The 102,597-nt window shown below is 32.6% G+C and overlaps 6 protein-coding genes across 10 annotated transcripts; 2 read left to right on the top strand and 4 right to left on the bottom strand.

Moving 5' to 3' along the window:
* The first annotated feature begins 10,101 nt into the window (after window positions 1-10,101).
* Window positions 10,102-17,594, top strand: LOC126748364 (retinol dehydrogenase 13-like). Its single transcript, XM_050457532.1, has 4 exons — window positions 10,102-10,370; window positions 12,055-12,438; window positions 16,696-16,818; window positions 17,192-17,594. Exons 1-4 carry the CDS (start codon window positions 10,253-10,255, stop codon window positions 17,536-17,538), a joined length of 972 nt encoding a protein of 323 aa, XP_050313489.1. The 5' UTR covers window positions 10,102-10,252; the 3' UTR covers window positions 17,539-17,594.
* A 147-nt stretch (window positions 17,595-17,741) lies between these two features.
* Window positions 17,742-27,476, top strand: LOC126748363 (E3 ubiquitin-protein ligase RNF220-like). The gene has a single exon (XM_050457531.1). The coding sequence runs from the start codon at window positions 24,782-24,784 to the stop codon at window positions 25,790-25,792; it is 1,011 nt and encodes a 336-aa protein (XP_050313488.1). The 5' UTR covers window positions 17,742-24,781; the 3' UTR covers window positions 25,793-27,476.
* Window positions 27,477-27,663: 187 nt separating this feature from the next.
* On the bottom strand, window positions 27,664-34,091 carry LOC126748716 (uncharacterized). Its single transcript, XM_050458099.1, has 5 exons — window positions 32,860-34,091; window positions 32,681-32,780; window positions 32,363-32,487; window positions 28,363-28,613; window positions 27,664-28,129 (listed from the first exon to the last, which is right to left on the bottom strand). The coding sequence occupies exons 1-5, from the start codon at window positions 33,364-33,366 to the stop codon at window positions 28,009-28,011; spliced, it is 1,104 nt and encodes a 367-aa protein (XP_050314056.1). The 5' UTR covers window positions 33,367-34,091; the 3' UTR covers window positions 27,664-28,008.
* A 150-nt stretch (window positions 34,092-34,241) lies between these two features.
* On the bottom strand, window positions 34,242-46,560 carry LOC126748718 (GILT-like protein 1). Of its 2 annotated transcripts, none has more exons than XM_050458101.1 (4): window positions 46,312-46,560; window positions 45,840-46,254; window positions 39,206-39,382; window positions 34,242-38,119 (listed from the first exon to the last, which is right to left on the bottom strand). In XM_050458101.1, exons 2-4 carry the CDS (start codon window positions 46,113-46,115, stop codon window positions 37,877-37,879), a joined length of 696 nt encoding a protein of 231 aa, XP_050314058.1. In that variant the 5' UTR covers window positions 46,116-46,254; window positions 46,312-46,560; the 3' UTR covers window positions 34,242-37,876. The 2 variants fall into 2 exon arrangements, with proteins under 2 accessions (XP_050314058.1, XP_050314057.1); XM_050458100.1 differs by having other exon boundaries at window positions 46,316-46,559.
* Window positions 46,561-57,678: 11,118 nt separating this feature from the next.
* Window positions 57,679-59,415, bottom strand: LOC126748943 (ADP-ribosylation factor 6). Of its 2 annotated transcripts, XR_007664838.1 has the most exons (3): window positions 59,275-59,415; window positions 58,431-59,046; window positions 57,679-58,349 (listed from the first exon to the last, which is right to left on the bottom strand). XR_007664838.1 is itself a non-coding variant. In XM_050458493.1 (2 exons), exon 2 carries the CDS (start codon window positions 59,016-59,018, stop codon window positions 58,491-58,493), a length of 528 nt encoding a protein of 175 aa, XP_050314450.1. In that variant the 5' UTR covers window positions 59,019-59,046; window positions 59,275-59,415; the 3' UTR covers window positions 57,679-58,490. The 2 variants fall into 2 exon arrangements, 1 of the variants encoding a protein (XP_050314450.1); XM_050458493.1 differs by having other exon boundaries at window positions 57,679-59,046.
* Window positions 59,416-73,404: 13,989 nt separating this feature from the next.
* Window positions 73,405-80,218, bottom strand: LOC126748776 (casein kinase II subunit alpha). Of its 3 annotated transcripts, none has more exons than XM_050458224.1 (6): window positions 80,003-80,218; window positions 77,581-77,852; window positions 77,123-77,493; window positions 76,824-77,063; window positions 76,616-76,764; window positions 73,405-74,974 (listed from the first exon to the last, which is right to left on the bottom strand). In XM_050458224.1, exons 2-6 carry the CDS (start codon window positions 77,785-77,787, stop codon window positions 74,883-74,885), a joined length of 1,059 nt encoding a protein of 352 aa, XP_050314181.1. In that variant the 5' UTR covers window positions 77,788-77,852; window positions 80,003-80,218; the 3' UTR covers window positions 73,405-74,882. The 3 variants fall into 3 exon arrangements, with proteins under 3 accessions (XP_050314181.1, XP_050314179.1, XP_050314180.1); XM_050458222.1 differs by lacking the exon at window positions 80,003-80,218 and adding an exon at window positions 79,418-79,791; XM_050458223.1 differs by lacking the exon at window positions 80,003-80,218 and adding an exon at window positions 79,593-79,791.
* Between the last annotated feature and the right edge of the window lie 22,379 nt (window positions 80,219-102,597).

Raw genomic sequence — 102,597 nt, 5'->3', positions numbered from 1 at the left:
AAAAAGTGTTTTAATCGCTGAGGGGTTAATAAATAGTTTACAGTTTTTTAAGATAAATCCTAACATACTTGAGGCTCCAGAGGCAACATTTTCAACGTGCGGTACAAAAGTGAGTTCCCTGTCAAACACTTTACCCAGATCAGAAATTTCAGATTTTTATTTAGGGAAACATCCCTAATTTGGTAATCAAATATTATGGGATTCTTATTTGTATAGCATGATATAATGAAGCATTTAGATATATTTAAACTGAGTCTGTTTAAAATGCACCATTGCCTAACCAAGTGAAGACTATGCTGCAAGATGGAACAATCTTCGAAAAACCTTCCGGAAAATCTTTAATAATCATCCGCGTAGACCAATTTATGGCAATCAATCATATTTAGAAGGTCATCAATAAGTAATAGAAAGAGTAGTGGTTCCAGGTTAGAACCTTGGGGTACCCCTGAAGTTGGAGTAAAATTCAGAAAAAAACAGACCTTGTTTGTCAGGTAGGAAACCATTAACTTTATAAGAATCTCTGAAAATCCATACATACACTTTGTTTATCAATATTTGATGGTCCATCTGGTCAAAAGCCTTGCTGAAATCTGTGTATATTGCATCTAGTTGGCATTTTACATTAATAGCTGCACACATCTGCCGAGAAAAACAGCAAAGATTAGTAATGCATGATCGACCTGCGAAAAATCCATGCTGGTCTATAGATAGTCGAGAACGAATTTAAAAAAAAAATCACGGTAGAGGATTGTTTCAAATAATTTAGAGAAATTGCATAGGATCGAGATAGATCGGTAGTTTTTAATAAAACTGGAATCACCCTTCTTAAATACAGGGCATACTCTTGCGGTCTTCCACATCTCAGGGAATGTGCCAGTATGGATTATTAGATTGAATATATGACTTACTGGTAATGATACTACCTGCACACAATCCTTAACGGCAAAGCTAGGGATTTCGTCGGGACCTGCGGTAATTTTATTTTTCAGGGATCTACTAGTACTAATAATGTCATCTGTGGTGATAGTGAGGCTATTGTGGACATAGTCAGAGTCACATGTTACATAAGTGTTCTGTTGATTTAATGGTTTAATGTCCTTGTATATGTTCTTAAAGACACGGGCAAAGGCTGACACATTTTTTTTCCTTCTTATTATCTTTATTATTTCCTTGGTAAACCAAGGGGTAAAACGTCGTCGTGTTTATCAAGGTTCAGCATGTATCTGAAACGTTAGAAGAATCCAATATCTAAGACCAGTCACACTCCCGTAATAAACTATACATCCTTGGAAAGTCTGCTTTTCTAAAATTAAGGCTTCTAAAATTCTAAAACTCGGGTCTGTTATCTTTAGGGACAGGCAGATTAGAGGCGAACCCTAGCGGTAATATTGACAAATAATGCAGGGTGGTATAAGTCTTCATTAACGAACGGCACATTATGTTTTAAAAGATCTAAGTCAAAATTAGTAAACACAAGATCTAACAAGCGATTAAGGGAGTTGGGTATAACATTATATTATTTAAGATTTAAGACGTTACAGAAATTCAAAAGGATCTGGTGTTTTCTCCCAAGTCACCAATAATAATTATGTGCTTATTAAGAATCGCATCAAGTGAAGATAAGGATTTCAATAATTAAACCACATCAATAATTGGTGTAATGCGAGTTGCATCTGATAAATCTAAGCTATGAGACATAACTTGCTTGACAGGACCAGCAGAACTCCACCGCCCTATGATGCCCTCAAATGAACCACCTTTCGGTCTGCTCGGTATATTATGAGAAGTTGTCAGAAATTTGCACCAATAGAATATAAAGAGAATCAGGATTTATTAGTGAAAATACTCCATCAAGTGCTAGCAGGAAAACTGAACCTTTTATCAAAAGATGTGTGCTACCTGGGATAACAATATAAATATTGAGATATAAAACACCAGATGGAATGATCATTCGGGAAATGAAAGAAACTCAGGCTGTCATCAATTGACCAATCATATCAACAACTAGAGAAATTCCGAGAAATTCACTCGAGAACCTTAAATGCCTGCAATTAAATGCAAACATCTACAAATTAATGCAAAAGTCTGGATCTATTCTATTACGAATAACCACATCTACTCTATATGTCAGCTGCTTAGCAATAGGTTTATTATTAGTTAAGTTTTTTTTTTTTTTATGGTAAACACAAGCATAAGAAGAAAGTCCTATGTCACTCTTAGAGTGGTGCTTGCGCGAAGATATTTGTGGGCATTTATCTTGAATCGCTATAGGTTGTATGCGTCGGGAAATATGTGAGGTGGAAGCCCGTTCCACAAAGAAGTTGTTCTCCAGATGAATGAGTCCCGATACAGCGACGTCCTTGGGGTAGGCAGGTGGACTCGATGTTGATGAGCCGCAACTGCTAAACGCGTCCTTCTTGCCGGAACAGCCCTGGGTGGAATCAGGCCTGCCAGCTCAGAAGAGCACTTACCGTGATAATAACGGTAGAATAAACAGAGATCAGCCACCTTTCTCCTGTGCTCCAGACTATCCAGACTCTTTGTCAGTTCTGGTTTGTCGATAAAACGAATAGCTATCTTCTGTATAGAATCCAGCAGGTTTAAACTATGCTTGGGTGCAGAGCTCCAGACATGCGAGCAATACTCGAGGGAAGGACGTATTTGAGCCTTATAAAGAGTCAGCAGCTGTTCTGGTGTATACAGTTTTTTCGTTTTGAAAAGCACTCCGAGTTTTTTGTAAGCCGCCCTGGCGACCTCGGCAACGTGGTCATGCCAGGACACACTGTTGGTGACCTCGACTCCTAGAAGATGTAAAGATGATTTCATTGGCAATGTTTTCCCTGCCATAACCAGCTCCGGGCCAGCAAGGTTAGTCTTCATCGTAAATACTGCAGCCTGCGTTTATCGCGTCTTCGCGTTTTATGCGAAGATCGCCGGTGGATCTAAGCTTTCGGAAGCCGTATTGATGATCGCTGATTAGTCCAGATAATTCCAGATATCTTAACAGTTGTTGGTTGACTGCTTTCTCCATAATCTTCTATATTACCGGAACTAGTGCAATCGGGCGGTAATTGGAGGGCATCGTCTTCTTACCCTTTTTGGGTACAGCTTGCACTCGAGCAGTTTTCCAGCTTGTTGAAAATTGGCCCTGCTTATACGATGCCGTGGACAGTCTACATAAGGGAGGAGTCAATTCGTCTGCACAACGTTTTAGTATTAGGGCTGGAATTCCATCGGGTCCAGAAGCTTTGTTGGTGTCTACGCTTTTAAGAATTTTATTTATAATTCGTTGGGGAAACGAAATTTCTGCCATCGATGAATTCACCCTTGGCAAATCTGGCGGTGTTTTGCCTTGCGAGTGCAGAGTAGAATTGGACGCGAAGAGTTTACCCAGTAAGTTGGCTTTTTCCCTTGCTGTTACCGCGATAGAACCATCATCTGCTGTTAGGGGTGGCAAGGCCGACTTAGCAAATCCTTGACTAACGGCTTTCGATACCGACCAGAAAGATCTTGTTCCATTTAGGCAGCTTAGCAGTTTGTTTTTGATCCTGTTGTTGTGACTCTCTTTGCATTCATCAATAATTCGTTTGCAGCTATTTCTGGAGGCTAAAAAGTTCCTCCGATTTTCGATGGAAGGATGTTGACGCCATTTGCGATATGCTGCGTTTTTAGTGTTTACTGCCTTTTTGCAATTCAGGTTGAACCATTGCTTGTTGTTTGATCCGCATTTAGTAGAAAAAGGGATATAAGCTTCCATTCCTGCCAAGATCGTCTCTGTAATTTGGTTTGCACATTCTGAGATGTTATTGGTTCTAAAGCAGACTTCTTTCTAAGGGAATGAGCGATAAAATTCCCGAAGATGGTTCCACTCTGCTGATTTATAGTGCCATACCTTCCGCGGCATCGGAGGATCCTGCGTTTTAACCTCCAACTGGCAAGAGACTGTAATCAATTTGTGGTCCGATGTTCCTAGGGGGGCATGTACTGATACAGTGTATGAGTCAGGGTCTGAAGCCAAGACCAGATCTAGGAGACTTGCGAACTCGCCGTCTCGATCGGGGATTCTGGTAGGTTCCTCCACAAGCTGCGTAAGCCCGCATATGGTGGCAAATAGCTCAGCTTCTCGTCCTTCATCGTCGTTCTTGTTGCAGAAGCACAGCCAGTTGATATTGTGAACGTTAAAATCACCCATGACAATGATTTCTGCGCTTGGGTAGTCAATTTGCAGATGGTTAATGTTGATGAATAATGCAATCAACAAGGTTCAAAAAGAGCCGTCTATATAGGGAGTCGCTTGGTGGTCTGTAGATACAGCAGATAAATTTCATGGCACCACTGGCTATTATTTTAAACTACATGACGTCGAAGTCCGCAGGTTCAAGCGTTTCCTCCCGCTGGCAACCGTTGGCAAATCGTTCTTGACAAATACTGCCAATCCAAAGTTTAGTCGAAATCGGGTGTGTAGATCGTATCCAGGATAAATGAGGTGAACATTTGTTGTTGAAGGTTTCACCTTTGTTTCTGCCAATGCCAGAATGTGAGGCTTATTTGATTGCAGGTGTTGGTGTACTGCATTAATATTGGTGTTTAGGCCTCTGATGTTGCAGAAATTGATTTTTAGGCTTTTTGATTTGCCTGATGGACCCTCCCGACCAGCCTCCGCCCGGAGATCCGAATGGGAGGCGAGTATACCTCCGGAAAGTTTTGGTCGTGAGGGCGCCATCATGCATTTATTTTTTTCACCATTTCCCCTTTGGAAACCGGACACATCGACATGGCGGCGAAACGTGAGTTCCATGGAACCACTTCACGCCGCCTAAGTCCTATGTGGTGGTATTGAACCGGGCGATGCAAGTGGACAACATCTACCACCAAAGGGGTTGCTCTTTTAGTCGCCTTTTACGACAGGCAGAGCGTACCGGAGGGCTATTAGTTAAGTTAGATATCCCACAAAGCTTGATCCCTTTAATATTTTGTGCTCCCCAATTCAGGTGGGAGTGTTATGCCGTTTGGCATGTAATACAATACAATACAAATACAAAAAGATTTTATTTTTCAGTTTTATAATTGAGTTACAATTTTGTGTTAACTTATTTTATTACGATAAATAGAAATGTTTCTCCATTAAAACAACCGTTTACCTGCATCATCTAAACTGTAATACTGGTGAGACGACCCTTTTAAAAACCTTAAGCAACTATTTACATATACCTATTGCAATAAATTTTAAATATAATTAAAAGAACCTATACTTAAACAGGAATGTAAAAATATTTTTAAAAAACTTAAGAAAAACCACTGAGAAAAATATAAAAAAAAACATGCACACTCAATGGGGATACCAGCTTAGATAGAGGGGAGGCAGCGCTGATGCGAGAAAGCGAGAAGGGGACCGGCTCGCAGAGAAATTCATATAAACGGGCGAAATTAGTCGAAGACATGTAATCTGTATAATAATATTTATTTGTTTATATAGGTACATATTTTTACAATTTTAATAAATTTTGCAAAATTCAACGAAATGGTATATCTTACATCAAAATATAATGGTAAATAAAAAGAAAAAAATCTAACAAGAATTTCGAGAGCTCCTATTATTTTAACTATAAATTGTAGGTACTGCAAAAAATATAAGGATTCTAAATCGTGCTTCAATTTAAAACTGTGATGATTCGTCACTGAGCACTGAGGTATCAGACCAAAAAATATTAGTTGCGGAATAGTATATAAAATTATGAGAGCAAAATGTATGCTTCCATTATACATATTTTTTAATTCCTGAAAACCACTACCCGTATTGCCATCTATTGGAAATAACGGTATTTTCCTTTTCTTTTGTCTTTTCGGTAATGACTTCTACTTCTTTCGGGCAATTTGCCAGCTCGGGTGATTCGGGAAAACCGCTTTTCAACACACGATATCGCCTCTTCCACGATGCATCCGGCATTACCCGGCCTGGCTACGGCGTGAATAGGTTTAGCTACCACGGGCAAGGAGTAGGGAAGGAAGTGGGAAAGGGGTTTTAAGGATAGGAATTGACAAAGAACAACCACGCGTTGACCGGGTGTAAGGTGACACGGAAGGGTGAAAGATTGTATTTTCCTATTAATATTATATTAATAAGGGTGACATCAGTGATATTAGACAGATAGAACTTAGGTGAATTAATAACGCCAGGCGATAATGTTTTTACGTAACATTGTATTATAATTAATAATGAGGTGTAAGCAGTCGAGGCAGACATCGTTGGAAGATATAAATTACCTCAGGTATTAATATTGAGCAGGAATTGTATCAAAAATATACTCTCGCAAGTTTCAAATATCAAAATAAATTATTACCGTTTGATTTGAATTGGACAGTGAGTGTCGTTTGGCTGATAATAGGCATGGTAAAAAAATATCGAATAGATCATTTAATCGATCCGTGTCTCCGTGGTAGTTAAAAAATATAATTTTTTAAAAATTATTAATAGAAACAAACACAATCAAACAAATAGTTTTATTAAAATTTGGGTTATTTTATCCTACTTACGTGATTGGCGTATGATTATTAGTCATGAAACGACTAACCTACTATGTAGAGCTAGAGTCCAAGAAACAAAATCGCATTTGCGAAAATTATGATAGAAAAATTCGTATTAATACTAATTTATAGTAAAATATATTTATAGTAAAATATGGGGGAATACGAATACCTATACAACGAATTTGAATATGAACCGTAGCAACCAGAGACAACACAAGAATAATTACAACAAAACCAAATACTAAATTAAACTAATCAAAAATTAAAATTATTGAAGCAAAAAACAAAACACGCTGGACGAAATTGATATATACTATCAAGTTCCATTCATATGTACAGGTTGAGAAATTGAAGATTACGCATTGTCCAAAATAATGGCAACAGCGCTTTTTCTCGTCGATGAGCGACCGCCTTCGATTGTCTGATAGGTATTTGCGGTTTTTATATTTTACTTAATAATAATAATATTATCGTCTTATTTTGCTGTGTGACTGCACGCTGCATTGTTCAATTTTAAAGCGCTATTATTTTTTTCCTAATTTATTATGGCTGTTTAAAAAACAATTTTAAATATGATTTTCTGACATCCGTTTGTCTTCAAGATTGTCTTAAATGCCACATTAAAGCGTAAGAACCTTCTATCGAAAGGTTTCAGGAGCAAGAAGGACTGGAAGAAATGGTTTAAAGTGCGCCAGGAGTGGATTCAATACGATCAGTTGAAATATTGAAGAGAAAGTATGGAGAGAGAGTATGGACCATAAAACTATTAAAAGTATTTGAAAAAAACATAAGTATAAATGTTGTGCTAAAATATTTAGAAAATTCGGAGATATTTCCCGAATGGAATTTTCTAAAACCAGGATGGAACAAACAAATAAAAATGAATTTTTTTCTCGAAACATTGTATTTTGAGATGAATCTTTTTTTACATTGCATTCCGTTCATTGTTTAGATATTGGTCTCCGGAAAATAAGCACATAAGTTTACAATTTCGTACTCAGTATCCTTAAAAATTGAATTATCAAGCATTTGTTATTTATACAGATTGCCAAATGCATCAGTAAATATACAGATTGGCGAATGGATCACTACACATATAAAGTTCCTAACAGGCGAGATGTTGCAACGCCGCCGCAGCGACAATACGCTGGTGATCGAGGTTCGAGCTCGAATATTTTAAATTTTATTTTAGCAAGCGTCTGACGTCGGTGAAAGCTGTATCTCTTGCGGCAAAATTTAAAATAAATATTACGCGGCATTGGTATAATATTTTTCTGATGCAGGAATTACATGTGTAAAACCCGCATAGATTCGTAATTACAATTTTCTCATTCTGTGCATTGCATTTTGAAAATTAAGGCATTGTTCTTATTAAAATTAAATATAAACTCTAATAAAAATAGAATGTAAACATTATAAAAAAAAACAGAAAATAAATCTAAATAATAAACCTAAGAAATAATTCTTTAGCCTATCGTAAAAGCTGTTTCTTACTTCCAAAAGAGTTTGAGGTAAAATGAAATTGGCAGATTCAACAATGTTGGGTCTCAATTTGTTTTATTAATTTTAATTTTTTTAGATTATGCTAAATCTTCCACTTACAAGGGTAACCTTTTGTGGGCTTTTCTTTATTCATTGCCTTCTTATTTTATGTAACTTTTGTTTTGATGCTTGAATAAACTTAATTATTATTAATTATTATTAATATCAGATTTCATGCCAAACAGAAATCGCACTTCCCTCTGAGGAAGGGGGGATCGTTTACTCATCCCAGATATCAGAAGGATGAAGCACTGGTGAAGTCCTTTCCATGTTATCGAGCTCTATTTTTTAACTTTATTTAGAAAAATAAACTTAGACTAAAAGTACATGATAATAATAATAATAATAATTATTATTATTATTATTATTAATCTTTTACTCTAACCGCATTATGAGCGGGACAGCCATCTTGTTAAAAGTCTTGGTTTTGTAGCACTTCAAGGTATTTTTCGGCATTCAAAGTACCATCAATGAAAAATGGCCCAATAATATGGTCGCTCAAAATACTAGCCCAAACATTTAACTTTTGAGGGTACTGAGTACGGAACTGAAAACTTTGATGCTCGCTTTCCTGACACCAGTAACGAACAATGCAATAGAAAAGAGGACAAATCTGAAAACAGAATATTTTTTAAGAAATTTTCATTTGCCTTTTCTAGAAGATTTAAAGAAACAAAAAATAACTTTGTTTGTTAGTAACAGGCTTTAATGTCGCTCTTCATGTTGGTTAAAGTCACATAAAAAAATAATTTCCGCCATCAATGGCAGCCCATCAGAAGGGAGACTATGCTTCTTCATAAATTTGTAAGATTAGGAATTATTAAAGCTACTAGTAACATAGATTCAGAAGTTTTGCATCACCCTAAATTTCCGAAAGCAAAAATAGACAAACCCATCTAGGACTATACAAGACCCTATTCATGCTGCTTGACACAATATTTTTCAATTGGGATAATAACAGCATATCTCCAATTCCATAGACAGTATTGGCAGGCGTCTCCAAGCTTGCATAAACGCTAGAAGTCGAAGTACACGGTATTATAAAACGTTTTCCAGTAACTTTATTAAGAAAAACTATCAACTTGTTAATTTTAATTTGTATTAAAAAATAACTCAGACTATAAGACAGACTTAGGCAGACAGACCACTCTCTGGTCAGCGGTGATGACGGAGTTTCAGAGGTTGGCACAAAACTGACTTTTAGGCCTATCCGCCAACCATTGGCCTACCACCTAAACTACTACTACTACTACTGTGCTATGAGATCTTCTAAATTCTGTTAAAGTAAACTTCAGTATTACATAAATAATTGCAAGATTGGTGTTTATAAAATGGCATATGTCCTAAAAAATGTGTAAAAATGTTTAATGTCAATTATTCTTTTACACTATAGGTCAAATACCACCTCACTTTCGATATATGATTCAATGTGTAAAAGCATGACATTTATCAGAGACTTGATCTCCCTTTTAGGGCAGATATATTCATTACATAAGATTAATTTTAAAAAAAAAGCTTACACATTAAGTAATTTATATTGTTAACACCAATTATAATTAGGATTTGTCCGTTGTAAAAAATGGATCAATAAAATTGCCGATGTCTCGGAAGATTGGGTGTGGGAAAAGGGAGGTTCGTTACTAGAGAATTTACTTAAAGGAAACTGCGGCGGAACTTTCTTTTTTGCCAGCTCATCAAAATTAGGCCGGTTTATTTGGACGACCCTATGTACATAAGTGTTTCATCCTGAAAATTAATCTTATTAAAGTAATATAGTTTATAAGGATAATGCGTCTCATATTTTATTTATTTCGTATACTTTCTGCTACGTATTTCTTACTGGCACCATAACCTTCATGGACTCAAATTATATATTGTATAGTTATCGCACTATCGTCCGTAAAGTGGTTTAAAACCTTTTTTTTATTTTTAATTGTATATGTAATTGTAACTTATATATATATATATATATATTAACAAGGAGATAACATTACAAGGTTAGATATTCAAATGAATAAAAATAATTCCTACCTAATAACAACGCAACGCGGATCGATAAATAACATACCGTTACACACTAAAACTCGCTGGTTGCGTTATTAGGTTTCTCACCCGTCCGGTTTACGTTTTATCTGTAAAGTTGATTGTTTTAGTTGATTTTAGTGAAAAACAGCAAGCGATCATGGGCTTTTTTAATACAGTTTGCACGTCCACGGTTAAGCTTACGGGAAAAACAGCCATTATTACAGGCTGTAACACTGGAATTGGAAAAGTTACCGCCCAAGACTTTTATAAGAGAGGTAAATGAACCTTTTAAACATGCACTTGGAAATCATACTATAAAATATAACTTATAGTAACTGTTTATATGCAGCTTTAACTATTACCTTTTTTTTGATCAATTTTTTTTATTAAAGGGAGTATTTACCATTTAGGAGAAGGGTTTTTCCTCTGTATTAGGACCAGCGTTTTTAATATTTTTATTGTATAGACCCATAATATAGACTGAAAAAAAGAGAAAATCCTGCTAAATTTCAGTTTAAGCCAAATACATCTCAGCAAGCCATGAAAATGTCTGGCCAGAATTTAGTTAAAAGCGCTTTCTCCAGGACGTACGTAAACATAACTTAAAAAAGATGAAAAAGCCCTGGTTCTCTTTTAGGTAATTTAAAAATATTCATCATCATCATTTTATGTTTAAAATGGGTATTCCCCATAGACTGGAAGAAGTGTGAGCGAGAGTCGCATACAAAAAGGGACGTATCTAAGTTTAATATGTATCTATTCGGTGTTATATAATCAGCTAGGCCTTATAATTCACTTAGAAAAACAAATTATCAATATTATCAATTGTAAAATAGAATGCGATTAGATATTAAGTAAATATCTTGTAATATGTGTTTACAGAGCCCTTGTAAAATTTTTATTCAGGGATGCGAGGCTAGCCTCGCTTTTATTTTTTATATTTCGCTGCATTTATTTATATTTCTGTTTACTTCTCGTAAATATGGCAATTTCGACGTTTGTCGCAGTTGAATCTAGTGTCACTTTCACCGAGCATGGTTATTTAGATTCACATCTCAACAATGGCATTAGTATTTTAGCCTCCGCTTCTACGTAAGGCGTTTATCTTTTCGTAGCCGCATGTTCGCTGCCTGTTCTCTATATCCGTCTTACTTTTTTTTAGCGATTGACGAAAGAATGATATTACATAGCCGACATTTTTTCTATAAAAGAAATGTTCAATCATTCTATGTTAACGGAATCGCGTAGAATAGAGTGGTAAAATGACAAAAAGTAGTTGTATTAATATTTTAATTTTCAAAAATATTATACATAAATCTTCGCAATTTGTAAAGGGGTTTAACCTGCCTTGCCTCCTCTCACTGGTAACTACCGTGAACAGCTTTAGAATTTTAATTGATGAAATTCTTCTGGATTCCTCCTGTGTCTTGTTGCTACTCGTAGTCGTTCAGACTTCGCTACGGCTAATAGTAACAACTAAACACACAAAGAATCCAGAACCATTTTATCAAAAACTTTCTTACCAGTGTTTAATAAAAGCTTTAGAATTGTTTTGCTGATATACTATGTTTGCTTTTTTTAATGTTTAATAATTCCTACTATAAGTAAATTTGAGTACAAATTATGCCTCCATCTCGTACTACCTTAACACAAAAATTATTATGCTGTTAAATGATTGTATATATTCTAGTCTAGGTAACAATTAATTTATGTTAAAAAATTCTTATTTTAACCAAAAAGTCTATTAACAAAAGATTTAAGAATAGATCAATATATGTAAATAATTAATAGATTGATTATGTAAGTAATTAATACAATATAAGGAAGTGGACTCGATTGAGTGGTCACTTTGTGCAATGTTTTCTGTCTGAATCAGTTATCTAAGCATAATTTTTTTTATATTCTAAGCAACTAAGCTTTAACTATGCTACCAGTTCTTTTATAGTTTTTATTATGTAGGTGCGAGAGTAATAATGGCATGCCGAAATCAGGAAAAAGCAACCAAGGCTGCGCAAGACATAAAGCAAAAATGTGAGCATGAAGGCACTTGTAACCTTGGCGAGCTAATCGTAGATGAACTAGACTTAAGCAGCTTAAAATCTATTAGGCAATTTACTAAAAAGATTATAGATAGGGAGTCTAGAATTGATATTCTCGTCAATAATGGTGGAGTAATGACTTGTCCCGAGAGTAAAACAGAGGATGGTTTTGAAATGCAATTTGGCACTAATCATTTGGGACACTTTTTATTAACCATACTGTTGTTGCCAAAAATTGTACATAGAAACTTTGAATCTTCCGACCCTTCAAGAATTGTGACTGTCTCATCTGTAGCTCATGAAAGTAAGTAAAAGCTTTTTAAAACATAACCTTTAATCAGTATAGTCTGATGTCATAACTATCTGTTTTAGGATCTTAAATATGATTATTCTGGTTCTTTAATTAAATATTGGATCGTGCATATATATGCACTAATCAAAGGAACAAGAACAACTTACAAAAATTTCTCGTTACATATTAAAAAAGTCATAAGGTATCTTTATAATCTTTAAAGGTGTCTTAAATTAAAGGTGTTCTATAAGATTACGTATAAGGCTTTTGTTTTAAATATGTTTAAAATTGAAAACCAATATTTTAATATTGTATTTAATTATATTTTATTAATATCTAATTATACAGGGTGACGCATCGAAAACGAAACAGAGGCATTTACTGGCAGTTCAGTTTTGTTTTGAAAAAACGCTCAGACCCGTTGATTTTATTTTCGAGGAAGACACAAGGCGAAAAATTAGGTTAACACGTGCAGCCCGCTGGGCATGGTTCACAGCATCCCTAAAATCTTAAATGAAAAGAGAGATCGAGTGATACCTTATTTTAAGGGTCTTTCAATTCCATTTATAATAATGTAAAATTCATGTACTTCAACTCAGTAGCTTTGGAGATTTATTGATTTAAAGATTAAATAAAACTAATAAATTTCATCATCATTAGTAAAGATCAATACATTTGACAGAAAAGCAATTTAAAAATGAACCTACCCGTCAGGTAAGTGAATTGTAAGTGATATTGGCTGAGTAGCATCGATTTTCCTTTTGCGACCCCACAAAAGGAAATCCAAAGGTGATAAACCTGGCGATCTTGGGGACTATTTAATGGACCTCTTCCACCAATCCATCGATCTGAAAATGTCTGATTTAAATATTGTCGAACACATAATGCGTAATATGGTGGAGCACCATCCTATCCAGTTTGCGGGTACTTAACGTAGGATCTACATAAACTTGCCCTTCGTTCCTCATGTGAGTCAATCAATCAATCAATGTTGTGTTTTTTATTGGCGACTGATCCAGTTGCTCGAAATTTAGCTACAAGTTCTAGAACATATTTTCGGTGCACCTTATTAGTCTCATATCGTTCATTAAATATTTGTTCTATTGGCGCATTGATTATTTTCAAAAAATATTTCGATAATTTCAATCCTTTCTGCCGTGGAATATATCATGGTTAAATCGTTAAAAGGTATTTTGGGGACAAAGTTTGGTCGAATCAATCGCAAACTATGTGCTAAATTTCTATTTAAAATAAATACAAGACATTCCCTTATTATCTTTATTTAATAAAACAATTTTTTTGCCACAAAAAACGCTCCAATCTCTATTTTCAACAACAAAATGCTAAATAAATAATGGACGTAGTGAAGAAAAGCAATTACTTATTAATTAAATGCTTTTACTAATTTTTTTTTTGAAAGTTGTACAGATAAGGCTGATGTACCTGATGTATCAATAAATCTTCAAAACGACTAAATTAAATTACATCACTTTTACATCAATATAAAGAGAATTGAATGATCTTTAAAATAATCACTCGAACCACCTTTCTATTTAAGATTTTAGGGCTGGCGTGACTCCCGCCCAAGGGGCTGCACCTGTTAAGGTGATTTTTCATCAAACTTGTGCCTGCCTCAAAAACAAAATCGACGGTTCTGACCGTTTTTTCCAAAAAAAAACCTGAACTGCCAATAAATGCCTCTGTTTTGTTTTCGATGCGCCACCCTGTATTTTAATACAATATAATAAAATACATTATATTGTATTTAATTATATATTGAGAAGTAAGCTAAAATACTCTCTTACAAAGATTCAGATTGACGCACATCATTGTGCGTCCATATGATATATGCTATACTCTAGTATTCTAAATGTCTGTAGCAGAGTATCGTAGCTTAATTCTCAATATTTCTAATATAATGTAATTAATATGCTAATGCATAATACTGCAGCGTTTTTTCCCGTTCGTTATTAAATTAATTCATTATTATTGTTAATTTTAAACTGAAGGAGTCATCTTAAAGAGCTATTTCATAGAGGTTCTTGTTCAGATCTTCTCTATCGCTTTGACAACAGCTAGCAACTCTTAACGAGTGACGCAATAATTACGCTCTGGCTTGAATAGCGTCTTACCAAAATAGTCAAGACTATTTAGTAAACTTTTTCTTCTTGGTCATCCTGAATTTGGGATAACATGGCTCCCATGCGCACAATGCTAGGGTCAGTATCTAGTACAAATTTTTTTTAGGAGGGCATAGCTCAGGAAAGGTGCATTTGACCTCTTTTAGGTGATCGAAGGCTTCCTAACAGTCTTAAAGACCATTGGAATTTGTGTTCTCCTTCTGTCAGTTTGGTCAATGGTTTTACGATGTTGGCAAATCCCTCCACATAGCATCGTTGTGTAGTGAATAATCCCAGGAAGCTGCATAGCTGATGCTTGTCTTTGGGAACTGGCTAATCTTTGACAGTCTGGACCTTTGCCATATCAACAGCAACTCCTTGACTGGAAACACTGTAAGCCAGATATTGTGTAGCACTTTGGAATATATGACATTTCTTTGGACTTAACTTTAATCCATAGCCTTGTAGCCTTAGGAAAACTTCTGCAACATTTTTCATATAGCCCTAAAAAGATTTTTGTACCACAATAATGTCATCAAAATAAACCAGGCAAGTGTTACAGGATAGTCCTCTTAAAATCGTTTTCATCAATCGTTCAAAAGTAGCAGGGGCATTGCACAGTCCAAATTGAATCACGTTAAATTGCCATAATCCAGCACCTACCTTGAAATCCGTCTTTTTCCGATCTTCGGGGGCTGACTCAACTTGCCAGTATCCACTTTTCAGGTCTAGCATGGAAAAGATCTTCGATCCAGCCAGAGTGTTTAAAATGTCATCATTGCGAGGAAGAGGATAGCTGTCCTTTTTAGTCACGTTATTAAGCTGTTGGTAATCTACGTGGAGTTTGTTCGAGCCGTCTTTCTTCTTTATCAGTACCACCAGTGAAGACCATGGACTGTAGTCTATTATGCCTTCCTTGGCCATACTCTCAATAATTTTATCAGCCTCTTCTCTCTTGGCCAGTGGTAGTCGTTGAGCTGTCTGTCGAATGGGACAAGTATTTCCTGTATTGATTTTGTGCTGGACTATTTTGGTCCTCTCATTCCCTCCAGTATCAAAATCGTTTCGATATCTGTGACCCAAATGCCTCAGCCTCCTTCTTTATTCTGGTCTTAGACCGGTACCCCACGATGATACCAGTTCTTTTAATTCTTTCGGAATGGCTTTCCGGTTAATGTCCACAGCCGCAACTTGTCTAAGTTTTGCTGAAAGTGCAGAGCAGTGTCTTACTCCATGCCTTTCTTTAACAACACTGGATAATGATTGACACTTATTACCCTCACAGGAATACTTCTTTCAGCGCGTACAAAGGTCTTTCAGACTGCTAATCCTAGACCAACAGTCTCGCATTGCAGATTCGAACATGACTATTTTAATATCCATGGTCTTGCTATCAACGCGGCCCTTCAAAACAATCTCGCTTCGTTCTGGAATCAAAGCTTCCTCCATAAGTAGGACTCGAATATTGTAATCCTTTTCACGGTGCAAAACAACTTCTTCATCATCTCTTTTCAGACTCCCTTCTTAAAGCTCAACTCAAAGCCCCTAGTTCGTTATGTCGGTCCCAATGAGCAATCTCAGCCAATATAACACGATGTGTAAAAAAGTCGTAAGGTTTATAATGTGTTTTATCAGATTACGTATAAGGCTCTTGTTATCTTGCTCTCTCTCTTAATTATATTTTATTAATGTATTTAATTGTTTAAATTAGTACAGTATGCTATACTTATCGTATGGTATTCTAAATCTTTGTAGCAGATTATTTTAGCTTAATTCTTAATATTGAATATAATGTAATTCATATGCTAATGCATAATACTTTAGCGTTTTTTCCGTTCATTAAGTGTCAATTAAAACAATCGAAAATAGTAATATTTACACATTTCACTACGAAAACACGATTACTCACGACTCACAAGATATATATTTTTTTAAATCTCTTATTTTTCTAAATTTCGCGAAATTTTATACTCGTCAGAACGCTGTTCCGGAAGATTCTCGCTAATCTTCGAGCCAGCGTGCAGTGAGTGCAGAAAATCATCTGGTTTCTCGGTGTTTATACTGTTTATAATATCTTTATACAATACTTATTACCCTATTAGAATTGGCAATGTCTTACCTAATTTTAAATTTGTTTAAATTATTTTAGGAGGTACAATGAACTTTGAGGATCTAAATTGGGAAAAAAGGAAATATAGCGCCATAGGGGCTTATGGACAAAGTAAACTGGCGAATATCCTCTTTACAAAGGAGTTAGCCAGGCGACTTAAAGGTAAATATATTTAATTAGAAAAAATATAAAATAAATATGTTTAATTGTTGAAACTTTGACGACAATATTTTTTTGAGCTTTTAATAGACTGGATTCATCCCAAATTTGGCCTTCCCGAATAAGTAGACAAAATTATGTACTAATTCCTGTATTATCAATATTTAACTTTTTTAGAAGTTTTACTTCAACTTTGTCGAAAATAAACTAAATAAGATATGATATACCGAATTTTAAAATCAGTCTTACAATGATACTTGATGATTCAAAAATTATTAATTTCTTATATTATGATTTCCCAAAGCTCGCCTCTATTTTAATCTCTGCCACTATTCAACATTATCACAATGAAAGAATTGTACTTTTTCATTTTCAGAAGCCAATATTAATAACGTAACAACGTATAGCCTACATCCAGGTGTTATTGCAACAGAGCTAGGGCGTCACATGAAAGACACATATGGAGTTATAGCAACATTTGTTTGGGGTATGCTTAAGTGGTTATTAAAAACACCTGAACAAGGTGCACAGACTACAATCTACTGCTCTGTAGACGAAAAGTGTAAACATGAATCCGGGCTCTACTACGCAGAATGTAACGTAAAAACCCCAACAAAACTTGCCCAAAACCAGGAAGATGCTGAAAGGCTATGGACTGAAAGCTTAAAATTAGTTGGACTTCCGGAAAATTTTGATCCTTTTAGGGGAGATACATCTTCATGAATAAGAGACAAAATGTTTTACCAATAAAAATATATTTGTAATATTGTTTTACGATACATATACAATTATACTTTCTAAATTATATTATATATATATATATATATATATATATATATATATATATATATAATTAATTGTACTTAATATATATATATATATATATATAAAGTACAATTAATTATTATAACGCCTAATTAAACTCATCATGATATTCATCAGGTATATTATACAAGGTATATTTTTCGTATCGACTCTTTTTATTTAATGACATTCTTCATATATTTCTTAACTTAAACTATACAGTTAAACGGTACATTATTACAGACTTAAGTCCAAGTTCCGTTACTCCTTATCAAACAGTTCGCCAAGGAAATGTAGTCTGTACGCATAGCATTCATAATGGTCTCGAATTTCACCTCAAGGTCGTGTTATTTTGATCGATCGTGTGATACTTAAGCATGCGTTGGACCAATCAAAGTAGTTCATAATCCCGATACTTACATGGGTGGTATGCTGACGTTAGACGCGATGCAAGAGCGTATGCGCGATCTCATATAATTCAATAATATTAATTCACCTAGGTGCCAATTTATAATTTTATATGGGTTATCTTCAAGAAATTAAATGCAGGCTGTAATTTCACAAACACGAAAGGCTACCTTCCCAGAGTACTGTGATTTGTGTGATTACAATAACTGTCTCTACTGTTAAAGAAAACTCACAGACAGAAGTAATATTTTCCTTAATATATTAAAACAATTTGGGAAGGGACAACCATAAAATTGAAATTGACTTCTTAATGAAAATAAACAAGAACTTTTCTTCATAGCAGAACTTTGGGAACTGAGTTCATGAGTGAGTTCACATGTGAACTTACTCGTGAACAGCATGTACTAAAATCGCCATCTCTGGAACTTCATTTACTATAGCATTTTTCATTCCAACACGTCAATTTAGATATATAGGAGGACGTTGAATTTTATATTTCACAAAGTTCTACCAATCACCTCCTCACCTTAAGTTAACCTCGCTTTGATATGTCAAATGGGAACCCTCATCGCTTGATATGTCATTGTACGCAGCATTAAAATGTCTTGTGTACAATAGTTACTATAGTTCGCTAATAGTTCCTTGGGGGGGGAGGGTTGGTTCGGATAACTAGATTCCACAGAATCACGGGGCATAGGTATCTAAAGGGTGAACTTAGGACCTGATTCTTGATTTAGGTATTTTTATTGTTGGCAGCACACCCCTAGCTCAACTATTGGTTAGAGTTACACCCTGTACTACCCTCGGCCTATTGTGGTAAGGCGCTTTGTACAGTATAAGTATATGATATGGTGACCCAATACATGTATTAAGCATACTAGTCATTTTCCTCGAACTTTCTACCCTCCATCCTCGTACGCCTATAATCAAGAAGCCAGAGAAGCTAACTGGCTCTCTAATCAACGAAGCTGCGGAGGAACCTCCTTATCTGAGAGGAGTTGAAGGTCCACCGAACCAAGTCGACTGGATGGCGTGACACTTTTATTTATTTATACAGTGTGTCTCAGTTTTGCTCTTAGAGCCCAGTAGCTTCAGAAGACGAGCTGTGTCTGCGAGAGATTCCATCTCTCCACAGAACTTGTGACAGTCCGTCGCTTTTACAGCGTCAGACTTATCATTCAATTTCCTTGGAGCTGTCAAGTATACATCCCCATTCTCTTGAGTTCCCTTTTTAGAGAGAGCGCGATGGTGCGACCTTAGGTCTTTATTACGTTTTTTTTAAGGACGATCCGGACGATTCTCTTGCGGCTAACTCTCCTGAGAAGATATGCTGCCTCGTAAAAATTGATAATAATACTGTTTAGTCTTACTACCTCTGTATCTAGTACCTCTTAAGAGGAGATGGCTTCACCTAGAGTTACCCATGGATTCAACTAGACCCTCTTAAAATTTGATCGAGTCGGTGGTCCTTGGTTTTCTCTTCTCTCTTGGAGCGCTTCCTCCTTATCCGAAGCAATTTTGAATCGGATTATCCTATGGTCGGACATAGTTATGTCCTGTGATGAGCCTCAAGTTTTTAACCCTATCTGCAAATGACAGTGTTTTTATTATGTAATATCGATAACCTCTTGTTCGGTTAATATAAATGTTTTTTTTAATTTTATTAAAGAAATGAAATCTTATTCTTAGTTAAAAGTGACTACTAACTCAATAGTTACTATAGTGCCTCACTATTTAGTCCGTTCTTTTACGTAATAAGCCTTTTAACCATTACAAGAACTGTTGCAAATAAACATAGTGCTGTAAAACAATGATACAGAAAACATCAAGGGGATATTTACTGATCGACTTCTGCAGTATGTGGTTGGAAAGGTCGCTCAAATTATGGATAATAAGTACGCCAGCAAATTAAATGAGCAAGAGATGTATATAGCTAATCTGCAGCAGAAGGTAATTAAATAAAAAATGCCAACCAAGAAATGGCAACGTCCCTTCTCCCCATGAAGTGAAGGTTAAGCCTTCCGGTCGCCTCTTTCATCCCCAGATGTTGCTGGCTGGGGAAGCGTAATGCCTTGTTTTCTATGTCCAGGATCTTCGTGACATACTCTAAGTCTGGCCGCTCCAGTGTCAGAGTAAAGACTATCTCCACCGACCATGGGGGGTCAGATGTCTTCACCGCAGTAAAGATGTGACCCCCGTCCGTCAGTGGTTATCAGGAGCTAAGAAGCCAGTCTTTTGAAGGGTCTTCCTCTGCTGTGATTATAAACCTGACTCTAGAGAAACGGATTTTCAAAAGTAGAGCTCGGCCTTGGTACTCCTTATATCACGTCCGTTTCCTTTTTGCCACCACTTTCCACCTTTTTTTGTCCGACCCAAAAATGACCTAGTTTGTCTTGTTGACTGCCCCGCTGTCGAAGCCAGAATGGATGCCTGGTGGATGTCTTGACTGGGTGTCCTAGGTTTCCTTAAAAGGGACGACATACCTGTCTGGTCATCCTTTTAGAGGATAGCTTTGTTCTGTTGCCTAGGCTTCTTGTGCTGACGGCCAGTGTTTTGAATTCGCCTCTTTTTGCTAGGGGTACCTGTGATGGGTGTCACCTAATTGCCTGTAGGATGATTGGCTTCAGGTTTTCCGCTTCTCGCCCTGCATTTCTTCACGCCCCTTCAGTAGGTGGTGACTCTCCGGATGTTGTCTGCTGGTCGAGACTTTCGTGTTGTGCTGGGAATAGCCTTATACAAAAGTTCAACCGTTGGTCCCTTCTGGTTGGTTTCACATTATTCCTTCTTATTCTATTTTTTCTATTTCCGTCTCTTCGAGCGGTTGCGATTTTTTCTGATTCTTTTTATCCTTAAGCCGTTGCAACTTTTCGGCTTCCATAGCATAGCCATCTCTTGCCTGGTCAAAACTTTTTGGATTTGGTAGAATCTCCTGTCTTATATGTGGGTGTCTTTTTCACCGATCTTCTTTCCCTCTGAATACATGATTAATTTATTAGGTGGTGATGTATTGTCATATCTTGCACATAGTGGATCTACTTATCTGTGTGTATCTAAGTGTTATGTTAGGGTAATGTATCTGAGGAACTAAAAAAAATTCGCATGACCACCCTCATGGGGGAGACGAGTTAACCTGCTCAATATTTTCCGATCAAGAGATAGAACCCTACATACACTTAGAATTAACTTAAATTGTAGCTTGCTAAATAAAGTTAAATTTTATTTAATGGCAAAAATATCATGTTTCATTTTTAAATATTGCACTATTCATACCACCAATATGAGCTACCTTAAATTCAATATTCTGTAGGGAGATAGAATACATTATAATAGCACTTCGCTCTCTCCTCCATATTATTTTGGTGGATTTTTTTTCTTAAATACAAACAATAGATATTTGTTCTCAGAAGACACTCTGAATCTGCGTTATCTAATCTCGCAGTATGAGGAGTATGGGGAGTTATTTGGTCATTAGGTATCAAAGTTTATATTACTATTTGATCTAGTTGGTAATTATGATTGATTGTTTGATAATTAGTGATTCCTTATGAATATATTTTACGACAGATAAAATGTATAGCGTTTCGAAATCTACCAAAGATATCAAGTGAAAACTTCATCGGTCGAAAACATTATTGGCTTATTATATACAATCTTAAAAAACTGCTTTTGCAGACTTTTGATTTTTTTCATAATATTTATTATAACCACCTCCCCAGATAAATCCACCATAATTTAAAACCGACTCCACTAGTACTTGATATATTTGCTTAAGTTTTTTTTTGGTACTAAGAAGATTATTTCGAATATGGTTGCTCCTAGCGACTTTAATAAGATATACATTTCTTATGTAAAATTAAAAAAGGAATTTATTTTGATGCTTTTTAAACCGATATACGGAACTGAAAAAAAGTTATGGGTTCTAAAAAAATAAAAACCAATGCAACGAGTGCCCTCTACCGAAAACACGAAAACTGTATACGAAATTTTATTTTTTTTTAAAAGACTCGTATGTTCTAAATTTTATGTCAGTATGTCATTTGATTTAGGACCTGTAAGAAAAAAATGATAAATCAAATAATACTTTGACACCCTGTATTTCAGTTACTATTAAAGTTAGGATAATGCAAGTTGACCTCAATTACATTATTTTGACTTAAGGATTTTACTGTTGTTCTATGACCTATTACTTTCGGGACACTCATATATCAAGAAAAATTCTGGTCCCAAAATTGTTCCCTGTGGAATTCCCATTTGTAAGACCTTCTCTGCGCCTGTGAAACCGATTAAAACTCTCTGTTTTCAATCAGTTAAATATTGTTTGATAAGTTCTCAGGCCACACCCCTGACGCCGTACCAATCCATCTTTATTAGTAGCCTGTCATGAGATACAGTATCGAAAGCAAGAGGCTCTTGACCTAAATTAAAGAGTCTAAACGTCGCTTTTTTTAGCTATTTCTTCTTCTTCTCCTTCTTTTCGACTTTTTTTTATAACTCCGATTTAAAAAGACTATCAATAGCAATTATTGATTTTTTAACCGTTTTTTCTTAGTTGTACTATTGTTATTTTTTCTAGTTTGTACTTCGCTTTTGGAAATGGTTGTATTGATGAGAGTGGAATAAATTCATTGCGGACGTGCATCTATAGTTACTGGAGAACCTAATAAGGTAGTCACTATTGCTAAAGCCTATAATTTTTCGTCGTTTCGTCTTTCATTATTACAGTACTCGAGTTGGAAGAAGTTGGTAGTGTATGTAATTTTAAAGACGTCTTGCTAGAGGTTCTGATATAATTAAAGTATTAGAAGTATTTGGCAAGGACTGTAAGGTAGAAAGTGCAATCGATATAGTAGCTGTGTTATTTTGCGAGATATTTAGTTCCCATGACGTAAATGGAAGGTTAATATCAGTCACAGAAGCTGCCGTAAAATCTTCTTCTGCAAAAGTTTCTTATTGATGAAGCATATCTCAGAAGAAGCATTGCTAACTATCGCACCTTTCTTAAAAGTTGCAACAGAAAGCCTCATTAACTAGTTGTGCCACCTCTGTTTGCCCAGTAACACGACCTGAGTTGCTACTTAATTACTTGTTACACTCGTAAGCATATTTAATTTCCACGATCTAACAATTGCATTTTGTAGTTACTGTGTAATGAAAGCGGAGGTAAATGCACACTATTGTTCCGCATTATTTAGTAAATAATCCCTCATTTCCTTACGAAGGAATATGAAAGCTGGTAGAACATAACCCTGTAGGACTCATGGCGTAAACTAATTACATAGTCTGATGTCTCTCAGCTGAAACTATTTTTTCTACTACTTCTTTACCTTTAATTGAAATAACCTTAGGAATCTTCTTAGGTACAGTATTAATCCCACTCTCATCCATGTTAGAAATTCGACTAGGCTTAAACTTATATTTATCTTGAAGACCCTATAAGTTGTCGTAAAACTCATTAACTTGATAACTATTAAACCTCATTGCTCTAGCTATACTAGTTTTCGTGATTTGTCATAGTTTTAAGCCAGGGTATCTCTTTAAAGAACCATATACCCAATTGCGTCCAGCCATCTTGGAATACTGATTAAAACGGTGAGAGATGAGATTTGTTTTAGCATACGCATAGCTCAGTGTTCTTAAAATGGTCATATTAAGACTGTAATAGAGATCATTACACCTTTTTAGACAATCATAAAGCTCATTTTCTTGCTCCATAGTGAATGTCGGAGTTAATTTGCCTAATCTAGGTGCAGTTGAGTCAGATTTCACAAGGTTTTCTGAGAATACTCTCCTTCATTGAAACTTCTTCAGCTACTTTTTTACTTAAATCTTAAGCAATCAATCGCTTAGCTATATCGAATTGAGCACTTGTAACGATAGATCTATGTGGTACCTTTCACTTATAATTTCAAAGCATTGTAGGTTTATAGGCACAACCGTATGCGCACACTTAACCCAATCCGTCTGTACAAAATTAGGATAAAATTACACATTGTTGCGGAATTGTATCAAGTTTTGACATGCAATTAATAAAACTAGATACACAAACAAGAATACAAACACTAATATATAACAAATACTATTTACCGCAACATAATTATAAAAGTATTTCAATCGAAAAAAATCATAAGATTTACTTACCACCAAATTTTTTACTTACCAATATTAATAAAACCACGTATCCTTGCCAACAAGATTACACTGATTACACTCTTTTCTCCTATGTCGACTATATTGACTACTGAACGCAGTCAGTTGTCCTGCTTTAATATCAACAGTCTTGTAAAAAATGAGCCTGTGCACACGTACACACAAGACTAATTAAAACTCGCTAATCTTTACGCTTACGGTTTAGTCTTACGCTTACTCTTTAAGTCTATTTATTTTAGGTTTTCGTAAAATTTTTTTTAATAACAAATGAATCTTCAAAAATAGATAAATATGAACGTGTATATAAATATAAACATCTTGAATTGCAAAAAACTGACTCCATTATCATCGGTAACGATCGTCGCAATCGCAAGTAGCATGTAAAACCCCCTTTACCTGTCAAACTAATTAATTCGAAGACAGACAGTTTAATGACAGACACCGGTTTGTTTTGAATTTTGGTGTAACCAAGAATGTAAACAAATAAATAGTCTTCTTAAAAAATCTAATGACATCTAACTAAGAGAAGAACAATAATGTAAATTCTACAAAAAATAATAATTTAAATGCCGTACCGCATATTCTCAGGATTTTATCAGCGGGTGAAATGGAAGTATATGAGGACAATAGGGAAGTCCCAGTTGGTAGTTACAATCCTGATGAAGGAGGTAGAGGCTGTCGCACTAAAAAGAGGCAAGTAGACCCTACTTGTTGTCCAGTATGTAGTGTTACTCTCAGACAGACTGAAGTAGATTCCCATTTAAATGTAGAACTAGAAAAATTAAATAGAATCCCCACCGCTAAGATTAAAGCCAATGGAAAAAGTACACCTTCATGCTCTAATGGAACCACTCCATCAACAAGCACATTTGATCCAGATAAAAATTGGGAAACTTTTCAAAAAGTTAAAAATAATAGGCAAAATAGGCTTAGAACCAAAACCAGGAAACGTAAGGCTGATGAGCAGGCATGCCCTGTATGTAATAAAGAAGTTCAAGAAGATTTAACCCTTCATGTAGAGCTGTGCCTAAGAAAGTCTGAGCAAGGGCCAAATAGTGATGATGAAAATATTGACATTGAATCATTTGAAGAGTATGAATGGGCTGGGCAAAGTAGAGTGAGAGTAACTTCTCTTCTTCCAGGAGGAGTGGCAAGCTTAGGTCAATCTATGCAAACTACAGATGATGATGAAGATCTCAATGTGGATGGTGAAGAAGCAGAAAAGTATGGCTCCCCTCAATATTGTGAGAGGGACATAATAATACCTTGTGAAGAAGCTGCTGAAAATATTGCTCTTCGAAAAGCTGTAATAGGTTCAGAACCACAATGTATTAGTACGGAAGGCTCTCAAACTTCTTCAGAATCAACAACAAAAGGTGATCCTGTTCTTCAAGTGCTGAAAAACCGTATCAAGGAATTAGAATCTAGATTAGAAAACAAAGATGAAATTTACAAATGTTTAATTTGTATGGAGAGGTATCAAACACCAGTAACATCTGTGTGTTGTTGGCATGTCCACTGTGAGAAGTGTTGGTTGCTTACATTAGGTGCCAAAAAACTCTGTCCACAATGCAATATGATTACATCAGCAGGTGATTTAAGAAAAATTTATATGTAAAGACATTTATCATCAAATTTGAGATATGATCATATATGAAATATATGATCATATTTTCATAAATGCATTTTAAAGCTAAATTTCAAATTATTATTTCTTTTTCTAGTAGCTATAGGGATATACAAATCCAGTTAATTTGCTCATAAAATCTTGGCTAATATTTGATAGTGAACCCAAGTCTTAAGGCAAAAATAACAGAGCTAGAAATTATAAAAAACACCTGTAAAATAGCATATAATTTTGTATTTTAAATTAACATTTGAAAATCTTGCATAAGAACTGTAGGAAACATTTAAAGCAAGCTATAATATTTTGACAACAGGTGCTTTTGGGATTAATTTAATTTGATACATTACTGTGGAACTTAAATGAGTTAATCTTTACCCTAAAGTAGAAAATAAATAGTCCTTATTCTTTATTCATGAAATTTATCAATTTATATTTTCTGTTCTATTAAAGTCAACTTCCAGATTACATTAAAACATTATCTAAACCAACAGCTTCTTAGCCGAACACTGCTATAGTGTTTTTATGAATCACAAAGAGGACATGACATGATAAAAAAAAATTCTTCAGTCAAATCTTAAAATGATGAAAAACACTGAATAATTTAATGTCAAAATGAAGTGCCTTTTAGCAGGGGCAGCACACAACTCAACAACTGTTGAAGGCTACTGACCATATGCAAGAGAAGTATTTGCTTAAGCTATTAGAAGCTTTTGTCCATTTCAGCCAATAAATGCATAGTGAATGTGAAGTCTGTGTAAATATCATTCATGTCACTGATTACTAGATATATCTTCTATTAGTTCAACAGAAAAAATTTGATTTAAGGGTGTGAAAATAATAGCACAAAATATATTTCACATTGAAGCTAAGGACTTTTAAATAAATATTCATGTTGCAAGAATTATAGCTCTGCTTATCATAAGGACTTCTTAATTATTGTTTTTTTTGTTATATATGTTTTCTTGCATTTTTCATTTTGTGAATATAAAGCTATTAAACTTGTAGAATTTAGTGTAATTAGAATATCTATTGTCAAAATATATTAAGATTGACATGTAAATGGTATTTATTTAAAAAAATTACACTGTCTAGATATCAATTGAAAACCTTGTTTAGATATCAATTAAAAAAGGTAATAACATTTCTACTTGAAACTTCTATGTTTATGTATACATTAGTATATCAATTATTGTAATTAGAGTTTCATTATTAAATAAAAAAATTTTACACACACTAAATATGATGCATAGTCATGCGATACTAAAAAATAAAATTAATTTAATTGCAACTAGGGGTGTGTGTAGTTTCATTTTGATCTGATCTAAACATTGTAAAAAAAAAATGATTCCAGTTTTGTTAATGTGGCTGACTTTCTAAAATTTAACAAAGGTCCAAAGTGAGTCTGAAGAAACGGCTGGTTATTAAGAAGCCTTTAACAAAGGCACAAATAAGGGTCTTTATTTATTAAACTTGTACAAAATGTAATTTTTGTGTTCATAAATTTTTTTGAGAATTGTTCATTATGCATTTGCAATGTAATGTTCATTGTAAAGTTTTCAGGTATTTAGTGGGTTAGTTATAATAATTACATGTTAATTATTATTAGTTATAGTATTAGTAAGAGAATCTTAATTTGTTTTTGTACAGAATATACAATATATTTTCTAAGTAAATATGAAAATGTTTTATTGATGTAAAATCTAAAAATGGATATGATGTTTTTCACCCTCATTTTTCTTAATTTTGGTATACAGTGTTCGTCTACATTATCTTCATTTACCTTTAATTGCAATTGGTTTTTCATAAAAAAACAACCTATTTATACTAAGCCTAATAATTATATTTGACACAAATGACTGCAGGTTACTTAAATCTAAACTATTTACCATACAACTTATTTATTCTTGCTCTAGTTTACAATATGGTTATATTATTCTATATAAAAATAACTTAAAAGTATAAATTAATACTAACTTAAAAGGAACTTACTTACAAAATACATTTTTAAAATATCACAGATGTGCTCGAAACTAAAAATTACAATGTACAATAAATAAATTTCGTTGGGAAGTGTCTAAACGAAATGGAAAACAGCCTAGATTTCATTATCATTTACAACACAGAAATAAATGTTATTATGTAATAACATTAAACGAAAATTAAAAAAAATATATTACAGGATTTTTTTAAAACAGCAATTGAATACCTCAGTAGCCATGTTCGATTTGCTGTTTCAAGCAAGACTTAAGAGCATTCAGAAAAATTTTTCTTCCATAATCCGAGAATACCTTGTAGGGGTCATTTTTTGCTACCCTTGTAAATCTGTCACTGAAAGAAAAAACAATTGCATAATCCAAATTAACTCCCACGCTTTAGAAAAAAGTTGAGAGAAAATTAATTAAAAGAGAAAATTATTAGGTTTTTGTTCTAGGCCAAAGCTGCATTAATCTTTTGAGTGTTACTATTTATTTTCGCTATATTAGTTCTTGGTATAAAAACATTAAAAAGACAAATTACATCTATAGAACTATAGAGAGATGAAGACTCACGAAGTTACTTACAAATCTCTTCTAAAATTATTCGCTTCCTTCATAAAAATAGTATTCATATCAATGACGTTGCATTGAAGGCGATCATCAGAAGCGTAGCTCCAAATAATTCTATTGAAAATGTCTCTTCTGGTCTCATAAACTTGGGACTCGGGAAGTTTTGGCGAAGGAATTAAAGTGACAAGTGTCACGCGTGTACTTTTTTTCTTCAGTTCTTGGATAAGATGTTTTAGGTCAATCATCATCGAGCTAACATTTTGATTCTAAAAGAGATTGAAGATTTACGATTGCCAGGCAAATACGGGCTATGCCTAATAAATTTTCAAGTAATAGGTCTTAAACTTCAAACCCAAAATAGGTGTCAACTTAGATATTTTAAACGGAACACCCAATATAAGGCTACATTTTTGATATCTAAATTTAAACTTTTTGTGTAATGTCTAATAGTTAGGTCTTTTAAATAAATGCAATATCTAATATTAATATATACTAACAGCCATCAACTGCGTTGAGAAGCTGAAATTATGCCTTTTAATCCGCATTTTGTCTGTCATTTTTTGTTACAATGATGTTTTTTTACAGCTTTGTAAACATATGTATATGTGGATTAATAAACGTTATTATTATTATTATTATTATGCATATGAAGCAAAAAATAGAATTATAGTGACTTCTCAACTTCATGAAATCAGGCAAAAATCTAATAGTCCTGGTACCAAAATTAACATCAAATTAATAAATACAAAGATAAATTCATAACGTATATAGCAAATGTTACAGAGTTCATCAAGTATTAAATTTACTAAAATTAACACATGAAACAATACAATGTACAATATAAAAAATATAGGATTTAAAAATTCAATTTGATACAAGTGCTATAAACTTCAAGCTAGTACCTATAAGAGAATCTCCAAGTGACCCCTAACCCTTGGTCTCCAAGGTTAATTTTTCATTCAAGTTAGGGATGAAAATTTTTTAGGGAAATTACTGTTCTGAAACTAAAAATCAATTGATTAAATAATTTTCAACCCCATGTATCAACGCTCTCTTTTGGTTGTTTTTGAAGTAGATTTAGAGTTTGACAGTTTTATGATAAGGGGGAACATATGATGAAATTGGGTATCATTAAATAACAGTTCAGTATCTTAAAATTATCCAAACAGATAAATAAAAGATTCCAATTGAAAGATTCTGGTTTGCCATAACTCAGATGTGACACGACTAGACATGTATAAAACGTCCATGCCAATAGCCGGCGCAATACTGCGCTTCATTTGAGAGCAAAATATTCTGATGACAGCATCTTACTGAAAGTCCTCATATAATTGTGAAAATGTTCAGAAGATAATCCATTCAGCATCACACTAAATGTAACTGTTACTTAAATAGCAAAGGCAGTTAGAACCAAACCTATTATAAGTTATTATAGTGAGAATCATTTGAACAACTTTAAAGTTTTTTTACGATTGTGTGTTGTGTTTCGAGAAGTGTCGATCCGAAAAAAAATAGAGATGTGTATGTGGTCACGGTCGTTCATATTGTCTTACTGTCAGGCTTCAATAGCAGTTGTCGATTATCTATAAAATTGAATGCTTTGGATAGATGACACAGAACACCAATATCGAAATGAATCATCAAAATTAACCCCAAAATACACCAAAAATGCTCAATAAAATTGAATACCTGAGTACCTTTATAGAGTAGAATTCAAATAGATAATTAATGATTAGTCTTAGCACTTAATATGAGAACATAGCACTTATAATTAAAGGCTGCCTGCCGTGACGAAGGCAAAGAATTTAGGCATTTTCTTTGAAACTATGCTTACTTTTGAAGCACATGTTAAAAAAAAAACTTAGTCTGTCACATCATAGATTAAAGAAATTATATAACTTAAAGAAATATTGCCTTCGAAACCAAAATATCATTTATCTAACACGCTAGTCTTATCGCTACTTGATTATGGCGACGTTATATATATTTTATTACTGGTTCCCTAAGTAATAAAATATCAAAATCCATTCAAGAATGGTGATATTTATGTTTAATATACCATACCGGGAACTTCTTTCTATTAAAATAATAATTTTATATTATACATAGCTAATAGCCAGTAAAGTTTCACTTGATTATACAATTTTATATATAAAATTTTTAAAACGAAAATGCCACCTTTGTTTTAACTATTTATATCCAGGGATCATCCTTATCAAACTCGTTATATTGAGGACTATTTTAATACCCCAACATCGTTCACCAAATTTTCAAAAGTCGTTTAGTTTTATGGCAACAAAAATGTGGAACAATATTTCCAACGAAGCAAAATCTTTATCACTACTGAAATTTTCTAAATATTTAAACAGAAGTTGTTGCAAGAACAAATAACTAACTGATTAATAATAAACAAATTAATGATTTTTTTTTACTTTTTATTCATTGTTGTATTAGATTATTTAAACATTCCTTAACTTAAATAATATTAAAATTATATTTATGTTAAGTGGCTGGATGATCTGCCGTATTATTAGCATTTGTGTAAGTTCATTTCATAATTTAATTAAATTTGATATTTGTTATTTACTATAAGATATATATAGTTTGTACAAATTGTGATGAATACAAATATATTTACTGCAAAAAGGAAATTAATCATAATTATTCGTGTCGGTAGAAGTAAGCAATGACTGATTTGGATTTTTACAAATCACCATCGAATGGAAATTACTTGGTTTTCTTAGAGATTATTACAAAACAAAATATTATAAATTTTCATGTACAGGGTGTCCGGAAAAAGGAGGCCAATCCGCCGGCCACATATAGGGTGGACCAAAATAATGCGACTTTCGTTATGTCATTTTTTAAATGGGCGCTCGGTATTCAATATACAGGGCGTCAAAATGATAAATGTAGAATCGTTTTTTTTTAATAAGTCGATAAATTAAAATTTGGTATGAGGAGGTTTTTTAGAACGAGAAATTGAAATCCGTTCACGGATTTGCTATACCTTGCAGAGGGCGCCACCTGCGGTATATTGGATGTTTAAAAAATACCAAAACTTTTTTGTACCCCTGTATAATAAAGTTCTAGTAATAAATTATAATTATCCCATCTTTTCTTGTAAAAAAAGTATTCTTAGTAAATGTCGGCCTGAGAATCCGTTTATTAGATATCTTTTTTAAAATCTAGATACTTCTTTCTAAACAAATTGGCTGACCTCCCGGATCCAGTAACTTTTTACGTACTGTCAAAGTAACAAATTTAAACGCTTCTGACGCTTTTTACAAGCTTCTCAATTACTCCTAAAAATAAATATACGTTTTTTAATTACATATTTGTATTTGGTGTGTTTTCTTACAACTTATATTTAGCAATAATTTAGAAAAAATAATTTACGTTTATTTTGTTAACTTGTTAAAATGTATCTAGATTTTAAAATTAAGATATCTAATAATTCTCAGGCCGACATTTACTAAGAATACTTTTTTTACAAGAAAAGATTATATAATTATGATTTTTTACTAGAACTTTATTATACAGGGGTACAAAAAAGTTTTGGCATTTTTAACACATGCAATATACCGCAGGTGGCGCCCTCTGCGAGGTATAGCAAATCCGTGAACGGATTTCAATTTCTCCATTCAAAAAACCCCCTCACACCAAATTTTAATTTAATATCTTATGAAACACTCAACTTATTAAAAAAAAACGATTTTATATTTGTCATCTTGACGCCCTGTATATTGAATACCGAGCGCCCAATTAAAAAATGGCATAACGAAAGTCGCATTATTTTGGTCTACCCTATATGTCGCCGGCGGATTGGCCTCCTTTTTCCGGACACCCTGTATATAGCTGTTTTTATTTTTGTTTGAAAACATACATAATAGTTTTTCATAAATAAAAAAACTGCTTCTTGGCACCCATTTCTTATTCTATTACGGGGTATATATATATTTTTTTTTAATAAATTTTCTCAATTTTAATTTTTTTTAACCCAAAAAAAACTTACATTACATAAATCTTTAAATCCAATCATCACAACAACCCTAGGTGCCAAATTAACTGCTTTTCTTACTTTCTCGGTCAATTCGGCAATAGTCTGTCCTACTGCGCAAAGCCCAGTTTCTTTTGGTCCTAAAAACAAAGAAAAGTAAGTATTATGACTTACTATAAAGATGAGTTTTTAACAATACCGATAATACACCTATAAATTTAAAGAAAGCTCTTGATTGAAGGAAGATCAGTAAAAGACTTTTTAAAAACAGAAAATTTATCAAATATGTGTGGATTTTAGTTATTGTTGAAAACACTATACCACGTAACTTACCATTAGCCGGAACATAATATCCTAATTTTGTATCAGCGATATCTACAAAAAAATCATCCCCAAGCGCCTGATGCTTGTAAAATAGCGGGAGCATAGATTCCTAAAAATTATTACTTTCATATATTACTTTATTAGTATGAAATAAGTTCTGATAGCTTTTAACATAAAATATGTTTTACCAATTCTTCAAATTTTCCATATCTATTAGGTGAACTACTACCAGATAAATTATTAATTGATGTATGTACAAAGGAACCTGCTGGTAGATTTTCACATTCTAGCCTCTTCTTCATTTTGTAAGGTCTATCATCAGTATTATCTTGATAATAAAAGTTCTTTCTTTTAAGTCCAAAGCCGTTCATTCGCATTTGGGCGGGATAATTAGTGATCTTTTTCTGATTTCTAATTAATTCCGTAATATGCGTAGATTTCGGACTTTGAGTGATGTAAACTTCTTCATTAAATCGGTTAAGAACATGGTATATGTAAGGCAAAGTAATAAGCCATGATTTTAAGCTCTCTGACCCAAAATCTTCCCACGGAATAGATTGTCCGGTAGCCTTTATATACTCCGACTCTACCTGATCTACAGGCAATCCATTCTCTCCAAAAAGGGAAATAATAGAAATTAATATTTTGGAAACCTGCTGCTCACTGTTGGAAATTTGCTCTCCAAAAACCCCCATTATTAGTCTCCAAGACAACTTAATTTCAACACACGTGAATTAACTCTTTTTTCCCAATACGACTAATTAAATGCTAGGTTTGGATACTAAATGTCAATATGTATTATATACAAACATTATAAAAACGACTAAAAGTATTCCATAAAGAATTTTAAATACATTGGCTAACGAGAGAATTTAAATATTTTGAATACGAGGGGGAAACAAAATGTTTATTTATTAAATCAATATAATAAGTACCAGGATAAATCAATTAATATTAGCTTTACTAAAAAAATAAATATCTAGGAGTTGTAACTTCATTAATCATCAAATCATTTATTACACACCCCTACACTATTCGCTCAAAACACCTAAGTGGCGACCTACAAAAAATAAACACCACATTATGATAGCGTTCCTACTATAACAATGTGATATATTTTATGGAAAAAAATATCCCTTAAACATTGAATATATAAATGAATGTAAAAAGCTTAAAAGTGGAATTAATTATAAAATAAAGAATTTAAAAATCTTACATTTTAGTAAGGAATGGGATCGAGCTGGCACTAATATTAAAAAACAATGGACATTTATTAATTCTTTTTTTAAAAAGGATTCTGATAATCAAACAAAAGTTGACTTATTGCTTGTTGAGGGAGAAGAGGTTGTTGAAAGGGTAGATGTCGTAAATAGTTTAAATAAGCATTTTGCAGAGATTGGTGAAAACATTGTAAATAGCCTGAGCACCGAATTAATTGAAAATGATATGTTTGTGACATTTAGCCTGCATCTAAAAACTTCTAAAATTAGAACATAAACAAAAACTTATACAAAACATGAATAATTTTTCCTTTCTTTATTACCATAACAACAGGGACAAAAGATAAACGTTTAATAATGTATGGATATATTACTGATTTATATATTAATTCCAGCCCCAACAAACTGTCAATCACATAAAATCTTAAATATAATTAATAAATACTGTTGATATAAGATTTTTAATTACATATATACATTAATTGATTTAAAATAGGTTGTTCATAGACGTCATGGCAAAATAATTTACGATTAACAAAGATAAATAAAGAGCAATAAATAAAAAGAACTGCATAGAGGACAATAAAAAGTAGTTTAAAAATTATATTAAATTATTTGTCAAAATTAGAGATCAAATAAATATATATCCTAAAAAAAATTGTTCTAAAATGCTCACCTAGTAAACAACGGCCATTGCAAGTTCCTCTAAAAGTTATTTTTAACTCAGTCTCGAATCAAATCCTAGGTAGTGTAACTCTTAATTTTAACATTGTCATGAATAGTATAGGGATGCAGACCTTACTGAAGGGATTAAGTAACGCCATGTGAAATTCATAGAGAAATTATCGATTTTTAACGCAATTTACTATGACTTTTAAAGGACAGTTTACATAGCATTGACTGCCTGCTTTCCAATCAGCTATTTTTTTTATTATATAATAGGTGTGATAACACTAAGGTTATTCTTTATTTGGTTGTCATAAAACATTTGTGATAAAGAAGGTACAATAACTCAAAACAAAGCAACATGAACATTTTCTGGCAATATGCAAAAAATAATATTAATCTAATTCCATGTAACGGGACTTAATGAGCAAATAGCTGATCGAAAATTCATAAATGCGAATGTTCGCAGCTAAAAATCATATGCATAGTGCACTATCGTGTGCCTGTAAACTGCCCCTTTGAAGAGCCTACAATCCTTTCAATAAAAATAACAGCAAGAAAAAGTTAATACTTATATCAATAAGTCATTCCATCCTAACCAATTGTTGAATAAAATGCAGCTATCTACTTGTATACAAAACTTAAAAAAACAGGTTCCGTCAATCAAAGTTATTAAATTTAATTCGTTGTTAAAACCCTAACAGATATTTATACAATTTTGTTTAAAAGTAAGATAACACCTATAATTATTAAACATTCAAAAAATATATAAACATTAGAAAATAATCAGTACTTACATTTACAATAAATTCTACTTACAGGGTAACATTGGGGTTTAAGTAAATGTGTAAGCCATTAGAGCTTTCTTTATATAATGTACCATAATTCGAGGCCATAGTATAGTGTAGAACATAAAAAATGTAATAAAATTGTTTACAATACAGAAATTTAAAATGCAAACGCAGCAAATTATTTTTTTTAAAGAAGTAAACAATGGAAGACGAGTTATATATTATTTCTTGTACTAACTTTCTGAGCTAGACTATAAATATTCAAACTTATGACAGCTCTAATGTATTTTTTAACTCGGTAATCAGCAACAACCATTGACCGGAACTGATGCTGGCAAAACCATAAATAAAGTATTAATTTAGGTTTAGCAGTCACTCAACCGAGAGAGGTCACAAATGGAAAGGTATTTTTAAGATTCTTTCTTACTTTTCTTGTTAATATAATTATAAAATTAAATCTATATTTATTAAGTCGACTTTGTCAATACGTATTCTTAACCTCAAGAAAGACGTATGGAGCTATAAAAACATCCAAAATTAATATGAATATTTAAAGTTGTCAAATGTGGAATTTATATTGTTTTTTTTTTTTGAAAACTTTAAAACAAGTAGTAATAATTTTAGATTCCAACGATTATAATATAACAAAGTAAACATGTTTTTCTATGATGCTTAAAAAATTGAAGAAAAGCCATTCAAAAACGCAAGCTTCTATACGTAGCTGATCAATAGCAGTGATATTGTTCATGAACCGAAACATTATCGCATACTATATACAGAATTCTGCATCCTCCTCATTGGCTTAGACAGTAATAACTTTCCAATAATTTACGGAATTTCGAGATTCCACATTAAAAAAATAAAAAATTGTATATGAACATAGGTCCGGAAATGCATAGTTTTCAAAATACAGGGTGCAAAACTTTAAAAACGAATGACTTTTTAATAAATAAATAACTATTGACTGATTTTGTTAAAATTGGATAGTATGGCTTGTTGTGATAACAGGCTAGTTTGGGATTAATTAAATTAAAATTATAAAGTGCACTGGGATTCCGGCAGGCAGCCTATCGGATATTTTTGACAAAAAAATGTGCCTCACTGAGTTTTTTACCTATTTTAATATTTTTATTATCAACCAACTAAAAATGTAAGCTTTTCGTCTCTTGCATTGCATTGTTTCGTATCACAGCAGGTTTTTCGTATTTATATAGTAAAAGTCGTATCAAATAATATTATTTTAATCATTGAGCGTTTTAGTGCATTTGAATTTTAAAGATGCCTCAACATTCATGCTAAACCCATCAGTTTAAGAGCAGAAATGTTTTTTATGGATGATGGTGCACCACTTCATTTAAGTGTAATAGTTCGTGATTAGGAAAATACAACTTATCCATTGCACATTTCGTGGCAACCTGTTTTACACCCATTGGACTATTTCCTTTAGGGTTATTTAAAGCAATTGGTTTATTTGGTTTCTGTTGACAACGTGCACCAATTAGAACAGCGAGTCATAGACTGTCGCCATGAAATACAGAATAAACAAGGAATTTTCTATTGAGTTAGTAGGTCAATGAGAAATGTTTAAAGAGATTTATTGAGATGAATTGAAAACAACTTGATCATGTCTGGTACCATAACAAAATAATAACATCCAGAAAATTAAGCACTTTGATTTAAATTACACATTGTATTGAAACCCTCTGTCATTTTTATATTTATTCTAGACCGAAACTGCACCGATCTTGACACCCAAGTATGAGGTACTTGACATTGTACATTAAAGTACAATGTCAACAAAAATTCTGATACTATGAAGCTACTAAGGTATACCTAACGCCAACTATGTACGTAGAATTTGTTGCTAATTACCGACAAGTAATAAATTGTTGCTTTTTTCTCGAAAACGAGCCAGTATACGAAAAAAATTTTAAAGACCAAAAAGTCACATTTTTAGTAGCTTAATTCAACAAAAAGTCAAAATTGGTAAAATAGTCAGTGCCGCATCTTTTTTGGCAAAAATATTCAATATGCTGCCTCCCGGGATATCACTGCATTTCATAATTTTGATTTAATTAATCCCAAATTAGCCTCTTATAACAACAAACAACACTATACAATTTCAAGAATAATTTGAAAACCCATATTTTAAAGAAACTTGTCACCTGTATTTTCAAAACTATGCTTTTCGGAACCACGTTCATATATAAAAAAAAATCCATACACTCTGTATATCTAATAACTTAATTTTTTTTGATATTTTATACTCTAAATATTAAACTTTTAAATTAAAAACGCTGTCGCACATGCAGACACATGCATGTGAAAAAAAAAACACTTTTGAACAACACAGCTGAAATTATTAGGAACAAAAATTTTTGTGTTTGTCATACATCTTAATCTATGCTACTAGTGATATTTATATGACTGACCTGATGGTATGAGTAAAATCAGATACACTAACGATAATACACATTTCTTTTGTGGTACAAACTTCATATTTTGATAGACGTAATTTTGTGTATTGACTAATTCACGCATTCCTTTGGTTTATTATGAAATACTTTACAAACTGCTTTAAGAAGATCTTTTAAAATGATCGCCTGTGTATCATAATTTTGACTATCGTTCATCAGTATAGTAGGAATAAATCGGGCCTTAGGATTAAGAGCATGTGTTCTTTCACCGTACTTTTTAAGAAGTATAGATCCCGCTTGTTCAGTTGCGCACTTCCTAATCGGAGTAAAGTCTAATTTTTGTTCTTTTCCACACTAAAAAAAAAAATTAAATTAGTCTTGTTAGCCAACAAGATCCCAAACATTGCTCAAAGAGAATGGTCTCTTTCCTTTCAATTTTTGTGATGTACAAAATTTAAATAAGGGTAAGTTTTAACCAATTAATTATATTTTCATTAGGCGTAAAAAAAAAATTGACGCACGCTTGATTCGTGGTAGTGGGTTTGTTATGTTTGTTGTTATACGGAGAATAAAAAACGTACACCCAACTGGATAATTAACAAAATAAGGAATCTTTACATAAATCTCAAAAAAACTAATAAATATTTCTGAATGGTATTATTCAAAATAATTATTTTTTTAATAGTATCACTGTAGATCCCGCAATGATATGACGTCACAGCTTAAGCGGTAAAAAATACGGACACAACTTCGCAGTTAAAAAAAAAACCTATACATGGTATCCCGGAAAATGTAGGGAATCTCTCGGATTCAGGCAGAAAATAAAAAAATAATATGGAACTTTCCTGTAAAAAAAATACCATAGGCCCTCTCCCTACAAAGATACGGCCCCTTAAAGACGCCACTGAAAATCGGTTTTGATCTTGAATAACTTTTGAAATACTTGGTATAATTTAATAAAAAATTTACTTGAACAACACTACTAAGGATCTCTTAAAACGGAGTCTTAATTTTTCTTATTTTGATTACTAATTGGGCCAAAGTATTTTAGTGAATTGATAAAACTGTTTTTTTTTAATATGTGTTAGCTTCTTTCTTTCTTTTATAACATCTTGTATTTTATTGTCTTGTAGATCTTGTACATTTTTCTATCAGTTTTACTATTTATCATAAACTTACCAATTCAAGTACTACAAAAATTAATTAAAATAATAAATTATCTTTACTATTGTTCTTTACAACATTAAACACTTTGCTAAGGGTGAGGAAAAACAACAATTAGGATGACTTACATTTTCAGGTAAAAATTCAATAATAATTTAAGGTTAAGTTAATAATTATGTTTAAGTTAGCTTGTTATACCCATATATAATACTTAGACCCATTATATGAATGTGTAAAAATATCTTACGCATTTTTTAAATTAATATATAAACTCACTCTTTCTCCTGCATCTTCTGCAACGAAATTGTCAGTAATCATACATGAAATATATTTCAACTGCATTTTCGGATCCTTCACTAAATCAATCACGCAAGCATGTATTTTATTGGCAAAACATTCTTCAGAGCCATGTTGACATGTAAATTCAATTACGCCAGCGTCGGATATTGTTGTCTGCAAAATTTAAAAAAAAAGTATTAAACAAATAATCATTTTTTTCTCAAAAATATTCGAATAAATAGGTTTGTATGCCTAACGTTAAAGTAAGTTTGTATGTTAAAGATAAAATACCTTGAAGACATAGTACCCATATGAATTTCTAATTTCATTATTTATTTTTGAATCTCAATAGGTTTCCAGGGATAGAAGGTGAACCTTCAATCGCCGGTTAATAACAGTTTCTAAACGATCCTTCCATTCAAATCGTCTAACTAAGGCTACAAACAGGTCGAGAGAAAGTGGGCGGATTGTTAACGACATCCGACAAGCACTCAGCAATTATCCTAAGGCTGTCCCTAACATCCCTGCTGATGACATAAATCATTTCTTAACCGAAATTGCTGAGAAAATCCACAAAGACATGGGTCTGCCATCAGCAGATCCGATTAGTTATTTTTCACCTGATAATGAGATTCAGGGTTCATTTTTATTTAGACCTACAGACCTGGCTGAGCTTAAGCAACTCAGCTGGAGAGGACATGCTATCTGCTCAAATTTTTTTTTAATATGCCAGATATAACTAAATGTCCTTGTTGAAGCTATTAATGCATCATGGGTTGTGGGACCTTTTCCGCCTTGCTTAAAATCCGCTAAGGTTATGCCTGTTCATAAGACGGGCAGTCTTGATTAACCATCAAACTTTAGACCCATATCGCTCTTGTCCACACTTTCAAGATCCAAGAATATTCTTAGTGCTTCTCAGTTTGGCTTTCAGGAAAATAAAAGCACTCAAGATGCAATGTACAATCTTTTGAACGATCTTTACTGTCAGATCAACAGTGGAGGAATTTCTGCTGCCGCGTTTTGTGACTTGTCAATGTGACCAATATAGTTTGGATACCAAAGTGGAGCCGCAGAATGAGGACGATTTGAATTCTATTTAAAGGTAATGATACTTTAACATCATTACTAATATTAAGTTCTTGTAATTTGGGATTATTGCTAGCTTGCAAAAGAATCTATTCTTATATCGTTTTTATTATTGAAATATTTTCTCTTTTTAGTTTATATAATTCAGTTTTATTCTATTTTCCATGATTTATAAGTATAGTCATATATCTAATCTTTTTTATTTATTTATTTTTTCTTTTACTTTTACTTTACTCTACAGCATTGAAGAGTATTTTAACGACTCATTTTAATATTTAAAATTAATTATATATCTGTTGATCAGGTTATTTTTTTATTATTCTTGTTTTATGTTGGTTCTTGCATTTTCTTTTCTTCTTTTTTTAGTTTTTCCTTTGATTATATAAAATATGCTTCTATGTACAATCAAAATCAATTCTGTATCCTGTTTTTATCCTGTATAACCAAATTACTACTAGTATTATAAATTCTAGGATTAGGAACCTTTTAACAAAAGTTTGTAAACTTAGCAAATAAAGTATATTTTGACTTTGACTTTTTTATGAGTTTTGGAGAATAAGTTGTTGGCATTCTTTGATTAACTAATAATAATTAACTTTAAGTTTAAAATGTCTGAAACCTTAAGTGATGTTAAGCTTGGTCACCTTAAGGTGCGTTCACTGTCTACAGGTTTTGATCACCTCTCGGATTTGATTGTATCAGCTGGAATTGACGTTATGTGCATTTCTGAGACTGGGCTTAGATCTTACAGTTTTTCAATTCCAACTTATAAGTTATTTGTGAGGAATAGGAAGGGGGTAGGGGTTGCTATATATGGCAGTCTCTTGAAAGCTCTTTAACCTTCGAGAATTTTAATTTCTCCCTTGATCTCGAGTTAAATTACGTTTAGGAAAAGAACTTTTTCTTGTCGGCTCATTCTAAAGGCCTCCTAGTGGAGATCTACGTCATTGTGTTTATTGTTTTGACGATATTTTATCCCTTGCATGTTCACAATATGATAATGTTATTATTTTTGGTGATTCCAATGTGAATCACTTTTCAGACAATATTTTGTTAAATTGCTGTTGTGCATATGATTTTGCCCAGGTAATACATGAGCCTACTCATGTAGTAGCTAACAAACAAACTTTGATTGGTGTGATTTATTTTAACAAACCCACAAGTGTCGTACGTTCTTATACTCTGAATGCTGATTTAATTTCCGATCACTATGCAATAGTTTGTGACGTCTGGATTAAAATTGAAAATAAACAAATAAAATATAGGTCTAAGAGTTTCTTGCTGATCCAGAAGAAATAAATTGGGATAATATTTACAATATTTATGGTTTGGGTGAAAAAGTTAAGTATTTGTCCAGCAACATTTGTTCCGTTCCATAATCCCGCAGGACCAGTCTAGATTTCGAAAGTGGCACAAAACCACATCTGCCTTGTTAAAAGTTACTCAAGAAATCATTGAGGCTTCTCTTCTAAAGCTTTTGATACGTTGAATCACAGCCTACTTTTAGCAAAAAAAAAACCTATTATGGATTCGATAATAATTCATTAAACATCTTTAGGTCATATTTTTCTGAAAGAAAGCAACTGGTATTAGAAAATCAAGCTCAGTCAAACCGCTCTTATATAAGTTCTGGGGTACCACAAGGATCCGTCTTAGGTCCCTTATTTTATTTCTAAGGTACATAGCAGACATGTATATGGTTATTAAATATTGCAGTAATCAGGGCTTTGCTGATGACACGCAAAATTATTATTGTTTCGCAAATTTATTTCTCGTCGAGCAATAATTTAAAATTAACTCCTAGCAAGTGTTCTATAATGTGTTTCTCTTCAAAAAATAAGAAAAAAATTGTCTTGGATAATTTACAACTATTCGTGAGGAGAATGCAGTTAAAAATAGTTGATAACATTAAAAATCTTGGTGTAATTTTTGAGGAGTTTCAAAATGCAAGTTTCTGAAGTAATTAAAAAATCCTATTTTGCACTGAAACCATTGTACGCTAATAGAAGTATCATTAACTACAAAGTATCCAAGAAATTATGCGAGTCCTTAGTCCATTCACTTAAGTGCATGTCCATTGCTGGTTTTAAAGTAAAATCAAAATTGCATTTTCTTATGTCACAGATGATCTCCTTATAATTTAAAGGGAAAATGTGTTTTTTCTTTTTTTAGTTTTATGTCATTGCTTATTTTCCAACTCAAGATAGATTTCATGGATCCCACGGGTTTCCTATTCTCTTTCCTATATTCTTTCTATAAGTGCTATCTATGTAATTTAGTATATATTTCATGTAATTAGAGGTTAAGTTGATTAGCCCTAGGCTAGACTTCGCCTTTGTATATTTTGGTATAATAAAGATAAGAAAGAAAGAAAATTTGCTATATTCCGTAAGACAAAACAAAATCTTGTGTACAAGCATCCTAAAAACTAAAAAATTCCAAATTCACTTTAAATTTCAAATTTCAAACAAACATAACATCTACAACATTTTACCATAAAATTTACACACATTACCAAAATTAATTATAACAAAACAGATTGAAAAAAATTAAAAAAAGCATCTTTTTGATAAATTTGATTAAAAAATAAGTAAAGCTGTCAATAAAACAGAATTTAGAGGAAGTAAATTAAAATATTTAATAGGAAACAAAACTAAAACACTAAAATGTCAGAGCACAGGTCAAAGGTATCATTAAAAAAATCGTCAAGGCTATAATATGCCCTGGATAATAAAAGTGATTTTAATTTCTTTTTGAATTTCTTAACTTCTAAAATTTGTCTGATACATAGAGGAACTTGGTTGTAAATTTTTTTGCTAAGGTATATAAATGAGTTGTTGGTGAGGAAGGATGTAGGGATTGGTAAGGGAAAATCGTTAACCTGGCGAGTCATGACCAGTGTTAGAGGGAGGTTTAGGACATTTATGAATAAGAATAGCTGTTTCTAAGATAAAAAGAGAAAAAAGAGTTAGGATTTTTTGAGATATAAAGAGAGGTTTACAAGAATCTCTTAACCCAGCGGAACATAGGTATCTAACTGCCTTTTTTTGAATCACAAAAATTATGTTTAATAATCCCTTGTTGCTTAAACCCCAAAAAGGCAAGCCATAACGAAGATGGGACTCAATAAGAGAAAAGTACACTGAACGTGCAACTACCCCTCCCAGCTCATACCCTGCCATTCTTACTGCAAAGCATCCAGAGGATAATTTTGATGCAAGATTTAGGATATGATCTTCGAAGCGAAGGCGACCATCAATGGTAATACCAAGGAACTTACAGCTTTCTTTGTATTGCAAGGGGGAGTTTTCACTAAACATAAAGCCCTGAACGTCACACTCAAAATCCCATAATAAAGGTTTTGCCCACATTAAATACAAGCCTGTTTCCAGCACACCACTCTGATAAAATCTTAAGATCCTTAAAAACCTGGGCTCTAACATTATCAGAAGCTCTATGATTCCATAAAATGGTGGTATCATCAGCAAACTGAACCACTTTGCCCTGCAGTTTTAATGAACCCAAATCATTTACATAGAGCAAAAATAATAGTGATCCTAACACTGAACCCTGAGGTACTCCAGTTTTAAGGGATCTGGAATCGGATAAACATCCAGATACTGTAACTCTTTGGGTACGATTAGACAGATAGGATTCCAGCCATTACAATGCCACGCCTCTAAAGCCATAATTATTGAGCTTAGACAGCAGTATTACATGATCTACACAATCAAATGCCTTGGATAAATCGAAAAAAAATTCCGGCGAGGACTCTCCAGAATTTAAGGATACATAGACACTCTCCAAAAAGCCGAAAACAGCGTCATGAGTCCCTTTTCCCGTTTGAACTCCAAACTGATTTGCAGATAAAATGCAATTATGTTGCAAAAAAGACAAAATTCTGATTTTTGCAAGTTTTTCAACTATCTTGGAGAGGGTAGATAATATAGAAATTGGATGGAAATTACAAGGCTCACTCAAATCTCCACCCTTATAAAGAGGGATAACCACTGCCTCTTTCAAACATGCTGGAAAGATGCCATTATGAAAGGAATTGTTTATGGCAGAAGCTAAGGCATTCAATGCTGAGTCAGGCAAAAGGAGTAGTAATTTTGATGATATTCCATCAGCTCCAGCTGATTTATGGTTTTTTAAGCTTTTAATTGCATCTTTAATGTCAGTAAGTTATTACATAATATTACATTTAAACTATTTCTGAAGCTTTCTTGTGAGAATGTCTGAAGTCATTTATTATTGACCAACATTCTCTCTGCCTATTTGAGGACACATTCAAGTGGTCACTATAATATTTAACCTTTGCTGCTTTTATCGTCTTTCTGTATAGACTACAATATTTTTGATGATAAAAAATAATGTTTGCATTAGTTGTATACTTGCACAACTTAGCCAAAAAACGGAGGTTTTTAGCTGAAGTTCTGAGGCCTGCTGTGACCCATGGTTTTCTATTTTTCATTTTAAGCCTCTTTTTAGGAAAACACTTGATTGATCTTGTCACATAGCACAAGAAATAACAAAGTAAACAGGTCAGGAGCCATTTCAACCGCATTCCAATTAACCAAAGCTGTAGTAGAAGAAAAAGCATTGAAATTTGCTCTGCTGAAAATTCTTCCTATATAATGAGATGAAGAAAATACAGTGTTGCATGGAATCCTAGCGAGAATGGCTTCATGGTCAGAAATACCAGATGAGAGTACTCTACATGACACATCATTTAAATTTGTACACAAATAATCAATAGTAGTTGCAGATGAGGATGTTATACATGTGGGTGAAAGAACATGCATCTTTAAGTCATATTTATTATTTATTTATTTATATACAGTATGACATATAGGGAAAGCTGTAAATGTTTGTTATTGACACAAATTATGACTAATTTGCTTGAAGTAGTATGTTTGTAAGCAATAATAAGGACTTATTTCTACATTGTGAAAGATTACATAATCATGAGGGGCTTATCATCTGAAAGTTAAAACACAAGAAAATTGCTCCAATTCATAAAAATGTTAAATTTAGGCCTATACAAATATTCAATAGTTTTCCTTTAACTATTAGAGAGCTTGTTAATGGAGAGCTTAGCATAAAAGCTCATTGACCAATTACTTAAGATGCTTGGAAATCTCTAAGCTACTTGTTAAGATAGCCTTGTCAGTGAAGAAGTCATTGAGTTTTATGAATGTCTTTAGTCCCATATCAGTGTCTTTATTCCCTATTATTTAAAAGGGTTTAAAATAAACTTTCTTTGAACCCTGAAAAGAGTTTCTACCTGAAAGACTGGTTGCAAAATTATAATTAATGCATTAAATTTGTTCATGTAGATTATAAAGATCATGTAGTGTCTATTTCATTATCTGCCGGTTATAGTCTAAATTTACAAACATTGGAGTCACAAATCAAATATTTATTGATTTAAAATAATTATAATTAGGTAACTGCTTTGTAAAGTTAGTTTTTATCAATCTAAATATGGATTGCTTAATGAATAAAAACATAAATGTCATTCAAGCTTATCCATTCTTACCTGTGCCTTCCCGTAAGGTACTAAATCCAACAAAATATTGTCATTTAATGCATCAAACACAGGCACTACTTGATGATTTATAAAATGCTTTGAATCTGGACAGAGAGCTTCATAATATACAGAAACTTTTACTTTTTCAACTTCATTTTCATCTTGATCTCTGACTATTACTTCATCACTTAAACTTCTTCCAGGGAAAATGTATGACTTAAATGCCTTATACAAGATAATAATTAGGACTAATAGCAAAATGGTTTTTGAGTACCTGGGATTCATCTTATATACTTATTTAATTTCTTGGATCAGTGCACATTATCTGCTTGCTTATCTTTTATCTGACATCAGCCTAATTTTAAAGCTGTTATATTAATCTCCAAATTTCATAAAGCTTGACTTAATAGAGAGCAGGGTACATCTAAAAAAGTTACAATGAAAAGGACATAGGGTTCTTAAAATAACATTAGAAAAGTACCTACTAGATTCTTTAGTATATCAAACAGATTGTTAATAGAAACAGAGGTTCTGTTGTGATTTGTTTAGGATACGTATTAGTTTCAATTTGCTGATATATTGTGTTTTTGCCAAAACTGCACAGTTTACAATTTTCCTCCCATTATAATATATAAGGATTTTGATATTTCTAATTCTGATATTGTTTTGGCAGTAACTTCCCACTCCCCGACCCCCTCATATTAAAATATAAATGGTAGGAAGGTAGGATGGGATTGGTAGGTTTATATATGTTGAGTTCCTCTTTACTCCCCGACCCCGAATGTCAATTGTCAAACAGCCGGCAAGAAGTTTAAGCAGAAGAAGCTTAAGCAATAAAAATTTACGTTGTGCGTTGTATTTGGCGCGAATTGGCTCGCGTTCGTCAAAATTTTTATAGGTGTGGACTGTACGCCGTACAAAGAAAAGATTTGCGCCGAATGCTTTTTTTAATGTGGACTTAGTTTCACAATTTTTATTTGTTGCGGGTATTTGTACCATCATGTCCTCGTTAATTCTCAAGAAGAAGTGTGCAGTTTATATAATCGCGAATTACCTATTAAATAAAAAAAATAATAAAAAAAAGACGTTACTGAACAACACAGCTTTTTCAGTATAGAAGCCAGAGTGGCGGAGAAAACCTATTAAAAACGTTAGCCATCGATGTGACAACGAGACAATTTAAATATTTTCTCCGAATGTCAGAAGACAATTTTGAAATTTAACTTAATTTGGTTGGACCTAAATTAAACAGAATGGTGGGTCGTCCACTTGTAAAATGTCAATATCGGGTAAAGAAAGGCTAGTTCTAACGCGATTTTTGGCAACGGGGAATTCATATTCAAGTTTCCAATATCTGTTTAGAATTTTAAAACAATTTATTTTAGATATAGTGCCAAAAGTTTGCAGTGCACCTATTGACTCCTTAAAAAAATATGTGAAGGTAGTTTTCAAAAATTATTGGAATTGGTGTTGGCGATTTTTGAAACCGCCAACAAATTAATATACAAATTAATAATATCCAATTATTAATTTGTATATCACTTTCTGAATTTTTAGGGCTACATTCTCCGAATTCAGTAGACTGAGACAAATTCTCAAATTCAACTTCGTCGTTTTGGGTATCATTATAAATATCATCAGAAATATCTTCGACGGCTTTGTCCTGAAAAAAAATTCACTTTCCTTATTCACGATTGCAAAAAATAAATTTATTATCGTTTTCGCTAATCATATGATAAGTGTCTATTTAAAATGCATTGCTGTCAATTTAGAAATACTTAATCCTATGATTAGCTAACATGTTAATTTTTTTTTGTGCACCCGGATTTTGTATCCGGAGGTTGCATCCGGATATATCATTATTAAGTATACAGAGTGGATGAAATTGGATGAGATTTAAGGGGTTTTGATCTAGAAAAATTTGAAAAAAAAACTAAACTACTTCATGTTTTTTAGATTTCCACAACACCAGAAGAATTGGTTGAGTATTGCTGAACAATTTGAAATCATTTGCAATTTCCCAAAATGCCTGGCCTTAATTGACGGCAAACATATTTTATTATAATCTCCAAGATGTAGTGCCAGCAACTATTATAACAAGGGCTTTTTTAGCATTGTGTTGTTTACAGTGGTCGATGGAAATTATAATATAATTTTCGCTGACGTGGGCTATCAAGGCCGAATCTCTGACGGGGTGTTTTTAAAAATAATGAAATTTATCGCCAGATGCAGATAAATACTTTACAATTACCACGAGCAACACCATTGGAAAATAGATAAAACGAAATACCCTATGTATTTGTAGCTGGTGAAGCCGTTCCTTTAGCAGAAAACATAATGAAACCATACACAGGATTGCTTCCCAAAGAATCTAAAGAAAGAATATTTAATTATCGACTTAGCCGTGCTTGTAGAGTAGTCGAAAATGTATTCGGTATAATGGCATCAGTTTTTCGTCTGTCGAGGAAACCTTTATTGTTGGAACGTTTATACCCTTCAAAATGTACCGCGTCGAGCACCACTCCTTGCAAAAGAAATAAGGGAGGAATTTACAGAATATTTCTTCACGAATGGTGCAGTTTCGTGGAAATCTGACTGTGAGAGAAAAAATTTAGAAAGGGTAATTATTTAATAGTAATTTTATTTTATTGAATTAATAATAACTAGGCTTATTATTTCAGAATTGATAATAGTCCTTGGTTTCTCCCTATCCATGAAAAATGAAAAACTTCTAAAAGCAAACCAATTTGTTTTATATACATCTCTGGCACCTACAATAAAAAAATATTCAGTTCTTACTATATGTAACTACTTATTTTACTGTATAAATCTACTGAGAGAATCTGTCAATTAAAGAGATAAAAAAATCTAGTTTAATTATCAAATAATGTTTTACTTTTTGAATAACTATACAGATTTATACGATCAATACGAGCTATGATCTTTTAAAATTTGAACAACTCGCTGTTAGAATTTAAAATAAATGATTAAATACTAATGAGATGTAACTTTTCGATCTTTTTACACGACTTTGTATACATACCTTTTCCTCTTCCAATTTTTTTTCCAAATTTTTGTGAAGTTGGGCTGGATTTACTTTTATCCTACCTATTAGTACTACTTAGAGCCAGTCTAGCAAGCATGGGAGTACATTCCAACGTGTTGGAAAACCACCAACGTAACATACACACCGAAAACCGGGCGACCAATTAAGGATCTTCGCTCAGACCAATAAGCCTGAAAAAATGAGAAAGCAATCTCAGCAGCACTACAAGAAGTGCTGAACATCATTCTGAAATGGAGCGAAAGGAATGAAATGTCCATTAATCCGCATAAAATGGTAATAGTGCCCTTCACCAGAAAAAGGAATATGGGCGAACTAGAGAAAGCGGACATCCGAATATATTCAGACGGCTCCAAAACCAATTTTGGAATAGGAGCTGATATACTGCACAAACCCAAGGACAGAAATATCTGCCTTGAGAAACACTCATTATTCTTTCAAGCGGAAGTACATGCCGTTGAAATCTGTGCAAGAATGCTTAACCAAATGCAACTTAAAAATAGAACCATCAAAATCTACAGTGACAGTCAGGCGGCTCTAAAAGCGCTGGAATTCCCTACCTGTAAATGTAGAGCAGTATGAAGCTGCAAAAACGAGCTCATACTGCTTGGGGAAGGGAACAAAAGCGTCAGCACATGAATAAAATTGGTTTGGCGCAAATCGCCGAATGCAGACTATGCATGGAAGAAGGTGAGACTTTAGAGCACATCCTATGCAGATGTCCGGGACTAGAGAGAATCAGGCAGGCCACCTTCGGTAATGCCTTACCTAAGACGGAAGACATTAAGAATGCTTCTCACAGTCAAATTATCGAACTTTTAAAAAGGGTAGACCTGATTGGGGAAGTATAAACACCTAGTGAGTGAGCCACAATAGACCTAGGGTTGCAGTGGAGGGACACAAGGTACCCCACTCATAACAAACCTAATCTAACCGCTTCCAAAAAAATATTTGCTCTCGATCTCGAAGTACTATGGGGAACTCTCCAAGCATGAAATCTTAAGGGCCTTTATTTCTCTCTATTATTATTGTAAATTATCTAGAGGGGCTCTCTTTTCGATATTGACTACCTTCGTATTTGACCAAAAGCTATTCTCCCATCATAGCTTGGCCTCCATATCACCATAAGTTGATGGGCAGGCCTTTTTACCAATACATTTATATTAATTTATCGAGGGTAATGTCTGATACGAATAAAAAATATTAATTCTATTTGTTTTATTATTATTAAGATCTTAATATTTCCTGCACGAAGTGTACCTAGTCGTTTTCTGGATCTCTCGTTATCTCTATAGATCTATGTCGTAACAGTCGTAACAGTAAAAATAAAAGTATTTTTAACTAAATTTGTTATGTATATAAGATTGTAAGTATATAAGATTTATAAAATTCAAGTTTAAGTTTAGATTTATAGGATTCAAGATTATCATAATAATAAAACAAATATTTCAAAGTACATGCATCTATTCCATGTTAATTGAAACTTTGTCTCATTTTAGGTGAGGATTACTTTCTTTCATAAATTTTAACGCAATTCTTAAAGAAGTACAAGAAAACTCACAGATCTAACGCAACTATATTAAATTCTTAACTAAATGTAACTTTCTATTTTGTATTTGTAAACATAAGCTCTCAAAAACGTTAATTGTTTTGTTTCCCTACAATTGGCACAATTGAAATTTGTCAGAGTGGCCAACATCGAAAGGACACAACCATTATAAAAAAGGCGGCCCCCTAGTAATGCTTATTTACTTTTCATTGAATTAGCAGTCCAGGTATTAAGTTCGTGATAGTGCAGACATTACGAATTGTGCCAGAATCAGTTGAAGACACATCATGGAAGTAAGCAACAGAATCAGAAACGAAAATCAAATTTTTACAGTCAACCAGAAGTTCTGCACGCAATATATTTTTTTCCATATTTGATTAAATCTGAATTTAAACTTTTAAATAAAAAAAGAGAAAAATTATAATTACATATAAAGAAAAGGGGTGTAAATTTAATTTTTTTGCAGCATAAAAGATAAATAGTATTTCCCGCCATCTAAGAAACCACAATAAAATGTAAACAACACACAAAGGAGACCAACGTTCTCCCCTTTTTAAATACTGTTCGTCCTGTTTCCTGTTTAGTATTCTGTATAGTCTTAAGTGTGTCTAAATGTTATGTATAATTTTAATAATATCAAATGTGTTCCTACGATGGTAAACTTCTGGGCTTAACTGACAATTAGCACTGATGATGGCTCATACGCCGAAAGCGCTCTGCTAAGCTTTTAAAATAAAATTGCTCTGAATATATCTGGTTTGATTAATTTGTAAAAGATAAATGTTTGTAAAATAATAAATAATCAAAAAAATCACAGTAATTTTAAAATTTTTATTACACCTTTAAACTTCGTGTATAAATAAAAGATAATAAAATACACGATATATCTTAAAGACACACGTTTTTTTAGGGGATGAAGGGGTGCACGCCACCCCTAAATAACTTAAAAAATCAGAGAAATTAGTAATAATGTTGTAACACCTTCAAACTTGGTATATAAAAAAAAAATTACACGATATATCTTAGAGACACACGTTTTTTCAGGGGTGTACGCCACCCCCAAATAACTTAAAAAATCGTAGTAATTAGTACTAATTTTGTTACACCTTCAAACTTGGTGTATAAATAAAAGATAATAAAATACACGATATATCTTTGAGACACACGTTTTTTCAGACGATGAAGGGGTGTGAGCCAACCCCAAATAAGCTAAAAAATCGTAGTAATTAGTAATAATTTGACTTTGTTGTAAAAAGGCTAAATATTTAATGTTTTATAACAAAAAATTTTTATGTGTTTGAATGTATTATTTATGTGGTAGAATGTGTTTATTTCATATTTTTGAAATATAGAGTTTTATAGAAGAATAATGATTTTATCTAATGTATAGGGAACGGAATACAATTCATGATCAGTTATTTCGTTCTTTATATTTATCAATAATACTTACTAGGCCATTTTTGTGTAATCCGTAATATTTGTTGATGACTTTTTGTACAAATCTTCCCAAAAGTACAAAACATACAAACATTTTATCTGTTAACCCTGTATACTTTATAATGCATTTAGCAACTTTCGCCGCTGTTTCAATATCTAGGAAGGTTACAAAATAATTTCATTTTAAATAAGTCATTACGTCTTTTGTTTTAATATATCTAAGACTTTCCTTATTCGACTCGCGATATTTATAGGTATTTGTCAAAACATTTCTATAATGTTTAACTAAAAAGTGAAATTCAATATCGCCTAATTTAAATTCATTGTCATTAACGGTACTTTTAAATGGGTTTTTTTTTAATTTGACATAGAGAACAAAAATATAAATAATTCTCATTTGTTGCCTTCTCCAGTGACTTTCCAGTGTTTGGTCTTATTACTACGATTTTTTTAAACTATTTGGGGGTGGCTTACACCGCTTTATCCCCTGAAAAAACGTGTGTCTCTGAGATATATCGTGTATTTTATTATCTTTTATTTATACACTAAGTTTGAAGGTGTAACAAAATTTTTAACAATTACTGATATTTTTTAAAATTATTTATTATTTTACAAACATTTATCTTTTATGCCGAAAAAAAAATCATCTACACTCTTTTTGTCTATATGTAATTATAGTTTTTCTCTTAACTTTATTTTCGATGTTTAAAATCAGATTTAATCCTTAAATATGCAAAAAAATATATTGCGTGCAGAACTTATCTGGGCAACTGTAAAAATTTGATTTTCGTTTCTGATACTGTTGCTAGACTAGCGTCTGCGGAACCACCGTTCCTTGTGCCGTCGGCGCTCGCTCTCGCGGCAGAGCATAGTCAATGTTGCCGCTTTCATCAAAGATATCATATTTTATGATTAAAACGCATTCTGGGTGAGCCGTTATGTGCTCGCTCGCAGTCTCGCTGGCTCAATGTTTAGCAATTTTGTATTTACTTGTTTATTTTGATATAAACAAATATCATTAGCTAAGTGATTGGTTTACATGTATATCTATTTACATTATGCATGTATTGTGTTATTTCCAGCCACATTTGAAGATGATCTAAATATAAGGATGAGGTCGAAACGTCGGCATTTATTTGTAAGAAATTGGTTTCATTTCCTTATTGGGTCCTACTTCTGGTAACCCTTCGCTATATAAATAAGTTTATCTTTTTCTTTGTTTCTTATTAATAAAATTTAGTTTCCTATACTATGGTTTTATTTTGGATTGGTGCCTTTATTCCTTCTATTGATGGTGTTTAGATCATTAGAAAATTATATTCTTTCTAAATTTGAAATATTTTTGAAATAATTGCTAATTTAAACATATTTCTCAAAAGCGATATTTAAAAAATTCCAAATCCTACATTATTACTATTTTAATGCCTTAATGCTCTTCAGTCTGTAATATGCAGCTAAATCTATTATCTATTTGCAGATAAACAAATCGCATTTTCTTATCTTACGTTTTTTACCCATATAAAAAAATACCTAGGTATTTATTGAATAAAATATCAAAATGTTTATGAATCCTAAAAATTAGCAATTCAAAGGTTAATGGTTACATTCAGAAAAGTGCAATATGTTTTTACCATCTTTAGAATCCTGCACATTTTCCTAGTCATAGCAAGCACAATTTTCAACACATTTATCTCATGAATGGTTGAATAAAATAATGGCATGTGATTTTATTACATTATGAGTTCATTGAAATCGTAGTAGGTACCTTTATCAATTCTTAACTCTAGGGGTCTAGGGGTCTTTAGGGGTCTATTTAATATTAGTGCAATCAAGAGTAAACGTTTTTTGAAGAAAATTTAAAGAGGAGACGCACTGTATAGTATTTTTATTTTTTAAGGAAAAAATACGGAAAAATTAATTTTTTTGCGTGAAAACGAAAAAAAGTAATAAATAGAGTTAATATTCCCGGTACGCGGCTCAAAAGACACTAACCCAACCGATGGGAGGCTCCAACCCACGGTCGATATCCGTTTTGAGATCCAACTCTAAAATCAAGTCTCACTCCAACCCAGGCGCGCCCTTTCGAATTTTGTTCATTCAAACCCGTTATAATGAACAAAACAATTTTGCGCTTCGCTTGTCACTAATGTCACTATAATCAAAAGAAAATCTCAACACACTGACATTATTACTACGCGTCGAAAAATAGTTCCAGATTAAAATCATTAATATTATAATAAAAAATTAAAATTCCTAATTTTTTCTTTTTAGAATTGACTTAAATTAGGTTATTCTCATCATATTAATTAATTTTGTAATGTAATTCCGATTGCACTAATGTTAAATGTCACCCGTTTCAGTATATAAGGAAGTACAACTATTTAACATTATTAACCAAAACTGAAAAATCCATATAAATTAGGTATAGGTACTTAAATTAAAGTAAAAAGTAAAATACTATTACTGTACCCTGTAGGTAGCGATATAACCTTTAAAAAAATAATTAATAAAAGAATCCTCCACTTAGAACAATGGAGGCTTTTCGAACACAAAGCTATTTTATTTTTAACCAACTACCACCTTAAAAAATATCTCTCAGAGCTGCAGGCGCGGCGCGCAACATATGAAGCCGGTATTTTAATATGAATAGCGGCAACGTAGCACCACACATCTGACTGCAGAGGCACAGTGATTTCCAGGCGGCAGACGCTAGTCTAACTTTCATGTCGTGTTGAAGACGGAAGAGGATCCGGCTTGACATTTAAAATAAAGTTTGTCGGGATGAATATTTAATAATAAAAGTTGATTTTAAAGTGTAACCATTTCTTGTGTGTATGTACTAATTTAAGTATACCTTCTTCGAGATATTCTGTTATCAATTTTACCTTTTCTGTACATTTTTTATGATTTTACTCTGTTTAAGTTGTGAGCGCGTTTGTCACATTAAATCACCTTTTTAATTTAATTTACTGATGTGATTGAATTTTTTTTTGTTCATTAAAATAAAGGTTTAAAAAAGTTACAGTGTATTTTAGTTGAATAAACATTTTTTACAATTACCCCAATAGTACTTTTATACAGTGTGGTGACTTTAACTGGAATAAATTCAGTTAAAACTTATCAAAATTTATCTCGCAAAATTCCCGAGACCCGTCGATTTTTGTTTATTTTTTTTCACATTTCAAGATAGTTTTTGTATTTTTTCACCTACAAGGGGGGTCCAAATTAACCCAAACTTTTTTTTTTCAAATGGAAAGCCACTTTTTTTAAACTCTCATTGAAAAGAGCCCTTTTTCCTGATTAAATTGCCCTTACTTTTGTGATTATCTAAAGGTGAAATACGAAAAAAAAATAAAAACCATTAAATTATTAAAAGTTGCGTTTAATGTATAAGATGCTCAAAATGAGCACCATTTACTTGTTGGCAAAGCCCAAGACGATAATAAAATTCGTTTCTGACATTTTCTAACACTTCTGGATATATTTGTCTGATTTCTTGCCTAATACGTTCTTTCAGTTCGTCTAGGTTTCCTGGTTTGCTCATATATATTTTACTTTTTAAATGTCCCGACAGAAAAAAATCAAGTGGGGTGAGATCGGGAGAACGTGCCGGCCACTCGATTGCAACCCTTCTACCAATCCATCTGTTTGGAAAATTGTCACCTAAATACTGGCGTACATTACGGGCGTACTGTGGGGGAGCACCATCTTGTTGCATCCAGATTCTTTCATCATACAAATCTGGATCGAACTGACTCGGATATAAGGCACGTAAGACTGGAACTAGTTCATGTTCAAGAAATTCTAGATATCCCCAGTTTACTTTCCCCAGTTAAAGTATCATTGAAGAATATGGGCCCTATAACTTGCCTGCCAATTATGCCAGCCCTAACATTAGTTTTCTGAGGATATTGTGTATTAGTTTCCCTTACCCAGTGTGGGTTCTCGTCAGACCAGTAGCGACAGTTCTGCTTATTAACATGGCCATTTAGGGTGAATGTAGCCTCATCAGAAAAAAGGATCCACTCCGAAGATATTCGTCAATGGCGTTCATTAATTCACAGAACTGAACTCTGCGGTCTGGATCGTCTTCCAATAACTCTTGAACGGGTTGCATTTTATAAGGTCGTTTGTTTGCACTTTTTAAAATTTTTAGCACAAAATTATGATGAATAGAGCTTTCGCGAGCTACTCTTCTGGCTGCAGTTACCGGATTTTCTTTCATCGCTAACAATACATTTAATTGGGTGTTTTCATCGATTTTAGAAGACCTTTGTCTTAAAACATCCCTCACGTGCCCAACTTCTCGAAATCTGCTTTCGATTTTACTAACCGTACCTTGGTTAATAGGTGGGAAATCTGGATATTTCTGCCTGAATAAGTGGACAACCTCTAGCTGAGTACGACTTCTGTCCCCATAACCAATCATCATTAAGATTCCAATCTTGTGGGATTCGGATAAATAAGGCATTTTTTCAATATAAGTTAACTTATTTAACAACTGGTTGAAATTCACTTTAACAGTGACACTGCAACAATGTCAGGAAATGTCTCGATACCAATAAAATAAACAAACACGCCAAAAATTTACCAACACAAAATATTTCGAGACTTTTAATAATTTAATGGTTTTTATTTTTTTATTCGTATTTCTCCTTTAGATAATCACAAAAGTAAATAGGGCAATTTAATCAGGAAAAAGGGCTCTTTTTAATGAGAGTTTAAAAAAAGTGGCTTTCCATTTAAAAAAAAAAAGTTTGGGTTAATTTGGACTCCCCCTGTAGGTGAAAAAATACAAAAACTATCTTGAAATGTGAAAAAAAAATAAACAAAAATCGACGGGTCTCAGGAATTTTGCGAGATAAAATTTGATTAGTTTTAACTGAATTTATTCCAGTTAAAGTCACCACACTGTATATCGTTATTATCACATTGTGATCACAGGATGATTTGTTACATTTGTCCCACAGTATGTGACATATTGTCAACGTTTTAAAAAATATCTCCAAATTCAATGTTATAATTTTCCTGTTGTCCTGTTAAAATATAATTATATTTTTTGTGAATTTTGACAGCATGATAACAGAATGTTATGCAAGCTTTTTCAACAATGGTCATAAGTTATTTTATTTTAGGAAAAAAGAATTTAAAATCTTTATGCAAATAATGAAGTTCCTGCCACAGAATAAATAAATCATTTCAAATTTAATAGATCTTGAATCAGAGCTTCAAATAAAAATAAATTTTGTACATTTTAATGAAATAGTATAGGCAAATAGTTTCATAAGAAGAAAACTGGCCTTTTTAAGTTTTGACATTAAACTATATTTGATTCCATAAAAACAATGACATATTATTAATAATTTAAAAGAAAACCAAGGTAATTTATATTTCCATGTTTCCTCTGCATCTAGAAAGCAAGTCTGCAAACTTGCTTTTAGATGATTATTTTATTTAATCAATAATTTGATATTAATGAATATAATGTAATTAAGTATACAGGTTAAAACAATGGATAGAAAAAAGTTATGATTCTTTTTGAAAAAATGTGTTATTTTTAATGATGATCTCCTTTTAGTGTAGTTTTTTTCTGCAGGAATGAATCTTACTCAACAATACATAGTCAGTTTTTTCATATTATATATTTAGTCTTCTAGGTTAGTTTTTAAATGAAGGATTTGCAACTAAATTTGTAATATTATGTCTTTAAATAACCAGGTTTAATCCTAGTAGTACCCCAAAAACTGCAAGCTTTAAAATAAATATAAGAATGAGTTATGGAAAAACATAGTTCATGCTAAAATTGATATACTTTTATTCAAATTAATTCAATTAAACATGATCTATAATGATCTTTTAAATGGAGATTGTGCAAACCTCCGAACATAACATAATACAAATCATAATACTTACTTATTAGGCAAAATTTGCTTAAAAATGATTTATAACTTTCAAGTTAAGGGGCAACAATATATTTTACAATATGAAACAATAAAAATTAATGTGTATTATAACTTAATTAATTACCCTTAAAGAACAATATTGCCTATGTGGTGTTGCACAGATAAGTCCATTCTGGTCAATTCTAGTCAATTTTTTATTTAATTCAAATGTCTTGTACCTACCCTATTATATATGCAATTCAATACATTTCATGATTAATTTGATTAAGATGCACTGCCCTGAAAGGACTTAAAACTAAACCCTGCTTAGCAATATATTTTTTAAGAATACAATTACTATACACTTATGGGCACTGGTTGCAAAAAAAATATCAAGAATATATACATAAATAAATTCTCAAGCTTTGTTACAAAAGATATATAATTTTTAAGATACCTACTTAGAGATACTAATAACATCAAGTGTTCACAAAATAACTTATGTACAACAAAAAAAACAAGAGGCACAAACTAAGAACACTGGTCCAGACTTCACAACCACTGAATGGCTGAAAGAGTGCACTGCCCTAAAATTAAATAATATGTACTTGTAGGCAGCTGGAATGTGGAGATTAAAACTATTCAGTTCTGCATTCTAAATTTATCACCTTTTTGAAGGAAACATCAGCTTGACTAAAAAACTTGTAAGATTGTAGTACATAAGAGTGCTATAATTTGTGATTGCTTGTGAGCCATGTTAGGCCTTCGAAGAGACCATCACCAGTAATTGCACAAGCAGGTTGGACATACCAGTTTCTGTCTCTCATTCTTGTTAAGCCTAATTTCTCTTGGATTTCATGGGGTTTCATAGCTTCAGGTAGATCTTGTTTATTGGCAAATATGAGTATTATTGCATCTCGCATTTCACGATCATTTATAATCCTATGTAACTCTTGGCGTGCCTCATCAATACGATCACGGTCAGCACAGTCCACCACAAATATTAGACCTTGGGTGCCTGTGTAGTAGTGGCGCCAAAGTGGCCTAATTTTGTCTTGCCCACCCACATCCCAAACGTTAAACTTCACATTTTTATATGTCACTGTTTCCACATTGAATCCAACAGTTGGTATTGTAGTGACTGATTGCCCAAGCTTCAATTTGTATAAAATGGTTGTTTTTCCAGCAGCATCCAACCCCAACATCAATATCCTCATCTCCTTGTTGCCAAAAATTTTTGACAACAGCTTTCCCATTTTAAAGGCCCCTCACTTAGACATGTATCTAAAACAATGATTTTTCTTAGTCATGATAATTTTAGCCACGACAACATAAAACTGATAATTGTAAAAATTAAATCAAAGCATCCTTTTTACAAAATTTCAAGAGTATCTATTTGACATAGAAATGTAGGCGTGTGATCTGATGTTTGAGATTTAACGGTACTAAGCTAAGATGAAATTATTTCGATTATTTATTGCCATATAAAAAGTACCTAATTAAAATACGTACCACTAAACATTGACAATATTTATTAATTTATCTTAATTTATGCTAAAGTTCTTCACTCCACTTTGCCTAATTAACAGCTCCATATTGTCAATAAATTTTCCGACAAACAAACGACAGGAAAGAACGAAACTTCACTGTCAACTGTCAGTTTTATTACCGGGGACAAGTAAAGGTAGGGAACGTATAAAACGACGACGGAACCAAAAACCTGTTTTGGCTTAGATATCTGAATTAAAAAAAAAATTATCTCATATCCCAAAGATATATATCAATCAATCAATGCTTTATTGTCAAGAAATTGTTACAATTTGTAGACAAAGCTGTAAAACCAAAAAGACACAAAAACACAATTAAAGAAAAGAAAAACAAAAAAAATTTAAAAAAAATAAATAAATAAATAGAATAGAATATCTACAATATATACAGATTAATACAATTTAAAAATTGCAAGTAGTCAAAAATATTATTATAAAATATACAATTTAATGTATACAATGTCAAAAAAAAATCATTAAAAAATCTCTCTATGATAAAAAAAAATGTAAAAAATATTTAAAAAAGTAAAAAATTATAAAAAATCCTAAAATAGCTACACAAAGCAGTATACCTAAACATGTACAGATAGTAAAAATACATAATCAGCTAGTGCGAAATTTCAAATCAATGATTACAAAAAAAATATGGTTAACTGTGTAAAAAGCTCTCTCCAGTAAGAATGCTTTTAATGCTTTACGAAATGCAAAAAAAGATGTGATGGATTTAATTTCCAATGGCAGATGATTGTGCATTTTTTTTGCATTATATAATATGGAACTTTTGACCAACTCTGAATGTGGGGTAGGCAGGTATAGATCATGTTCCGTGTTTCTAAGTGGATAACTATGGGAAGGCCTATCAGATGCTGAATAAAGATGAAAGAGTTAATATTTGAAATGTTTTGAAGAAATACTGGCAATGACTTTGAAGTCTCAGTGTATAACGTAAAGCTCTCTTTTGTAGTCTAAAAATACGGTCAAATTGAGTTGCACTACATGTACCCCAGAATGGAAGGGCGTATCGAAGGTGTGATTCAAAAAGGGTAAAATAAACTGTTCTAGAAGTAGACAGGCTAAGCTCCTTAGAAATTGATCTTAACGCAAAACAAGCGGAACTTAATTTTCTTGATAAAGAGTCAATATGTGTGTCCCATTTTAACAAGTTGTCAACAGTTAGCCCTAAAAACTTTACAGAATCAACTTCGTCAATTGTTGCGTTACCAAGTACAAAAGATTGCAAGGTATTTTTATAGGACAACATTTTAGTTTTGGAAATGTTGAGACAAAGGAGATTAGACTCGCACCATGATTTGATAGTAGTTAAATCACTTGATACGGTTCTATGAAGTGTAGAAATACCCGGATTACTCCAGGTAAAACTAGTATCATCAGCAAATAGACAGATTTTACTGTTAATATTTAGATTAGCAATGTTATTGATGAAGATAAGAAACAAAATAGGGCCAAGTGCGGAACCTTGAGGCACTCCACTTTGTATTGGCTTGCAAGAAGACATAGTCGAATCAATTCTCACAGCTTGACTTCTGTTATTGAGATACGACTTAAACCACTCAAAAGGCGCTTTTCTGAACCCGTAATATTGCAACTTTTTTAATAAGATGTCATAATTAACACAATCAAAGGCTTTAGAAAAATCACAGAAAACTGTTGCTGTAGGGTGTTGGTTGTTTAAGCTGGAGTATACATTATTAAAAAGAGAAAACATAGCATCATTTGTGCATTTGTTATTTAAAAATCCAAATTGATGGGAAGTAAGTATTTTATATTTTAGCAAAAATGATAGAAGTCTTTTTTAACAAATCTTTCAATAATTTTTGAAAGTGTGGGAAGAAGAGCGATAGGGCGATAGTTGGAAGACTGATCTTTGTCTCCTCCTTTATGTAGTGGAATTATTGTCGCCAACTTAAGGCAGTTAGGAAAAACACCTTTTTGAAAAGACTGATTAATTAGAGTAATAAGATGACATAATGTACATTCGGGCAGATTTGAAAACATTTTGAGAGTAAGTCCATCAATTCCTTTTTTGTCTATTGCCAAATATGACATTTAAAATAATTGTCAATATTTTATGTGCTGAGAATCGGTTTTCATTAAATCTTTCGGTTGATTTTCGATAAATTTTGATGCGAATATCAAATTAAAAAAATTAGGAAAACCAAATTTAGTACAAACGTTTTATAGGTAGGGAAAAGAAGAGTTCCCATACTTAAGTCATATGGTGAGCAACCCTTTGGGCTCCATGCTCCCCAACCTTTAAATCTTAATTACCACTACCCCATTTGCGATACCTCAAATTAAAGTTCTTTTTCAGTAGTATTCATCTGCATCTTTTTTTTTAGTTTAATGTAGATTCAAAAAAATAAAATAAAATTAATTTTTGTAAAATGTTTTTTTGTTAAATAAGATGCTCAAAATTCTATTTTGGGCTAAAAATATCTATATAATCTATTTTAAATAATTTTTTTTTAAATATTTTGAAATAGTGTTCTTGGAATAGAATTAACAATTTTTTATAATTCGTTGCCAAAGATCATCAAGAGAGTTTTCAAGTGACTTCAAAAAAAAATCGGGGTCATCTTGGCGGCCATTCTATTGGGCCTCTTCTTTCAAACCACTGATCTGGAAATGTTTAGTTAAATATTGTATAAAATATTTAAACTAAACATTTCCAGGAGCATACTGAGGTGATGCTCCATCTTATTGAAAACGTATTAGATCTTTGTTTAGGTTCCTATTTCCATTAGTTTCCTTTTAGACACGCACACCCCATTTAAAACGAAGCAAAATAAAAACAAAGCTAGCTTTTATCCCTTGGATAAAAGAAAATATAAGACTTCTCAGAGGGTTTAGAGATCGCGCCCATAAGAAATTTTCAAAAAACAAAGTCTGAGACGCACTTACAATATTACCGACAACTTAGCGGCAACAGGAAAAGAGCATATTCTTTAAACAAACTTTAAACAAAGAAGGTAAAGAGTTTTGGAAAGGTGCAGAGAAGCTTGGGCTACCCACACATAAATCCTATAATGACCCACCAAATAATTAATGTAATCCTGCAGAAATTCAAAATCACTCTTTGAATGTTTTACCTACCGTATACTACTAGTCAAAATGTTGGTAATTTTTATAAAAATAACAGATTTAATAATGAGCAGTTAACCTTGCAAGTTATTGATGTAAAATGCGCCTACTTTAAAATCGAATGGAAAAGGTGTGAATGATTTGTCCATAATACATATTAAGTTGTGCTTGCCATTTTGTTCCTACCCGCTAATAAAAATTATAAATAAATGTATATTACAACAGAAAATTTGTACTTGATAGAAAAATCATTAAGCCTATTGGAAAAGTACCAGAACCAACGGGGTTGGGGATCTTTGACCTAAAAGTATTTTGCCCGTATTATCCAAGGTTCTTGTAAAATTACGATACTTTGGTTTTTCAGACACAGCTGTGTAAGGATCGAACAACAATCCAATGGTACATTATAATTGACTTTCACACCTACTAATAAAGCAGTATCCCAGGGATCAATACTTTCACCCCTGTTTCTTTTTAATTTACGTTGCAGATATGCACAAGATAATAAAATATTCAACTTTTGAAGCAATATGCAGATGATTTACAAATACATACATATAATATATCTAATAGCTTGTTATAATTTACAAATAGCTTAAGAAAATCTTAATACTGATTTAGATAACTTTTACACATGGGCAAAAAAGCATAACCTTAAATTAAATGCTGTCAATTCTAAGATTTTAATTTTATCATCTAAGCGAAACCTCTTAGCAGACATTGAAAATTCACTGCGTATTACTATAAATAATTTATCCATTCGAATAGTAGCAGAAGCAAAAAAAACTGGGGATAATTTTTGACATTCATTTTTGACACAATCTATATCTTTTACTCCACATGTTAAAATCAAATTAAAGATGCATATTTAGGGTTAAGGCAACTTTTCAAAATAAAAAAATATTTATCACAAAAACAAAAATATTTTTTTGTGATCTGATTTTATCCCTGTTTGATTACATAGATGTCGTTTATGGAGAATAAGTTTTCGTACTAAAAAGTCTATTCAGAAGAATAAAAATTCGTGCAAGCGATTTGCTTATAACAGTCCGTACAGAAATCGTATTACACCTCACCTTAATGCGAATAGTACTTTGAACATAAAAAACAGAAGACTGCTCTATATAGATATGTTTTATATCTCATAATAACAAACGCCCAACCAACATATTTAAGAACTTAACTTCAGGAATTTGAACATTTACAACCAAGCCATAACAATAAGGATTTTGTCGTATCTATGCATAGGATTGAGCAATATAAATACAGGGTGTCCGAAATAAAACCGTTCATCCTTCAAAAATAAATTGTTTTGCCAAAAATTGCCGAACACGTCAATTTTAATATTGAGAGGGACATTTATTGACAGAAATTGCGTTTTTATGACGTCATCCTCGTCATCGAGTGATACGTTGAATTAAAGGTAATTTGAATGTCTACATAGCTCTGTTTTAATATTTTTATTTTATAAAAATAAAAACAGAGCCTAGTACCATATAGGCCTTTTGGCTTCTTGTCCTGCATCGGCTCTTTCTTCTCCCGCCTGCACCGGCACTGTCCCCAATGCATAGATAATTTTAAGAGTTAATTTTTCTGTAATCATAGTTTTATGTATGCATAGTTATATTACTAAATATTTTTTTTAGTTATAAAAGAAAACAAGATAATTTCTGAAGGCGGGAGTGCGATTGATTTGGCATGAAATCAAATCTAATAATGATAATAATAATATTAATAATAATAATAATAATAATAATAATAACCACCGTGGGGGACCGGGGTCAAAGAATAATCCCCCGGTATGCTCTGTCTGTCGTAAAAGGCGACTAAAGGGCAACCTGGGCTACCAGGGTTAAATGGTGGTACACACACCCATGAAAATAGAGAATAACCGAAGCCTCAAAGAACGGTCGCTGCCTGGGGATACCCAGGGCATGTCTGGAGCCAGCGCTGGATATGACACCATGCGGACCGTCGATGGCAGGGTGCTGACGGGGCGGGCTCTTGCCATACAAGAAACTACAGCTCCACCATAACCCCAGTTGCACAGGGTCATCAAACATCAACCAGGACCCAACTTGCTGAAGGTGTTGCGCAGGAAACACAGATAATGCTCACTCAAGCAGAGTTACCGAGACAGCGCTTAAAATGGACATCTGTCATGAATGAATCTTTTTGAAAGCGCATTTTCTTTAGAGTAACAAATCTGGGGCAACACATAGCTACATGCCGAATTCTGCAGACAATTTGGATAAAATGTGAACGTGACTGAGCAGAGAGTCGCTGACCAATACCGCGTCATTCTTAGAAACCACTTGATCCCAGAAACGCAAATTAACTCTATTAAAAGGGAAATTGCAGCAGATATAAATGATCAACAGACCTTAAATGAAGGAAGGGATAATTTTTAGGATAATGCCGACCAAGAGAGAATAGAAGCGGAAGAAAACTTACACCCGCCAGACCAAGCACCATTACCAGAAGTGATAATAAATGAAGAAACCCAAAATGAAAACCAGAATAATGAACATAATGATGGAGTGCATTCTAAACTTAGAACAGAGTTTAGAAGGGCAATGGCAGAGTATGAAGTTAGAAGCTCCTTAACAAGACCAGCTTGTCCTAGAGTTAACTCTTCCCGCAAATTGGCCATTCTTCTTAATGCTGCCAATATAATTATACTCTTACCGTTGAAAAACACTTGAACAGCTTCATCTAATAATCTACTGTGCGGCTACTGCTGTTATTAAAACCCAGGGATTAAAAATAATAAATAACAAGCAAAGTGTTACACGTAATGAAAGACCTACACCGCCATGGGAAAGGAGACTACAAAAAGAGATTGAAGATATTAGGAAAGACATTGGACGGTTAAAGGAATATATCGGAGGTACAAGAACCAGATAAGTACAAAAAAGAGTAGAGGAAATAATACGTCTGACCCAACAACATATACTGCAGGACCCAGAAAACTGTACTCCGGAACAATGCCTAGACACCCTTAAACAAAAGCTATCATCATCTATTTTTCAGGCCGCTTAAGAAGGTATAAATCCAGTAATAAAAGGAAACAAGATAATTTACATTTTGAACGCTCAGAGAAGCAATTCTATCGAAAGCTTAACGACACTTCTTTAACAAACACCGCCATTAGCATTTACCCCACTAAAGACAACATCTAGGTGTTCAGGGGCACTCAATTCACAATACCTAGTGAATGCAATCTCGACACTGAATGGCTGACTGAAGAACGAGCAAAGAGTCAAGCATTTTTACCATTTTCATGGTGGCAAACACTCATGAAAATGGAGAACAACGGAAGACTCGAAGAAAGGTCGCTGCCTGGGAATCGCCAGGGCATGTCTGGAGCCGGCGCTAGACATGACAGCATGCGGACCGTCGGTGGTACTATACTATAACTATAAACCGGAACCAGTTCTGGATTCACCTAAGACTAATCGATAAAATTTCTAAGAAGACAACCCTTATTGATGTAGCTATTTCTAATAATAACAACCTAAGTACAGGGATCTAGAAAATCAGATACGAAAACAATAGAAAATGAGAGAAGTGCGGACATTTCCAATTATTGTGTCAACAATAGGAGTAATACGAAATAGCCTGATCGAAAACATAAAACTGCTCAAAATTAAGGAAAGCATCTATAATCTAGTTAATACGGTTAAACAGAAGTCGACGCTATTATCAACAGCCACTAAAACGATGCTATTATCAACTAATCGTTATAAAGTTCATTGGAAACGGAGATAATGTCAACTAGTTTAATAATCATGTAATTTTAGTTTAAGTGTATTATTTGTAAATAAAGTTAAAAAACAGTGTCCGATAACATGAAAAGGACTCCAATAGAGCTTCATCCTTCTGATGTTTGAGATAAGTGAATGATCCCCCCCTTCTCCAGAGGGAAGTGCGATTGCCGTATGGCATGAAATCGGTATAATAATAATAATACTAATAATAATCATATTAATAAAAATAATAATAATATTATTAATAATAATCCAATACTATGTGAGTCCCAAGGTACGTGTATCCAAAAAAAGATTATGACTTTAAACCTCATCAATGTTTTGCTATATTGTTACTAAGCTCACACCGTAAAGTCTTGCTAAATCTCTAGTTGAGTTTTTCATATGAGCTTCAAAATATGCCAAATAAGAAATGTCATCATCCTCGCTTATATAAATTGATTCCTTCTTCTAGTTTTTTTAAACACCTTTTCGTTACTTCTAAATTTAGGTTTTTTTCTGTAGACAATAAAAAAAGATTATCTTCGGTTTGGTATTATATTTAAAACATACCAATTTGGTTTCTGTTAGATTCAATGTAAGTAAATTAGAGTCGTACCACCTTTTTACCATCTTAAGATCCTCCAAGATTGGATTGCAATATTCTGGTATAGTCTGCCAATATCGTGAAGACATAACTGATTGGAGGACCAACCAGATCATTTACATAAAATAGGAATAGAACTGGTCCTAAAACCGAGCCCTGAGACACTCCCCATCTCATAGATTCTGACTAATTTGACCCAAACAAAACGTATTGACATCGAACAAGCAGGAATGTAGAAAATCATGAGAGGGAAACTCCACTGAAACATTAATAAAAAGTAAAAGTAACAACAATAATAATAATAACAATCATAATATCAAACTCATAAAAAAGCAACTACAAAAATGAAATACCTTATTTAATAGAATACACTGCTACCTACTGAACAGCATGTTGACAGATTAATATAAATAAAAAAAGAATTAAATTATAAGAGTATTAAATTATTATGAATTATATTAAATGAAGAAATAGGTTATCTATTTTATTGTTAATAAGCTTCCAGAAACAATTGAGTGATGAACCACTCTCCGCGTAGCTAGAAAGACCAAACCCTGACCAAAAAAAAAAGTTGATCAATGTCCCGCTCTGGGTTAGTTCCATCCTCCCGGTAAGCCAAATAATTAAGAAATCTACTCGGAACCCTCTCCAAAGCACTGGCAATCCAAACAATAGAATCCTATTCAAACCTCGATCTAATTAAACTATAAAAGAGAAGTTTAATCAGACCATTAAGCAGGCGCAATTCCTTATAATAAAACCCAATATTCTCGAAGCTCGCGAGATAACTTCCTCGATATAGGTAATAAATGTGAGTTCGCTATCAAATATAACGCCAAGATCTGAAATTTGGGCTTTTTGCTCAAGTAAAACATCATAAATTTTATAGTCATATTACACAGCTGTCTTAGTTCTATTGGTACGATACAATACAGTATTTTGTCATATTTAAGTTGGTTAGTTATACACCAATCTCCCACAAAAAAAGAGACTCAACAGTGGCAATTTTCCAAAAAAATTTTAAATCCTCGGTGCAGCCAAACTATATGTCCTATCATATTGCTTACAAGATCAGTAAAAAATAAGTAAAAGTTTTTATAAGAATTGAAGATTTTGCGAAATTAATTGTGTGTACAGACGAGGCCACATGTTTGGGCGGTAGAAAATCCACATACTGTAAAAAGAACTATATTTCAACATAGATTTTCATTAAATGGTTGGACTGACGTGGTACATGGCATGCTTATTGGACCCTACTTCAACTGACCGGTGAAATTTATTTAGATTTTCTTCGATACAATATGCCATAATTATTAGAAGCTGTTCCTGTAAATGTGAGACTGAATATGTGGTTCTTATATGATGGGGCTTCACTACATTTTATACGAAATGGATAGGGCGTAATCAAACCATTTCTTGGCCTCCTTGCTCCCAAGATTTTTACGACTGTAAGTACAGTTATACGATATTGGGTATATTGTAGCTTTTTACCATTCATTAAGATGTGAATTAAAACACTCGATGCACAAAAATCGTCAACTGATTTATTTTACACGTACACACTAAGCACGATCAGTTATTAAGACTGCTAGAAATATTATGTTGATTTAAATATCACGCCAATTTTCCAACTTGAATTGGCCTCCTGGCGGCTAAGGCGCCAAGATTCGCTACCCTTCCACGTGTCTCCACTCTCCAGTCTCTCCAGATATGTCGTGCGGTGTGCCCGCTGGCGTCACCGCGATGAGTTTGGAATGACGAAGAACAACTAATATTCGTGGCGTTTCCAATATCGTAACAATAGGAAACAGAGGCGTAGGTTTCAAAATTTAGTGATCTTATCTTAAGGAAGCAGGTAGTCTGCTGTCATGATAATTGTATAAACCCATGAACCCTGATGCTAAAGTAGGCTGGTATGCCCAGGGATCTATGCTGGGGTCCACTTCTTTCTTTATGTAAATGATCTTCTAAAAACTTTTGCAAATATTCAGAAAACTGAATGCATTCTTTATGTAGATCATGCCATATTTTAAATAGAATCCCTTTTAAGACAAATGACCCGGACAGATTGCTGGGCCTGGGAATACTACTACACTGGATCAGACCAAGTTATGGTTTGTGTAAAATCCTGATTTTTAATGAAATAGTTTATGAATTTTGAAACAAAAACTTATATATCAGTAAAAAAAGAACGTTTAATTCCTAGGGTGACTCTGGATACAAATCTTTTTTTAATAACATCTGAATGCAGTCAAAAAGATATAAATAGGTCAATTTATGATACGGGACAAATATAAAAAATATAGTTAATAATACGGTTGCACTAACGAGTTTGGAGTTATTCAGCAACATTGAAAAAGTTTTTTAAATTTAAAAGACTTTTGTTTGATGTATTATATAGACTATAGACTGTAGACTATATTTTAAGTTAAATAATAAAAATAATGAACTTTTACTGTCTAATTATTTACATCTACATGAACATCTTGTATTATAAATAAATAAATAAATAGTCATATATTTTCAACAGGTAAGTCATCCAATTACAGAAAATACAAAAATAAATATGTCTTGATAAAGTTCATAAAAAAATAACAAAAAAAACAAAGAGGAAAAAGAAACAAAAATATATCTTAGGAAAATTAAATAAACCATAACCCTAACCCAAACTATAAAATAAGTAACCAATAGAAGAGAGTAATAGATCAATTATTAGGCTTGCGAATTATTGCTTTCAAAGAATCATAGAAAATATCACATTGTGTACAATAAGTATTAAACAAATTACAGATATAATTTATTGGCGCTCTAGTTACCATATTAGTTCTAGGACGTTGACAATAAAAAGTTAAGGAACATCTTGTGTTTAACCTAGGATTTATGTATCTAATTTGGTTTAGTAACTTGATACAATCAATTTTATTATTTAATAGTTTGTATAAAAAGGTAATTCCTAATCAGTGCCCTCTGGTTTGCAAGGATACCATTTCAAACCTATCTAACAAAAAATCATTATCTAGTCCTCCAGCAGGATAAACACCATCCTCTTTGAAAGCTAAATATTTCAAAAATTTGCGATGCAAGCTTCATAATATCAACCCGGTAAATTGGATCTAACAAAACTAAAGTACAGAATTTTTACAGAAAATTCTTGCTATTGCGAATAATAAATCCCAAAAATTTAGAGGCAGCTGAAACGATATTATTTAGATGAGTTTTGAAGTCAAAGCTACGATCAAAAGTAATCCCTAAGTCCCTAATCTCAGTACATCTTGATAAAATATTATTATCAATTGTGTAATCAAATATTATTGGATTCTGTTATCGAGAATAGGTTAAAATGCAGTATTTAGACTTATTTAAGTACAACTTGCTTGTTTTACACCTTATATTAATTTTATTTATTTGATTTTGCAAATCAATATAATAGCGAATAGTGACAATATTAAGAAAAAGTTTAAGATCGTCTGCAAACTTGAGTCTCGGGCATTTAATAAGTTTAGTAAGGTCATCAATAAATATCAGAAAAAAAGGGGACCTAAATTAGATCCCCGTGGGACACCTGAGGAAACCTCGTAACTATGAGAACGGAAACCCTCAATTTCGACGAATTGATGGCGGCTAGTTAAATAAGATTGTACAAGAGCAACCAACTTATCTGAAAATTGATCAAATGCCTGAAAGTCAATATAGGCTACATCAACCTGACCAAACTGGTCCAGTGTAGTACAGATACTCTGACAAAAACATGTCAAATTTGTATCACAAGACTTTTTCTGCATAAATCCATGCTGATCTGATGATTTAATTGTTGAGTAGATTTGATGGAAAATGCACGATTCAAAAAGCTTAGAAAAGTTGTACAAAATCGAAATAGGCCTGTAATTACGCAGCTCAGTTAGATCACCTTGTTTCAAAACAGGTATGACTCTGGCGGTTTTTCAGCAGCTTGAAAAAATACCAGGTTCAATAGATTTGTTGAATATAAAAAGAAGTCGCTTGGAAAAAACATGTATGCAATCCTTTACAGCAAAGTTGGAATGGAGTTAATTTGTTTTTCATTTTTTTGCAGCTAAAAAAATATCAGATTTTACGAACACATTCAATTTGGTAAAACATTTTTCCAGAGAAACAGGATCAATATAAACGGAGTTGCTAGATTCTACATAAACACTTTGAAAAAATGTTAAAAATGTCCCAACAATAGCTTTAGATGATGAAAATTCTCTAACCCCATCTTTTAAAGTACCAGGTACTCTAGATTTACCCTTTTTCCGTATAAATGACCAAAACTGTGAGCTATCATTATGGATATCACTTTCGATTTTTTGGATAAATCCTTGATACGCAGCGTTTATTTGATTCTTAAGTATTTTTCTATAGAGTTTAAAATTATTGTAATCATAATTTGAACCATACTTTTCATATCTTTTAAAAGCTGCTTTTTTTCTAATTAATGCAATAATATTTGATGTATACCATTCAGGATGCTTTTTTTCCTGTAAATTTTAAATGGAATATTGCAAGCTTAATCAATTGATAGTGCATCGTACATTGGTGATGGTAAAAAGTCAGCATTAAGTATTGCGTTATATAGAGTTGGAAAATTAGCCTTTCGAAAATTAAATGTCTTAGGTCCATTTTTATGGAGTTCAAATTGATTATAATGTAAAAAATTGCAGTTTAAATTAAAAAGCAACGGAGGATGATGTTTATCCTCTTTTAATAATGAAAAGTGGTCTTGAGCAACAGAACATCTTGAACATGACATGAACACATTACAAGAAACGAAAATGATGTACTCTTGTGGGTGTCTAGATTTTCTAAAACCAGTACAAGAAGAAATTAAATTATTTAATGCCTCCCTTAAGATGTAAAATCCAAGATAATTGCCAGAAATAAGCAGAATTTTCTTTACTGCTTCAAACTGGCATAATGTCTATTTTACAAGCTTTGTTTTGTGAGCTATATTTTTTTCTTTAAAGAGGATAAGTCAATAAATATATTTATATATATATTTATTGAGTATATTTCTTATTTGAATTTTGAATAATTGAATGATTTTATTGACTGGTCTTTGAAAACTATGTATTTTTGATACCAATGATCAAAATTTTGAACAATTGTAATAAACCTTAATTTATTTGCCAATATATTAAGCAAAATTATAAATAAGTAACCATGCAGAGATTAAAGAGGGCGTGAAATAATAATTAACAAATATTTTCCTACAGCCTAAATAGCTCATTTGAGGATTTGTTTAATAAACAAAAAAACATGTTTTTAATGTCCTCTACACTTTGTATTCGTTCCAATACATGTTGTATTGGAACGATCTAACACAGAAAACCAGGTGATTCTTCGTCATTTCTGAATGACACGAGTGGTACACCGCACGACGTCTCGAATATTAGTTAGAATCTTCGAGACCTTACATACTTCTGCCGAGTATATAGGGAGCCGCATCGCCGATAGTTAGTTCAGTGAAGCAAACTTCGGAATATTGGCGCGAAATTTAAATAGTTTTAAATAAATACAGTAAAAATAAATATCTCTAGTATTCGTGTTTTCGTGAAGTGTGTAAATAAATTAGTTAACAGTGTTCGATTGTTTTAATTCACTCCCAACGAACGGGAAAACCGCTACAGTATATAGATATTACGGTTCCCTCCAATGACAATCTATTTTGCGGCTGCTTTTATGAATAGGTGCCGCTGGCGGACCTTTCAGCTTTTGCAATAAACTGCAAAATAGAATAGTGGTGGAGGCTACTATACCTATAATATTAAGTTATGTTCCCAAACGAATCTTTTTTCAATTCAAATCGCAAGAATTTTATCTCGTAATGCTCGAACTTGTCTTTTTGTCAATATTTTTGATAACCTAATAATAGATGTTATATAGAAGAATTAATTTCTTGTGCGGCTTATCTGCTTTCAGATCTCGTAGACTCGAAACGATGATACCTAACTGGTAAGTAGAAGGAAACAAAGTTCCAAACAACTACACGCAATTCTGGACGAGACCAAAAATACACGCAATACAAGGTATTTGTCTGAACCTCGTTCGACTTATTAAAGTCTTTAAGCATTATTATTTATCGCAGCAGTTTGCATTTTATACAAACCATAGATATACGGCGTATATTGCGTTTTCTTACAAAACATTTTTCGCCAGCTCCAAGACGTAAACTGCACAGTAATCCAGTTGGAAGTTGATTAATTATATATATTCTTTCAAAATCAAAATTCACTCTAATTTCTTATAAAGTTTATTGCAAAAGATAATTTTACAGTTAACGAAAAAACAATAAAATTTTCTGGTATTTGATACTTACGTTATTATACATATATACCTATAGCTTTTAATAATTTTTTATTGTGTTGAAGTTTTTTATTCAAAAGAACCAAAAACTTGTACAGTGTAATCAAAGTTAAAGTATTATTTCGAAACGTAAGTAGGGGACAGCACTTGTAACAAAACTGAACTGTCATATTGAAACACCCTATATTTTATCTAAAAAGCCATCAGTTCGGATTCAAATATATTATATTTACATAGCATCGAGAAGATACCGCATGCCTAGGTTGTTGTACATCATCCTCAATTTAAGTGTTTAAATAATAAATTCATAATATACAAAAAACAATATTTATTTTTAATTATATAATCCTACTTCCATTTCATTTACATTAAGTTATACTTTAGAATTTGATCTTCACTTATGTATTTCCTCCCAACTATTTATATATATGTCCATTAACCTCACAAAGTTCCATTCGCTTCATAATAAAATAAATATTCTTTCACAATAATACGAGAAAATTACCAAACAATTAACTATAGCGTCAAGTCAAGTAAATAGGCACTTAAACAAGGAAATTAAGAAATAAATATGTCACTTTTATTTAAAAAATACAATGTGTAGAAATAAATAATACAATATATTGCCTAATTAACTGACTTGAAAATTCCCTGGTGAGTTTCGAGTGGCCTAATTAATTACTTATCAATACAATTTATAAATTTACAATTTTCTGTGGTACACTAAGTGGTGTTTTAAAATTACTTAGAAAATATGTTTTGTTATATCTTCTTTATCTTATTTATTTTACAATTAGCTATAGTGTATAAAGTCAATGTTTATAACAACAAGACGATTAAAAAAAGCATAACTAATTTAGGTTGATAAGATGTACGATTTTTCATATTGTTCTTCAACAAATCATTTGAAAAAAAATAAAAATATATAAACGCAAATATTAAAATTTAAAAAGGTGCAAAAGAGTTAGCAACTGTAAAATTGCCGTTTCCAACGCGAGTATGTCTTTCCTCTTAAGACTTACGTGCTAAGATTTCAAGTAACTCCTTAAAATAAAGATGTACAATATATATATATATAAAAATGCTCGACAATATCCTTTTTGGCAATAAAAGTTAAAACTAATTGCAAATTCTTTTAGTTAAAGTTAAATAATTTTACAATGCTAACTGACTTAACAACATCAACAACTATAACTAAAAGTAAAATCATGTACAGTTGATTTGGCTTTTGGGCATAGTGTAATATAATCATTAATTAAAGGCCTAACAATTTAGTAGTTAAGTAGTATATAAACAACATTATAGGATCTTTTTATCACACAACTTAATATAATAAAATAAGATACTTGAAATTCAGCTAATTTTGTCCTTCATTAATCCATGGCAGTGATATAATTTATAGAAAAGAAGTGTTAAAGAGAGGTAGTTATTTATAATACCTGCCTCTAAATTGTCCACTTACAAATAAAAATCTGAACTAAAAAATCTTTTGTAAATTTGTATCCACTTACTATTAAAAAAACTTATTTATTATAGAACCTAATATGTATAAGACCCATAACATTGTATAAATATTTCGGTAACAAGTTCTATTAACATGGCATTTTTAGCTAAAGAAAAAAAAGAGAATCCAAAAATTGTAATCTGGAATACTAACAATCTTATTAAAAAAGATCTTTCAAATGAAATGGTAAAAATGTCATTTCTAAAAAAGGACAGAATCGTTAACTAGTTTATTCTTCTGTAATGGTATAATGTAAACTAGAAAATGCTGGTGAATTGAAAAAACCCTCACTCTCCCACAACAGACAGTGCCCCAGACATTGGGGTTGGCGAAGAAGACACTGTTGACAACATTCTGCATTGCTCCTTAACAACAGGATCTGCAAAACAAATCATTTATCATTCAAGGGAATTTAAATATAATGGATAAGTTGCCTTCACATTACGATTAGCCTGTAAGAATTTAAAAAGACTGGTAATTATTTAAATAACAGTCAAAAAGCATCTTGTGCACTGTAATAAATAAAATACTACATAAAATGATTCCAGTAAAACTATTAAAATAGGTAAATTGTAAGCTTTGAACTAATTCTTTGGATATTTAAACCAATTAGCAGTATACATATATGGGAGTTTAAAGAACCTTTCTGAAAATTCATGTATCATACTAATTCACGTGTATTAATTAGATATACAGGGGGACGTTTAATTATGCATTTACTGAGCAATCGAATGGCCTGCGCGGTCTCCGGACCTAACTCCACTAGACTTTTTCTTTGGGGCTACTTAAAAAGCAAAGTTTATAAAACCCCACCTGAGAGTATTGAGAATTCAAAAAATAGAATATTTCAAGAATGCAGAGAAATTAGCGGGCAGACCCTTGCCAATGTTCGTAAGGAGTTTGAAAATAGGCTTTTTTATTGTCTTGCTAATAACGGCGCGCATTTTGAATATTTAATAAAATAAATTTGTTTTTCTATCCTACCGATTTACACTTTATTTGCTTCTTGGTCAATCAATTTTATTTTTTTTTACAACCATTGATAGCATAATGAATGCCCTTTAAAATAATGTATCACACCATGGGGTAGCCATTTGACATACCAAAGTTTGTCGTAAATAAAATATTCATTATTTCTAGACATTTTCGCTAACTATTTGCTTACACATTTACCAATTTCATTTCATTTTTTGGTACCGTTGAATAGAGAATTTTACGCTCCTTACTATGATGTATCACACGATGGGGGTTCCCATTTGACACATTAAAGTGAGGTTAGCTGGAGGTGAGGAGGTGATTGACAGAACAGAACTTCAGTAAATGCATAATTAAACGTCCCCCTGTATATCTAATTTGACTTTTTTTTTTTTTTAGAAAGTTATTAAGCGTGGATCGTTTTGAAATGAAAGCACTGTATACGTGACGCTCCGCGAGAAAAGTTTTCTTACTCCAATGCCGCTGATTTTCTACGGCGAGTATAGCTAACTTTCGAGCGGGCATCGGAGTTCTTCTATTTTTTCCCTCTTCACTCACATACACTCTTACTATCCATGTGCAGGCTCATAACTTGAAAGATATTAAAGATATCTATTTCTAGTTTCCACTAATTTATAAAGGAAACTTATTTGTGATCAAACGTTTTTTTTTTTTTCGAGTAACGGACCCTATCTCGGAGAGCGTCACTTATGATGCTAAAAAAGTGAGGAATTTAAGATTATCTATATTTCAAATATAGTATGTATGTTACATAAAAGAACAAATGTTATTGCTACACCATTGTTATCAAAACAAAATTAGGACCCATAAGCTTTTGATTTTCTTGGTAATTTGTAACCTTAAATCCCCTTTCAGTGAATATATATATACATTTGTTTTAATTTGTTAATAAAAAAAATTTGCATGTAATACCTAAAAACACTTGAATATTGCCCTAATGTCTCTAAAACTGAGGTTGCGGTTCAGTAGTAAAAAAGTTCTGACTGATAATATAGTAAGAAACAACATAATTTAGTAAACTTACAGAAATAAGCATGCTCCATTGCATCCCTGGCAGTCAACCTCTCATGATGATCATACCGCAACAATTTATCCAGAAAATCTAAGGCCTCAGTGGATACCAAATGCTGATTTTCACTATGAACAAAGCGTTCCCATCGTTTCCTTGAATGTCTAAAAAATAATATATTACCATCAAACTCTTCTCTTTCAAAAAGAAACTACAAACATACCTGCCTAAAATATCATTAAATCTTGGGTCTAACTCTATGTGGTACTTATCAAGATATTCAAAAAGCTCCTCAGTTCCTAATACTTTGGCTATGCGTACTAACTGATCATAGTTGTCATGGCCATGAAAAAATGGCTCCTTTCTAAATATCATAGATGCTAGCATACAACCTAAAGACCACATATCCAGAGAATAGTCATACATTTGGTAATCTACTAACAGTTCTGGACCTTTAAAGTACCTACAAAGATAATCAATAAGTCACTTATACCAAGAAATGTACTAAATATCATACTTTACCTGGATGCAACTCTCACATTGTATTCTTGACCAGGATGGTAAAATTCAGCTAATCCCCAATCAATTAATCTCAGTTTTCTATTTTCATGATCAATCATAACATTGTGAGGCTTTACATCTCTATGCATAATACCCATACTGTGACAATAATCAAGAGCTTTTAAAAGCTCATATAAATAAAACCTAATGTCAAAATCTGTCAAAGTCTGGTATAACTGCTTGAAATCAATATTATTTACATGCTCAAATATGAGTGCTGGGGTTCTAGACACAGGATCCTTAACAACAGCTTCTAATGAAATTATATTTGTTCCACCCCTAAGATTTTCCAAAATTTTTATTTCCCTTTTAATTTTTTTCTTTTTTACAGGCTAAAATATAAAAAAAGTATTTTATGCTTTGATTTATAATGCCCTAATATGTGTTCAATAATATAGCAAATAAAACAAACAACTTACCTTTAAAATTTTTACTACACATTTTTCATTATTAATAACATTAATAGCCTCAAAGACCTCACTATATTTTCCTCTTCCTAACTTGCGGACAAGTTGATAGTCATCCTGTTGTCCCCAGTCAACAACAAAACTTTCATAATCCCAGTATTCACGAGGTTTGTGAGAATTAACATCCGCATAAACTCTTGCTCGACTTGGTACAGCCATAGTAATGTTTTTGTTATTTAAATTATTAGTCAGGAAATGTCTAACATAGATTCTTAATCCACCAACTGAAAAATGAAATATTTTATACAAATTTCCAGTTTTCTATTCCACCAGTTTTCATAATATATTTTCTACAATATTAAAAATAATAAGAAGTAAATTGATATAGTTAAATAGATTAGAACAAAATCAGTGAATATTTAGAAAGCTAAAATGCACCAACCTTCTTTACTAATATTACCAACAGATCATTTTAACATAATATATTGCAAAATTGCCATTGCTTTCAAACACTTCACATATCAACAGAACATTTTTCAAATGAAAATAGTAGATTACAATGAGTCAATGCAGGGATAAGGGAAGGATCTGCAAACCATGTCATAAATGTGGCAAAATGATTCTCAAATTAATAAAGTATATTCAATGAGTTTCAAAAGGGTGAGAAAGAAAGCAAAATGAAGCCTCTGAATAAAGCATTCAACATAAAATTATGTAATTTATTATATATACCATCGGCTATGCTTTAAGTATATTTGCTACTTTTATTTTAATTTAAAGTTACATATTTTATTTATATTATTTTTGTTTAACCAATAATGTTTGTAATTTATGGCTGGTTTTGAGTATCCCTAGTATGTAGAATGTTAACCTAAATTCAGAATTAGCTGATGGATCGTTTGAAATAATTGTGGGTATATTAAATGCACAAGTTTTTTTGGCCCTATTATTGCTTTCTACTATACAGTACTAGTACTATTCACTTTTGTCTTTCAAAAAACCTCAAATATATCTAATACTTGCTGTGATATTCGATTTCTAGCTGATTCTACTAACAAAATGGTTTTCCCTTATTGCAATTATAATGACTAAAATATTTTATTGAAAGTCAATTGGTTGAAAGTCAGATTTTCTTCAAGATGGCTAGAAAACTTGACCAAGCACAAGAACACTTCTGAGCAGGCATAATATTGAGTATTTGAGTCAATAAAAATGGTACACGATTACTTTCTTAAAATCATGATTCATGATGACTAAAGATGAATAAAAAAATAATAAAAGGATAAAATATGCATTAGAAACAATGGTAGAAGTACCACTATGATTGCTAATGTTTTGCTATGATGCAAACGTTTTTCTTTTTGACATCTTGAAGCTGACAAGTTAATGAGGTTCTATATTTCTCTGTTTATGTATATTAATTAATAAAATAAAACTACAATGAATAATCTGGTCTTGATATGGGCTAGGTTTATAGAATTAGACCAAGATGTTTGCTTCATATTTTTAATCCTTTGTAAAATTTCTTGTTTTGGTTATTATGAATTTATTATTCTATTTCTATTCTTTGTTAAAATAGTCTAAGTCGTACCTTCTACATGTGTACATAGTTTATATATAAAAGAAATGTAATGATCCATTAAGAGGGTGTTTAAAATTAAAATTTAAAGAATAAGGCAAGGAGGGTAGAATATGTGTGAAATGCTACTCCTGTAATTTATACTTGTTTTTGACTGCTGAGGATAGTTTTTTGGGAAATATATATACTCAAACTCAAATTTGAGATAATCATTAAAAAAAACAAGGATCGAAATGTTATGTATTAAGCTAAACTTAGCTCTTTAGTTACCTTGGTTGAAACACTGTTTTGCTAATTTAGAATATATAATCAGCATAACTACATGACTGATTCCTCAAAACTGCGAATCTCGTAGTCAGCAACCTTGTGTAAGCAGGCAAAGGAACACGCCATTTCCCACATTTTATACTTTCATAATCCTAGCCTACACTTAAAAACTGCCTACCTATTATGATTTGTATGCTTTACAGGAGCCTATGCTAGATAAGCGCATAGCTATATTGACTACGGTTTCAACTTAAAGCACTAAAATATGTAGATTTCGAACCGGCTTTTCACACGAGTCAAAAAAAACCAAGATGGAAGAAATTGTTACTACCGCCCGAACGTTCTACTCAAATCCAAGCCACTTACTTTACGCCGTCGGGTATAAGGTATAAGCTATACCCCTCTAAAACTACATTGTATGATCAACGTTGCCAAATAATAATAGATGTCTGAATATCGTCAAGTAAGCGTGATGATAATCAATCGTATTCTTAAAAGGGAAATTATAAAATCTGATCTCAGCAAAAACCAGTAGTAGGTAATGGCAATATATTAAATATTTGTAAAGTAGCACTTTTTCATACTTACTTGTTATGCACAATGTTCAGGCTAAATACCATAATTTCTAAAAGAAAACTGCACTAAATTAAAATTTTTGTTAGTTATCAGCTACCATCTTGCTAACGTAGCAAATATTAAGCAAAAATTAACCAGAAACGTACTAATTCACTAATATGGGTTATTAAATTGGGGCGTGCTAAATATAAACAATGCCAGCTAGCAAAAAGTCTGACAACAGCGATCACGTTCCCATAACTAAACGTGCATGACATACAGTTGTGCATTGTATAAAATTATGGTTTGTACATACCGCCACCGACAGCGAACGAATTCAATGGATACGTTCGCAACACAAATCCTCATATCCACTTGTACATAATTATGTGGGGCTGCTAGATTTAAGGCGCATTCACAATCAATTCGTGGGTGAAGTAAGACTTAGACACGCATGCTAGGCAGATTATAGGTAATAGGACCTTCACAATAAAATTTAACTTAATCACGCGTACTGCAGTGGACGAAATTGTTTGCAAGTTGCAAACTTTTTCGAATCGTGCCGAATTATGATATGCGCAATTATTACCTTTCTGTTATTTTATGTTTGTTTTGTTTTATTTTTGAGAGTTTATCCTGTTGTTTTGTTCCGTAAATAGTCAGTGCGATAAACTAAGTTTGAAGCTAACAAAACAAAATATGGATAAAGAGAGAATGCATTATATTTGCTGCATATTACTTTGGCGCTTTTGTTATTAAAAAAACGAGTAATTTTCATGCATGCAGTTAATATGCCAAAGCTACTCAATCCCCGGCGATTTGGTGTTCGGCCTATTTTGATAGCTAGATTCTATAACAATCTTTTACGGGAAGTTTACCTCAGTGATCCTTATATTTTTTACAATTTTACAAGAATGCCTCCAGCATCTATTGATAAGTTATTAAGCTTTGTAGGACCATGTTTAGCCAAGACTTCAAAAAGAGAGCCAATATCTCCAGGATGCAAGTTTGTTATATGTAATAATGTTTATTATATATATTAAATTATACACATGCATATCAAAAACAGTTTAAAAAGTTATATTTAATTTCTGGTTCTTATACAGGGTGTTCATTTGAAAACTTCCCACCACGGATTTATCGAAAACCACTGTTTAAAAAAAAGCCGAAATACGTCAAATGGTTTGTCAAGGGAGACAACTTTCTAACCTAAAATTACTTCACCCCCTTTCACCCTCAGCCCCCCAGGATCATCACCTTAAAAAATTTAAATGGCAAGGGGTATCGAGTAATAGCTTGTTTAAAAGGTCTTTCGAAGTCTTTTATTTTGACGTTTGATTTTTTTAAATCGGTCGATTCGTTTTCGAGAAAATGAGAAAAATCTTTGTTTATCTTAATTTGTTCAGATAGAAAACAAAAACATGAAAATATCAGTTTTTATTTCAATAAGTGTTCAAAATGTTGCCCGTTTTTGGCCAAACAATGATATAGGCGATGTTTAAATTCCTGACGGAAATTTTTAAAAACATGTTGGGATATCATGGCAGCTGTCGATGATGCGCTAACAAAGTTCATCCAAATTTTCAGGTTGGAGAGTAAACACAATAGATTTCAAATGACCCCATAGAAAAAAGTCTAACGGCGTTATATCAGAAGATCTAGCAGGCTATTCTACAGGCCCCCTTCGCCCTATCCATCTATCTGGAAACTCGTCGTCTAGCCATTGCCGAACGGGAAGAACATAGTAAGGAGGAGCGCCGTCATGCTGGAAATATATTTCAGCCTCATTAAGTATAGGGTTTCCATCATCATCGACGAATCGAAGACGATTTCGATAGGCGAGTTGAGTTTTGTGAAAAAATGACTGAAGCGATTAATGATAATACTATTCATGTAAAGAATATCTGCTTCAGCGATGAATGCACATTTTATCTAAATGGATTTGGTAATAAGCATTGTAGATATTGGAGCAATGAAAATCCTCATGCATGAAGGGCATACCCAGTACCCTCAAAAAATTAAAGTATGGGCAGGCATTTTAGGAAATAAAGTGATTGGGCCATTATTTATTAACGGAAATTTAAATGGAGACATTTATTTGGAAATGTTGGAAAATTCAATTCGCTTATCACTGAATCCATTGAAAACCAAATCGAAAATACAGTCCCAAATATCTATTGTGAACAAGACCGAATATAATTCTCTTTCATCAGGACAAAATGTTTCTTTATGGATTGGCGGTCTCCTTAACCACATCGCAGTCTAAACAATGGCGAGAATGCTGAACAAGAAAAAAAACATGAATAGCTCTGGTCTTAGTTTAGTTTTCAGTCTTTACGTGACGTTAAAATTGTTAAGTTCTATAATTCGTAATACACTTATTTGTTTTACATGGTTGTTTAAAATTCATCAAAAATAAAACATTTATTTATCTCTAACATATCAGGAGTAGGATAGAATCCACCGTGCTTTCTTTATTTTGATTAAAAAAAAAAATTGTAAAAGTTTAAGACACCATGTCGCCGCGAAAATGGAAAATCCACCGTCGCAAATGGTCTGCTTCGAAAAGTAGCACATCGAGTTGTTCGAGTAGTTCGGGCAGTGAGTGTAGTAGTTGTAGTACTAGCAGTAGTGATGATCGTGACACTAGTGCAAAAAACAAGAAGTTACGGCGTGAAATAATGAACCTAAAAAAGAAATTGCGTGGTAAAAGTAGTAGTGGTTATCAAGGTAAAATTGACAGTGTGCCAAATTTCAGTGGTAATTTTGATAATACTATGAATGTGACCCAATGGATCAATAACATTGACTCTACTGGTGATGTATTTGATTGGGATGAAAAGGCTCGCATATTCTGTATTATTAACAAATTACGAGGAAATGCGAAAACCTGGTATTATAACCAGGAAAGTATGAAACTTACTTGGGATGAATGGAAAGTAAAACTGGAAAAAGCATTTCCACCCCAACAGTCTATTTATAGTAAGCTTAAAGAATGAATATAGAGCGTGAGCTGCACCAACCCCTCGTAGACTTTTACTATCGAAAATTGGCTTTAGGTCAACAGTGTCAATTACAGGACAAAGCCATTGTGGATATAGCAAACACCATAAATGATCCGTTTTTAAAAGCAGGTATTAGAGCAGCAGCTTGTGTAAGTACAAAACATTTATTACAGTATTTAATCTCGAACACTGAACGTTCCCGAGATATAAAACGAAATTCGATACCCATGAGCCGATATAAACATAATAAACAAAGTGCCCGTTCTTCTTATTTAAGCTGGGGTGAATCTAAAACATCCGAATCTAAGATAATTATGTGTTATTTATGCGGCAAAAGTGGGCATAAAAAAATAGATTGTGCAAATTACAAGTCAACTAAATAATGTTCTTTTTGTAAAATAAAAGGACACTTAGAAACCGAATGTTTTAAAAAGCAAAGACAATTAAATTCGTCTAAGCATGAACTTAAAAATGTTACATGTGTTTCTAATAATAAGAGAGATGAAAAATATTATAAAACGGCTTTGATTAATAAACAAACTTTATCGGCCTATGTAGATTTTGGTAGTAATTGTAATATAATTAAGTTAAGTGTTGCTAAGCAATTAGATCTTAAGTGGCAAGACAACGACAGTGTTATTTTAGGTTATGGGGGTGCGCATGTAAAACCTATAGGAATGTTAACCGCCGATGTTGAAATAGACGATGTTCGGTTAAATACAGATTTCTTTGTGGTTACTGACGATATGCAGTCGACAGATTTATTAATCGCACAACCGATAACGGAGAGCGATGGTATATATGTTTATAAAACGGCGGACCTATTAAAGTTGACTCAACAAAATGTCTTTGATAGTTTACCGAGTTTTGACTCGCAAATAATAAATAATCATCCTGTAAAACTTTGTTGTCAAGATAATATAGAAATAAAATCGGGTGTTAATTTTATATCGGTAATTGCTGACTCAGTAAATAATAAAAATAGAGATTTAATAGTTACAGGGTCATCACAATTTCGTGAATCTTTATTAATTGTGCCATCAAATAACGTTAACCTATGTGATTCAAAGGGTATTTTAGATGTTATGAATTTAGGGTCTAAAACTGTAAGTTTAAAGTCTAATACATGTTTAGCTTGTGGCATAGATAATGTAATCGGTGAAGATGCCACACAAGATTTTCGTGTTAGTCATATAATAGAAAAATACCCTACTTGTTTGAAGAAAATTTGTCTTTGTTAAGTAATATTGACTTAGAAATGCATATAGAGCTTACTTTGACTGTACCCGTTAGTTATAAGCCTTATCGTTTGTCATTGTTTGAAAGGGATCAAGTTCGTGAGATTGTAGCAGACCTCTTAGAGAAAAATATTATAGAGCCAACTACATCAGCTTATAGAAGTCCTATCCTATTAGTTAAAAAGAAGACAGGTGACATACGCATGGTTGTCGATTACCGTAAGCTAAATGAAATTACAGTAAAGGACAGGTATCCCTTACCTCTAATCGCAGATTTGTTAGACCGGATATCCAATAATAGTGTATTTACCACATTAGACCTAAAATCTGGCTATCATCAGATTCGGATGGCGGAGGGTAGCAAGAAATATACAGCTTTCGTTACTCCTGATAGCCATTATCACTACAATCGTATGCCATTCGGACTTTCTAACGCTCCGGCGGTATTTCAAAGAGCGATTAAAACCACTTTGGGGGATTTGGCGTACAGATATGTACTGGTCTATATAGATGACATATTAATTATGTCAGAAACAGAAGAACAAGGATTAGAACGTCTAGACGAAGTTTTAAAAGTCTTAAGTAATGTTGGATTTACTTTAAATTTAAAAAAATGTAGTTTTCTGAAAAGTTCCGTGGAATACTTAGGAAGCAAAATAAGTAAAGGAAGTATAGCACCACCTCCAACTAAATTAAAAGCACTTCAAGATTTTCCTGTTCCCACTAATGTTTATCAAACTCGACAGTTCTTAGGATTGGCCTCGTATTTCAGAAAGTTTGTAAAAGGATTTCCGTTTCAAGAAAGTGCTTGCAATCTTTAACCCTAATTGTAACACATCCTACGTTTCACAGGGTATCTGTGAAACATTGGAAAAGTATATATCACTACCATGGCCATCATTTATCGAAAAGTAATTTTTGGTGAAAAAAGAAGGTAAATGTACACGTTTCAGTTAAAAACTGCCAAAAATCAATTCAACCAAACCAAAGTCAATTGGCAAGTAATAAAAATACTGTATACATACGCTAGCACATATTTGGTGAAAAACTGTCGCAACGTACTTGGAAGTGGCTGTGAATAAAGAACTATTTACAGGTAATGATTATGACCAATTATTTATGACCTGTCAGTTTCATGTTAAATAACATCGGTATTAAAATATAGAAAGAATATGTTTATCAGGATACTCTATGAGTCACAAAGCAGAAGAAATAAAGGTGGTCATAGCCGACACGTGTTTCTACTTAAGAGGACAATTCTTCAGGGAAAGGCAAATAAAAAACTAAAAAGAGAAATAAATTTAAGCGACACTCTTATTGCGGTAATCTTATAATCTTTCACAAAATACAAAAATTTATAGAACTGGTGGGTGCACAAAAACTGAATTCAAAAATGTTTAAAAGCACTTTGTCAGCAATAAATTAAGTGAATTCAAAAAGATGTAGAGCTTAGAAAAAAAATCCACTTCAGGTGCTATTTTCATATTGTAGAGAGTAAAGACATTACCATCACCCCTTAAGCTAGCGTAATCGTGCCGGTTCTCCGGCATCTAACCCACTCTCGTGATTGGTTAACACTCTCTCACACCCCCTATTATGTATTGAGATCCTTTATAATTTACATTTTGTGTTTGTTATTATTATCTTTTTATTTTGTTTTAAATTATACTTCCCTGGAATTATACAGACTGACTTCTATCTTGGTCAGGGACTGTCAAATGGTTGCCGGTTTGACGGATGGTAACTATTCCACAGTTTATTAAATTTAAAGATGGCCAGATCGAATATCGAAAAACAAAATAGGCGTAAGCTGCGCACCAAATTTTAGTCCAATCTTATGTAAAGCTTTTTTAAATTTTGCATTGCAGCTTATTTATGCCGTTATTATTTTACAGGATACGTGCTTGCTCTCTTTGACCTTGTAGATTCCTGCATTCCACTATAATACTTTCAAGCAGTTTTTGAAGGACGAAGGGTGTCTTGGACTTACTAGTTTAATGGCTTTGCTACGACGCAATCTGCCAGCACGATTTGGAGATTCGGGAAAACCGTCGGGTATATACCCTATTCCCCGAATCGATATTTTTACAATTGGTAATGCTGAAATGCACGGTAACGTTTCCTCCACGATGCATCCAGCATCATCCGGCCTGGCTACCGGCGTGAATAGGTTGAGCTACCACTGGCAAAGGGCAAGAAAGGGTCTAGGAAAGGGTTCCAAAGGATAGGAAAGCAAAGAACGACCACGTGTTGACTAGGTGAAGGATGACGCGGAAGTGGGCTTAATGCTTTCACTAAATTTAAATCTTAAAGGCACATTATATCCAACGGCAAGGGGTAGGAAAGGGTTTAAGAAAGGAATCTGAAGGAAAGGAAAAGAACGCCCACATGTTGACTGGGTGAAGTATGTCGCTACATACAAATCCTAACAAAGTGAAGTTAGGTTTGGTTTGCTTGATTTATGTAGGCACTTATTTATTTTGCAATTTCTTAAATTTTAATTTATAAATTAAAATTTCGATATAATTTACTGTAGTGAGACTTGCTAGTGAAAAAATATATTTGAACTACTTAATTAATCCTAATGGTAAATTTTTATGGAAAATATGGATTCAACCCTGTTTATTTGGTAAATTCGGATATTTGCTATTTGTAACAAACTGGTAGAAGGATCAAAGCATCTGGATTAATATGTAATATGTGTAAATTTTAATAATGTTATTGATACTGACTTCAGGATGCCAGACCAAGATTTTAACTCAGCAAGTGCACATTATAGTATAGAGTATCATTACCACCTCAAGAAATGCACACTAATAATTAATTGATTGTTTTAAATCATTTTTTCGGCTTAATGATTTTTATAATTATAATATTAGATTAAATTAATTGGTGTTGTCTGATAACTAAAAGTTATTATAATAGTAATATATTTACTTACACCTAGTATTAATAACCCTGGTAACACACACGTAACACACGTAACACACAACTTCATACATACACATTTTCTAGGTGCGAAGCTAGGCATACATTAATGCTTCTTAGATGAGATACGCCCATAAGAACCAATAGAACATTGAACGCCGATTGACTGTTGCGCCGTCTGAATGTCCAGGAGGAGTACTAATCAAAAGTGAAAATGGGTTTATGCTATTATAATAGTGGGTAATTTAAAATTTTATGGCGCCAAATCTCTACTATAGCGTGCGCTTAAAAAAAGTGGAAAACGTGTGGTTCTTTCGGTAATTATAATAGACAGACTGAAAAAGTATTAACTCAGAACTTTTTTCCCGATATTAAATAAAGTCCTCAATTTGTCACTTTTTCTATTTGCGTACTATAATTTCTGAAATGCCCATACATTTCCTACTAGATACATAGGTCTAGGTCTCAGACATTAAACAAGAAATATTCACAAAATGTATTACCATATTATAAAGAGATTATAGGAAAAAATTCACAATTTATACAATCAAAATTAACAGTTATACAGTAACAGTTATTTAACACAACTGTTTCTTCTTAGAACCCATTTCTCACTTTTATTGTTTACATTTGCACAAAAAAAAGTTTATCGTAATAACTATTTATGCAAATGCAATGTAGCTAATGTCTTTTTTCCTTCAAGTTTTTAGTTTTCATTAATTCACTGCATTTTTAAAAATTTTCTACCTGTAGTATTCCACCTGCCCACATGTCAGCAGACCCAAATCAAATATAACGACAGCTGACATACACTGAACTAAAAAACTGAAAAAAATGTGCGAAATATGAAAACAGATCAATTTTGTTAAGATTTTTCGCAAAATTTTATTAATGAAAGTTAGTTTTCCGGCAAAAGTAAAAAGAAAGCCTGTGCAAGCTAAAGAATTATAAAAAATTACTGTGTTTTATATGACCGAATATCATGCTTGACAATCCGTGAACCCTCGGTAAAAACGGTATTTTAACTAGTTTTCAGTTAAGCAGCAGGTTTCTCAGCGCCATCTAAATTCCAAAGACTAGAAGCTTTTTAGTCTTCCGTAAATCGCCAAGCCATAGCGGAAATATTTTACAAATTACACCTAAATATATCTATATATTTAACTTTTTTTTGCCAGTCTATTTGCCCTTGCTTTTTGAAGTAATTTCTAAAGCGTTCTCTCATTTACTTGGCCCTTTTTGCTGAATTTCGATATTTTCCACTCTGTAATGATTACAGAGTGTAATCCATCCAATGTATGTTCCGATCTCTCTGTGCCTATTTCAACATTTCCTGTTTCGATTTTTTCTACACTCAATATATTGTTGTAATATCTTTTTGATAATTTTTTCATTAAAAAATTATTTAAATAGCAAATAGTCAAAACAACGTCTGTGGCTTTTTCTGGTAATAAATGTATGGGCTTTTGAAATACACCAAATCGTGTAGCAAGTATTCCAAATGCGTTTTCCACTATTCTCCGGCTCGTGATCATCATCTCCCAAAAAAACGTATGGAAATTCTTCTTCGCTGTTTGGCAGTTTTGAATTTTCAAACAGTATAATAAAGGACTCCCCCGTTAAAGACGGCGCCCATTTGTGCCAACATCAACCATGATGAATTCGGTGTTGATAATAGCCATTAAAACAATGCTGTGTGCACCCTTATAATTATAGTATCTTGAACCATAATTTGCTGGTTTAAAAATAACGACGTGCTTTTAGTCAATTGCTCCGAGGCAATTCCAAAACTTCAACTTTGATCCAAAAAGACCGTTTGAGGAGGAGAAAAAAAGATTGACGAAAGACTGTCAGTATTGAATACTATCCGTAATACTGATCGTGTGAGGACCGCTTATGAAAAATTACCGCATTTTATGAGATCCGTGCAGCCTCGGTAAAAGCGGTAGTTAGTAGTAGCCACAGAACACAAATATATAGGGAAGTGGTGGTTGCCTACAAACTGATAGAGATTCTTCTGACAAATCAGCTAGCGTCCTCTCGCTTGGCAACGGAAACTGTTGTAACTAACTTGACAGTTTGACGTGCCTAATTAGACCAATCAAAATAGTAGAAAGGCGTGGCCAAATTCAGGCGGGGAATCAAATTCCATTTATTCTGACAATCTTATCATTTAATCGTAATATCTAAAGCAAACGCCGAATCAAAAAGGTTACTCATAGAGAAAACGGCCTTTTTGATAAGGTGTATATTGATGTGAATAAAAATAAAACTTTTCCGCTTTATTTTACATATCTAAATCAGCATTTACTGCAATAATCTACGACAGTGTACTAACAATAGTGTACGACATATCACCAATTGGACAAATGAAAATAAAACAATGTTTTTCTTTAATACATTTATTATTTAATTTTCCTGAAAAAAAATTACTTAAAATGATATACATAATATACAATAATTTATTATAACAGACATTATATAAATTAGAATTAATCTAAAAATGTATTAAAGTAAATGTAAATAAGTATTCTGTTAGCACTGAACTACCCTCATTTTAAACAGATTAGAAAAGGTTGTCAAAATTTGTGTGCTATTTTCTCATTATACATCTAAAGGCATTCCCATTCTTAGTCTAAAGATATATCACTTACATAATATATATTTGCTGGTCTCTTATAATACTAACAACATATCATCTTGGAACTATAAGTTGTAAGAAAAACATTAATTCTGATTACATAGGCAGTGCAAACCGTATAAATCAATTTACTAAATGATGAAAAATTACTAAATCATGTGAAAAAAAGACAAAATAAATGTTTAAATAAATATGTATTGAAGTTTAAAGCCAGCAGTATCAGCATTATTAAAATTTGTGGAGAGAACTGATCAGAAGAAATTCTATAGCTCTAAGTCTTAACAAAATTTACATTGCAATCTTTTATTACTATGTTTCTTAGAACCATTTAAAATATACATACTCTTACATCAAGGAAATTGTCAGGAAAATTTTAAATCAATTTTAAATTGTTGAATAGAAAATGCACTTCCACGTCATCCTTTACTCAGTCAACACATGGTTGTTCTCGTCCTTTCCTATCCTACGGATTCCTTTCCTTGACCCCTTCCTACCCTTTGCCATTAATACAACGTGCATTTCAGAATAAAACTTTGTAAAAGTTTCTATCCCACTTTCGCGTTATCCTTCATCTTATCAACACGTGGTTGTTCGTCCTTCCTATCCTTTAAATCCCTTTCCAGACCCTTCCCAACCCCTTGCCGGTGGTGGCTGATCCTATTCACGACGGTAACCAGGCCAGATGATGCTGGATGCATCGTGGGGGAGGCGACATCGTGCATTGAAAAGTTTCGATTGTGATTGATAATTTAATATAGTGAAAGTGTCGATTCGGGGAACAGGGTACATACCCGACGGTTTTACCGAATCTCGAAATCGTGCTGGCAAATTGCCTCGTAGCAGAGCAATCAATTGGACAAAACAACAAGAATAGAAAATGAGAGGTCAGACATTTTGTAATATGTATTTATAATAATCAAGTTAAAAACGAAATACTTAAAAAGTGAAACTTCTTCATTGAAAACAACTTAATTTGATTTTATTAAAGACTAAAGATTGACAATACAAAAACATAATAGTAATAAATAAAATCAGATTTTCTTACCAGAAACCTGGAATTTGGCTGCAGAAACCTGGCTTGCTGCAAATTAATTAAAACATTACTCCCTATATTGAAAGAGAACTTTTTCGAAAAAAAGTCATGGAAAGCATTCATTGAAATGAAAAACAAACTCAAATGGTGTGGCAATGACAAATGATGTCATGACAATCAGTCAATGTCAGCAACTCTGTCAGCTCCCTGTCAATTTTGCCAAGCAAGATGGCCGATATACGATTCCGATTTTTACCACACAAGCACAGCATAAAGAAACCAGCAGTCGCACTCCGCTCGAAAATGTAAGCGAACTAATAGCATCCTTAGCCATGCCGCAGCCATGTTCTCCGGATGCCGAGCTCACTGTTTATCGAACTGTGTTCATAGGTGTATCGCCTAGTTCAGCGCCGTACTTAGTGACTATTTTGATAGCGTTTTTACAAAGCGTAGCGTTTTTTATAAAAACTTTTGTGATTTTGATTAAAATTACTCAAAGAATGGTCTCTTAAATTTATGGTACATACCTAATTAACTTCCTGCACGTATTCTTCTATATCGTCGTTGTTAGATGTAGAAATGCGATGTTTATTTTTGTTTAAATATTTTGTTAATATATGAACTTTATTAATATTAAAAAATAAATATTTGTACTATGTAGGTATTTTTATTTTACAAGATAATAATATCTAAAAAAATGTTTAAGTCCGGCTCTAGCCATGGCAAAAGCCGCGTGGACCGTAGCGAGTGTCAGCGGCATCCCTACTATAAGCAAATATGCCGCGCCTGCCTTAGTACACATGCACCGAACTCGCTTATTCAAACCAATGTATTTTTATTGAAGTGCGACTGCTGGTTTCTTTATGCTGTGACACAAGCTTCATAAATGGGGAGACTGGTTTAAAGGCGCCGCACGGGTGGTGGTTATTTGTATAACATCAAAAAGCCGTTAGCGGTATGGTACAAAAGCGGCGTTGCCGCTGATTAAAATTATTTCAAATTGTGCTGAATTTACAGTTTTTATCTGTTGTAGAATTACAACAACTGCCATAATTCGATTTAGGTATTCATTGTTCTTATCTGGATAAAAAACTGATAAAATCCCCTGGAGATTTCAGGAGAACGGGCATTACATCAATTACATAACAGCGGGCGCGGACTATAAATAGCTTGCTGGTAAACGACATATGCTGCGTTCTCAATTTGTCGCTGGATATCGATGTGAGTGCCCATGGTGAGACGCCACTAAAAAGCATCTCCGACTGTCCCATTCGGATATTTAAATATTATGTGAATGGCGGGCAACCAACAAAAGAGCAATGTTTGCTGCTAGAAGCAACGGTTTCTGGCAATAAAAATAATTAATGTAAATAATAATTAATGGAATAATAATTTAATTAAAATAAAAAATTGCGTTTCTATAATAATAATTTTTGATTCTTTAAATAAATTAAAAATAAATAAAGGATGCAAACAAGAAAATTGAATTATTAATTTTATACATAATACCCTAATGTAAGTATCAAAAAAATGCAGTTTGGTTGAACGATCCAATGGAATGGAAATTGATTTTTTTTTTTTGAATAAATATTTTTAAAAATTTCCTTGGGCGGACATTGATTTATTTGATTTTGGATATTATTTAAAATTACTATAGTTTATTTTTGAGAAAGTGTTATTTGAAATATTTATTTTTCTACTACCTTATAAGAAAATTTTTAATTTTATTTCCCTGCACAATTGAATTTTTTTATTTGACTATATCTTGCTTATTATTTTTTATAAAATTAATTTTTTACATTAAATTGTGCTTATTAATAAGAATGAAAGTAGAAAATGAAGTACTGTAGGAGCAGTGTCATTTCCTCACTGTGGATGCTTTTGCTATATCAAACTTCACCCACTTAAGGAAATTATGCACTTTGCTCCCTTTTGTTATACAAATAACTATTATTTTTTTAAGTTCTCTATATGTGGACATATCAAAAGGAAAAGCCCAACTTAAACAATAGGGTATTGTATATTTAGAAAAAATAAATAAATGGAAAACCAAATTTATAAAATATTGTAGTATTGTACTTTAATTTTAATCTTAAATATATAAATGTTATTAATCTCTTTAAAATAAGTACCTAGTTTTTAAATAACTTTTATACCTAGGTAGAGAGGTAATTTTGGTAAGTGAAAACACAATGAAAACACACAACACACTCTAAAATCGCTTCAATTGCAACAATATACTTTTTTAATATTGTCTTCAATTTTCCTGGTGCGAACAAGTGCATAGTTTGTGCTTATTTTAAGCTCTCTTAATCATTCCTCAAATCTTTCTTCGCTGGAAAAATGGAAAGTTAAGGACTCTATTTTGATATCATGACTTACCTGTAAATGAGCTTCAAGTCTTTGATAAGTCTCACAAGAATACTTAGTCTCTTTGCATAAGGGACAAGAAATGTGTGACTTTGGGTTATCTGGAAGCTGCTGCTTATGAATAACTTTAATATGTTTGTTCTTAGCTGAAATGGAAGAAAAAATTTTACGGCATAAGTGGCACATATTTTTGTTGATAGTTTGGTCCTGATTCTGATGGTTTTGAGTAGGGCCGTCCATCTTTACAGCTAAAATCGCTGAATTGGAATTAATACAGCTTTTCAGGTATTATTTTAAAACACTATAAGCAACAATATGGTCAATATTTCACAAAGAAACAAGTTCAGTATAATCGCAATAATTGATCAAATTAGTTGGAGCTTTTTTACGAAAGTAAACAACCAACAAACGCAAAAAAAGCGCGAACATTCGTGTAGTTATTCTTGTCATTCACGTCAAACGACCGAATTTTTCTCCGAACATACACGATCACCGGCGGGAATCGGGTGCTTTTTAGTGGCGTCTCCCATGGTGGCATGCGTGTGGTATTAAGATATAGTGGTTATTAGAGTATTATAGTGATTTAAAAATGCTTGCCATTGCTAGAAAACTAAGAAAACCCAATGGTTTATTTGCCTTTTTGTTATACTTTAAAAAAATCCTAGGTATTAAATAAACTTCATATTTGTTTTAAACAAAATTCCCAGATCTTCAACCTGGTTCTGTTATTTCATTTACTATGTGGAAAGAAATCTGATCCTAAGCCAAAATCAAATTGGCATATTTGAACTAAATTCCCAAGGAGTAGAAGTATTATTTCATACATTTGTACATCTAAAAATGCGAATCTGACAGGGGTCTGCCCGAAAGATCAGTACATCTTAGAAGACAATCCAATGTTTCCTGTAAAAGTGAGACCACAGATATATTCGTTAGATATTCTTAGAGCAGCATGGTCTTCTTTTCCAAATGGGTTTCTGATTTTTATATTATCATATAAATAGTCTGATATTGATTCTGGATATAATATTCTCTGTGGCTTCACCATCATTGAAACATGCATCATAAACATCAGATAACCTTTGAGATATGGTTTGGGCTGCTAAAGTTACCTAAAATAAGTACAAGCAGTGTTCGTTTTAATATTAGACAATAGCCGCATTATAGAGACATGGGTAGATAATATTACCTTCCTAGTTTGGTTGAAATAAGCAATATATCTTTTGGATAACTTATTACCAAATTTTAAGATTTCTTATTCCCGGATGCCATGGAGTTTAGTGATATAACTCCTTTTAATATAATTTCTATTTGCATTTTTGATAACTCCCAAATGTGCCAGATTATTTCTCATTAATTTAAGTACGTGACATGCATCCAGAATACTAAATATTCCTATTCCATTTTTTTCGCAAGTCAAGGGGTACTTTTAATTCTGATTTTTATGGAAGACTGATAAAAAAATGAGGACCAAAAAAAGAAAAAAAAAACGTATATTTTTTCTTAAAACCAAATGATAAGCTTGAACTTAGGTCAAATTTAAATTTTGCCTATAAAAAGAAAAATAATTCCAAATAAAAACTAATTGCAGAAGAATTACATAGTTTCCTTTAGACAAAAACGATGGTATCGCGATTTTTAAAACCGTTGACACCTGTCATTAAGTATACCAGGAGTGATACAACCTTACTACTACACTTCCGCGTCATCCTTCACACAGTCAACGCGTGGTCATTCATTCCTTTCCTAAACCCTTGCCTACCCCTTGCCGTTTTCTATAATGTGCATTTAAGAATTACATTTTGTGAAAGTTAACGATTCAAAGTAAACAGGGTACATACCCGACGGTTTTCCCGAGTCTCCAAATTGCTGTGTCTCCAAAGTGCTGGCAAATTGCCTCGTTGCAGCGCCATAAAACAACCACAAACCAAACCAACCTTATTACTACTACTACTACTAATACTTAACATTTAATAAACTTAACAGAACGAAAGGCTAAAATATCTAGTAATAAAATTGTATGTAGAAAGAAAAAGAAACAAAATGAAAAGTCACATGTATAGTGCGCAAAAGGTCGAAATTGGATCGGTGGTACTCCGCCAGACAAGAGAGGACTGATCCGCGACCTGAGGAGGCTTTCGGGAACACAGAGGTTCTTAAAAATAACATTTTAAAAATTAAAGATTTTATATGAATGGGAAGATGTTTGCTAAAAGAACTTTTGCAGTTTATTAAGCTTCAACATTAAAAATTTAAAGAAAAATGCAGGGCAAGTCTAAAATTAATGGGTGTGTAATTTTAAAATTGACTAGATATACATGATTTTCTAAGATACTCATGAGGTATAGGTTTTACATATTACTGATAATGCCCTATGTTCTTATTACTTTTATTTTATCCATTTTTCTTGAAAAAGCTTATAACTTTTGACAATGGGTAACTAAAGATACTTTGATGTTTCGGACATATAACATGTCCATCATCAGGGATACTATAAAAGAACTTTATAAATTTTGTACGATTTTACGAAAGTAAACACCTCAAAAATAAGAAATGCAGAAACGAAAAACACATGGGATATTACCATAAAAGGAGAAGAAGGCCATACAAATGGCGGCCGTGGTCATTAGACAGTCGGCGAAGGTCTTGGCCCATTCTACTCTTTCTCTATATCTATGATCAGTGGTCACCTCCGGTCATCTGATAGGTATTTTCTGTTTTTCTTTTTTTACAAAGTAATAATAGTAATACCAGCATGCCTCATTTTGCTGTATGACTGCACTAGTGCAGTCGAACCAGTTTGACTTTGAGAAATAAAAAAAATTGGCCGGAGGCTGTAGATTGCCCGTAATAATTCTATAGTTCTGTCATCTTAGAGGTGGGGATTTTTTTTAGGGGATGATGGTTGTTGATTAGCACTATACCGTAAAACCTATAGCTTTGATTTTATGTTTAAAATTTTAGAGCTACGTCTTAATTTACAGGGTCAAAGTCCTAGTGGGGGGTTGAAGAGGTGAAAAAGGGGAGGAAACAAACCTCCGAGAAAACAGTTTTTATTTGATAATTTGTCAGGAAAAATAACACAAATTTTGTTCATATGCCAAAGTTCTAGCTCTTAAAAAGAACAGCCTCCGGCCAATTTTTTCGTTTATGTGACGATTTCAGGCTACAATTTGACTGTACTATTACGTGACTGTACTATTATGTGACTATACATGCTGTACTGTTGAATACTGCTGCTGTTGAAGTCTTGCCCTTAATGCGGTTATGATAAAAAAATATTTATAGAATACTTTTTCTAACCGTCTAGTCAGTGGGACTGGCGATATTGAATAGTCTCCTAGATCTCCAAATCTGTCCCTAAATTACATTTATATTTGGGGTTATCTTAAGGAACCATTTACAAACACGAATTTAATAGGCCAACAAATTCAGAGCAGTTACGAGGGAAAATTGTTGAATGTACTAATTCCATTTCACGAGAAACTCTCTCAAGTTTATTTTTTAGATTTTTATACTTTATTTTCATTAGAATAATGCTTTAATTTTTATTATCACAGCTTATTAAATATTTTGAGATTATTATTCTACATGGGTTGTACTGATATATATTTAAAGCCTGCATCAAAGAAAGAAAGAAATGCCTGAACTTTTGCGTAATATTTTGCGAAATTTTATTGCAAATAATACAATTACCCCCATTAAAGTCAGGCATTAACGTCGTAATGAAAAATGCGTGCTTTAAATTGATGTGTGTGATTGCGAGTGATTTAAATTTTTCTGCACCTAACGCACCATATTAAAAAAATTATTACTATTGGTGTTTGGATTTCATAAATGTAAAAAAAAACAAAGATTTATTTTTTAAATTCTTTTGGTAGTTTAAAATCTGAAATGATTGATAATTTTTGAAAATTCTCTAAACAATATTAATTTAACAAAACCAAATGGAAGATAAGGTCTTTTGAATACCCTAAGCAAAGAGATAGTATACAAAACAAATATTATTTACAAAAAAATATTTATTTGTAGAGCCTTGCAACCATTTAAATTTAGTTTAGATATTCATTATTTATTACAGAAAAAAGTCTTACTCAAATCCTGTAGGTGTTTTGGGGTTATAGTCATTAAATTTTTTTTAAATCTAACAACTCAATAGTTTTTTAGCAAAAAACTTTCGTTTTGTAGAGGTTTCCAACCATCTACAATGGGCTTAGATATTTATTATCTGTTATAGAAAAAAAGATTTATCCAAATGCATGGGGAATTTTGGAGAGAGAGTTAGAGCCTTTTTGATTTCTTTAATATTTCGCTTTTTAATTAATTTTGGGTGCTGGATATGGATTCGTCGCTAGCTTCACACACATCAATTCTTCTCTATTTATCAAGGAAAATAATAAATAAAAACACTATTTTTCAATTTTTTTATTTTAAAATGTTGAAAATTATTTCCATTATTTTGACAGCTAAGACAATACAGCCTATTTTAAAATTCTTCACACACATTTACAAATGTTTCTCTGGATATAGCACGGTCTAATTCCTGAACTATTCTATACTGCTCTAGTGACTCAGGTTGTATTTTAAAAACCACAGATTTTAGGTGACCCCACAAAAAGAAGTTAAGAGCTGTTAGGTCCGGGGAACTAGGTGGCCATTCAATAGGACCTTTTCTTTTCTACTGGTTAGGATAATGATCATCCTACATAATGAGGAGTTACTGTTTCGTGTTGGAATCGTAGTAATGTCTTCTTCTAAAGATAAATTCCCGTACTATTAATTGTTTAATAGACATCTGTAGCATTTCAGCATATATGTGGCCATTAAAATTTTAAGGTATAAATATTGGGCCGATAATACCGTCTCCCAATATACCAACCTAAATATTAATTTTCTGGGGGACTGGGTATGCCCTTCTCTAAATACGTGTGAGTTCAAATCATTCCAATAACGACAGTTTTGTTTATTAATATGGCCATTTAAATACACGGCACACCCATCACTCAAGCAAATATTTTTAACTAGTCGAGGTTCTGCAATAATCTGTCATTATTTCACAAAAGTGGGTTCTTCTATCCGGATCGTCGTCACCAAGTTCTTGCAGTATTTGCAGTTTATAGGGATAAAACTTGATGAAATTACGTGACTTTTTTTTATTGATTTATGAGATAATACAGTTGCTATAGCTGCTTAATGAGTTGATAAAGTTGAATTAATTGGAAACTGACCCAAAATTTCAATTTTCCCTGTTTTGTCGACTAATCTAGGTTGATTTCTCTTTTTGTTCATGACAGAACCAGTTTCTTAACATTTAACTACTAGTTGCCGAACATACTCAGGGCTTATATTTTGACCTGTTTACCTTTCGTTGAGCTGCCCTTAAGAAACATTCATTCTGGGAATCATAAATGAAAATAACGTTCAGTTACGCATTGTACTGTACACCATTGTAGAGGATAAGTGCTGCTTTTCGTTTAAACTGACCCGAAAGTCAACTGTTCTTAAAATAATAATACTAGTACAAGTTACTTTTAAAGTAAATTCTGTGATAATAAAATGCGAATATTTATAAACAACGCCTTTTTTTTCGGCAAAAGAACCATAGCAAATAAACCAATACCAAATACCTATGGGCTTCATATGTTTAGAATTCTTAAGACATACGCCAGTATATCAGTAACCATCATTTTGAATATTTAATTAAATAATAATAAAATAATTCAAAAATGTGTCTTATTTATTGTTTTGCTTGAACAACAGAGAAGAATTTTCTGAAATTTGCCTTTCCATGACGTCATTAGAAAGGATTTCTCAAGAGCTTCAAGATGATGTTTCTCCCTTGATGATGATCCCTTTCTATTTAAGATTTGACGGATGAATTTAGGTTTTTTTTCCTAATATATGGCCCTTTTAAGTTTTTAAATTGTCACCCTGTATATGTAAATACATGTTAGGATTAAACATAAAAACTTAATTATTTAGACATATAAATTAGAACTTTTAAAGAGCCTAGTTGATATTTTGGATGATGGGATTTAAATCTTTTATTTTAATGGATAAAAGATTTATATCGCTTATCCTCATTTAGATCAGAAGAGTACCCAAAAAGCAAACACCCGTAACAACGTTACAACACTATAATAACTAGCCATTGGTACAGCCGGTAATTGCCAAATATCAAAAAAATATCTCAAAATTTACTGGTAATACAACTAAGGTACTTCTAATTACACTGTGATTGTGCACTTCTATATATTTGCTCATTTATTCTTCCCTCTTATTTAAATTTTCAAACTTCAATGAAGTGATAAAAACAAAAAAAATATATATAAAAGAATTATAAATGTTATTTTGGTTTAATTCTACCTTGTTTTAATTTCCTACTTTGTTTTCAAAATATAATTTAGTAGCTTAATTTTAATAATTACAGTTTTTGATAAGTAATGTTGAAATTAACGTTGGAAATACGTTGTTAAGCTGTTAAAATATGTTTTAAAAACGAATTTTATTTTTTATTTTAAATTTATATTTTTACCAATTTTTTCCATAATACATGTGAAATACCTGTGGCTATAAAATGGAGAGGAATGAAAATGAAAACTTATTATTTAAGTAGAAAATCTTAATGCAATTGTAGCTATCTTAATCTGTTCAGTTAGCTAAAAATAGATCATTAAGAATCACTTTATTAAAAAATACAACTTAAAAACTACATATATACACAGAAGTACTTTTATATTTCTCTTCTACACACATGTACACATTTACAGATTTACAAACAAATAAATATACTCCTACACACATAGTTACTTAGATTTCTTAAAAAGTTTTTCAAATGTATTGAAAATCCTACCATATAATATCTAGGTACTTTATAAAACTCATTAAGACCCTTATAAAACAGTGACATCATGGTAGAATCTTGTTCTGCTCAAATAAGAGCTATTCCTGTTTCTTGTAAAATAAATATTTAAATATCAGTTTTTAATGGTAAAAATTCGTTAAAATATTTTGGCACTAGATCTTTTTAAAGTTTATAAATAAAAGTTATAGTAAGAAAATATAATCTTTGTATTACTGTAAACCATTTGTAAAACTTTGAACGAATATCCATCAAATCTAAGGATTAATCTCGTTCCTCTGATAAATAAAACTTCTAAGAATCCAATATATTTTTTGAATATTAGATACAAAATAGTTGCACAATAAAATGCGATGGCACTACTGTTTCAAATAATGTTATGCTTTGCTGCCCTTGCAAAGGAAAAAAGTTTTTTTCTAATTTTTTTCTTTATAAATTCTAAATGTGCCTCGGAACTTCATAGATTATCATATTGAAAATAGTGGTTAAATTCATAATGGATTAATTGTAAAACAAGGGTAAACACCAGTGGAAAAATTTAATTCAGTCTCTTGGCTATATGACAAGCTTCGAATTTTTATATCAATCCCAAAAGTTTGGTATGCTAATTACACAAATTGATTGTTCCAGTTCATAATTCCTTATGTTTTTTCCTCTCTGTTTCTTTTGGTTTCCTAGTTGTCCAGCCCTGAAGAACCAAAAAAACAGGACCGCATGTCGGTAGGGACCACTTTTGCTTCCTGTCTTACGGAATATCTCGATAAACCTATTACCTAACCGTTTACCTCTTAATTTTCTGTGCTAGCTTTCTTTGAAAATAACTATTACTGTGACAAAAATGTAGGCCTCTTGACACAAATTGAAGCGATACTTAATTAATATCTCTTTAAATAACTTTTTGTCCCTTAAACACGGATCCCGACATTAACTGATAGACTTTTTTTTTAAATTAATAAAAATTAATCACCTTTAAGTTGGCAATTCGGGCGAATTGCAAGTTCATGTTCTGATAAAATTCAGAGAGAAGCGGTGATTCGTACAGCCAAAGGTTTTTACAAAAGACCCTTGGTAAAATTGTCCCCTTTGCCTCTGCAAAATTAGATGAAATGCTCTGCCATTTCAAGGGGGTGGGAATAGTTTAATCATTAATAATTTTTTTTTAATAAAGTTTTTTTTTGTTAAAGGGAAAAGAGTTTATACATATTAACATTTAGTCATCACTTTTAAATTAAATGGATTTTGCGTAAATTTATTAATTTTAGTACTTTAATATTTAATTTAATTATTTACTTAAATTTTCTAATATAATATTTTCGTGCTCGACTTTCCTGAATTTTGTATTAAATCCCTTATATTCCCTTTTTACCTGCTGGCTTATTACAGAAAGGGTAAGCCGCGTCTTTTATTTACTTTGTTTTAATTTTTTTGATTAATTTTACCGCTGATTGCTTATCTTGCAGAAAACCCTTTCGGTAGGTATTTAAGGCCAAGGAAAAGGGTATAACACGTATTCACAAAAGCATACAGACTAGCCTACACCGCCACAATTTTGTTTTCAGTCCTCAAAATATCCCAGAGTTTCTCATGGAAGGCACGCTCACCAAGATTCATCAACATATCGACCAATAACTTTCCTATTTACCTAGATCCAACCTTGTACAAACTAATTACATCTTGCATTACAGAACGCATATGCAGTCATTGCAACCGGAACAACATCATAACGATACTGTAGGGACTGGGGTCAAAGCATAGTCCTCCGGTATGTATCCGCTTGTCGTAAAAGGCGACTAAAGGAACACCCTGGGCCATCAGGGTTAAATGGTGGCACATAATCATGAAAATGGAGAATAACCGAAGCCTCGGGGAAAAGTCGCTGCCTGGGGATGGCCAGGGCGTGTCTGGAGCCGGCGCTGGACATAATAGCTTGCGGACCATCGGTGGCAGGGTGCTGAGGAGGCAGGCTTCTGTCATACAAGAAGCCACAGCTCCACCACAACCGCAAGTTTCACAGGGTCACCAAACACCAACCAGAACTCAACCCGCTGAAGGCTGCGCAGGAAACTCAGCCAGTGCTCACTCAAGCAGGACAGCGCTTAAAATGGACAGCAGCGATGAATGAATCTATAATATGCATTTTCTTTAAGGTATCAAATCTGGGGCAACAGATAATTGGCTATAGACAACAGCTACATGTCGAATTCTGCAGGCAATATCCAAATATGAACATGACTGAGCAGAGAATCGCTGACCAATACCACGTCATTTGTAGAAACAACTTATTCCCAGAAACCCGAATTAGTCTAGTTGGTAGCGAGTGACTAAACCAAAGCAAAGCACCAATGCCAAAAATGATAAAATGAACGTCTGCTCTGCCGTCAGGTTTGTGGAGGAGAAGTTTCGACTTCCCTTAGACGCGGCGCCACTGATACTTCCATTGATTTAATACGGTATTGAATTGACTATGACCGATGCTTAGCTAGCCAGATCGGTATATGCACCCTCCAATCAAGTCCACGATATATTTGTATTCCAAGAGAAGAAACATTCTAAA

The sequence above is a fragment of the Anthonomus grandis genome, chromosome 22 (assembly GCF_022605725.1).
Source record: "Anthonomus grandis grandis chromosome 22, icAntGran1.3, whole genome shotgun sequence".
Classification (NCBI taxonomy): Eukaryota; Metazoa; Arthropoda; class Insecta; order Coleoptera; family Curculionidae; genus Anthonomus; species Anthonomus grandis.
Note: the sequence above shows the minus strand (reverse complement) of the source record. Positions and strands in the feature narration are given on the sequence as shown.

What these genes read in the sequence shown, in the direction of transcription:
- LOC126748364 (XM_050457532.1), top strand. Translation starts at nt 10,253, where the DNA reads ATGGGCTTTTTTAATACAGTTTGCACGTCCACGGTTAAGCTTACGGGA. An exon ending in CCAAGACTTTTATAAGAGAG is followed by an intron (nt 10,371 to 12,054) that starts GTAAATGAACCT and finishes TTTATTATGTAG; the next exon opens with GTGCGAGAGTAATAATGGCA. An exon ending in GTTAGCCAGGCGACTTAAAG is followed by an intron (nt 16,819 to 17,191) that starts GTAAATATATTT and finishes TTTCATTTTCAG; the next exon opens with AAGCCAATATTAATAACGTA.
- LOC126748363 (XM_050457531.1), top strand. Translation starts at nt 24,782, where the DNA reads ATGGAAGTATATGAGGACAATAGGGAAGTCCCAGTTGGTAGTTACAAT.
- LOC126748716 (XM_050458099.1), bottom strand. Translation starts at nt 33,366, where the DNA reads ATGGGGGTTTTTGGAGAGCAAATTTCCAACAGTGAGCAGCAGGTTTCC. An exon ending in ATATTATGTTCCGGCTAATG is followed by an intron (nt 32,488 to 32,680) that starts GTAAGTTACGTG and finishes CTTTGTTTTTAG; the next exon opens with GACCAAAAGAAACTGGGCTT. An exon ending in AATAATTTTAGAAGAGATTT is followed by an intron (nt 28,130 to 28,362) that starts GTAAGTAACTTC and finishes TTTTTCTTTCAG; the next exon opens with TGACAGATTTACAAGGGTAG.
- LOC126748718 (XM_050458101.1), bottom strand. Translation starts at nt 46,115, where the DNA reads ATGAATCCCAGGTACTCAAAAACCATTTTGCTATTAGTCCTAATTATT. An exon ending in TACCTTACGGGAAGGCACAG is followed by an intron (nt 39,383 to 45,839) that starts GTAAGAATGGAT and finishes TAAATTTTGCAG; the next exon opens with ACAACAATATCCGACGCTGG. An exon ending in CAGAAGATGCAGGAGAAAGA is followed by an intron (nt 38,120 to 39,205) that starts GTGAGTTTATAT and finishes TTTTTTTTTTAG; the next exon opens with TGTGGAAAAGAACAAAAATT.
- LOC126748943 (XM_050458493.1), bottom strand. Translation starts at nt 59,018, where the DNA reads ATGGGAAAGCTGTTGTCAAAAATTTTTGGCAACAAGGAGATGAGGATA.
- LOC126748776 (XM_050458222.1), bottom strand. Translation starts at nt 79,463, where the DNA reads ATGCTGATTATATATTCTAAATTAGCAAAACAGTGTTTCAACCAAG. An exon ending in AATGTGAGAGTTGCATCCAG is followed by an intron (nt 77,064 to 77,122) that starts GTAAAGTATGAT and finishes TTATCTTTGTAG; the next exon opens with GTACTTTAAAGGTCCAGAAC. An exon ending in TTTAATGATATTTTAGGCAG is followed by an intron (nt 76,765 to 76,823) that starts GTATGTTTGTAG and finishes ATTATTTTTTAG; the next exon opens with ACATTCAAGGAAACGATGGG.